The sequence below is a fragment of the Monodelphis domestica genome, chromosome 7, assembly GCF_027887165.1.
Source record: "Monodelphis domestica isolate mMonDom1 chromosome 7, mMonDom1.pri, whole genome shotgun sequence".
Classification (NCBI taxonomy): Eukaryota; Metazoa; Chordata; class Mammalia; order Didelphimorphia; family Didelphidae; genus Monodelphis; species Monodelphis domestica.
Window position 1 is genome coordinate 252999488 of NC_077233.1, and position 144179 is coordinate 253143666.

Consider the following 144179-nt stretch of genomic DNA (forward strand, 5'->3'; position numbering starts at 1 on the left):
GGGCCAGCCTGGAAGTGACCTTACCTTTGAGGATATGGAGAGGAGAAGCTTAGACAAGTGATCATTCACTGCAGTAAAACAGATTTGCTTGGTTCTAATCCACAAATCCTGGTCTTTCAGGGTGATATTGGCAATTTTTAGAGAAATCCCACTTTATGCTTTTGGTACTTTAGGATATCCCTTTGAACCTATTGCATTTCCTTCTAAGGAAGATCGTAAAAAATGTCTAGATTCTTCAGCAGATGGTTCCTTCTCTCCTCTTCTCTATACCCCTACTTGTTTTATAGGTACTTATTGGTCCCCTGGTTCTCCCAGACAGAACAGATTTCATCTGTCAGGTACCTTGGACCAATCTGTTATTCCCTTGAATCAGAAGCCCAGTCTAGTTCTAGTCTACTGTTCTCCAGGGCCTAGCTCTTTGTGGAGCCTTATACCTGGAACTTAAAAATTATGGACTACCCAACTTTGTTAAGAAAGCCCTTTGTGTTATACATTACTTTAGATGAGTAAGGCGGTGCCCTAAGCCCCCAGGTTAAGTGGCTAATGCTGTCATCCAGAGTAGTCTGAGTTTTAGATAGTCTCTCTCAACATCTCCTGGATCCATGACCCATTAGCCCTAGATAGAAGCCAAGAACAGGTGCCCTAAGTTTCAGATTTGGGAGCACCCTTTGTTGTCTGCCTTGAGTTTGGGACCTATCAGATCATTGCTTTAGGTGCACAGCCTAGTTATCTGGGAACAGGGGAAAGAGGTACTTGTTCTGTCTGGCTCAAGTTTGTTGGAGGTGCTATTCTCATCATTGAACTTATCAATTCTCAACCCTTTTTTTAACTTCTATGTACACACACACACACACACACATATATATATATTTAAAATAAGAAAAAAACAAAACTGAATATTCCACCTCCCCTCCCACTTCTGAGCACAGCTCTCCATAGCCATGCACTCGTTTAAAGTTTTTTCTTCTCCTGGCTTCTCCCTCAACAGATCGAGAATTGCTGCTATGCGCCTATGGTTGTCTCAGCATTAACTCTGTCATGATTGTTAAAAAGAAATCAAAATGCATTGTTGCATAAAGCTTTTTAATTTAAAAAATTAGGAAAGGAAAATAGGCAATGCCAGCACATTATCTGTGGATGAGTCATTCAATTCTGAACTATATATATATATATATATATATATATATATATATTTGATTATTTTATGTGATATATATAAATATATCACATAAAGTAATAAAAAATAAAAAAATCACATAAAATAAAATAATCATCTAATTCTTGTCATTCTACTAAAAAGAAATAAAATCTCTGAGAATCTACCATTCTGAAAGACTGTTGGAAATCTTCATGTCTCAGTGATTGTATTAGATCAGCAATAACTATTCTGTAATCTCAAAACACAAATAAAATGTTCTTAAATTGAAACAAACAAACAAACAAAAAAAAAACAGGAGAGTCAATGACAGTTAATGCCAGTACAAACTCCCACAATCCTTCTCTCCTCAGAATCCTCTCCCAGGGCTTGTATTCAAATTCTCCTCTTTTCCTCTTGAAGCTAATCCATAAATTTACTCTATCCCTTAACTACATTTTTAAAGTTTCACTTATTTCTAAATTATGTATCCATTTTCACTTTATCTTGATGTATCAAGTCAGGTATTGTTCTGTGACTAGTTACTGCCATGCTGTTTTTCAATTTTCCCAGCAGTTTGTCAAACAGTGAGTTCTTCCAAAAGCTTGGACCTTTGAATTTGTCAATACTAGGTTACTATGGTCATTTGCTTCTGTGTTGAGTGCCAAATCTACTCAATGGACTCACTACCCTAATTCTCATTTAGTACCAGATTTTTTAAAAAAGGTTGCAACTTTATAATACAGTTTGAAATCCAGTACACATAAGCCACCTTCCTTCATATTTTTCATTAATTTCCTTCATATTCATCTCTTGTTCTTTCAGATGAATTTTATTATTTATTTTTCTAGCTCTATGAAATAATTGTGTGGTATATTTGAATGACACTAAATAGGCAATCACATCTCTCTATAGGTGCACCAGGATGCTAGATGTTATTATTATTATTTTTATGCATTTCCTAGGGAAATCTCCAAAAAGATTCTGGCTCATTTTTGAGTGTAAAATTGTACACAAAGCTTACTATAGCAAAAGCATTAATGTCATGAAACATTTTTTCTCATTTAACTTTGATTTCAGAATGAGGTAAATCTTTTGGCTTCAGATTTAAGTTTCATTTTGATATGTTTATATGTAGTTTGATGTGTATTTTCTTTAGGTAAGGATATAATTTTCATCCACTGGTCTAAGTTTAACTTCTGGATTATGACTTTAAGTGGTCAGTCTTTATTTTGTTAAGGTATCTGTTGTGAATTTTATTAATATCAAGTCCAAATAATATTTTTATAATTTTGGAGAAAGATTGTGGAGGTGAAGAAGCTGTTTTATGTGTTCATGGCTGAGCAATATAACCTGATATCATTCATGTAAATTAAATGATTGGTAATATCTTTTGATTTGAAACCATCCATCAAAACAAAGGGCTGTAAAAAGCCCAAATTAGTCCTATTTAAGAGAGACAATATTGAACTTAAAGTTAGAAATATAATATATTCAAGTAATCTAGAAGGAAAATATATATGTATATATTCCACATCTCAATATTATTGTGCTGGTGGTGGTCTTAAATAAAGAACAATTTCCACATGGGCACAAAATATTTTAGTGTTTTCTCTTTGAGTGTACCTTTTATGTACATTTTTGATATACAAATAAACATGTGTATAGAATGGAATAAAAATTCTGTAAGATAAAGAAAGATAATAATGCTACAGAGCTTTGGGATATATTATTCAATGGTTAAAAGTCAATAATAAGATTAAAATAAGCAAAGAGGAAACTAAACTATAATTCTGAAGATTATATGATGATATACCTCGAAAATCCTAGAAAAGCAACCAAAAAATAGTTGTAGTTGAAATAACTAATAAATTTAGCAAAGTTGCAGGATACAAAATAAACCCACATAAATCATTAGTTTTTCTATATATTACCAACAAAGTTAAGTAGAAGAGATAGAAAATGAAATTCCATTTAAAACAATGCTAGACAACATAAAATGCCTGGGAATCTATTTGCCAAGACAAAAAAAGGTATTATATCAACACAATGACAAAGCACTTTTTTCACAAATAAAGTAATATGTAAACAATTGGAAAAATATTAATCACTCATGGATAGGCCGAGCTAATACAATAAAAATGACAATTCTATCTAAAATAATTTACTTAGTGTCATACCAATCAAACTACCAAATAATTATTTCATAGAACTAGGAAAACAATAGGTCAAGAATTTTAAGGGAATTAATAAAAAAAATATCGAGGAAGATGACCTAAAAGTACCAGATCTCAAATTTTACTATAAAGTAGTAATTATTAAAACAGTATGGTACTAAGAAACAGAATGTTGGATCAATGGAATAGATTAGATTTACAATATACAGGAGTAATTGACTTTAGCAATCTAATGTTTGATAAAGGTAAAGACCCCAGTTTTTGGGATAATAACTCACTATGGCAGAAACTACGTATAAACCAATATCTCATCATAAAAGTTATGTGATTTGAAAACTGATGCCATAAGTAAATTAGAGAATCATAGAATAGTTTACCTGGCATATCTGTGAGGAAGGAAAGAATACATGACCAAAAAAGAGATACAGAACATTAAAAGTTTAAAATGAATAATTTTGATTAAGTTAAAAACTTTTGTGCAAATAAAACCAATGTAACCAAGTTTATAAGGAAAGGAATGAATTAGGAAAACATTATAAGATTCTGAGAATTACAGATATCCTTTTTCCATGTAGACATATAAACATATTGACCTTAATGAGTCCCTTAAATTTTCATTCTTATTTACCTTTTGGGGCTTCTCTTATGTCTTGTGTTTGTACTTCAAATTTTTTGTTTATATTTGTCTTATTCCTCAGGAATGCTTAGAAATCTTCTATCTTATTGAATACCCATTTTCCCCTCTGAAAGAATATACTCAGTTTTGTTTGATAGGTGACTTTGGGTTGTAAACCCAAATCTTTCACCTTCCTGAATGTCATAGTCTGTGCCTTTCAATCATTTAATGTAGAAGCCATTATGTTTTGTGTGATCCTGATTGTTGCTCCATGGTATTTGAATTTCTTCTTCCTGCTACTTTGAAGCATTTTTTCATTGGCTTATTACATTCATGGAAGTTGTCATTTGAGGATTTTCTGAATGTGATCTGTGAATTCTTTATATTTCAATTTTATTTTCTTGTTCAAGGATCTCTGGACAGTTATCTTTGATAATTTCTTGTAATATGATATACAAGGTGTTTTCTTCATCATGGCTTTCATTTAGTCCAATGATCCTCAAATTGTCTCTCTTAGATCTATTTCCTAGGTCAGTTGTTTTTTTAATATGATATTTTATATTTTCCTCTGTTTTTTCATTTCTTTGATTATGCTTAATTTTTTAATTAATTTCTCATTAAATCATTTGTTTCTAGATGGTCCATTATGATTTTTAAGACCTGATTTTCCTCTGTCAATTTTTGGTTTTCCTTTTTCAATTGGCCCATTTCTTCTTGTATCACTTTCATTTCTCTTTCTCACTTTTCCTCTGCTTCTCTTAATTGGTTTTTGAAGTCTTTTTTGAGTTCTTTCAGAATCTGTGTCCAATTCATATTTTTCTTTTGGACTTTGCATGTGTTTGCTTTGCTTTCACTTTCCCCTTCTATTTCTGTACCTTGCTTTTGTCTCCATAAAAATTCTTTGGAGTTAGGTGATATTTTTGTTTTTTGCTCATTTTTCCTATCTATGTCCTAATCTCAAACCAAGACTGAGATTCCTGGCTTCACTCTGGGCCCACATGGATCAATCCACTTCAACCCAGACTGCTCTGGGCTGTGACTCTGATTTCTCCACAGTTTTAAAATTTTAAACTATTTGCCTAGGCAGGATGTCAGGATCTTAATGTTGGCTTGAACTTAGGTTCTGAACCTAGGACAGCTAATGTGGGGTGGGGGTATATGGTTTGCTCTTGGCTTGCTCTTCACTCTTTGCTACAGTTTCTTGCTGACTCTGCTCCCCTCTTACCCCACTGCCCCAGATTTTCTCTGCCTTTTGACTTCTTTTTTTTAACTCTTAAAAATGTTTTATTGTCATAAAAAACATACTTCCATATTGGTCATTGTAGTAAGAGCACACTCATACATAAACAAAACCTCAAAATAATAGCAAAGATACACCAATATGAAAACGACAATTTTAACAGTTCTTTCTCTGGAGGTGGATAACATTCATCATCATAAATCTTTTAGGATTGTCCCAGATCATTACATTGCTGAGAGCAGCCAAATTTTCACAGATAATAATCGTCCAATATTGCTGTTATTGCAAACAACGTTCTCCAGGTTCTGCTTATTTCACTCTCCATCATTTCCTGGAGATCTTTCCAGCTTTTTCTGAAATAATCCTTCTTATCATTTCTTATTGAACTGTAGTATTCCATTATTTACAATTACCATGATTTTGAAATATTTTTAATGTTATTATACTGTATTTCAATTCAATTGATTTTCTTTGTATCCCATATATTTTGTTTTATGAAATCAAAAACATTCTTCTTAGAAGAGATCCCTAAGTTTCACCTAACTGCCAAAGAGGCCCATGATACACACACAAAAATGTTAAAAACTTCTGACTTTTATAATAGTCACCTAACTAGTGTTCTGAAATTTAAACATACAATACCTATATGTTTTTACACATATCTTTGAACCCCACAATCTCAGACTTGGAAGGGAGATCAGAAGTCATCTTGACCAATCCATATTTGACAAATAGACATCCAGCTTCCATTTAAAGATCTTTAATGAAAAGGATTCTATTAACTTGGAAGGTGGTTCTTTCCACTTTTGAAGAAGACTAATTGTTAGAAACAGGCAGCTAGGTGGCACATAATGCCATGTCTGGAGTCAGGAAGTCTCATTTTCAAATCTGCCCTTGGACACTTATTAGCTGTGTAACCCTGGACAAGTCACAATTACATCCCCAAACATATCCTCCTTTACCCATGTAATCAAGCAGTTGTTTTTCTTCTGTGTTTCTACTCCCACAGTTTTTTTTTCTCTGAATGTGGATAGTGTTCTTTCTCATAAATCCCTCTGAGTTGTTCAGGATCACTATATTGCTACTAATGGAGAAGTCCATTATATTAGATTATACCACAGTGTATCAGTCTCTGTGTACAATGTTCTCCTGGTCCTGCTCCTCTCACTCTGCATCAAGTCCTGGAGGCCATTGAAGTTCACATGGACTTCCTCCAGTTTATTATTCCTTTGAGCACAATAGTATTCCATCACCAACATATACCACAATTTGTTCAGCCATTCCCCAATTGAAGGGCATCTCCTCATTTTCCAATTTTTTTGCCACCACAAAGACTGCAACTATGAATATATTTGTACATATCTTTTTCCTTATTATCTCTTGGGGAACAAACCCAGCAGTGCTATGGCTGAATCAAAGAGCAGACAGTCTTTTATCACCCTTTGGTCATAGTTCCAAATTGCCCTCCAGAATGGTTGGATCAGTTCACAACTCCACTAGCAATGCATTAATGTCCCAACTTTGTCATATCCCTTCCAGCATTCATTACTTTCTCTTGCTGTTATATTAGGCAATCTTCTAGGTGTGAGGTGATACCTTAGAGTTGTATTGATTTGCATCTCTCTGGTTATAAGAGATTTAGAACAATTTTTCTTGTGCGTATTAATAGTTTTGATTTCTTTATCTGAAAATTGCCAATTCATGTCCCTTGCCCATTTATCAATTGGAGAGTGGCTTAATTTTTTGTCCAATTGATTTAGCTCTTTATAAATTTGAATAATTAGACCTTTGTCAGAGGCTTTTGTTATGAAGATTGCTTCCCAATTTGTTGCTTCCCTTCTAATTTTGCTTCCATCGGTTTTGTTTGTACAAAATCTTTTTAATTTGATGTAATCAAAATTATTTATTTTACATTTTGTTATTTTTTCAAACTCTTGCTTGGTCTTCAAATCTTTCCTTTCCCAAAGATCTAACATGTATACTATTCTGTGTTCACCTAATTTACTTATACTTTCCTTCTTTATATTCAGGTCATTCACCATTCTGAGTTGATCTTGGTGTAGGGTGTGAAATGTTGGTCCAAACCTAATCTCTCCCATACTGTCTTTCATTTTTCCCAGCAGTTTTTATCAAATAGTGGATTTTGGTGCCCAAAGTTGGGATCTTTGGGCTGTCATAGACTGTCTTGCTGAGGTCACTTACCCCAAGTCCATTTCACTGATCCTCTTTTCTGTCGCTTAGCCAGTACCATATTATTTTGATGACCACTGCTTTATAGTATAGTTTGAGAAGGGGGACTGCAAGGCCACCTTCCTTCACTTTTTTTTTCATTATTTCCCTCGATACCCTTGATCTTTTCTTCTTCCAGATGAACTTTGTAATGTTTTTTTTTTTTTCTAATTCAGTAAAAAAGGTTTTTGTAGTTCAATGGGTATGGCACTAAATAAGTAAATAAGTTTGGGTAGGACTGTCATTTTTATTATGTTAGCTCATCCTACCTGAGAGCAGTTAATGTTTTTCCAATTGTTTAGATCTAGTTTTAATTGTGTGTAGAGTGTTTTGTAGTTGTGTTCATATAGTTCCTGTGTTTGTCTTGCAGATACATTTCTAAGTATTTTATATTGTCTAGGGTGATTTAAAATGAAATTTCTCTTTCTAATTTTTGCTGCTAAGATGTGTTGGAGATATATATAAATGTTGATGACTAATGTGGGTTTATTTTGTATCCTGCAACTTTCCTAAATTGTTGATTATTGTGACTAGCTTTTTAGTTGATTCTCTAGAATTCTTTAAGTAGACCATCATATAATTTGCAAAGAGTGATAGCTTGGTCTCCCCACTATCAATTTTAATACCTTCAATTTCTTTTCCTTCTCTAATTGCTACTGCTAGTGTTTCTAGTACAATGCCAAATAATAGAACTGATAATGGGCATCCTTGTTTCAGTCCTGATCTTATTGGGAATGCATCTAATTTATCCCCACTGCACATGACATTTGCTGATGGTTTTAGATAAATACTGTTTATTATTTTTAGGGAAGACCCTTCTATTTCTATCCTTTCTAGTGTTTTCAATAGGAATAAGTGTTGTATTTTGTCAAAGGCTTTTTCTGCGTCTATTGAGATAATCATGTGATTTTTGTTGGTTTGCTTGTTGATATGTTCAATTATGTGGATGGTTTTCATAATATTGAACCATCCTTGCATTCCTGTTATAAATGCAACCTGATCATAATAAATAACCTTTGTGATCACTTGCTGGAGTCTTTTTGCTAGTATTCTATTTAAGATTTTTGCATCTATTTTTGCATCTTAAGGAAATTGTTCTATAGTTTCCTTTCTGTTTTTGACCTCTTTGGCTTTGGAATCATTACCATATTTGTGTCGTAAAAGGAATTTGGTCCAACTCCTTCTTTGCTTATTCTATCAAATAGTTTGTAGAATATTGGGGTTAGTTGTTCTTTGAATGTTTGATAGAATTCTCTTGTGAATCCATCAGGCCCTGGGGATTTTTTCTTAGGGAGTTCTTTGATGGCTTGTTCAATTCCTTTTCTGACATAGGATTATTTAAGAATTCTATTTCTTCTTCTGTTAATCTTGGTAATTTATATTTTTGTAAATATTCATCCATGTCACCTATACTGCCATTTTTGTCTCCATTTAATTGGGCAAAATAGTTTTTAATGATTTTCTTAATTTCCTCTTGATTAGAGGCGAGGTCTCCCTTTTTATCTATGATACTGTTGATTTGGTTTTCTTCCTTACTTTTTAAAATTAGATTGACCAATACTTTGTCTATTTTATTCGTTTTTGCAAAGTACCAACTTCTAGTCTTATTTATTAATTCAATAGTTCTTTCACTTTTGATTCTGTTAATTTCTCCCTTAATATTTAGGATCTCTAATTTGGTTTTCATCTGGGGATTTTTAATTTGTTCACTTCCAAGTTTTTTGACTTGCATGTCCAATGCATTAACCCCTGCCCTTCCTAATTTTTTAATATATTAAAACAACGTTAAAAATTTCCCCCTGAGTTCTGCTTTGGCTGTACTTCATAGATTTCAAAAGGCTGTCTCATCATTGTAATTTTCTTCAATGAAATTTTTAATTGTTTTTATGATTTGTTCTTTAACTAATAATTTTGGAGAATCATATTATTTAATTTCCAATTAATTTTTGAATTGACTCTTGTAAAAATGGAGATTTGAACCCCATACTTCAGTCCTCAGAAGTTCTTGGAACTTCCCAGAATGCCCTATAATCTCACCTGAGATACCCATCTGGGCCGAGACCAAAATGGGTATTTAAACTGACTGTGCTGCCTACTTTGTCTCTCTGCTTCTGCTTCCAAGCACATGCATCTCTCAAGATGTACTAAGTGAAATTGAATGGGCTTACCAGCCCTAGGCTTTTCTTATTTTGTATTTCTTCATCATTGATTTCTAATAATCTTTAATAAACCTCTAAAAATATAATACTTTTAGTAGAGAAACTAATTTAACTGTTGCATTCTCCATGTACCCTTACTGATTATTATTTTTATTGTGTAATTATATGAAAAGGTTGCATTTATTATTTTTGCTTTTTTGGATTTGTTTGCCATGTTGTTATGACCCAGTACATGGCCAGTCTTTGTGAATGTACCATGTGCTGCTGAAAAGAAGGTGTATTCCTTTTGTCCCCTATTTATTTTTCTCCACATATCTATTAACTCTAATCTTTCTAAGATTTCATTCATTTCTCTTACCTCTTTCTTATTTATTTTGTTATTTGATTTATCTAGATTTGATAGTGGTAAGTTCAGTTCTCCCACTAATATAGTTTTACTATTTCCTCATTCAATTCCACTAGTTTCTCCTTTAGAAACTTGGATGCTATACCATTTGGCTGATTACTGATATTTCCTTATTGTCTTTACTGCCTTTTATCAGGATTTAGTTACCTTCCCTATCCCTTTTAATCAGATCTGATTTTACTTTGGTTTTGTCAGATATCATGATTGCAACTCTTGCCTTCTTTCTATCAGTTGAGGCCCAATAGGTTTTGCTCTAACCTTTAATTCTAACCTTTTGAGTATCTACCCACCTTATGTGTATTTCTTGTAGATAATATATGGTAGCATTTCAGTTTCTAATTCACTCTTCTATTTGTTTTTATTTTAAGGGTGAGTTCATCCCATTCACATTCAAAGTTATGATTGCCACTGGTGTATTCCCCATCATTTTGATATCCTTTCCTAGTTCTGTCCTTTCTTTTCTTGCTATATCCTTTTAAACTGGTGCTTTGCTTTTAATCATTCCCACTAATCCCCACCCTTAATATGCTTCCCTTTCTTCCTCCTCCCTTTTTGTTCCCTTCTTGTATTTTTTAGAGTCTGTTAAGTTTCCTCCCCCTCTCTTTCCCTCCTTTTTAAAATTCCCTCCCTACCCTCCTTAGTTTTCCCTCCTCACTTTCTCTTTAGGTTAAGATAGAATTCTATACCCCAATGGATCTAGATGTTCTTCCCTCTCAGAACTGATTTAATTGAGAGTAAGGTTTAAGCATTACCTATTAGCACTCTCTTCCTATCCTTTTTATAATAGTGTTCTTCCCCTCTCCTTCCCACATGTCTCTTTGTGTGATGAAGCTTATCCAATTTATCTTATTTCTTCAAATTTCTCTTGTGTCATCTTTGATTCCCCCCTCCGTTTTTCTTTTTTTTCACATCATCTTATACCATTTATTACCCCAGTCTCTTCCTCTGAATGATTCTTCTAATTAGTATCATAGTGAATATAATTTTTGAGAGTAACAAATAACATTTTCCCCATATATTAATATAAACAATTTGATCTTATTGAAGCCCTTAAAGAAGAAAGTTTGAATAAAATAACATTTTCCCCATTTTCCCTCTTTCTTATTTACCTTTTCATGTTTCTCTTGATTTTTGTGTTTGGATATCAAACTTTCCAGTTAGTTCTGGTGGTCTTTTCTTTACAAATACTTGGAAATCTTCTATTTTGTTGAATACACATACTTTCCCCTAGAATTATATACTCAGTTTTGATGGGTAGGTGATACTTGGTTGAAGACCCAATTCTCTTGCTATTCTGAATTTCATATTCCAAGCCCTGCAGTCCTTTAGTGTGGAAGCTACTAGATCTTGTGTAATCCTGATTGGTGCTCCTTGATATCTGAATTGTCTCTTTTTCGCCTCTTGTAAAATTTTCTCCTTAGCTTGGAAGTTCTTGAATTTGGCAATAACATTCCTGGGTGTTGTCTTTTGAGGATTTATTGTAGAGGATGTTCTATGAACTCTTTCAATGTCTATTTTGCCCCCTTGTTCACGAGCATCAGGGAAGTTTTCTTGGATAATTTCTTATAGTATGATATCAAGATTTCTGTTTATTTCTGGATTTTCAAGTAGACCAATTATTCTCAAATTGTCTCTTCATGATCAGTTTTCCTTATCTGTCATCTTGTCAGTGAGATATTTTAATTTTCTTCAGTTTTGTCAGTCTTTTGATTTTGCTTAATTGGTTCTTGCTGTTTTGCAAGATCATTGGCTTCCAGCTGCCTGATTCTGGTCTTTAACAACTGGTTTTCCTTTTTGCTTTGGTCTATCCTGTTTTTTTTTTGTGGGTTCAACCTGTTTCTCTAATGGGTTGTTCTTGTCCTTTAAACTGTTATTTTCTTTTTGAACTATTTCCCACTTTTCTTGCCAGAAGGCTTCCATCATTTTGGTAAGTTCCAATTTAAATTCTTCAAAAGCTTGTGGACAGTTTCCATTTTTTTGGGAAGATTTTGGGCCATTCACTTGTATTTCCTCTTCTGCATCATTTCCTCTGTAATCTGGATTTTCCCTCTGTAAAATTGATCCAGGGTCAACCCCTTCTCCTTGTTTTTCTTGGTGTTGAGAAGTTGTTTTTAATGGCTGTTGTTTGCCAGAACTCTGGTGGTTTTTCCTTCCCTTTCCAGTTAGAATCTGCATGGGGAGGGCCACTCTCTGTGTATGGAGCTAAGGAGCAAGGATTTTGCCTTGAGTCTCTGCATCTTCTGCTGTTTGCTGCCCTTCTCTGTGCTCTCTCTCCATGGCTGCCTACAGTCTTCGATCTTTAGCCTGCTGGGGTTTCAGGTTTAGCTGCTCTCAGGGGTAGGTCTTTGGTGGTATTAGTCAGCTGCCAAGGACCTATAGGTGCTCCTCACTTGCTCTGTTGGTGCCCTTGCTCACTCACTGATTCTAGCAAGTGCTGGCTCTGACTCTGGTTCCATAAGTGGGGTGTGGGAGGTTTTGTTTTGGTGGAAGATTTTTCACTCCCTCATGGTGTGGAAATGCCAAGTCCCACATGACTTCAATGCTGTGCCCTACTGTAGAGTCCCTTTGTTCATATGAATTTTTTTTTGCCTTTTGAGGTAGTCTATATTGGTAGGTGCTGAGGAGAGGAAGAGTCCTGTGTCTAGACTGCCATCATGTTTTCTTCTTTTCTTCTTTTCTTTTTTTAAACCCTTACCTTCCATCTTGGAGTCAATACTGTGTATTGGCTCCAAGGCAGAAGAGTGGTAAGGGCTAAGCAATGGGGGTCAAGTGACTTGCCCAGGGTCACACAGCTGGGAAGTGTCTGAGACCAGATTTGAACCTAGGACCTCCTGTCTCTAGGTCTGGCTCTCAATCCACTGATCCATCCAGCTGCCCCCTTTCTTCTTCTTTTCTTGAAAGTTGTTTCACTCTGTCACCTTGTTGGTTCTTTTAGTCCTTTATTTGTTTTGTGCTGATATTTTAATTTTGCTTGGAGAGGATTCTCATGGTAACTGGCAGCTGCTCTGATTTACTCTGCCATCTTGACTTTTCCCCCGGAACTTATTAAAGTCACCTGACATAAATGGTCCATGTGCATTGGAGGATTTCTGAGTTCTCTGTCTTGTTTTTATGAAATTTTGCCTGGAAACATTAACATATGTCTTGTTTCATACTTAAATGCAAAAAAGTAGCCACCAATTTACTTCATAAACAAACAGGTTCAAAAAAGGAATATCCTGCTAAAGAAAATTACATAATCATGCCAGCTGGTTCCACTCCAAATTTATATGATATCATCTTCATAAATATTTATTAACCATCATTTTTGTGCCATGCCACTATGGCACCAGAACAGAATTGGCTGCTCTGCAGGAGTTCTTGGAAAATAACCAAAAGAAAAGGTTTATCTTACTTAGACTTTCTGTGCTGTTTGTCAAGAAGGGAACTTAAGGTCTGAGTCTCTTCCATAATTATAGGGCCCTAAATACCATTTCTATCTCAGACTGGTATCCTCTACTCTTGATAAATGATCTGATTCACCATATGACAGTATCAGATATTCATCAAATTAGACTCTGTTAAGCACAAAACCTTGTCAATATCTTAAATTGGGTGAGTGGAAGGTGCCTTCTTAGTAACAGTATATTTTATATGAACACCACATAATGACATATGGACAGTTCAAATCTCTAATTCATTTAAAATGTAAATGAAATAAGTCAGATTGAATCAACAAGCAATTTTTGAAGTATTTACTATGTACCAGACAGTGTGCTAAACCTGGTATACAAAGATCAAAATAATCTATGCCCTTAAAGACCTTACAATTTAAGAGGGAGTCAATACACAGAGACCTTTGTACAAATAAGATTATATGTTCACACACTCATGTATATGTGTGGTTTTTATATAATATATATATATTTATATATATATATGTAATATAATGTATTGTGAATGTTAAAAACTGTAAATGTCAAACTCTAAAGGGTTTGGCCAAAACTGTAAAGATAATTTTTAGTGTTTTGACTTAAAATCTAAAATAAGTGGTCGCCATGGGAAATTCCCAAATATGAAAATACCCAAGTCAACTGGGATTTATGGAGATTTTAATTAATATCAATGAAGGAATTAAGGGAAGGAGAGAGAGAGAGAGAGAGAGAGAGAGAGAGAGAGAGAGAGAGAGAGAGAGAGAGAGAGAAAGAGAATAGCTAAGTAGTAGAAAAGGGCCTAGGCCAAAATGGCCTGAGCCTAAGGGAGAGGGAGTCAGTCTTTATTACTCACCACAAGATCATCTCCAAGCTGGGTTCAATTGTGAACTCAATTCAAAATGTCCCTCACTTCAAATTTGAACTCCAACTCCTCCAAACTCCAACTCATTGACTTCCAATCCAAAACTCCATTACCTGAACTGACTTCTCTTTTTAAAGAAATTTTCTCTTATGTCACCTCCCCTAAATTTTCATGTCTACCAATCACAGTAGACACTTTTTCCCAAGACTGCCCATTCTTAGTTCTCATCTTCTTTTGTTCTCACCTTCTCTGGCTAGATTAAATCCTCTGAGTACTTCACACCTCTTTTGTTAAGCTTGCCTTTTGTAAGTTGCTTGATCTTTTAGGTACTAATTTGACCTTAATAGGTACTTAGCACCCTTTTGTATTAGATATAAAAATAGAACACCTAGCTTAAGGTTCTAGTTTTACTATAAGTATGAGTTAGGGACTTTTCATTGTTCAATCAGGAGTTTGCAACTTTATCTTCCCCTAAGGCACTGTCTGAGTAGGGTGGAATAATTTTAAAAGTTCTCAATACATTCCTGATCAAGTACCTCCATTGTTAAAAATGAGGAATAGCTTAATCAAATCTTCAAAAGTAGAGTCTGAGTAGTTTTAATATTTATAATATGTGTGTTTGTGTATAAGTATACATTTGTTGTTTTTGGTCAGTCATTCAGTTATATCTGACTCTGTGACTCAATGGACTATCACTATCAATGGAGGTTTTTTTTTGGGAAAGATATTAGAGTGCCTTACTATTTCTATCTCTAGTGAACCTAGTGGATCTTTTTCTTAGGCCTTAAAAGGTTAAGTGATTTGCCTAGAGTCACATATCTACAAAGTGTCTGAGGCTAGATTTGAATTCTGATCTTCCTGACTCAAATCCCAGTGCTTTTAACCACTGAACCACAGTTTCATCTCTAAAGATAGAAAGGCAAATTAAACATAGTCAACAGAGAGAAAGCATAGTGTAGGGGAGATTGGGAAAGACTTCTTGCATAAGGTTAGCTTTTAGCTGAGATGCCAAATAATCCAACAAAGTTGGGAGAGATGAAGAGGGATGAAGAACAAAGTAGGAAAAACTTTTGGTATACAACAGTAAAGGCAAACCTTTAAGAGACCACTTGCCCAAACTGCAACTCTCATGTTGCATGTGAGCTCCTTGTCTTATCCCAGACATGGGAGGGAGGAAATGCTTCCATTGGTCTGCTGGGCAAAGGAGAAAGGCATGTGAGAAACATCCTCAGGTGTTGGAGGATGGAGAGGATAAAGGGAGCAGCCCCATCCAGCATACATGCCATAGGTTCACCAATACAGGTTCAGGGAAAAGCTGATGGAAATATATAGAGTCAGGAGATTGAATATCTTTGTGGGAGGAATAGCAAGGAAGCCAGTGGAACTGGATTATAGAATATATGGAGTAAAATAAGGTATAAGAAGACTAAAAAAGTTTTAAAATGATTGATATATTTCATGAAAGTTTATCTTTATGATATTGTAATTTATTAGTATTGATAAGCATACTGAATTAATTCAATCAAGCCTCTAGGGCTTATATAAGCATAGAACATTTATCAAATTATATGAATATCCAATTTGAGAAGAGATAGAGGTCCTGATACATATATAAGATATTAAAGGAGTCCATATGCATACATGCAAAGTGTATATTATATCCAAGCTTCCCTGATCTAATAAAAGTGATTTATTACAGTAATTTATTTTTGACTTTTTGTGTTACTGTTGTCACTTCATCTCTAGATTCTCTGCTTTTCTTGTGCTTCTTTTAGATTTGATGAATCATTTCATGGCTCTCCAGTGAGTACCTGAGGTGGAGTGGATGATTAAGTATCTGAGAAAGTGGTTCATTTCCATCTCTGTACTAATCTCTGCCCTCGTTGAGCCAGCTCATTGTGGAAATATGCATCCAGTGTGTGGTTTAAGTCCTAAATATATTCATTTCTTATGAACTACTCTACTCCACCTTAGTCATGTAAAGAGACAATAACCCTTGTTTTTGCCATTACACACAAGTGCAGCAGTTCTACATTAATGAATTCCTAAAACCCCTTATCTGTCTATAACCTACTGGTTCTTACCTCTCCTTCTGCCTTGACTTAAGAAAAATCCTATTCTTTGTTCATATTATGACTTCTAATTGCTTGATTCCATGACTCCCCAGTTCTCATCCAGGTCATCTCTTATACCCATCACTTTCTGTTTTCCCTTTTAATTCTTTTATTAACTCCTTGGTGAGCCAATCCAACTCTATACTGTCCTCTCTTAAGTCTCTAGTTTTTGACCTTATCATTCCACCAAAATTGTTCTCCCCAAAGTCACTAATGGTATCTTAATTGCCAAACCCATAGGCTTTTTATCAATCCTTGTTCTCCTTGACTTCCATATAGCCTTTGACAGTGCAATGTTGATCATTTTTCCTTGATACTTTCTTCTCTCTATGGTTTTTGAGATACTACTCTTTCCTGGCTATCCTCTTACCTATAGGGTTTTTCTCACTCTTTCTCAATTCTTCTTAATTATTATTTACTTCCTATTTATCTTTTATATAGCTTTTTTTGTACATATTTTCTACTTGTTGTTTCTTCCATTAGATTGTGAGTTCCTTCTATGATAAGCCTAAAGATCCCAGCTTTTGAAACAAAAATCCACTATAAAAACTGCTGGGAAAATTGGAAGACAGTATGGGAGAGATTAGGTTTCGATCAACATCTCACACCCTACCCCAAGATCAACTCAGAATGAGTGATACTTTCGAATTCATTCGACTTGAATATAAAGAAGGAAACTATAAGTAAATTAGGTGAACACCGAATAGTATACCTATCAGATCTTTGGGAAAGGAAAGATTTTTAAAAGTGCAAACATCAACAACATGGAAATAGGTTCTGATCAAGGACACATGTAATACTCAGTGGAATTCCACATTGGCTCCATGAAGGGTGGGGGGAGGGGAGGGAGGTAAAGAATATGATACTTGTAACCAAGGAATAATGTTCTAAATTGACTAAATAAAATAAAAAATATATTATTCAGAAAAAAGATTGTGAGTTCCTTGAGGTCAGGGACTATCTTTTACCTTTTTATGTAGTCCGAGCACTTAGCCATGTCTAGCAATACTATATGCTTAATCAATATTTATTAACAATTGATAGTCATTCATCAGACTGTGTTCTGATAGGACCAAATCCTTCATATCCTGACTCCAAGTACAAATTTTTCCCAAGTTAAAGCAGTCCTAATTGTGTGTTGGCACAGAATCTTGTTAGGTTGAGCATGTCTATTTCCTAGAATAGGACAATGTATGGAGATGTATTTTTTTTTCCTTTAATGGTCCTCCATTTGTTTAAGCTACACAATGCAACATGATTGTTGTTACTTTCTTTCCCAGGCTACTACACCCAGAATACCATCTATTTTCACAATACTTCTTCCAACAATCACATCTCTTCCAACTTCTCAGTCTCCTCATCTTTCCCCATCACCTTTTTCATTTGAACAGTGGGAGGGGGTGGAAAGTAGATTTGAAAATTATTTACCCTATCATAGAAGTATAGGATGAACGGTATACATTGTTCCAGAATAACAATACCTATCCAAAGTAGTAGAAGAGGGTAAAAGATAATCAGAAAGACTGATGAGGGAGTATTGGATAGAATCTCTGTAGGTGGGCAATCCCCAAATCAGTGTGACTCTTGGGGGCAGGCTAATTTCTGCAACATCCTCCTCCCCTTCTGAATTTTTCCCAGGTTGTTGTTGTTTTTTGTTTCATTCCTCCCACAAAAACAATGTTAAAACACCTATACTAAAATTATATGAAGGAATACTCCAAATCATTCATAATAAAAAAATTCAAATCAAAGCAACTATGAAATTATATCCCACAGTATGTAAAGTGACAAAATATGAGAATAGTTGTTAGAGGGATTGTGGGAGGACATGGGGCACACTAGTGAAATTTTTTAAAAGTGTGAATCTCTGGCCAAAGTGTATGATCATTTTAGTTGTTTTATTTGAATAATTCCAAATTTCTTTCCAAAATTCTTATACTTAAGCAATATGCTTATGTTAAATGTTTATACTAATGTTTAATGATTACATGTAGGCATTTTGGAAAACAATTTGAAATTTTCAAGAAAGAGATTAAATGACCACATTTTTGATATAGAGACTCTAGAAAGGCCTCATGGACACCAAGAATATAATAAATACATAGAGCTATCCCACATAACAGATAATATTTTAAGAGGAAAAAAAGAAAAGAAAAACAAATAGGAAATAAGTTCAGTGAACCTGATCAATACATTAAAAAATTTGAAAATTTTTCAGTGTAAATCACTTGTGGATCTACAAATGAGTGGGATGAGCATGTTATTTCACACATCTTTCAAGTAATGCTTATTTTTTTAATTTTGCAAATTCAAATAAAAACTAAATTTTTTGGTGAATAAAATTTATATTTATATTGTTTGAGAAATTAACTACATCATCTTCTTGGCTTTGCTTACTTCACTGTTCATTAGTTTATGGAGATCTTTCCACATATCTTTGCATTTATCATATTTCTTATAGCATAGTAATAACCTTTTATGTTAATGTACCACAATTTACTTAGCTTTGCCGCAGTTGATGGACATCTATTTTGTTTTCAATTTTTTTCTATCACAAAATTTCTGCTCTAAAATTTTTGTTGTACATGGGAACTTTCTTCTGATAAAAAGCTTTCTTAGGGAATAAATATAATTGAGCACCCTCTTTGTGCCAGGCATATGATCTATCTATAAAAACTCACTTCATAAACATAGTAGAGGGGCACAGAAGAAATTATATTTTGGATTTATGTGTAGGGGAAGAGTTTAATAACTGTATAATAAAGAGAATCACAAGATTAAATGTACAATTCTGATGATATAATTAAAAATATTTGCACAGACCTAATATGGTTAAAGTTGTAAGGGAAAATGGCAAATGGGTAGAAAATTTGCATGATTTCTTTCCAAAAGATTTCATATGCAAGGAATTCAAGAAATCATTCCAAATTTGTAAAATAAAGAACCATTCTGTAATAGATAAATGATCAAAGGACAAGAACAGACAGCTTTCAGAGGAAGAAATCCACACTATTTACAATAGTGTGAAAAAAGAACACTCTAAATCATTCATAATGAAAGAATTAAAATTGTGGCAACTTTGAGGTTCTTCCTCAGACCTGTCAGAGAGGAAATAGTAAGAAAAAAAGAAAATGATTAAGTGACTATAGGCAAGAAGATATACAAATACACTGTTCGTGGAGTTGTGAGTTGGTTTGTCCATTCTGGAAAGCATTTGGGAATATGGTTCCAAAATTCTTAAAGTATACAGACTCTTAAGCCAGTTATATCAGTGCTAGATATGTACCCCACAAAAAAAAGAAAAAAAGAAAAGTGCCAATAAGTTCATAAATATTTATACCAGCTCTTTTTGTGGTAGCCATCTAGGATAACCTAAATGATGATAACATCAATATAAATAAGAATAACTTGGAAAGATTTGACAACTTTGGTCAATATGATAATAACTCACCTTTCTATACTCACATATATTATGTAGGATATGATGGTGAACCTTTTAGAGATAGAATGCTGGGCCACACCCTCACCACACACCCCCTAGACAAAATGCCACACCCCCTCCCCAGAGACAAGACCCCCCTGTCCCCCACCTCTCCCTTACCTCAGACAGAGGAAGCAGTAAGCACTCCCATTGGGCTGTTGGGCAAAAGGATGATTGAAGTGAGGAATGTTCTCAGGAACATGGAGAGGGGAAGTGGAACAGCTCTACCCCAAGTCAATCTGGCTTTCTAGTTACATACACTGGCAGGCAACTATAAGCATGCCAATAGAGAAGGCTCTGTGTGCCCTTTATGGCATACATGCCATAGGTTCACCATCACAGATTATAGGATATGTATATATAACTATGGATACCAATATAGAAAATAAAGGTATATAAATATGTTATGTTTATATATGTATAAAGACATATTCATACATACCAACATATATACAAATATAATACTATTAGACACTGCCCTTAAAATATATTTACTTAGTCATAGTTTCAAGTCTGTAACTTTTTTCTTACTTATCTTTTTGCATCATTTGTCATGTTATGAAAATGGAATTTTAAATTCCTACACTTATTTGTTGCCCTTTAACATAGTAGTGTGTTTTTCCTTTAAATTTAACAACTATATTTTATTTTATGTATACAAATGAAAACTTATGTGCCATCATTTCAAAAAATAATTTTAATCATAATAATATTTTCTTGCTTGTCTCTTTTAGTGTACATGATTTGGACATAAAGGGTGATATCATAAGCAAATCTATGGATGAGGAGAATTTGTGAACAAAAAAGAGATAGAAATTATTACAGAAAACAAAGTTAATTTTAATTACACGAATTAAAAAAACTTTTGCACAAATGAAACAATTGCAGTCAAGAATAGAAGGAAAGCAGAAAATTAGGAAAAATTTTAATTAAATTTTTCTGATAAAAATCTAATTTCTCAAATACATAGAAAACTCAATCAAAGTTACAGGAATCCTAGTCATTCTCTAAATTATAAATGGTCAAAAGGTATGAACAAGAAGTGTTCAGATGGAGAAGTCAAAGTTATCTATAGTTATATGAAAAATATGTTCCAAATCATCTTTTAATGAAGAAATGCAAATTTAAATTTGTGGTAGCATTTTAGACCCAATAGACAGGCTAATGTGACAGAAAAGTAAAGTGGTGAATATTGGAATGGATGTGGGAAAATGGGACACAAATACACTGCTAATAGAGAACTGATCTGACCATTCTGGAGAGCAATTTGAAACTATGCCCCAAAAGCTATAAAACTATGTATATCCTTTGATCTAGGATTACCATTATTAGGCCTGTCTCCCAAAGATTTTTTTTTTAAAGGTAAAGGACTTATATGTATAAATTTATTTATAGTAGCTCTTTATGTGGTAAGAAAGAATGGTAAACTAAAGTCATCGAATTTATCAAATGGGGAATGGCTAAACATTTTGTGGTATATAATTGTTTTGGATTATTTTTGTACTATATGAAATGATGAGAAGAATGGTTTTAGGAAAACTTCAGAAGGCTTATATGAATTGATACAAAGAAAAAGACCAGAACCAGGAGAACATTGTACATAGTAAAAGAAACCTTGTATGAAGATAAACTTTGAATTATTTTACTTTTCCCAGCAATACAATTGTCTAAGACAATTCTGAAATTCTAACGAAAAATGATATCCATTTCCAGAGAAAGAATTGATAGAGTCTAAATGCAGATTGAGTCATATTTTTTAAACTTTCTTTTTTTATTTTTTTAAGTTTTCTTTTACAACATGAATATAGAAACATGTTTTGCATGATTACACATGTATAATATATATCAAATTATTTATCTTCTGAATGATTCTTCCTCAATGAGGAAGAGAAGGAAAAGAGGGAAAAATTAGAGATCAAAATTCAAAAATAGAATGTTAAAATTTTTTTACATGTTATTAGAATAAATAAAATATTTGAAAAAATGTAATTGCCTTTTCAAAATATCTCATTTATTGTATATATAGATATCCATCCATCCATACATATATATATATATATATATGCACATATACTTATCACCTTTGGATTTTCTACTAAAGAATAGTTAGGCAAAATCTATCAACCCAATGATCATATCTGGCAGTGTAGTCAACATTTTGGATCCATCAACTCCCTAATTCTTTATGAAGAGAAAATTAATGTGCTTTTAAAAGTTCAAATCTGTTTTAAAACATTATTTTGGTAGTATATGTTATTCACATTATTACCCTTAATTACTCTCCATTATTTCAGAGATGTATTTCTATAATTTGCTGAATTCCTTAAGTGATCCCTTGTTACAAGGTAAAAGTATTCAATTACATTTATATATTACAATTTTTATGCTATTCTCCCATTAGTGAGCATCCACTTTAATTAAAAAAAAATAGCTACCAAAGTACTGCCCTGATGATTTTTTTGCATAAATGGGGTCTTTCTGACTTTGACTTTCTAGAGACTTATTCTTACATTAATATTATTAACTCAAAAACTTTAGAGTTTACAGAGTTTTCTTATAACATTCCAAATTGAAATGCATACTCTGTTTTTAAAATGTTTATTACAAAACCAATTTAATGGAACAACACTAAACATGTTTCTTTTATTTATGTTTTAAACTATAAATATTTCAAACTCTGTTATCTCTTGATTTTCCAATATGATTTACTTGTTTTCATCAAAGCAAAAATTTCCACCTTGAGATCATTGTGTTTTCATTCCTTTTAGACCTCTTTTAAGTAATTTTCCTTTATTTTATTAGTCAAGGAATCTCAGTATGAATGCATCATATGCATGAAATACTGTGTTGGAGAACCTTAAATAAAGTTTAATTTTGTTATACCCAGTCAATTTTCTTTTTAATCAACATCACATATTTCTTTTGTGTACACTTGAACTAGTCCAGCTGCTCCTCACATCTTCATCTTCTTTGATGTCATTTCCATTTTCTCAAATAGCATATTAAAGGCTGAAATGTTAGAGTCCAAATGTGGTGATTCCTCTCTCATTGTTGATGAAAGCAATTTATTAAAAAAACGCTGACAGAATTCTGAAAGATCTGCCTGATTTTTCATGTTTGTTGTCCTCCTTACAGTTTTATTTCTAAATGCCCTTGGGATGATGTGACTGAAATTGTCTCTGGCCAAGATTTCTATAGACTATATAATAAATAGAAACTCAGTAAAACAAATCTGTGAAGAAGAAATCAAGAGAATAAGTATTAAAATGCTTTAACAAATTAAATATTCATATGAAGTTATTATTGATGATGGTTTTATTCTAATTAGGAAGAAAAATAAAAAAAAACACTAGATAACCTACTATATATTATAAGAACTAGTTTAGATCCTTAAAATACTGACAGAGTTTCTTGTTCTAACTACCAAAATTTCTCAAAAAAACCCCAACAACAACTATATAATAGGGACATACTACATAATCATTAGTATTTTCTTCTTTAAAAAGAGGCTCCAAAATTCAAATCTTCTCAGCTTATCTAAACCTGATGTCATTATCTTCCATCTCCATAAACCCCTACTTATTCATAACTTTATTATTCATGTCACTCATGCTCAAGTTAACTCCTCACTCTTGTCATTTCTACCTTCCCAGGATCTCTTGTATCCCAAGTATTTCTTATAGATGCCTTCTTTTCTCTATTGACACTACTGCCACTATGGGACAGCCCCATATTCCCTCATCCTTGGATTACTCAATAGCTGGCTGGTTGGTTTCCCTGATAAGTTTCTAACTACCCCAACCCATCCACCACTCAGTTATTAAAGTGATCTTAGAGCACAGGTCTGACAATGTCATACCTATATTCACTAAACTCAAGTGACTAAGAACAAATAAAAAATCTTTAGGGTTTTGAAACCATTCATAAATCTACTCTTTCTAATCTTTTCAGTTTTTTATACTTTACTTCATCCCATAAATGCTGTGGTTCATTCCCTGACTTTATGCATTCTCAATGGCTGTCTCTGATTTTGAAATACTCTCTCCTTCATCATTTCTGCTATCTGATGCCTTTGAGTTTCTTCTCTATTCAGCTAAAATTCTATCTTCAGTAAGTTTTTTCTCAGTAGCCCTTAATGCTAGTGCTTTCCCTGAGACTATCTAAAATGTATTCTGTCTATATCTTCTTTGCACATTGTTGTTGGCATGCCTCTCCATTAAACTGTGAGCTCTTTGAGAGCAGATCCTTCCCCCCCTTTATTTATTTCTCCAGTGCTTACCACATAGTTGTGCTTAATTGCTTGTTAACTTTGTTTAATTCAGTGAAAAACATTATATTTGAGATCTTTTGCAATTGTCAGAAAGACACAAAAGTTGAAAGCAATACAAGACCTTGCCTTCAAAGAGCTGACATTTCACAAGGCAGGATGGATGAAACTGGCCCTCAAATAATAATGCAAGGCAGAATGTAGATGGGATATAGACAAAAGTGCTGTACAAAAATCTGAGGAGGAAGAAAATTGCTTTCATTTTGGGACCATTGGGAAGGCTTCATGGGAGAGGTGGCAACTGAATGGAAACTTAGAAGAAAAGGAGAATTTTTGCAGAAGAAATAGTAGAAGTTGTATATATATTATATATATATATATATATATATATATATATATATATGAGAAATTATAGCATCCAGTTGATTTTCCTGGAAGATTACTATGTAAAGAGTAGAGCTAAGGTTGTCAAGGTAAACTGAAATATTTTGGAGTGCTTAAATGCTCTCTTTAGCCACTTAGCTTCTTTGGACATATTATTTAATTCCTCTCTGTGGTTTCTGATGGATACAGAATATTCTTGTGTTATTTGAATTCCTTTTATCTTCATATTTGAATTTTTTCCTCATCTGGTCACTTGAAGAATTTATTACTTTTTTATTAGAATTTGATTTGTGACATAGTTTCCCCTCCCCTCTGGAAATGATCTATGATTTTTCTTGCTTGACACTGTTTTCTCTTGCCAGAAGTTCTGGGTAGTTTTCTTATGTTATTTCTTGCATTATTGTTTAGTTAGTTTATTTTTTTTGACATGTTCTGTGACATCTCTAATCCTTGGAGTGTCTTAATTGTTTGTCATTATCCTTAACCATTCTAAATTGTTTTGCTTATAGAGACCTTTTCTTTTAATATTGTTCTTAACTTTCCTTTTCTATTTTCCTTCACTTCTTTGTATATGAATCATTACTCAGTTATCCATTTTTAAAAAAGATTTGTTAGCATGTATTCAAGTTATTCTATTCTGCCAATTATTTCTTCTGTGTAGGCTATATTTTAATAGATTAATAGATATTTAAAGAGAAACTAATTGAGCTTACAGAGGAAATGGTAAAACTATACTAATGGGAGACCTAAACCTTCCCCTATCAAATCCAGATAAATAAAAATAAAAAACAAATAAGGAAGAAGTAAGAGAAGTGAATGAAATTTTAGAAAAAAATAGAGTTAGTAGATATCTGGAGAAAAGTGAATAGGGATAAAAAGGAATATACCTTCTTTTCAGCAGCATGTGGTGCATATACAAAATTTGACCATGTACTAGGGCATAAAAATATCACAAACAAATGCAGAGAAGAAGAAATAATAAATGCAGCTTTTTCAGATCATGATGCAATAACAATTATAATTAGTAAGGGTACATGGAGAGAAAAAATGAAAATTAAATTATATTAAAATTATATAGATAGGTTAAATAATCTAATTCTCCAAAAATGGTGGGTTAAAGAACAAATCATAGAAACAATTACTGATTTCATTGAATAGAATGATGACAGGGAGACAAATTATCAAAATTAATGGAATACAGTCAATGCAGTACTCAGGGGAAAACATATCCCTGAGTGCTTATATAACAAAGAAAGAGAAAATTGAGATCAATGAATTGGGCATTCAACTATAAATACTAGAAGAAAAACAAATTAAAAACCCTCAGATAAAGACCAAATTGAAAAATCCTAAAAATCAAAGGAGAAATTAATAAAACTGAAAGTAAAGGAAATATTGAACTAATGAATAAGCCTAGGAGCTGGTATCTTGAAAAAAAAACAAATAAAATAAAATATTGATTAATCTATTTTTAAAAAAAGAGAGAACCAAAATAAAAATATCATAAATGACAAATCACCTCTAATGAAGATGAAATTAACACAATCATTAAAAACTATTATGCCCAATTATATAGCAATAAATATGGCAATCTAGCTGATATGGATTAATATTTACAAAAATGTAAATTGCCTAGATTAACAGAAGATGATATAGAATGTATAAATAATCCCATATCAGAGAAAGAATTTGAACAAGTCATTAAGAAACTCCCTAAGAAAAAATTCAACAGAGCCAGATGGATTCAAAAGTGAATTCTATCAAACATTTAAAGAACAACAAATCCCAATACTCTACAAACTATTTGACAAAATAAGCAAAGAAGTCTTACCAAATAGTTTTATGACAGAAATATGATACTGATTCCAGACCAAGACCAAAAGCAAAGAAAATATTAGACCAATCTTCTTAATGAACATAGATGCAAAAATCTTAAATAAAATACAAACTAAAAGATTATAGCAGTGGACTTCCAGACTAAAATGGCTGCAGAGTAGAAGCAAGGGTCTTTTTCTCCTCACAGCTGACCTATATAAAGTACCTCAAAAAAGACAAATCAAAATCAGGTGAACAAATGGTTTTTACTGTAGGTCACAGCCTTGAAGGTAGACAGGGTTTGGGCATTTACATTGTGTAACTGGAAATCTGTTATCCTAAAAATTGCATTTCCTGGGAGCCCACTGACTTCCTATTGCTACATACTTCCTGTAGGTAGTGATGTGGAGGGTCCTGGCTTTTACTTCCTCTCTCTAGCATGGTGGTGGTAATTGCATGGTTTTGAAGGCTAATTAGCCATGGGCAAATGGTTTTTATTTATTTTGTACATCTTTTATTACTTTACTTATAATAATCCTTAATAAATATCCTAAAATATAAAATTTTTATTGAGATTTAATTTTAATTTTTACATTGATGGTGACCAGAAGTTGGAGAAGAAATTCTCAATTTTTTAAAGATAGCCTAAATAATTTTTTAAGTCACATTTCTCTTGCCATCCCCCTAACCCTGTGCAAATTCTGAGAGAACTCTGAACTCTCTACCAGAGCTACTGTCCTGCTCCTGCTGGTTTGTTCAATTTTTTCTTTGTTTTTCCCCCCTACTTTTTGCAAGGTTGCCCTCCCTAAAGGCCTGGCTCTTGGCAAAGAAGAGATGAGCTGTTTCTCTTGCTCATCTGCTTGAGCCAGCATTCCTTGATGCTGCCTCTGGCAATGTTGATCCTGATCCCACTATCTCCTGCTGCTATATCCCAGCAGCCTGCTTCTGTTCCTGATACTACTTGCTGTTGCTACAGCCCCTGAACAATGGCCCCTGGCCCCCAACTCTGGAAGCTTCCCCTGTTGCTGATCCTAAGAAAACGTAATTCAGATACCATGGAACCACAGTGAGGATAACACAGGATCTGGCTGTATCCACATTGAAAGACCGAAAGGCATGGAATATGATATTCCGGAAAGCAAGGGAACTAGGTCTACAACCATGAATAAATTACCCAGCAAAACTGACTATATTCTTACAGGGGAAAGTATGGTCATTTAACAAAATATCAAAATTCCAAGCATTTGTAAAGAAAAGATGAAATCTGAACAGAAAATTTGACATCCAAGCACAGAACTCAAGAGAATCACCAAAAGGTAATTGAGAAAGGGGGATAAAAGAAAAACAAACAAAAGAAACTACAACTTTTTTTAAGGATCCAAATAAATTAAAATGATATGTATCCTATAAGAAAAAGGTCATTAGTAACTGTTAAAAACTGTTATTATCACCTGATCAGCTAGAAGAATTACACTTAGAGATAACTGTGACAAACTATATAGGAAGAAATGTCCAGATTTAAATATTTATATAGATATATTTACATAAATACATATATATGTATATATATATATGTGTGCAACTAGAGCTTAAAAAAGAGGTTAATACTAAAAGAAATGGGAAAAGAAAAAAAGGGGGTAAATTTATATTTCACAAAGAAGCTCATGGTGGGAAGGGGGAGAACATCAATACACTGGAAGGGTAAAGAGCTTGGAGATAGGGAATACTCAACTCCTATGTGCATTGAAATTGGCTTAAAGAGGGAAGAAAAAGTAAATACATTGGGACAGAGACTGGTGGGGAAGGGAGTACTACAAGGGAGGGAGAAGGTGGGGGTTGTATAAAAAGACTATAAAGAAAATGAGAGGGGAATCAGAAGGGAGGTGGAGTAGAAAGGGAAGTAAAAGAAGGGTGGAAATTAGGGGGACTTATTAAAAAGAAAACATTGGTGTAGAAGGAATTAGTGAAAGAAGAAAAGGCAGAATTATGAGTGGAAATTAAAATGCTGGGAAATACTCAGCTGGTAATCATAACTCTGAGTGTGAATTTAATGAAGTCACCCATGAAATGCAAGAGAATAGCAGAGTTGATTAGAATCAAAAACACTACCATATGCTGTTTACAAGAAGTAAACATGAGGAAGGTAGACATGCATAGGGTAAAAGTAAGAGGATAGAGCAAATCTATTGGGCATCAACTGATACAAAGTAGGCAGGAGTCGCAATCATGATATCTGACAAAGCCAAAGTAAAAATAGATCTAGTTAAAAGAGATAGGAAAGGTAATTACATCCTGATAAAAGGCAGTATTGACAGTGATGAAATATCAGTACTCAACATGTATGTACCAAATGGCAGAGCATCCAAATTTCTAAAGGAGAAGCTAATGGAGTTCAAGGATGCAATAGATAGAAAAATTATATTAGTGGGGGACCTGAACCTTCCTTTCTCAGAATTATATAAATCAAACCAAAAAAAAAGATGTAAGTAAAGTGAATGAAATCTTAGAAAAATTATACTAGATAAGTGGAGAAAAATAAATAGGGATAAAAAGGAATACACCTTTTCAGCAGCACATGGTACATTCACAAAGATTGACCATGTAATAGGGCATAAAAACATTGCAAACAAGTGCAAAAAAGCAAAAATATAAATTCAACCTTCTCAGATCACAATGCAATGAAAATAATAATTAGTAAGGGTACATGGAGGGGCAAATCAAAAATTAATTGGAAACTAAACAATACAATTCTCCAAAATCAGTTAGTTAAAGAACAAATAATAGAAACAATAATTTCATTGAAGAATATGATAATGATGAGACATCCTTTAAAAATCTATGGGATGCAGTCAAAGCAGTACTCAGGGGGGAATTTATATCTTTGAGTTCATATTTTAACAAATTAAGAAGGGCAAAGGTCAATGAATTGGGCAATCAAATTAAAAAACTAGAAAGTGAACAAATTAAACTCCTCAGATGAAAACTAAATTAGAGGTCCTAAAAATCAAAGGAGAAATCAATAAAATTCAGTGTTAAAGAACTATTGATTTAATAAATATGTCTAGAAGCTGGTATTTTGAAAAAAAAAAACAAATAAAATGGGCAAAATTCTGGTCAATCTAATTTAAAAAAGGAAGAAAGAAAACCAAATTCACAGTATCCAAGATGAAAAGGGAGACCTCACTTCTTTTTTCTTTTTCCATTGGAATAAGTTTATTTAGTCAATTTAGAACTTTATTACTTGGTTACAATAATCACATTATTTCCCTCCCTCCCCTCTACCCACTCTTCCCACACCCAACACTCAATTTCATTGGGTATTACTTGTGTCCTTGATCAGAACCAATTTCCATGTTGTTGTTTACACTGGGGTATTCATTTAGAGTCTACATCCCCAACCAAATCAATTTGACCCATGTATTCAAGCAGTTGTTTTTCTTCAGTGTTTTTACTCTCACTGTGTTTCCTCTGGATGTGGATAGTGGTTTTTCTCATAATTCCTCTAAGTTGTTCAGGGTCATTGCACTGTCATTAAGGGAGAAGTCCATTACATTAGATTGTACCACAATGTATCAGTCTCTGTGTACAATGGTTTCCTGGTTCTGCTCTTCTCACATGGCATCAATTCCTGGAGGTTGTTCCAGTCTCCATGGCATTCCTCCACTTTATTATTCCTTTGAGCACAATAGTATTCCATCACCAACATATACCACAATTTGTTCAGCCATTCCCCAATTGAAGGGCATCCCCTCATTTTCCAATTTTTGGCCACCACAAAGAGCGCAGCTATGAATATTTTTGCACGTCTTTTTCCTTATTATCTCTTCTTGGGGTACAAACCCAGCAATGCTATGGCTGGATCAAAGGGCAGACAATCTTTTTATCCCCCTATGGACATAGTTCCATATTGCCCTCCAGAATGGTTGGATCAATTCACAACTCCACCAGCAATGAATTAATGTCCCAACTTTGCCACATCCCCTTCAATATTCATTACTTTCCTTTGTTATTATGTTAGCCAATCTGCTAGGTTTGAGGTGATATCTCAGAGTTGTTTTGATTTGCATTTCTCTAATTATGAGAGATTTAGAACACTTTTCATGTGCTTATTAATAGTTTTGATTTCTTTAACTGAAAATTTCCTATTCATATCCCTTGCCCATTTATCAATTGGAGAATGGCTTGATTTTTTGTACAACTGGTTTATCTCTATAAATTTAAATAATTAGTCCTTTGTCTGAGGTTTTTGTAATGAAAATTGGTTCCCAATTTGTTGCTTCCCTTCTAATATTGGAAGAATTAGTTTTGTTTGTACAAAAACTTTTAAATTTTATGTAATCAAAATTATTCATTTTTCATTTTGTGATTTTTTTTCTAAGTCTTGCTTGGTTTTAAAGTCTTTACTTTCCCAAAGATCTTACATGTATACCATTCTGTGTTTTCCTAATTTGCTTATAGTTTCCTTCTTTATATTCAGGTCATTCACCCATTTTGAGTTTCTCTTGGTGTAGGGTGTGAGATGTTGGTCCAAACCTAATCTCTCCCATACTGTCTTCCAATTTTCCCAGCAGTTTTTAACAAATAGTGGGTTTTAGTTCCAAAAACTGGGATATTTGTGTTTATCATTGACTGTCTTACAGAGGTCATTTACCCCAAGTCTATTCCACTGATTCTCCTTTCTGTCTCTTAGCCAGTAACAAATTGTTTTGATAACCACTGCTTTATAGTGTATTTTGAGATCTGGGACTGCAAGTCCTCCTTCCTTTGCATTTTTTTTCATGATTTCTCTGGATATCCTTGATTGTTATTTTTTCCAAATAAACTTTGTTATAGTTTTTTCTAATTCAGTAAAAAAAGTTTTTTTTTACATAAGTAAATTTACATAAGTAAATTAATTTGGGTAGAATTGTCATTTTTATTAAGTTCACTTGTCCTGCCCATGAGCAATCAATGTTTCTCCAATTATTTACGTCTAGTTTAATTGTGTGGAGAGTGTTTTGTAGTTGTGTTCATATATTTCCTTTGTTTTTCTCAGCAGATAGATTCCTACATATTCTATGTTGTCTAGAATGATTTTAAATGGAATTTCTCTTTCTAATTCTTGCTGCTGAGATGAGTTGGAGATATATAGAAATGCTTATGACTTATGCGGGTTTATTTTGTACCCTGAAACTTTGCTAAAGTTGCTGATTATTTCAACTAGCTCTTTGGTAGATTCTCTAGGAATCTTTAAGTAGACTATCACATTATAAACAAAGAGTGATAGCTTGGTTTCCTCATTGCCAATTTTAATACCTTCAATTTCTTTTTCTTCTCTAATTTGTACTGCTAGTGTTTCTAGTACAATGTTAAATAATAGAGCTGATAATGGGCATCCTTGTTTCACTTCTTATCTTATTGGGAAGGCTTCTAGTTTGTCCCCATTGCAGATGGTTTTAGATATATACTGTTCATTATTTTTAGGAAAGAATCTTCTACTCCTGTATTTTCTAGTGTTTTCAGTAGGAATTGGTGCTGTATTTTATCGAAGGCTTTTTCTGTGTCTATTGAGATGATCATGTGGTTTTTGTCGGTTTGCTTGTTAATATGGTCAATTATATGGATGGTTTTCCTAATATTGAACCATCCTTGCATTCCTGGTATGAATCCTACATGGTCATAGTGAATAATCCCCATGATAACTTGCTGAAGTTATTTTGCTAGTATCCTATTTTAGATTTTTTGCATCTATATTAATTATGGAGATTGATCTATAGTTTTCTTTCTCTATTTGTGACCTGCCTGGCTTAGGGATCAGTAACATATTTGTGCTGTAAAATGAATTTGGTAGAACTCCTTCTATGCTTATTCTGTCAAATAGTTTGCATAATATTAGGATTAGTTGTTCTTTGAATGTTTGATAGAATTTATTTGTGAATCCCTGTTGACCTGGAGATTTTTTTCTTATGGAGTTCTTTGATGGCTTGTTCAATTTCTTTTTCTGATATGGAGTTGTTTAGGTAATTTATTTCTTCCTCTGTTAGTCTAGGCAATTTATATTTTTGTAAGTATTCATCCATATCACCTAGAATGCCATATTCATTGCCATATAATTGGGCATAGTAGTTTTTAATGATTGCCTTAATTTCGTCTTCATTAGAGGTGAGGTCTCCCTATTCAGTGATTTGGAGAGTCTGGACCTCTATTCTCCCTTTCTAGAGCATGGTGGTGATAAGTTCAGAGTTTTGAACAGGCTTATTAGTAATGAGCATGTGGTTTTCATTTTGTATCCCTTTTATTCCTTTACTTCTAATGATAATTAATAAATCAAAAATATAATATTTTTATTATTGAGATTTAATTTTAATTTTTACTCCACTCTATAAGGGGGAAAATTACACCAATCAAAGTGCAAGCTTATCACCCCTTCCCCACTCCATCTATGGTGCCAGAGTGAGAGTGAGGGAGCACAGGGCAACCTCTAGGTTCTTGTGGGGGCTGATTCAGGACACCACACATTTACCCCTGAGGGCAGTGAGAGTTGGGAACACAGGAGGCTGAAGAACTCAGAGGTTGGATGTAGAAATAGGGCAGAGACAGGCAGCGTATAAAAGAAACTTTAAAAATAGCCTCAGGGCAAAACTACTCTATAATTCAATATAGAGAGAGCTACCTACCCTCCTCACTCAGACTTCTGTATGAGAAGGGAAGAAAAAAACTAACAGAGAAATGGCCAACAACATTCAACAACTACGATCTATAATTACAAAAAAAAAAGACAAAGCCTCTGACCCTGGATAACTTCTATGGAGAAAAAGAGCAGACTACAGGAGAGTCAGCAGACAGTGATAAATAAGCAAACACATCCAAACTTAAAAAGAAAATGGAAATTTGTCACAAGATATGCAGGAATTCAAATTGGAGTTCAAAAACCAAGTAAGATAGAAAAAGAAAAGTGGGAAATAGTTGAAAAAAAATAACAGTTTTAAAGACAGAATCTCCCACTTGAAAAAAGAAGCCCAGGAATAATATGAAATGATAAACAAATTGGAGACCAGAACTGACCTGCTGGGGGCCAGGAAAAGCAGTCTAGACCAAACCGAGGAGGAAAATCAAAATATCATAGCTGAAAACCTGTCTTTAAAGATTAGAATTGAGAAGATAGAACCTAATGATCTCACAAGACAGCAAGAATGAGTAATGCAAAATCAAAAGGATGACAAAATAGAAGAAAACATGTAATATCCCATTGAGAAGAAGCCAGACCTGAAAAACAGGTCCAGGAGAAATAATTCAAGTATCGAATGAAAACCTGAAAACCTAGGGGAAAAAAAAAAAACAGAAGTCTTGACATCACATTACAAGAAACTATCCAAGAAAACTTCCCTGATATTTTTTTTTAACAAGAAGGCAAAATAGACATTGAAAGAGTCCATAAATCACCCTCTACACTAAATCCTGAAAAGATAAGCCCCAGGAATGTAATTGTCAAATTAAAGAGCTTTCAAGACAAAGAGAAAATATTGCAAGAAGGCAGAAAAAGACAATTTGGATATCAGGGAGCCCCAGTCAGGATTACACAGAATCTGGTAGCCTCCACACTAAAGAACCACAAAGTTTGGAATATGACATTCAGAAAGGCAAGAGAATTGGATCTACAACCAATGATCATCTACCCATTAAAACTGACTTGATACTTCCAGGGGAAATAATAGACATTTAATAAAATAGAAGATTTCCAGGTATTTGTAAAGAAAAGACCAGAACTAACCTGAAAATTTCATGTACAAATACTACATTTGAGAGAAACATGAAAAGGTAAGCAAGAAAGAGGAAAAAATTTAAGGGTTTCAGTAAGTTCAAATTTATATTCCTATATGGAATATGGAATAAAATGATATTTGTAACTCTCAGAAAATAAATTCACTATCATAGTAGTTAGAAGAATTATTCATAGATAGAGTTTGGTGTACTAACTAGTTTAAGATGATATGTAACAAAAGAAAGGAAGGGGAAATAGAAGATGTCATCAAGGGAAACTTGAAGGTAAAGGAAAAATAGGATGAATTATATTACATAAAGAGGCACATGGGAGAGGGAGGGGAAGAATACTATTATAAGAAGGAGAGGAGGTTAGTGCTAATAGTCAATATTTAAATCTTACTCTCAGTGGAATCAATTCTGAGAGGGAAGAGCATCTGGATCCATTGGAGTATCAAATTCTATCTTACTCTTCAGGGAAGTTGAGAAGGAAAAACCAAGGGGGGGAGGGGAGAGTGAGGTGGGAGGTACTCAAAGGGAGCGAAATGGGGGAGGGATTTAATAGATCCTAAAGAAAATAAAAAGTGAATAAGAAGGGTTGGAGTGGGAACATAAGTAAAATATGGGTGGGGGTGAGGGGAACTGATTAAAAGCAAAATACTGGTAGAAAAATTCCCCAGACCCTACTTTATAAGATTGGATTAAGACCATTCCCCATTTGGGCAGTGAACTCTACTTAAAGCAGGAATGTGAGAATTCTACTTTACCTACTTGGGTCTGCCCTAGGGGAAGATAAAGTTGTAAACTCTTTTCTGAACAATGAAAAGTACTTAAACCCATACTTTTCTTAAGCTAAGTACCTATAAAGGTCAAGCAATGTGTGAATTTACAAGGAACAAAGAACTGGAAAACTTACTCAGAGCTTTCCTGGTGTGAATTACTCAAAAATCCACACCTTCTTAGGTGTGGACTAAGAATGGGTGGTCCTTTAGAAACATCTACAGTGATTGGTAGATGTAAGGACTTAGGGGAGGTGACAGAGGAGATTTTGCCCTTAAAAATAAGAGCTCAGAGAAGAGCAAAGAGGAGATCTGGTTTCTGATTCTCATTCTGAAGGAGAGCTCCTTGAGGAGCTCCTCTGAGGGGCTCTGTCCCTCTGGGGTAGGAGCTCTGGAGGCTCTTGAGAGAGGCCCTTTGAAACAATCTCTGGTTGGAAGACTCTTTGAGGAAGGACGCTGGCCTGGTGTCATTAGAATTCCTTACTTAGACAGATCTTATGGTGAGTTATAAAAAACTGACTGATTTCTCTTTTAAGACTCAGGTCTAGGCCATATTGGCTTGAGGCCCTTCATACGTATTCCTTTATTACTCTCTCTCTCTCTTTCTTTGATTACTCATTGTATTGTTAATTAAAATCTCTATAAAACCCAATTGATTTGGGTATTTGAATAATTGGGAATATTTCCCTGGCGACCACCTTATATTTGATTTTAAAACCTAAGACACTGTAGTGAAACCTATTTCTGCAGTCAAATTTACTCACCCTCTCTTATATCTATCACAATTTATATCTTCCACTCTATTTTTATCACTACAGTTTAAGACCTCAACCATTTTAAATCTCACAAAAGGATCATGAAAGAAGAATGGAAAGGACTAGGAGAGGAAATCAAAATACTGGGAATACATGGCTGGTAATCATAATTCTGAATGTGAATAAAATGGAAGCAAATAGCAGAGTGGATTAGAAACCGAAATTTCCACCATATCTTGTCTACAATAAACACACATGGGGTAGGTAGACACACACAGGGTGAAGGTAAAAGGCTGGATCAAAATTTATTGGGCCTTAACAGAGAAAAAGAAGGCAGGAGTAGCAATCATGTCTGACAAAACCAAAGTAAAAATAGATCTAGTTAGAAGATATACAGAAGGTAATTACATGCTGATAAAAGACAGTATAGACAATAAGGAAATATTAGTACTCAACATGTATACACCAAATGTTATAGCATTCAAATTTTTAAAGGAGAAACTATTGGAGCTTAAGGAGGTAATTGATAATAAAACTATACTAGTGGGGATCCTGAACCTTCAACATAAATCAAATCATAATATAAATAAAAAAGAAGAGATGTGAATGAAATCTTAGAAAAATTAGAGTTAATAGATATATGGAGAAAATTAAATAGGAACAAAAAGGAATACACCTTTTTAGCAGTACATGGTACATTCACAAAGATTGACATTGTACTGTAAGGGTTAAATTTTAATATATGCTCAAAGTAAAAAATGTTTTTAATATATTTTATTTACAAAAGAGGTGAAAAGAGTGAAAATAGAGAAATACAAAAGCAGAGAAGGTATTTATTCTATCTAACTAAATATTGCTTTGGTGCTTGACTCAGCCAGGAATTGTTTACCTTCAATTGGTATTCAACTCTCCCCAGAGGTTAGTAAAGGACAGCCAACTATTCACTTACCCAAGTTCCCTCTATGAGGCAGGTCAAGACAATGGCTAGAGCTGAAGGTGATTCATGAGGCTAACTTTCTTCCTTGAGCTGACAATCTTCCTTAAGCTGGCTTCCTTCTTTAAGTCCAACTCCTTTTGAATCTGATTTCTTTTTTTGCCTCAGAAATTTAGGGCCTTTTATAATGGTTTCTTGTCTCCTCCCCTCTTCACAGGGGCCAATCACAACTTCCAAATTGTTTAGCATTGGCCAGGGGTAAGTGTCTGTGGAATTCACACCTCTCATCCTCTGAAGGTGTCAACTCTTATCAAAGGCCTCTGAAGGTCAATTGTTTTTCAAAAGGTTAATAGGTAAGGGTGTGAACCCTCCAAATCTCACCCCCATAGAGGTGAATACCCATTAAATGAGTCCATAGACTCCCAGATGACTGAGGTGTGTACTCTCCAAGTGGTTTGTGAGCTTCTCTACCCAGCCCAAGAAGGGGTACTTTAAGTTATTGCCAACCAGTTTTAACTCTAACTAGTCAAAGAGAATAAAAGATTCCCTTTTAACAAATGTAAATTCAGAATAGGCAAAGAGGACCAAGAATTTCCTTTCACAGTACTAGGGCATAAAAACATTGCAACAAATACAAAGAATCAGAAATAATAAAGGGAAACTTTTCATATCATAATGCAATAAAAATAAAAATTAGTAAGGGTATATGAAGAGGGAATTAAAATTTAATTGGCAAATAAATAATATGATTCTCAAAAATTGGTTGGTTAAAGAAGAAATCATGAAAAAAACAATTAATTTCATTGAAGAGAATGAGAATGAGGAGATATCATATCAAAATCTATAGAATACAGACAGAGCAGTACTCAAGGGAAAATTTATATCACTGAATGCATATATCAACAAATCAGAGGGAATAAGTCAATGAATTGGACATGCAAATTAAAAAAAAACTAGAAAAAGAACAAATTAAAAATCCCCAGATACAAATTAAATTGGAAATCCTAAAAATTAAAGGAGAAATAAATAAAATTGAAAATGATAGAAACATAGAATTAACAATTGAGACTAAGACCTGGTACATTAAAATAATAAATAAAATTAAGTACTGATTAATCTATTTAAAAAAAGAAAGAAGAAAACCAAATGAATAGTATTAAAGATAAAAAGGGCAACCTCACTTCTAATGAAGAGCCTATTAAGGTAGTTATTGTAAACTATTTTGCCCAATTATATGGCAAAATATGGCAATCTAGGTAACATGGATGAATATTTACAAAAAATGAACTGCCTAGATCAACAGATGAGGAAAGCAAAAACTTAAATAATCACACATGAGAAATAGAAATCAAACAAGCCATCAAAGAACTCCCTAAGAAAAAATCCCCAAGACCAATGAATTCTGTCAAACATTTAAAGAACAACTAATGTGCATATTGTATAAACTATTTGACAAAATAAGCAAAGAAGGAGTTCTACCAAATTCCTTTGATGACACAATTTTGGTACTGATTCCAAAGTCAGGCAGACTAAAAACAGAGAAAGAAAATTACAGACCAACCGCCTTAATGAAAATAGATGCAAAAATCTTGATTAGAATACTGGCAAAAAGATTCTAGCAAGTGATCAGGTGGGTTTTATACCAGAAATGCAAGGATGGTTTAGTATTAGGAAAACCTTCCACAAATTGACCATATCAACAATGAAAGCAACAGAAATCACATAATTATCTCAATAGATGCAAAGAAAACCTTTGACAAAATACAATACTCATTCCTATTGAAAACACTAGAAAACATAGGAAGAAAGTCATTTCCTAAAAATAATAAACAGTATATATTTTAAACCACCAGCAAGTATCATTTGAAATGGGAATAAATTAGAAGCCTTCCCAATAAGATCAGGATGTCTGCTATCACCTCTATTATTTCACATTGTACTAAAAATACTAGCAGGAGCAATCAGAGAAGAAAAAGAACTTGAAGGTATTAAAATAGGCAACAAGGAGACTAAACTATCACTCTTTGCAGAAGATATGATGGCCTACATAAAGAATCCTAAAGAATCAACTAAAAAGCTAGCAGAAAGATTCAGCAACTTTAGCAAAGTTGCAGGATACAAAATAAACCCATATAAATCATTAGTATTTCTATATATTCCTAACACATCTCAGCAGCAAGAGTTAGAAAGAGAAATTCTATTTAAAATCACCCTCGATATTATAAAATACTTTGGAATATATTTGCCAAGACAAAGACAGGAATTATATGAAGACAACTTCAAAAATACTTTTCACACAATTAAAAATAGATCTAAACAGTTGGTAAAACATTAATTGCTCATGGGTAGGATGATCTAACATAAAAGCTACAATCCTAACCAAACTAATTTACTTATTTAGTGCCAAACCTATCAAACTACCAAGAAACTTTTTTACTGAATTAGGAAAAAAACAGTAACAAAGTTCATTTTGAAGAACTTAAGATCATGAATATCAAGGGAAATAATGAAAAAAAAAATAATGTGAAGGAGGGAAGTCTAGCAATACCAGATCTTAAATTGTACTATAAAGCAGTGGTTATCAAAATAATATGGTAGTAGCTAAGAGAAAGAAGGGTAGATATATGGAATAGACTTGCAGTAAATGACTTCAGCAGAATCTTGTACAATAAACCCAAAGATCCCAGCTTTCTGGACAAGAACCCACTTTTTGACAAAAACTTTGGGAAAATTGAAAAACAATATGGGAGAGATTAGGTTTAGGTCAACATCAAGATAAATTCAAAATGGGTGAATGACTTAAATATAAAAAAACGAAACTATAAGTAAATTAGGTGAACATAAAATAGTATACCTGTCATGGAAAGGAAAGATTTTAAGACCAAGAATATTACAAAATGTAAAATGAATAATTTTGATTACATTAAATTAAAAAAGTTTTTGTACAAACAAAACCAATGCAATTAGAATTAGAAGGGAAGCAACACATTGGGAAAAATCCTTTATAACATAAACCAATGAGAAAAGTCTAATTACTCAAATTTGTAAGGAGCTAAATCAATTGTACAAAAAATCAAGATATTCACCAATTAATAAATGGGCAAAAAAACATGAATAGGCAATTTTAAGATGAAGAAATCAAAACTATCAATAAGGACATGAAAAAGTGTTCTAAGTCTCTTATAATCAGAGAAATGCAAATTAAAACAACTCTGTGGTACCATCTCACAACTAGCAAATTGGCTAATGTGACAGCAAAGGAAAGTAATAAATGTTGGAGGGGATGTGGAAAAAATTGGGACATTAATACATAGCTGGTGGAAATTATAAATTGATTGAAGCATTCTGTATGGCTATTTGGAACTATGCCCTAAAGGTGCTAAAATACTGGCTTCCCTTTGATCCAGTCATAGCACTGATGGGTTTGTACCCCAAAGAGAAAATAGGGAAAATAACTTGTATAAAAATCATTCTTACCTGAGCTCTTTGTGGTGGCAAAAATTTGGAAAATTAGTTGTTGCCCTCTGATTGAGGAATGGCTGAACAAATTGTGCTATATGTTGGTGATGAAATACTATTGTCCTCAAAGGAATAATGGACTAGAGGAATTTCATGCAAATTGGCATGACCTCCAGGAATTGATGCAGAGTGAAAGGAACAGAACCAGGAGAACATTATACACAGAGACTGATACACTGTGGTACAATCGAATGTAATGGACTTCTCTGCTAGCAGCAATGCAATAATTCAGGACAATTCTGAGGGACTTATGAGAAAGAACACTAGCCACATTCAGAGACGAACTGTGGGAATAGAAACATAGAAGAAAACAACTGCTTGATCACATGGGTTGATGGGGATATGGATTCTAAATGTTCACTCTAGTGCAATTATCAATAATAGGGAAGTAGGTAAAACCTAGTGGAATTTTGCATCAGCTACAGGCGTGAGTGCGGGCAGGGGAGGGAAAGAACATGAATCTTTAACCTTGGAGAAACATTCTAAATTAATTAATTAAATAAAATCCCCCAAATAAATAAATACATACACATATAAACAAATAAAATTAAATAAATGAATGAATTAATAGAAGTATAAGTCAAAAAAATAAGAAAAGAAAAACCACTGACTAAGGTCTAATTACTCAAATTTATAAGGAGCTAAATAAATTTTACCAAAAATCAAGTCATTCCCCAATTGATAAATGGAAAAAGTACATATATAGGCAATTTTGAATTAAAGAAATCAAAACTATCAATAAGCAAATGAAAAAGTGTTCTAAATCTCTCATAATTAGAGAAATGCAAATCAAAACAACTCTGAGGTACCACCTCACACATAGCAGATTGGCTAACATAACAGCAAAGGAAAGTAATAAATGTTGGAGGCGATGTGGCAAAATTGGGATATTAATGCATTGCAGATGGAATTGTGAATTGATCCAACCATTCTGGAAGGCAATTTGGAACTATGTCCTAATGGCTTTAGAAGACTGCCTTACCCTTTGATCCAGATTTTTGATACCACTTCTGGGTTTATACCTCAAAGAGATAATAAGGATAAAGACTTGTGCAAAAATATTCATATACACACTCTTTGTGGTGGTAAAACATTGGAAAATGTGGGTTCCCTTTGATTGGGGAATAGCTGAACAAATTAGGTTATATGTTGGTGATGGAATACTATTATAATCAAAGGAATAATGAACTGGAGGAATTCTATATGAACTAGAATGACCTTCAGGAATTGATGCAGAGTGAATGGAGCAGAAAATTATACACAGAAATGTATATACTGTGGCAAATCAATTGTGTTGGAATTCTCTACTAGCTGCAATGCAATGATCCAGAACAGTTCAGAGGCACTTATGAGAAAGAACACTGTCTACATTCAGAGGAAGAACTGTGGGAGTAGAAACACAGAAGAAAAACAACTTTGTGATCACAAGGGTCAATGGGGATATGATTGGGGATATAAACTCTAAATGATCACCCTAATGCAAATATGATATGTATGAGAAATCAAGTCATTCCCCAAATGAAAAATGGTCAAGGGACATTAATAGGCAGTTTTCAGATAAAGAAATCAAAACTATCAATAAACACGCTGAAAAGTCCTCTAAATCCCTCCTGATTAGAGAAATGCAAATCAAAATAACTCTGAGGTACCACCTCACACCTAGCAGATTGACCATTATGACAGTATAGGAATATCATAAATGTTGGAGGGGATGTGGCAAAATCCAGACACTAATGCATTGCTGTTGGAGTTGTGAATTGATCCAACCATTCTAGAAGGCAATTTGGAATTATGCCCAAAGGACTTTAAAAGAATGCATACCCTTTGGTCCAGCAATACCACTACTGGGCTTGTATCCCAAAGAGATAATGGATGTCCCTCTACTGGAAAATGGTTGAACAATTTTTGGGTTATGATGGTAATGGAATACTATGAGCTGTAAGGAATGATGAACTAGAGAATTTCTATATGAACTAGAAGAACTTCCATGAACTGATACAGAGTGAAATGAGCAGAACCAAGAGAACATTGTACACAGAAAGTGAAACACTGTGTAATAATCCAATGTAGTGAACTTTACTACTAGTAGTAATACAGTGATCTAGAACAATCCTGAGGAACTTATGAGAAAGAATGCTATCCACATCGAGAGAAAGAATTGTTGTAGTAGAAACACAGAAGAAAAACATATGACTTATCACTTGTTTATATGGGTATATGATTTGGTGTTTTGGTTTTGAAATATTGCTCTATTGCAAAAATGAATAATATGGAAATAGGTATGTGATACCATTTGTATAATCCAGTGGATGGGGGAGGGAAAAGGAAAGGGAAGGAAAATGAATCATGTAAACATGGAAAAATATTAAAAAAAATTAAATTAAAAATAATATTGACTTGTTAGCATGTATTCAAGTTCTTCTGCTCTACCAATTATTTCTTCTGTGTAGGCTATACATTCTGCTTTCATCATTCATATTTTTCTCTTGAATTTCAGAAACCCTATTTCATTCAATGTTCACTTTGAAATTCATAGAATTTTCTGACTAATCAGGTTTTGATTAATTTTTTTTGTTGCAATAATTTTTGTTGCAATTTGTTGCAATAATTATTCATAGATGTCTAGACTCATTTAGGTGATTTGGTGGCCAGGTTCCTTTCTGTCATTAATTTTTTTTCCTGCTGGTTTATCTTTTCATGTTCAGGGTCATTAATTGAGATTTCTTCCTCCAGAGATGTTTGACCATATCATATCATATACTTATATGTGCATGTATATATGTACATATATACATATATGTAACTAGGCAGGACAGTAGGATAGAATGCTGGCCCTGAAATCAGGAAGACATGAATATGAATTCATCCTTGGACTAACCTTGTGTTACTTTATGTTAAGTAAGGAAGTTACTATACTTCTTTCTGAATCAATTTCTTTAAAGGTAAAACTCAAGATAAAAATAATAACTACTTCCCAGGATTATAATTGTGAAGGTCAAATGAGTGATATTTGTAAAATATTTAGTACAGAGTCTGCTACATAGTAGACTATAAATACTTGTTTCCTTCCTTCATCCCTTATATTCCCCCTCTCAGTCACTTTCTGACTCCTTTCTCTTTGATGATAGATCCCCTGAGGGCTAGACTTCAAAGCTATCTCACTCTTCTATAATGCTGGGAAATAACTTTTCATTAGTTTCAGTTCCTACATCAGTGACTTCTGGGGGCATAGAATGGCCACAACTGGATCCTAGTCCCCCTTCTTTCAGTTTTAGTATATTTCCCTTTTACTTCCTGGGCTGGAACCCTCTCCATGTGTGCACTGTTCTATCTCTTCCCAGTATCTGCTACAGACTGCCAAGCTTCCATACAAGGTGGAACACATTTCTGTTTCCTATACTTCCACCTACTCTATGCCTCTCATTGATCTGATTACATAATGGTATTGATGAGTCAAAGGGTATGCACAATTTATTAACCTTAGGGTATATTTCAAAATTACTTTCCACAATGGTTAGACCAATTAAAAGTTCCACACAAAGTGTGGTAGTGTGTCTGTATTCTTACCTTTCTGACATTAGATCGAATACCAGCTATTTAGGGAATACTTCTACTAAATGAATAGTTCATATTTTCCTTCCAAAAAAGTAATTTTAATATAACTTTTTGTTTCAAAATTTCTTCTTATTTTTTTAAATGTGGTCAGTAAACATTATTAATTTTAAGCTGAATGTATTCCTTAATGGCTGATGATTTGTAGCTAACCTCAAGGTGATACTTTTTCCCTTCAATAACTACTCTTTAATCCCTGGAGCTGACTGCTTCTGTTATTGCTCCTCTGCTTTGAGCCTAATCCTTTCAACTATAATTTCTTTGAAAATGTCTGCCTTTCTGCCCCAAATTTTGGTTTGAAGTCACTAGATCTTTCTCCTATATTTAATCTTCATCATAAACTGATGCAATATGGCCTTCATCTGTTAGATCTCTCTAAGTTCCAAATCTATAATATGTGAGTCTTGGTAGGCTCTGAACAAAGTAAGACCAAGTTCAGCTTTCAAATTGTTCTTGTATTGACATTTATTTTAAAGTTGATTTTCTTAAATTTTTGTTGCATTAAATTGCTCTTTCTAGGGTTTTTGAGATGCTTTTTTAATACTTCCTTTTCCCGATAGTTTTTCCTTTTATGTTTGGCTTTAAAACCTTTTTTAAAACCTCATATGTTTTGCCTTTTTAAAAATCTCAACTTCTCTCTTCTCTAACTGAAAGGATTGTGTTAATTCTCACTGTGTGTTTAGTTAGGTACATTTACCTGATCTTTATTTTGAGTTGATTAATCATTGTTAAGTAAACATAACAAAATGAAGTATGTTATGGATAATGTAGCTAGCTCTCATGGCACACACTCTACTGATGCTGACTGCCTGCAAATTATTTCCACTTTCTTCCTCTGATAATCACAGTTAGAGAAAGTAACAAAATGGATTTTATTTCACTTGCTATCGTCTGATATTTCTGTACTTTTATTTCCTCTTCTTGATATACAGAATTGCTTGACTTTTTTGTCCTTTCCACCACCCATATTTACTCTCCAACCATTTCCCTTCCTATATGTAAGACATGTAAAATAACATAATTCATCCAAAAGTTGGAAGTCATTGAATGTAAAATCCCATAACTTCCCTCTGTCTTTCCCCAGACTTCCTACAAAGTCACATAGTTTCAGGGATGGAAGGGACCTCAAAGGTCCTCTAGTCCAAACAATATATGAACAAAAATTACTTTGACATCATATCCTACATGTGGGCATTCAGACTTTATTTAAAAATCTTGAGAGTGAAAACAATAAAAATTTTTCTTTTAAAAAGTTAGCACATACTTATTAAGTACATAAGTCTGTATAATTATATTTAATAAGCATTTAATTAATTTATTGTTACTTTAAAAATTCAACAATTAAAATAATTTTAAGTTTCAAATGCTTCCACTCTTATCCCACACCCATTGAGAAGGCAAAAATGAAAATATTCTGTATACATAGGAAATCATGCAAAACCTATTTCTACATTAGTCATATTTTGAAAAGGAAAAGAAAGAAGGAGAAAAAAGATATTTCATGCTCCACTCTGTGTCTATTCAGTTCACAATCTGGAATCAGAAATCATTTTTGATTCTTATTCCTATGAAATTACCTTGGATCATTGAAGTGATCAGTTACTGTTTTTCGCAGGTGATAAACTTTATAATATTGCTATTACTATAGAAAGTGTCCTCATGTTTCTGCTGACCTCTCTCTTTAAAAGTTCATAAGGCCTTCCCACATTTTCCTGAATTATAATTTCTTAGAGCCCAGTAGTATTTCATTACATTCTTATGCCATAACATATCTAATCACTCTCCCACTGATGGATATCCTTTCACTTTCTAATTCTTTGTACTGTAAAAAGAGTTGTAATAAATAGTTTCATACACATTGGTTCTTTTCTTTTTAAAAAAAAATCTCTTTGGAGTATAGACTTAGTATGGTGTTACTGGGGCAGAAGGTATGTACAGTTTTGCATCTTTGGGAGCATTTTCCTGAATTATTGGACTACTTCACACTTCCAACAGTGTATTAGTGTTCATATTTTCCCAAATTCCTTTCAGCATTTGCCATTTTCCTTTTATGTCATCGTGGCTAATTCAATGGTTAAGAGATGGTAACACAGAATATTTTTAATTGGCAATATGTCCACTGTTAGTGTTCATATCCCTTCATCATTTGTCATTAAAGAGTGGCTTTTATTCAAGTAAATTTATCTAAGTTCCTTATACATTTGAAATCTGATGCCTTTATCAGAGAATCCTGATATCAAATTTTCCCTCAGTGTCCTGCTTTTCTTCTAATTTTAGCTGCATTGATTTTGTTTGTGTAAAATTTTTAAAATTTTATATAATAAAAATTTCCATTTTAATTCATGGGAACCTATTTCTTGCTTGACCATCAACTCTGACACTATCCATTGATCTGGGAGGTCATTTCTTCCATGTTTCTGTAATTTCTTATAATATCACCATTTATATCTAAATTACATGCCCATTTTGAGCTTATCTTGGTATACAATGTGGGATATTGGTCTTTACCTAATTTTTACTGTACTATATCCCAATTTTTCTAGAGTTTTTGTCAAATAGTGAGTTCTTGCTTCAAGAGTTGGAATCTTTGGTTTTTCAAATCCTATATTACTTTGCTCATTTGTCTTTGTTTATTATATGCTTAATTCTGTGTACATTGATCAACCACTCCCCTATTTATCCAATATCAAATCATATTTTATTTTGTGATTACAGCTTTGTAGTATAATTTGAGATCTGATATGTTTACACACTCTTCTTTCATATTCATGCCCCTATTTATTCTTTTGATATTTTTGATCTTTTGTTTCTGTAAGCAAAAGCTCTATAAAGTAATTTTTGATAGCTTGGTATAGCATTGAACAAGGAAATGAATTTCATTTTCATTATATTGATTTGACCTATCCATAAGCAATTAATATTTCTCTAGCTATTTAAATGTTTTTATTTCTGTGAATAATAATGTTTTATAATTGTATTAATAGATTTTTTGTGTTTTGGCAGATAAATTTTCATCTATTTTATATTGTCTGCAGCTATTTTAAATTGAATTTCTCTTTCTCTTCCATCTGAGGTTTGCTATCAATATACAATAATACTGATGATTGGTGTGAATTTATTTTAAATCATGCAAAAGTTTCTGAAATTCTTAATTATTTCAATAAGATTTTTATGTACTCTACTGTTCTCTATGTATACTATCATACCATTTGCAAAAAGTGATAGCTTTCTTTCCCCTAAGTTATGTTTATTTTATTCAAATTTTTCTTCTCTTATTTCTATAGCTAGCATTTCAGCTAAAATATTCGATAACAATGGTAATAACAGACATCCTTATTTTACCCCTGACTTTATTTGAAATGCTTCTAGTTTATCCCTACTACAAATGATGTGTGATATTGGTTTTAAACATTGCCTATCATTTTAAGGAATGCTTTATTGATTCCCATGTTTTCTAGTGTTTTTTTTTAATAATAGCAATGGATGTTGTATTTTTTCAAAAGCTTTTTCTGTATATTTTGAAATAATGATATGATTTTGTTGTTTTGTTATTGATATGATTAATTAAATTTATAATTTTAATAAAATTAAATTAGTTCCATAGTCCTAATATAATCCTAGCCTGATCATATCTTTATGATATATGTTTAAAACATTTACCTTCTGTTTTAGAATTATTATAAGTACCAGTTACACAGCAGAAGAACCAAAAGGGCTAAGCAATTGGGATTAAATGACTTGCCTATGGTCACATAGTTAGTAAGTCTATGAAGCTAGATTTGAACCCAGGTCCTCCCAATTCCAGACTTGGCACTCCATCCACTATACTTACTAGCTGCCCCTCTTTTATGATACTTTGCTCTAAACTACTTGCTTGTATTTTACTTAAATCTTTTATATCAGTATTCATTAGGGAAATTGGCCTACACATTTCTTTTTCTGTTTTTACTCTCCCTTTTTTGTCTTGATCCTATGTTTGTGTCATAGAAGAAATTTAGTGGGACTCCTTTGTCCTATCTTTTAAAAAAAAGTTTATATAATTATCTGAATTAATTGAGCTTTAAATGTTTGGTAGAATTCAGATTGTAAATCCAACTGGAGTGTTTTTTTTTACTTCAGGAGCTCATTCATGGCTTGTTCAATTTCTTTTGCTAAGAAAGAGTAACTTTTAGGTATTCTATTTCTTTTTCTGCTTCTCTGGGGAACACACACACACACACACACACACACACACACACACACACACATATACACCCTTACCTTTCATCTTAGAATCAATACTGTGTATTGGTTCTAAGACAGAAGAGTGGTAAGGGCTAGGTGGTAAGGGCTAGGCAATAAGGTTAAGTGACTTGCTTAGGGTCACACAGCTAAAAAGTGTCTGAGGCTAGATTTGAAGCCAGGACCTCCCATCTCTGGACCTGACTCACAATCTACTGAGCTCCCCCCTGAGAATTTATATTTTTGTAAATGTTCATCCATTTCATTTAGGCAATAAGTTTTATTGGCATATGGTTTGACAAAATAGTTCCTAATAATTACTTCAATTTCATTAGTTGTTTATTCTGACTTTTCATTTTTAATATAAGTAATTTAGTTTTCTTCTTTCTATAAAAATCAAATTATTCAATTATTTATCTGTCATACTTTTCATAAAATCAATTTCTAGCTATATTCATTAATTCAATTTTTAAGCTTTCAGTTGTATTAATTTCTCCTTTTCAAATTTAATTCAATTAAAGTTTTAATTTGTTTTTTTTTTTAAGGATATTTTAAGAAGCTTACCCTATTCATTGATTTGGTCCTTTTTGCTTTTGTGGATAGAAATATTTAGAGATATAGAATTTCCCTAAGTACTCTTTTGGCCATATCTACCCAATTTTAGTATGTTGTCTTATTATCTTTGTTATCTTCAATAAAAATTATGATTTTTTCTTTGATTCACCCATCCTTTAAGACCAAATTATTTAGTTTCTAATTTTTAATCTGCTTTTCAAAGCTCTTAGTTATTTTTGAATCTTATTAAAAACACTACCTTCCATCTTAGAATAAATACTAAGTGTTAGTTCCAAGGCATAAGTGTGGTAAAGGTTGGGCAATTGGGGTTAAATGACTTTCTTTGGGTCACACAGGCAAGAAGAATTTGAGACCAGATTTGAACCTAGATCCAAATCTGGCTCTTTATTCATCTAGACTCCTAGGTTCCCCCAAAGGCTCTTCATGTAATTTTATTGCATTATATATATATATATATATATATATATATATTATAGTATTATTGCAGAATAAATATATACTTAATATTTCTGATTTTCTACATTTGTTTGTTAGATTTTTATGCCCTAAGTCTTAGGGCATAGTTGATTTTTGAGAAAATGCCATACAGAGCTGAGAAATAGGTAAACTTTTCCTAGTACAATTCTGTATTTTGCAGAGGTCTATCATATCTAATTTTTCTAAAATTATAATCATTTTCTTAACTTCTTTTTTTTTTGTTTATGGTTCAAATATATGTATCTAGGTGTGAGAGAGATAAATTAAGCATGTATAATATATGTATATACAATATACTTGCTGGTTAAACAAGTGATAAATCATATGCTTCCATCTGCATTCTTACTCCAATAGTTCTTTCTCCAGAGATAGATAACATTATTTTTCATAAGTTCTTCAGAATTGTTCTGGATCATTGTATTGCTATTAATAGCAAGCCTATATCACATTTGATTTTTTCCACACTATTGCTGTTAATATATACAATATTTTTCTGGTTCTGCTTATTTCACTCTGCATCAGTTCAATAGGTCTTTCTAGCTCTTTCTGAAATTATCCTGTTCATCATTCCTTAGAGAACAAGATTATTCCATTACCATCATATACCACAATTTGTTCAGCCATTACTCAATTGAGGAACATTACTTTCATTTCCAATGCTTTGCCACAACAAAGAGAGCACCTATAAATATGTTTGTACAAACTAGCCCATTCTCTTTTTAAAAAATCTCTTTGGGATATAGACCTAGTTTTGGTATTACTGAATCAAAGGTTATGTATGCTTGTATAGCCCTTTGGGCATAATTCCAAATTGCCCTCCAGAATGGTTGGATCAGTTCAAAACTTCACCATCAATGCATGTGTCCCAATTTTGCCACATCTCCTCCAATATTTATTATTTTCCTTTACTGTTATATTGGCCAATCTGCTATATGTGAGGCGGCACCTCAGTTGTTTTAATTTGCATTTCTTTAATCAAGAATGATTTAGAACATTTTTTCATATGATTACTGATAACTTTGATTTCTTCATCTGAAAATTACCTATTCATATCCTTTGACATTTATCTATTGGAGAATTACTTGAATTCTTATAAGTTTGACTTAGTTGTTTATATATTTGAGAAATGAGACCTTTATCAGAGAAATTTGTTATAAAATTTCCCTTCTAATCCTGTTTGAAATGGTTTTGTTTGTACAAAAACTTTTAAATTTAATATAATTAAAATTATTTGTATTACATCCTGTAATGTTCTATATCTCATTTGGTCATAAATTCTCCCCTTCTCCATAGATCTGAAAAGTAAGCTATTCTACATCCCCCTAATTTACTTATAATCTAACTTTTTATGTGTAAATCATATGCACATTTTGACCTTATCCTAGTATATGGCATGAGACATTGATCTAAACCTAATTTTTGACCTATTGTTTTCCATTTTTTTTCCAGTAGTTTTGTCAAATAACTCACCCACAAATCGATCTTTGGGTTTTATCAAACACTAGATTTCTGATGTCATTGGGTATCAATTGGGGTACTTAATCTATTCCATTGATCTGCCCTTCTATTTCTTAGCCAATATCAGATTGTTTTGATGATTACTGTTTCATAGTATAGTTTAAGAACTAGTACCACTAAGCCATCATCCTTCCATTTTTTTATTAGTTCCCTTGATATTCTTGATCTTTCAATTTTCCAGATGAATTTTGCTATTTTTTTCTAGTTCTATAAAATATTTTTGGTAGTTTGATTGGTATGGCATTGAATAAGTAAATTAATTTATGCAAGATTGTAATTTTTATTATACTAGTTCAGTCTATCCATGAGCAATTAATGTTTTTCCAATTGTCTAGGTCTAGTTTTATTTGTGTGAAAAGTGTTTTGTAATTGTGTTCATATAATTCCTGTGTTTGTCTTCGCAAATGGATCCTCAAGTATTTTATATTGTCTAGATTAATTTTAAATGGAGTTTCTCTTTCTAATCTATGCTGCTGAGGTTCTTTAACAACATTTAAAGTTATACATGAATAGGATCCAACATAACCTAACTTTCTAGCTTTGTTGGACTTTATCCTCCTACCTATAGTCTGTAATCCAGCCAAACTGGATTGCTCTCAAAAAAAAAAGAAAAAAGAAACAACACAATAGTAAGTGTCTTTGCACTTGCCATTTCATATACCTGGATTACATTCTCTCTTTACATATGATCCATAGATACTTCTTTCTTTAAGACACAGCTTAAACAAAATGTTCTATGTGAAATCTTTTCTGATTTCCCCCACTGCTAGAGACCTCCCTCCAAAATCATCTGGTAATTAAGTACTTTATAAATTGGGTTTTATTGACTTGATGTTTCTACTATATGTCTTTATATATGCCCTTGTTCTTTCTACCATTAGAAAATAAGCTTCTGGTGGATAGGGCATTTTGTTTTTCATATTTGTATTTACAGCACTCCCAACAGGTCCTAGAACATAGTAAGTGCTCATCTTGTTGATAATTTATTGCTTTCATTTGGAATTATCTATTTATATTGATAAACATTTAGTAAGTGCCCACAATGTGCCAGGTACTCTTCAATATGACAGAGATTCAACCCCTCTCCCAAAAAAACCTAAACCCCAATGATACTAATGGATTGATCATAAAGAGTTGTATACTATAGCTGCACTTATTAATGTTTTATTTCCTCAGTTAGGTTGTGATTCCTTGAGAGTCGGATTATTGTCTTATTAACACTTTGTATTTGCTCCAGGCTTTTTCACAATGGTTTTCACCTAGTAGTTGCTCAATATATTTATGTGGTTGTTATTAGTGGCACTGAATCCTGAATCCTCTGAACAGCTAAATATTTTGTAGACTGGCTACTGAGAATCAGATTCACTTGTGGGACCTTAATTGCAAAGAGGACATTCATATTCAAGTGGTTACTTTTCTCATATTCATTTATCATGGGACCAAGACATTTGAAGAAAAGTTGAGTGTTTCCCCCCCTTTTTTTAAACCCTTATATTGCATCTTAGAATATATACTGAATATTGTTTATAAGGCAGAAGAGTGGTAATGGCTAGGCAATGGGTGTTAATTGACTTGCTCGGATTATATGGCTAGGAAGTATCTGAGGCCAAATTTGAACCTATGATTCCCTGTCTTTAGTCCTTTTTTCTCCCTATTTTAAAAACTATATCTGCCATGAGAGATATTACTTCTAGGTAACCACTCAGATCAAGAAGAAGCAAGTGAAAAAAAAAGCATGAAGAACATTGACCTTCCTATCAACATTCTTCCAGTTGTTCAACTTGTTTAAAGTTGATAATTCTTAGTGATAAATGCTGGAGTGGTAAAGGTTTCTCCTATATTCAGTCCTAATCATTGCAAACATTTTTGTTTGTATTATGGGTCCTAAAGGGAATTTGATATCAGCCACCGCTTTCTTTACCTTGCATATTCTTCAATTAAATCCTTTATAGCTCCTCCAAAGTATTCACAACAGGGTCAGATTGGATCAGACCATATCCAGAAGCTGTTCCAGCAAAGCTTGTTGCTGTTCTCTTATGGTCCATCTCCATCACAAAATACAGATTTTTCTCATTCCTCCTTGACTTTGCTGATCATCCTTTTAATTAAGTCTCTTTTGATATTGTTTGGCAACTCACCATCTGCAGAAAAAAGAGGGCAGGTCTGAAAGTTGGCTTTCCTACAATTCCACACAATCCCTGATTAAACTCTGTAAAATTCTTAGGACCTTAATCAAAGTAATTACCTGAGTAAAGGTGTCTGGGCTTATACTTATTCCTCTTGTGGTTTCTTCACACATCTGGATAATATTTTGTATGCTGCACCACAGGTGGCCCATGGAGCCACTGAAGAAATCATGGAATTCTCAGTAGCTGTTTTCTACAGTTCAGAAATCATGGTTATCTTGTGTAAAATAGATGTCTTAGGTTTTTTTTGTTGTTGTTGTTGTTTTGCCAACAGCCTAGATCAGCTAATTTACCATGTTATCTAATATTTCCCTTTTATCTCTACATTTTTGTCATTCAGTTGAAAATTTGAATGCTATAGTTTCACCAAAAATATTACTTTGCAAGTATGCTTGCCAATCTAAAAAAATCCACATCTACAGCAATATCTACCAAGATAAGCTGAGGCAAAGGCTGAGATGGGATAAGGGAGTAGTCAATTCACATAACAGTCATTTTTTAAACTTTCCAGATGGTCATGTTTTCAAATTCTCCATACTTAGTTAGCTAATGAACATTGCTATAAAAAAGTGCCTTGTTAATGGTAGAAAATTAGACTATCTGGAAAACATAAAAGACTACAAGCCAAATTGTTTTTGAAAATTATTACTTTTATATCTTTACTGATTTTAACATTCTCTTTTTGTTTTAGCTTATGTTTTATCCTGGGAAGCACTTCTGTTGGTTAGAGGACTTGAGATCTTAAAAGAAAAATCTAAACTTTTACTCTCCTTTGATTTATACCCCATAATTGACTTGATACACTCTAACTACTGTGTATATGATTAGATTAGTTTTTATCTCTCAAAGACTTTACTCGGTGGAGAGGAGTATAGAGGAAAACTTAAAATTATAGAATGTTAGGGTTGAAAGATAATTTAGAGATCATCTGGGTCAACCCTTAATTTTACAGATGAAGAAACTGAGCCACAAAGAGAGCAACTAATTACATCATGGTAACATAACTATATATATATATTCTCCCAAGCTCTTCTCTCTCCCTCACTTCCATATTACTATTGAAGGCACCAACACTTTTAGTCTCTCAGTCTAAAATCTAGGTGTTATTCTTGACTTCTCACTTTCTCTAACACCAACACTCCCCAATATTTTTTTTCAAATTTCATCAATTTTACCTATGTAAAATTTCTTAGATGAGCTCCCTTCCTTCCTTTGACACTACTGCCACCCTTGTATCTTGTATCTTGATGCCACCTCATCATCTCATATATAAACTATTCCAACAGTCTACTGGTTAATCTCTATGTTTCAAATCTTTCTTCAGACTAGTCCATCTTACACTTAGCTGTCTGATTAATCTTTCTAAAGCATGAATCTAATCATATCATCTATGGGTCAATAAACTCCAATGTCTTCCTGTCTTCTCCAGGAACAAATACAAAATGCCTCTTTTGTTATTTGAAGCCCTTCACCACCTTCACTCCTCTTACCTTTACTGTCTTCTTGAACCTTACTTCCAATGTTCCCCTGCCCCAAGATCTTTTGACCCTATACTTCTTGCTCTTTCTCTCATGAGACTCCATCTCCAAATTTTGGACATTTTCACTGACTGCTCCCCTCCCATACCTAGAATTATTTTCCTCCTTACATATGTCTCCCAGTTTTCCTGGCTTCCTTCAAACTCCAGCTAAAATGTCAACTTGTATGAGAAATTGTCCCTGATCCATATTAATGCTTCCTTCTGATGATTATCTATAGTTTATCACACACACACACACATATGTATATGTATATCTTGTTTGTACTTAGTTGTTTTCATTTAGTCACCTCCATTAGCTGATCAACTCCTTGAGAGCTGGGGGACTGTCTTTTACCTTTCTTTTTTTTAACATGATTTTTTATTTGGTCAAATTCAAACATTATTCCTTGCTTACAAAAATAATTTTCTATTCCTCCCTCCCCTCCTCTACCCCTCCCATAGCCGATGCACAATTCCACTGGGTATTACATATGTCCTTGATCAGAACCTATTTCCATGTTCTTGGTGTTTGCACTAAGATGTTCATTTAGAGTCTATATCCCTAATCATATCCCCTCAACCCATGTAGTCAAGCAGTTGTTTTTCTTTGGTATTTCTACTCGTGCAGTTTTTCATCTGGATGTGGATAATGTTCTTTCTCATAGATCCCTCTATGTTGTTCAGAATCGCTGCATTACCATTAATGGAGAAATCCATTGTATTCGATTATACCACAGTGTATCCATCTCGTTGTACATTGTTCTCCTGGTTCTATTCCTTTCACTCTGCATCAATTCCTGGACATTGTTCCAGTTCCCATGGAATTCCCCCACATTATTATTCCTTTGAGCACAATAGTATTCCATCACCAACATAAACCACAATTTGTTCAGCCATTTCCCAATTGAAGGGCATCCCCTCATTTTACAATTTTTTGCCACCACAAAGAGTGCAGCTATGAATATACTTGTATTTTTCCTTATTATCTCTTTGGGGTACAAACCTAGCAGTACTTTGACTGGGTCAATAGGCAGACAGTCTTTTAGTGCCCTTTGGGCATAGTTCCAAATTGCCCTCCAGAATGATGGGATCAATTCATAACTCTACTGGCAATGAAATAATGTTTCCACTTTGCCACATCCCTTCTAGCACTCAATATTTTCCATTGCTGGCATGTTAACTAATTTGCTTGGTGTTGGGTGGTACCTCAGAGTTTTGTTTTTTGTTTTTGATTTGTATCTCTATAATTATAAGATATTTAGAACACTTTTTCATGTGCTTATTAATGGTTTTGATTTCTTTGACTGAAAATTGTCTACTCATGTCCCTTTCCCATTTATCAACTGGTAAATGGCTTGTTTTATTTTTTTGTACAATTGATTTAGGTCTTTGTAAATTTGAGTAATTAGACCATCGTCAGAAGTTTTTGTTATGAAGATTGTTTACAAGTTTATCATTTCCTTTCTAATTTTGGTTACATTGGTTTTGTTTGCACAAAAACTTTTCAATTTGATGTAATCAAAATTATTGATTTTATATTTTGTGATTCTTTCTAAGTCTTGCTTGGTTTTGAAATCTTTCCCTTCCCAAAGGTCTGACATATATACTATTCTGTGTTCACATAGTTTACTTATCGTTTCCTTCTTTATGTTCAAGCCATTCACCTATTCTGAGTCTATCTTGGTGGGGGTGTGAGGTGTTGATCCAAGCCTAATCTCTTCCACGCTGTCTTCAAATTTTCCCAGCAGTTTTTATCAAATAGTGGATTTTTTTCCCCAAAGTTGGGATCTTTGGGCTTGTCATAGACTGTCTTTCTGAGTTCACTTACCCCAAGTCTATACCATTGATCCTCCTTTCTGTCTCTTAGCCAGTACACAATTGTTTTGATGACCACTGCGTTATAGTATAGTTTGAGAGCTGGGATTGCAAGACCACCTTCCTTTGATTTTTTTTTCATTATTTCCCTGGATATCCTTGATCTTTTGTTCTTCCAAATGAATTTTGTTATAATTTTTTTCTAATTCAGTAAAGAAAGTTTTTTGGAATTGTGATGGGAATGGCACTAAATAAATACATAAGTTTGGGTAGGATGGTCATTTTTATTATGTTAGCTTGTCCTACCCATGAGCAGTTAATGTTTCTCCAATTGCTCAGATCTAGTTTTAGTTGTGTGGAGAGTGTTTTGTAGTTGTGTTCATATAGTTCCTGTGTTTGTCTCAGCAGATAGATTCCTAAATATTTTATCTTGTCTAGGATGATTTTGAATGTAATTTCTCTTCCTAACTCCTGCTGCTGATTTATGTTGGAGATATATAGAAATGCTGATGACGTATGTGGGTTTATTTTGTATCCTGCTACTTTGCTAAAGTTGTTGATTATTTCCATTAGCTTTTTAGTTGATTCTCTAGGATTCTTTAAGTAGACCATCATATCATCTGCAAAGAGTGATAACTTGGTCTCTTCATTGCCAATTTTAATACCTCCAATTTCTTTTTATTCTCTAATTTCTACTGCTAGTGTTTCTAGTACAATGTTAAATAAGGTGATAATGGGCATCCTTGTTTCACTCCTGATCTTATTGGGAATACATGTAGTTTATCCCCATTGCACATGATGTTGGTTGATGGTTTTATATAGATGCTGTTTATTATTTTTAAGAAAGGCCCTTCTATTCCTATACTTTCTAGTGTTTTCAATAGGAATGTGTGTTGTATTTTGTCAAAGGCTTTTTTTTTTTGCTTCTATTGAGATAATTATGTGATTTTTGTTGGTTTGCTTGTTGATATGTTCAATTATGTGGATGGTTTTCCTGATATTGAACCATTCTTGCATTCCTGGTATAATCCTACCTCATCACAGTGAATAACCCTCCTGATCACTTGCTGGAGTCTTTTTGCTAGGATCCTATTTAAAATTTTTGCATCTATGTTCATTAAGGAGATTGGTCTGTAGTTTTCTTTCTCTGATTTTGACCTGCCTGGTTTTGGAATCGTTACCATATTTGTGTCATAAAAGGAATTTGGTAGAACTTCCTCTTTGCTTACTATGTCAAATAGTTTGTATAGTATCAGGATTAACTGTTCTTTGAATGTTTGATAGAATTCACTTGTGAATCCATCTTGCCCTGGGGATTTTTACTTAGGGAATTCTTTGATGTCCTGTTCAATTTCTTTTTCTGGTATTGGATTATTTAAGATTTCTATTTCTTCTTCTGTTAATCTAGACAATTTATATTTCTTAAATATTCATTCATATAACCTAGATTAGGATATTTATTGCCATATAATTGGGCAAAATATTTTTTAATGATTGCCTTAATTTCCTTTTCATTGGAGGTGAGTTCTCTCTTTTCATCTATGATACTGTTAATTTGGTTTTCTTCTTTCCTTTTATTTTTTAAATTAGATTGACCAGTACTTTGTCTATTTTGTTTGTTTTTTTCAAAATATCAGCTTTTAGTCTTATTTATTAGCTCAATAGTTCTATCATTTTTGATTTTATTAATTTCTCCCTTCATTTTTGGTATCTCTAATTTAGTTTTCTTCTGGGAGTTTTTAATTTGTTCACTTTTAAATTTTTTGATTTGCATTTCCAATTCATTGACCTCTGTCTTCCCTAATTTATTACTATATGAGCTCAAGGATATAAAATTTCCCCTGAGTACTGCTTTGGCTGCAGCCCAAAAGGTTTGAAAGGATGTCTCTTCATTGTCATTTTCTTTGATGAAGTCATTAATTGTTTCTATGATTTGTTCTCTAACTAACCAATTTTGGAGAATCATATTATTTAATTTCCAATTAATTTTTGATTTGGCTCTCCATGTACTCTTACTGATCATTATTTTTATTGCCTTATGATCTGCAAAGGTTGCATTTATTATTTCTCCTTTTCTACATTTGTTTGCCATATTTTTATGACCAAGTATATGATCAATCATTTTGAATGTAGCATGTGCTGCTGAAATGTAGGGGTATTCTTTTTGTCCCTATTTATTTTTCTCCATAGATCTATTATCTCTAATTTTTCCAAGATCTCATCCACATCTTTTACCTCTTTCTTATTTATTTTTGGATTTGATTTATCTAAATTTGATAATGATAGGTTCAGGTCTCCCACTAGAAGAGTTCTACTATCTATTTCCTCCTTCAATTCTACTAGTTTCTCCATTAGAAATTTGGATGCTATACGATTTGGTGCATACTTGTTGATTAGTGATATTTCCTCATTGTCTATACTCCTTTTATCAGGATGTATTTACCTTCCATATCACTTTTAATCAGGTCTATTTTTACTTTGGCTTTGTCAGATATCATGATTGCAATTCCTGCCTTCTTTATATCAGTTGAGGCCCAATAGGTCTTGCTCCAACCTTTAATTCTGACCTTTTGAGTATTTACCCCCCTCAGGTGTGTTTCTTGTGGACAACATATGGTAGGATTTTGGATTCTAATCCACTCTCTTATTAATTTACATGTTATGGGTGAGTTCATCCCATTCACTTTCAAAGTTATGATGGTCACTTGTGAATTCCCTAGCATTTTGATATCCTCTCCTAGTTCTGTCCTTTCCTCTTTTGCTATATCCTTTTAAACCAGTGGTTTACTTTTAATCAGTCTCCCTAATTCCCTCCCTTAATATGCTTCCCTTTCTGGTCCCTCCCTTTTTGTTCCTTTCTTATTTTTTTAGAGTCTAAGTTCCCTCCCTCCTCTCTATCCCTCCCTTTTTGTACTCCCTCTGCCCTACCCCCGTTAGTTTCCCCTTCTCACTTACCCTGTAGGACAAGATAGAATTCAAGCTCCCAATGGATCAAGATGTTCTTCCCATTCAGAATTGATTTCAATGAAAGTTAGGTTTAAGTATTACCTACTAGCACTCTCTTCCTCTCCTTCTTATAAGAGTATTCTTCCCCTCCCCTTCCCATGTGTATCTTTGTGTGATAAAGATTATCTTATTTATTTTATTTCTTCAAGTATCTCTTGGAACCATCTTAGATTCCCCAACCCTTTTTCTTTTATTGCATATAATCTGATACCCCTTAATGCCTCAATCTTTTCCTATGAGTGATTCTTCTAATTACTATAATAATGAATACAATTTTTGAGAGTTAGAAATAATATTTCCCCATATACTAATATATATGTATATGTATATGTATATGTATATGTATATGTATATATATATAATTTGCTTTAATTGTAGCCCTTAAAGAAGAGATTTTGGACTTCCTTCCGGGTTAACATAGCTGCAATCTAGAAGTGAATTGCTTCCTATCCCTAGGACCGAATAAAATAGACTACCTCAAAAGACCATAAAAAATCACCTTTGGAAGAACAGAGGGACTCTCCAGCACCCCACAGAAACAAAGGTACATGGGGCTTGAACATTTCCACACTATAAGGAGGAAGAAAAGCCTGCACAAAAATGTGAATTGAGCCTCCCCCCCACCCCCCACCAAACCAGAGTAAGGTATCAGAGTGCACACTGGGACAGCGAGTGAGTGAGGAGCATCTCTGTCTGGGGGGGGCGCACATCAGGGTCCTTGGGATCTAAAGACTGCAAGGAAATGACCTCTCAGGGTGGTTTCATGGGAAAATCCTGAGCTGAGCAAAGGGGAGGCCACACTGAGAGGCTGCGCTGAGCAAAGGGGAGGCTGCGCTGAGCACAGGGGCCTGCACTCTAAGAAACCTCAGAGGCTGGGAAGAATTATTCTGAGGCAACCTAAATTCACATAAAACCCGCCCATATCACCTAGACCCCAGACCAAAAAGGAAAGGGTAATAAAACCACCAAAGGGATGGCTCACATGGCCCAAAATCAAGCCTCCAGGAAGAAAGGGAAAAAAGATGACTATTGAACACTTTTATGGGGGGAGTACCCAAGGAAAAGAAGAGAAAGAGGATAAAACCCAAACAAAATCAAAACATGCCTCACAAAATGGAAATTATCCACAAGCACTGGAAGAACTCAAATTGGAGCTTACCCAAAAGATGGAAACCTTCTGGAAATAAAAATGGGAGAAAGAGATCAGCAGTCTGATAGACAAGATTTCACAATTGGAGAAAGAGCTGGAAGCATCTAATAGAGGGGCAGACAAAGCCGAAAAGCAAAACCAGTCCCTAGCGACCAGAATTAAGCAACTGGAAGACAGTGAGCATGCAAAACAGCAAGAATTAATAAAGCAAAGCCAAAAAATTAATGAATTAGAAGAAAACACAAAATATCTCACTGAAAAGGTTACAGACCTAGAAAACAGAGGAAGAAGAGACAACGTGAGAATTATTGGTCTGTCCAAAAAACCAGAGATAAACAAAAACCTCGATGCAATACTAAAGGAGATTATAGAAGAAAATTTCCCACATGTTCTGGAGCAAGTGGTCAAAAATAGAAATAGAAAGGGTTCATAGAACACCCTTATACTAAATCCCCAAAAGACAACCCCCAGGAATGTAATTGCCAAATTCAAGAGCTTCCAAGAAAAGGAGAAAATCCTACAAGAAGCCAAGAAGAGGAGCTTCAGATATAGGAGGGCTCCCATAAGGATCACACATGAATTCATGGCTAACACACTAAGAGACTGCAAAGCATGGAACATGATATTTAGAAAGGCAAGAGAGCTGGGTCTCCAACCAAGAACCAACTACCCAGCAAAACTGACTATATACTTCCAGGGGAAAGTATGGGCATTCAACAAAATAGAAGATTTCCAAGCATTTGCTAAGAAAAGACCAGAACTTAGTGGAAGATTTGATATCTAATCACAGAAAGCAAGAGAAACATGAAGAGGTAAATATGAAAGAAAAGGAAAAGGAGATGAATCTTATCTTTTTCTTTAAGTCAAACTCTCTTCTATAAGGACTACATTTACATCAAATTATATATATTAATATGTGGGGAAAATGTATTATGTAACTCTCAAAAATTGTAAGCACCATAAGAGTAGTTAGAAGAATCATGTATAGGGAAAGATTGGGGCATCAAGAAGATTTGGTGAAAGGGGGGGCAAAGAAAGGAAAAGGGAGAGGGAAGCATCAACAATACTAAGACTTACTTCAAGAAATGGGGGGGGGGGCTAAATAGAATAGGTTTTCCCATACAAAGATTCACACGGGAAGGGGAGGGGAAGAAAACTCCTATAAGAAGGAGAGGAAGAGAGTTTTTACTTAAACCTTACTCTCAGGGAAATCAACTCTGAGAGGGAAGAACATACAGATCCATTGGGATCTTGAATTCTATCTTACCCAACAAGGGAAGGGAGAAGGGAAAACCAAAAGGGGTCGGGGGGGGAGGGAACACAAAAAAGGGAGGGAAGAAGAGGGGGGTGGGGGAAGGAACAAAAAGGGAGGGACTAGAAAGGGAAACATATCAAGGGAGGGGACAAGGGGGACTGATTTAAAGTAAATCACTGGACTAAAAGGTAGAGTTGAAGAAGAAAGGTTAGAATTAGGGAAGGATATCAAAATGCAAGGGAGTCCACAAGTGACAGTCATAACATTGAACGTGAATGGGATGAAATCACCCATAAAATGTAGATGAATAGCAGATTGGATTAGAACCCAAAACCCTACCATATGTTGTCTTCAAGAAACAGACATGAGGAGGGTAGACACCTACAAGGTCAGAATTAAAGGATGGAGTAAGAACTTCTGGGCCTCAACTGACAGAAAGAAGGCAGGAGTAGCAATCATAATATCTGATAAAGCCAAAGCAAAAATAGACCTGACCAAAAGGGATAGGGAAGGTAATTATATTTTGTTAAAAGTGACTTTAGATAATGAGGAAATATCACTAATCAACATGTATGCACCAAATAATATAGCACCCAAATTTCTAATGGAGAAACTAGGAGAATTGAAGGAAGAAATAGACAGTAAAACCATATTAGTGGGAGACTTGAAACAACCATTATCAAATTTAGATAAATCAAATCAAAAAATAAATAAGAAAGAGGTAAAAGAAGTGAATGAAATCTTAGAAAAATTTGAATTAATAGACATATGGAGAAAAATAAATAGGGATAAAAAGGAATACACCTTCTTCTCAGCACCACATGGCACATTCACAAAGATTGACCATACATTAGGTCACAGAAACATGGCACACAAATGCAGAAAAGCAGAAATAATGAATGCATCCTTTTCAGATCACAAGGCAATTAATATAATGATCAGTAATGGTACATGGAAAACCAAATCAAAAACTAGTTGGAAATTAAACAATATGATACTCCAAAATAATTTAGTTAAAGAAGAAATTATAGAAACAATTAATAATTTCATCAAGGAAAATGACAATGTCGAGACATCCCTTCAAACCTTTTGGGATGCAGCCAAAGCAGTACTTAGAGGAAAATTCACATCCCTGAGTGCATATATTAACAAACAAGGGAGAGTAGAGATCAATCAATTGGAAATGCAAATTAAAAAAAAAAACTCAAAAGCGATCAAATTAACCCCCCCAGCAGAAAATCAAACTAGAAATCCTAAAAATTAAGGGAGAAATTAATAAAATACAAAGGGCTAGAACTATTGATTTAATAAATAAGACAAGAAGCTGGTACTTTGAAAAAACAAACATAATAGACAAAGTACTGGTCAGTTTAATTAAAAAAGGAAAGACGAAAAACAAATTAACAGCATCAAAGATGAAAAGGGGGACATCACCTCTGAGGAAGAGGAAATTAAGGCAATCATTAAAAATTACTTTGCCCAATTACATGGCAATAAATATACCATCCTAGGTGATATGGATGAATATTTACAAAAATGTAAATTGCCTAAACTAACAGAAGAAGAAATAGATTTCGTAAATAATCCCATATCAGAAAAAGAAATCCAACAGGCCATCAAAGAACTTCCTAAGAAAAAATCCCCAAGGCCTGATGGATTCACAAGGAATTCTATCAAACACTCAAAGAACAGCTAACCCCAATACTCTACAAACTATTTGACATAATAAGCAAAGAGGGAGTTCTACCAAACTCCTTCTATGACACAAACATGGTACTGATTCCAAAACCAGGCAGGCCAAAAACAGAGAAAGAAAACTATAGACCAATCTCCCTAATGAATATAGATGCAAAAATCTTAAATAGGATACTAGCAAAAAGACTCCAGCAAGTGATCAGAAGATTCATTCACCATGAGCAAGTAGGATTTATCCCGGCGATGCAGGGCTGGTTCAATATTAGGAAAACCATCCACATAATTGACCACATCAACAAGCAAACCAACAAGAACCACATGATTATCTCAATAGATGCAGAAAAAGCATTTGATAAAATACAACACTCATTCCTATTAAAAACACTAGAAAGCATAGTAATAGAAGGGTTATTCCTAAAAATAATAAACAGTATATATCCAAAACCATCAGGTAATATCATCTGCAATGGGGATAAACTAGATGCATTCCCAATAAGATCAGGAGTGAAACAAGGATGCCCATTATCACCTCTATTATTTAAAATTGTACTAGAAGCACTAGCAGTAGCAGTTAGAGATGAAAAAGAAATTGAAGGCATTAAAATAGGCAAGAAGGAGACCAAGTTATCACTCTTTGTAGATGACATGATGGTCTACTTAAAAAATCCTAGAGATTCAACCAAAAAGCTAATTGAAATAATCAACAACTTTAGCAAAGTTGCAGGATACAAAATAAACCCACATACATCATCAGCATTTCTATATATTTCCAACACAGCTCAGCAGCAAGAACTAGAAAGAGAAATCCCATTCAAAATCACTTTAGACAAAATAAAATACTTATGAATCTAGCTCCCAAGACAAACACAGGAACTATATGAACACAACTACAAAACACTCTCCACACAACTAAAACTAGACTTGAGCAATTGGAAAAACATTAACTGCTCATGGGTAGGGCAAGCCAATATAATAAAAATGACCATCCTACCCAAAGTCATTTATCTATTTAGTGCCATACCCATTGAACTTCCAAACATATTTTTTACTGATTTAGAAAAAAAACTATAACAAAGTTCATTTGGAATAAAAAAAGATCAAGGATATCCAGGGAAATAATGAAAAAAAATGAGGGGGCCCTTGCAGTCCCAGATCTCAGACTATATTATAAAGCAGTGGTTATCAAAACAATTGGGTACTGGCTAAGAGACAGAAAGCAGGATCAGTGGAATAGACTGAGGGCAAGCGACCTCAGCAAGAGAGTATACGATAAACCCAAAGATCCCAGCTTTTGGGACAAAAATCCCCTATTTGATAAAAACTGCTAGGAAAATTAGAAGACAGGGTGTGAGAGATTAGGAATTGATCAACACCTCACACCCTACACCAAGATAAATTCAAAATGGGTGAACAACTTAAACATAAAGAAGGAAACCATAAGTAAATTGGGTAAACACAGAATAGTATACATGTGAGACCTTTGGGTGGGGAAAGACTTTAAAACCAAGCAAGACATAGAAAAAATCACAAAATGTAAAATAAATATTTTTTACTACATCAAATTAAAAAGCTTTTGTACAAACAAAACCAATGTAACTAAAATCAGAAGTGAAACAACAAACTGGGAAAAAATCTTCATAGAAACCTCTGACAAAGGTTTAATTACTCAAATTTATAAAGAGCTAAATCAATTGTACAAAAAATCAAGCCATTCTCCAATTGATAAATGGGCAAGGGATATGAACAGGCAGTTCCCAGTCAAAGAAATCAAAACTATTTATAAGCACATGAAAAAGTGCTCTACATCTCTTATAGTCAGAGAGATGCAAATCAAAGCAACTTTGATGTATCACCTCACACCTAGCACATTGGCTAACATGACAGCTATGGAAAGTAATGAATGCTGGACGGGATGCGGCAAAGTAGGGACACTAATTCATTGCTGGTGGAGTTGTGAATTGATCCAACCATTCTGGAGGACAATTTGGAAATATGCCCAAAGGGCAATAAAAGATTGTTTGCCCTTTGATCCAGCCATAGCACTGCTGTGTTTGTACTCCAAAGAGACAATAAGGAAAACATAAAACTTGTACAAGTATATCATAGCTGCATTCTTTGTGGTGGCCAAAAATTGGAAAACGAGGGGATGTCTTTCAAATGGGTAATGGCTGAACAAATTGTGGTATATGTTGGTGGTGGAATACTATTGTGCTCAAAGGAATAATAAAGTGGAGGAATTCCATGGGGTCTGGAACAATCTCTAGGAAGTGATGCAGAGCAAAGGAGCAGAACCAGGAAATCATTATACACAGAGACTGATATACTGTGGTACAATTGAAGGTAATGGACTTCTCCATTAGGGACAATGCAATGTCCCTGAACAATCTGCAGGGATCTAAAAAACACTACCCATAAGCAGAGGATAAACTGTGAGAGTAAAAACACTGAAGAAAAGCAACTGCTAGGGGTGGAGAGGTTATGACTGAGGAGAGACTCTAAATGAACAGTCTAGAGCAAATATCAACAACACGGAAATGTGTTCAAGTCAAGAACACATGTGATACCCAGTGGAATCATGTGCCGGCTATGGGAGAGGTGGTAGGGGAGGGTGGAGGAAAAGAAAATGATTTTTGTTTCCAATGAATAATTTTTGGAAATGACCAAATAAAATAATGTTTAAAAAATAAATAAAAGATTTTGAAAAAAAAATTTTTTTCTCCTTTCCCCTCTCTTTCTTATTTATCTTTTCATGTTTCTCTTGATCTTTGTGTTTGGATATCAAACTTTTCACTTAGTTCTGGTCTTTTCACTGCCCATACTTTTCCCTGGAAGTTTATAGTCAGTGTTGATGGATAGGTGATCCTTGTTTGAAGACGCAGTTCTCTTACCTTTCTTAAAATCATGTTCCAGGCCTTGAGGTCCTTTAGTGTGGATGCTGCCAAGTCTTGTGTCATCCTGATTGGTGCTCCTTGTTATCTGAATTATCTCTTTTTGGCTTCTTGTAGAATTTTCTACTTAGGTTTAAAGCTTTGGAATTTGTCAATTACATTCCTGGGAGTTGTCTTTTGGGGATTTAGTGTAGAGGGTGTTCTATAAACTCTTTCAATGTTTTTTTTTGACCCCCTTTTCAAGAACATCAGGGCAGTTTTCTTGAATGATTTCTTGTAGTATGATATTAAAATTTCTGTTTATTTCTGGACTTTCATGTAGTCCAATGATTCTTAAACTCTCTCTTCATGATGTTTTCTTGATCTGTAACCTTGTCTTTTAGAGTCTGTTAAGTTCCCTCCCTCCTCTCCTTCCCTCTTTTTTTGTACTCCCCCTGCAAAAATATCAATGAGATATTTTAGTTTTCTTCTATTTTGTCAGTCTTTTGACTTTACTCTATTCATTCTTGCTGTTTTACAAGATCATTGGTTTCCAGTTGCCCAAATCTGGTCCTTAAGGCCTGGTTTTCTGTCATCATCTTTGCATTTTTTTCTTTAATCTTTTGAATGTCCTTTTCGGTTTGGCCTATCCTGCTGTTCGTGGCTTCCGGCTGTTTCTCCAGTCAGGAGTTCTTGTCCCTTAAACTGTTATTTTCTCTTTGAACTATCTCCCACTTTTCTTGCCAAAAGGCTTCCATCTTTTGGATGAGCTCCAATTTAAATTCTTCATGAGCTTGTGGACAATTTCCATTTTTTTAAAGGTTTTAGCTTTGTTTGAATTTCCTCCTGTATTTCCTCTGTAGCCTGGGCTTTTCCTTAGTAAAAAAATTTCCAGGGTCATTGCCTTTTTTTTTTGTATTGGAATGGAGTTTGAGGCTCCTGGGCACAATTTGCCATCACTATGGAGGTTTTTCCTTCCCTCTTTAGTCAAGAATCTGAGTGAGATCTGCAGGCTCTTTGTATATGGAGACAAGGAGCAAGGATTTTGCCTGAGGCAAACTCTCAAATCTCAGAAGCTTCTGCTGTTCGCTGCTCTTCTCTGCATCTCCTTGCCAAGAGCACCCACAGTCTATGCTCCCCAGCCTGCCATAGTTTCAGTTGTAGCTGCTCTCAGGGGTAGGTCCTTGGAATTTTTAGTCAGCTCCCAAGGACCTAGAGGTGCCCTTTGATCACCCTAGAGGTGTTCCTCACTCACTTGCTGACTCTGGCACTTGCTGGCTCTGACTCTGGATCTGTAGGTGGGGTGGGGGAGGGTAGATAAGATTTGGGTGGGAGCTTTTTCACCCTCTTATACTTTGGATATGCCCAATTCCCACGAACCTTTAATGTTGTGTGCTACTGTAGAGTCCATTCATTCTTATGAAAATGGTTTTTTGGGTCTTTTGAGGTAGTCTATATTAGTGGGTCTGAGGAGGGGAAGCATCCTACATCTAGACTGTTGCCATGCTTACCCAGAAGTCCCTTTTACCTTTCTTTTTAACTGTACCACCTAGTTCATTTCTTGGTCCACTGAAAGCACTTAGTTAATGCTTATTAACTGATTTGTCTCATGTATTCTTGAACATCAAATAAAAATATATGCTTTTTAAACCTCAAAGTTCATATAAATGATAGATAATGACATTGTAGATCTGAAGTTAGAAAGGGGTCTCATAGATTCTCTAGTTTAAACCCCTCATTTTATAGATGATAAAACTCAAGCACAGGAAGATCCTAAGTACTATCTTAGGTTACATAGTATCAGTGGCACTATTTGAATTCACTTCTTTTTTAATCTTGATTGGGAAAATTTTATTCAATTAGTTAATTTAGAATATTTTTCCATGATTAGAAAATTTATGCTCTTTCCCTCTCCTCCCTGCAACACCCTCCATAGATGACACATAATTCTACTGAGTTTTACTTGTGTTTTTGATTGAATTCACTTCTTCTGAGTTGCCAGCATGCATTCCATTACACTAAAATGCTTCCATGAAATGTAAGCAAAGCTTAAGATGTTACATAAATGTAAGCAATAACATGTGCCATATCTCTCTGCATATACATAATGACTTACATAAATGTAGCTCCAACTTACATGGGACACAAACTTGCAAAATACTTTCTTCACAACAGCTTTACAAGTATTGATATCCTCTTCACAGATGAGGAAATTGAGTTACAGAATGAAAAAGAGGTGATCCATTTTTTACACAGACTCTAAGTTTTAGTGCTGGCCACAATTCCACTATTCTCTCAATACTATGCTGCCTCTAACATCTGCTAAAGGACATTTTTAGGAATGGCGACCCTGCTGGAAACAAAAGAAAGTTCTTGAATTTTATTTCCAGGTGAACCACACATAGAAGTAACCAGACACCCACATGATGAGTGGAACAATGCTGAGTAGTGACTATGTGAAATCCACTGGGAGCAACATCTAGCAAAGACTCTATATTACATCTATATGTAATGCATGCTCAGAATCTTACATGGAAATGCTCTATATGGGTAGGTGTAACTTCTTTTGGTTAGCCACATTCAGGACACATCTCTAAAACTGGACAGATTGAGATAGTCTCTTTCTTTCTACCTCAAAATCTTTTCACTTTATTTCTTCCTCCTTACTGACCACAGAGTGTGAAGATTACCATTTTCCCATATAGATGCCTTGAATTGAACCAGTAAGAGAGGAATTACTTCCTTTTCTCTGTTCTCTTTCTTTTCTCTTTGTTTTATGAAATGTGCCTAAGGGTGTTTGTTACTACTCTGAATTGTTGTCTCACTCAGCTTCAGATACTGGGCAATGATACCCACCTAACACCTTAGACCTGGGAGTTCAAGCTATATATTTATCTATATCTATCTCAATCATGTGTCTTCTATGTGTATTCCCTTCCACATACATTTTCTATGTGTTTGCCCTTTTATGCATATGTCTTGGGATACCCATCTTCTCAATCTGTATGTCCCTTAAAATGTGTCTACTCTTGCCAATGATTATATATTTATTTCAAAGCAATGAATTTGATGTTAGGAAGATCTCAGTTTGGATCTTACCTAAAATGCTTATTATCTAATATATTTTGAGCCAGAGCTTAAGGGTCCTCATCTATAAAATAAGGGAATTGGACTATTGGATTCAATATATCTTAGGTCCCTTGTAGTTCTAAATTTAATATCCTATCATATGTATAGGGAGATGTTTCTCTCTCTCTCTCTCTCTCTCTCTCTCTCTCTCTCTCTCTCTCTCTCTCTCTCTCTCTCTCTCTCTCTCTCTCTGTTTTTCTCCATAAACACACACATTTACTATACTTTTTCATACTATACTATAGTATTTTCTTTCAATTAATACTTTTTCTTTGAACTAATTGTATGTTGCTGAAGCAGCAAGGTACTGGAGAGACACAAGGCAGCATGTGTCAGGTCAAAATTACTACTAACACCTTGATCACAGTTTCCCCCAGTCCCAGATGAAAATAGCCCAGGACCCTGAACAATAAGACTTAGATACCCCAGTACCCTCAAACCACCAGACTTGTTCCAGCTCAGTCCCCACAGTCATGATTGAAGGGAAAGATCAATGTGAAAGAAGGCCCTATCTTTCTCACCAGGGCCAGCAACAACTGCTGACCCACTGCCATAAATAGGCAGATAAGCATAAAAGCTTTAGGAGTGTCAAGGAAAATAAGCCAGCCTAACTGAAGCAGCAAGGCACCCTGAAGGAGAAAGATGAAGCAGCATGCAGCAAGCAAGTCAAACCACCAGTACCACCTTGACCACTATTTCCCCTCAGACTTTACTGGGGATAGCTCAGGACCCAGAAGTCAAAAGCCTTTAGAATAGCAAGGCCTCCAACCCAAAGACTGCAACCATCATGATGGCAAGCAAATCCCATGGGGATAGAAGTCTGCTTGGCAACAGCTTTTGTAAGCATTATATACATAGGTACTGAGGCCCCAGGGGAAAAAAAAAGTTTATGCCTTCCAAGTCCTTGGCAAATGTCAAATGTTTCAACATTAGAAACTGATATGATTTCATCAGTGGAAATTATATTAAAGAAGTATTAACACGTGCTTTGCTGCTACATCCTAGGGACTTCGGGACCTTTCCATCTGACTTTGAATTGAAATTTTCCATATATGCTGTCTTCCTCATTAGAATTAGATATATTATAATATATCTAAGCTTCATGAAACAGGCTCTATCTTCCATCTCATGAGCTAGCACACTGCTTACTTAGTACATAGTACTAAGAAGTTTAAATACTTTTTTGAGCATCTGAAATTTGTTTTGTTTAATTTTTTCCAGATTATATGTTAAAATAATTTGCAATAATTGTTTTCTGACATTTTACTATTCATTCAAAGAATGCTTTTAAAATTAATCTACTAATAAATTAACTAATTAATTCATTCTATATTACCAGTATAACAGAGATTAGGGGTAGATCACACTCACTTATATACCAAATGGAGCATTGACCTTTCATTTATTACTTGACTCATTGACATATTCCTTCCTTTATTTCCAAGAATAAGGACCTAAAGGGAATATGTTTCAATATATCTGTATTAAATACTAAAATTGAACATCTCTTTCTATAGTCAAATAACTCAAAGACCCCCATTTAGCTTACTAAATGCTGTTTAAGGAATTAGAAAAATCTCTTTCTCTATAGACAGTTGATCATTTCTTTCTATATCAAAACCTTTAATGTCTTATCTTAAATAAATCATATAGCAGGTAAGTGGCTTAATGGATAGAAAATAAGACCTGGAGTTTAGAGAACCTAGATTCAAATCTGACCTCAGACATTGCCTACCTGTGTGATCCTAGACAAGTCACTTAACTCCATTGCCTAGCCTACTGATGGTGAATCTATGGCATGTGTGCCAAAGATGGCATGCAGAGTACTCTCTGTGGGTGTCTGCACAGCCTCCTCCACCAACGTTCATTATTAGAAAGGCAGAGGGACTGGAGTACAGCTGCTCCCCTTCCCCTCTCTACTATGACTGATGACATTTTTCACATCCTTGCCCCTCTGCCCAGCAGCCTAGTAGGAGAGCTTTCTTCTTTCCCCATGTGCAATATGAGGGGCAGGGCACTCCTGGTACTCAGAAGGAGTCAGGGCATGGCACATGGTCTCTAAAAGGTTCACCATCACTGGCCAAGCCCTTATTGCTCTTCTACCTTAGAACTGATATTTCATATCTATCTATTCTAAGACAGGAGATAAGGGCTTAAAAATATATTGCCTTGAAAAAAATTTTAAGTTAATGGCTATATAATTAATTATCTGATAACTGATAACAGAAAGACAACTTACTATGTACAATGTTTATGCTGGTAGAAAAATCATAGCCAAAGCCATCTTAGACTAGCATTACTGCTCTTGACTTTTCCTTACAACAAAATTTACAGAGGAGTTAAAGATCTGCATTGACTGAAAAAACTTCTACTTGTGATATCATCATCTTGATGAAATTGAAGGCTCTTCCTTACCCTGTTCCCACCCCTTTTCTACAGCATTTGCCAAAAAAAAAATTGGGTAGAAGCGAGTAGAACTCACTAATGCTTTTTTTCTAGGCTCCTGTTTTTTTTTTAATCATTACATTACCAGTGTAAAGTGACCAGATCTGATGTATTATAATATTCCTCGGATATAAGTACACCTGCTATTTTTACTCTGGAATCTTCCTTTCTATTTCACTTGTGGCTTTCTCTCTTTCCCTCTTTTGCTGTTCTATGGGAACACTTTTTGGAGTTACATCTGCAGTTTGGGTATTTTCTACTTTAACTGGATCATTGATCTCTTAATTATTTTCCTATAATCTACTTCTGTTAGGAAGGGGCTTGGTGTCATACTTCATTACTTGGGAAATCTCTTCTTTTTTTGATCCAGCAAACTGATTTAGAAGCAGCTTTTTAGTTGTAGCTGTAAATTCCCTAGAAGAAGCTTTTGAGGTTAGTGAGTTCTACTGTTTTTTTTTTTCTTCAGACAATTCTAGAATGACTAAAGTACATAATGAGGTAGCCCTTCTCCAATACCACATATATATATATCCTCTAATGACTCTTTTCCTTTAGTGACTGGGAGAACTCAACTTAATAGCCAGACCTTGGGTAACAAATGCCAAGCCACTGACACATTCACTTAGAGGTAACCACAAACAAGCAACCAAACCAAAAAACAAAAAACAAACCATTACCTTTGAAAGACTTGATGGTTTCTAGAAATATGCAATAGGGTTCATTTATGTAAGCTATTATCACTCAGAATATTTCTGGGATGTCTTTGAGGATGCAGAAATAATTAAATAAGCAAATGAAGATCTATTTGTAACTGTACTTTGACACAGTAGATGAAAAAAGAAGCCCAAAAAGGAAGCTTTAAGATGTACAATGTATGCTTTCTTTCTGCTCCCCCATGATATTTTTTTCTTATTAGATTCAAGGATCTTGTATTGTTGTTGAACTCAAGTATGTACTTACGTGACATTTTTGCATACTTTTCTATCTATTCTTACTATGATCCAACACCAGAAGAAAATGTGATTGGTGGGTAACTATTCAGACTTATGATTTAATCAGTGTGGAGTAAATTCCAAATGTTGAAACTTATCCTACCACTGTAAATGATGATCTACCTATAAATCAGATCTTTAATTAATTTCCTGAGGGGACTAAAAGATTTGGTGATTTATTATTTTTTAAAATTTTTGTTTATTTATTTAAGATATTTTTCCATGTTTACATGATTCATTTTTCTTTTCCTCTGCAAGGAGTTAAATTAAGGGTTTGACTAAAATATATCAGAATTTTAAGATAATACTGTGGTCACCAATTTAAAATATCATAGCTCAAGTAAAAATGACTTTTAATACCTTTTATTTACAAAAGGGTGAAAAGAGCAAAAATAGAGAAATAAAAAAAATGGTAGAGAAGATGTCTACCCTATAACACTAAGATTTGCTCTAGCACTCAGCTCAGCCTGGAAGAGTTTATTAACCCTCTACCAGAGGACACAGAATGTGTATCAGTCTCTATGTATAATGTTCACCTGGTTATGCTCCTTTTACTCTGCATTAATTCCTGGAGATCATTTCAGTTGATATGGAATTCCTCCAGTTCATTATTCCTTTGAGCACAATAGTATTCCATCACCAACATATACCACAATTTGTTCAGCCATTCCCCAATTAAAGAACATCCCTTAATTTTCCAATTTTTTTTGCCACTAAAAAGTACATGACTATGAATATTTTTGTACAAGTCTTTTTCCTTATTATCTCTTTGGGGCATAAACACAGCAGTTATATGGCTGGATCAAAGGGCAGGCAGTATTTTAAAGCCCTTTGGGCATAGTTCCAATTTGCCTTCCACAATGGTTGGATCAATTCACAACTTCACTACCAATGGATTAAAGTCCAAATTTTGTCACATCCCCTCCAACATTTATTACTTCTATTTGCTGTCATATTAGCCAATCATCTGGGTGTGAGATGGTACCTCAGAGTTGTTTTGATTTGCATTTCTCTAATCAGGAGGGCTTTAGAACACCTTTTTCATGTACTTATTGATAGTTTTGATTTCTTTATCTGAAAATTGCCTATTCATGTCCCTTGCCCATTTATCAATTGGGGAATGGCTGGATTTTTTGTACAATTAATTTTGCTTCTTATAAATTTGAGAAATTAGACCTTTGTCAGGGGCTTTTGTTATAAAGATCTTCCCCCCAATTTGTTGCTTCCCATCTAGTTTTGGTTGCATTGGTTTGGTTTGTACAAAAACTTTTTAAATTTAATGTAATCCAAATTATTCATTTTACATTTTGTAATATTCTCTATCTCTTGCTTGGTCTTGTGGAAAGGAGAGAAATTATAAGGTATGCAAAAGGACAAGAAGCAATGGCTGTAGGTTGATCAGCTGTCAATCAAAGGAATATTCCATTTGGAATGTTACTGGGAGACAGTTGAAGGCAAGAGCCAACTGCTGACTGATTTCTGGGCTTCTTGGCTGATGGTGGTGACTTTGAAGGAAGAAGCTGGGCTTATCTCTGGGACTTGGGATAATCAAGTTGGAGATGATCTGGTTGATTTGAAGGCAGAAGAAGAAGGACAATAGTCCATATATCACTCTGACTTGCTCTGTTTCATGGTAGTGACTGAATTGTCATTTCTCTCAATATCATCTAAACTAAGACTCACTGTAGATAATAGGGAAACCTCCAACCCTCTTACCTCCATCCTCCATCTTTCCTATTTTCCCCAATAAACCCTTACTTGAGATAAAGAAGAGAAAAAAGTATTTCCTCTGAAACATCATAGCTCACCCTGAGTGACTTAGAAGGAGGCTGAAGAAGAAGGGGAAAGGGGAAGTAGAGAGAGTCTGAAGAAAAGGCTCAAAGAGGGAGGTATAGAGAGAGGAGGGTAAATAAATGAAGATAACTACTTGATGTATTCATTATTATTTACCCATCAAATATACCCCCTCTAATATTATCTATTACAGTCTTAAAGTCTTTCCTTTCCCAAAAATCTAACATGTATACTATTATGTTTTCACCTAATTTACTTATAGTTTCCTTCTTTATATTTAAGTCATTCACCCATTTTGAATTTATCTTGGTGTAGGTTGTGAGATGTTGATCTAAACCTAATATTCCCCATATTGTTTTACAATTTTCCCAGCATTTTTTGTCAAATAGTGGGGTTTTGTCCCCAAAGTTGGGTACTTTGGGTTTATCACACACTATCTTGTTGAGGTTGTTTACCCGAAGTCTATTCTACTGATCCTCCCTTCTGTCTCTTAACTAGTACCATGTTATTTTGATGACTATTTGTTTATAGTACACTTTAAAATCTAGTACTGCTAGACCCTCCCCCTTTCACATTATTTTTTTCATTAGTTCCCTTGCTATTCTTTATCTTTTGTTCTTCCAAATAAACTTTGTTATATTTTTTTCTAACTCAGTAAAAAATGTTTCTTAGTAGTTTGATAGGTACGGCACTGAATAAGAATATTAATTTGTGTAGGATTGTCATTTTAATTATATTAGCTCACCCTACTCATAAGCAATTAATATTTTTCCAATTGTTTAGAACTAGTTTTAATTGTGTGAAAGTGTTTTGTAGTTGTCCTAAATATTTTATATTATTTGAGATGATTTTAAATGAAATTTCTCTTTCTAACTCTTGCTGCTGAGATGTGCTAGAAATACATAGAAATGTTGATGATTTCTGTGAGCTTATTTTATATCTTGCAACATTGCCTAAGTTGTTGATTGTTTCTACTAGCTTTATAGTTGATTCTATAGGATTCCTAATTTTTTTTTTTATTAAAACCCTTACCTTCCATCTTGGAGTCAATACTGTGTATTGGCTCCAAGGCAGAAGAGTGATAAGGGCTAGGCAATGGGGGTCAAGTGACTTGCCCAGGGTCACACAGCTGAGAAGTGTCTGAGGCCAGATTTGAACCTAGGACCTCCCATCTCTAGGCCTGGCTCTCAATCCACTGAGCTACCCAGCTGCCCCCTCTATAGGATTCTTTAAGTAATCAACCATATCTTCTGCAGACTGATAGTTTAGTCTCCTCATTGCCTATTTTAATATCTTTAATTTATTTTTCTTCTCTGATTGCTACTGTTAGTGTTTTAGTACAATGTGAAATAGTAGAGGTGATAATTGGCATCTTTGTTTCAATCATGACCTTATTGGGAAGGCTTCTAATTTATCCCCATTGCACATGGTGCTTGCTGATGGTTTTAAGTATATACTGTTTATTATTTTTAGAAAAGGCCATTCTATTCCTATACTTTCTAGTGTTTTCAATAGGAATGAGTGTTGAATTTTTTAAAAGGATTTTTCTGCATCTATTGAGATAATTATGTGATTTCTGTCAACATGGTCAATATATGTATTGTTTTTTTAATATTAAACCATCCTTGCATTTCTGGTATTAATCTCACTTAATTATAGTGAATAATCCTTGTGATCAATTGCTGGAGTCTTTTTGTTTGTATTCTATTTAAGATTTTTGCATCAATGTTCATTAAAGAGGTTGGTCTGTAGTTTACTTTCTCTGGTTTTGATCTGCCTGGCTTTGGAATCAGTACCATAATTGTGTCATAAAAAAGAATCTGATAGAACCCCCCCCCCTTTTCTATTTTTGTCAAATAGTTTGTATTGTAGTGGGATGAGTTGTTCTTTAAATGTTTGATAGAATTCACTTGTGAATCCATCTGGTCCTGGGGATTTTTTCTTAGGGAGTTCTTTGATGGATTGTTTGATTTCTGTTTCTGATATGGGGTTATTTAAGTATTTGTTTTTCTCTTCTGTTAATCTAGGCAGTTTATATTTTTTGTAAATATTCATTCATATTACTTATATTGCCATGTTTTTGCCATATAGTTGGGCAAAATACTTAGTAATAATTACCTTAATTTCTTCTTTATTAGACATCAGGTCACCCTTTTCATCTTTGATGCTGTTAATTTGCTTTTCTTCTTTCCTTTTGTTCATTAGATTAACCAGTACTTTATTTTATTTGTTTTTTCAAAATACTTCTCTTCCTTTCAATTTTATTAATTTCTCCTTTAATTTTTGGGATTTCTAATTTAGTTTTTATCTGGGGGGTTTTAATTTGTTCTCTTTCTAGGTTTTTTATTTACATGCCCTATTCATCAATCTCTTCCCTCCCTGATTTGTTAATATATTTACTCAGGGATATAAATTTTCCCCAACACTGCTTTGGCTACATCCCATAGATTTTAATGTGATGTCTCATCGCTGTCATTCTCATCAATGAAATTATTGATTTTTTCTATGATTTGTTTTAAACTGCTAATTTTGAAGAATCATATTATTGAATTTCTGATTAATTTTTGATTTGTCTCCCCATGTACCATTACTAATTATTATTTTTATGGCATTGTGATCTGAAAAGGTTGCTGTTATTATTTCTGCTTTTTTGAATTTTTTTGTCATGTTTTTATGCCCTAGTAAATGGTCAATCTTTTTTAATGTACCATGTGCTGCAGAAAAGAAGGTGTATTTCTTTTTGTCCCTATTTATTTTTCTCCATATATCTATTAACTATAATTTTACTAAGATTTCATTCATAAATTATCTATATCTTATTCATTTTTGGTATGATATATCTAGATCTGACAGAGAAAGGTACAGGTCTCCCACTACTCTACTTTTACTATCTATTTCCTCCTTAAGCTCTAATAGTTTCTCCTTTAAAGATTCCTATACCATTTGATGCATACATTTCTAGTAATGGTATTGTGTGATTGTTTATACTTTCTTTTATCAGAAGGTAATTGCCTTCCCTATCTCTTATAAATAGATTTATTTTTAATTTGGCTTTGTCAGACATCATGATTGAAACTACTGCCTTCTTTTTCTCTATTGATGCCCAATAGATTTTGTTCCAGACTTTTACCTTTATCCTGTGTGTGTCTACCTGCCTCATGTGTGTTTCTTGTAGATAAGATGTGGTGGGTTTGGGGGTTCTAATCCACATTGTTATTTGTTTCCATTTTATGGTTAAGTTCATATCATTCACATTCAGAGTTATGATTACCACCTGTGTATTCCCCATTATTTTGACACTTATTTTACTTTTCTTCCCATACCCTCCCTTCTTATTCCCCTTTTATTTCTCTTTAAGGTCTACTAATCACCCCTTTCAACATTTACATCTCTTTTAATAGGCTCCTCCCTTTGTCATTCCTACTAAATTCCCTGTAGGGAAAGATAGAATTCTATAATCCAATAGATCTAGCTGTTCTTCCCTCTCAGAACTGATTCCACTGAGAGTAAGATTTATGTATTACCTATTAGCACTCTCTTCCTCTAATTCTTATAATAGTATTCATCCCCCTTCCTCTAACATGTACCTCTTCATGTGATAGAATTCATCCTATTTTTCTTTTTCCTTCATGTTTCTCTTAGTGACATTCTAATTTTTGGTCACCCCCCCCCCCCATTTTGTTTTACATATAATCTTGAACAATTTAATACCACAACCTCTGCTTATCAATAATTCATCTATCTAATATGATATTGAAAAATTTTTTAAGAGTTACAGATATTTCCCATATAAACAATTTGACCTCATGGAAGCTTTTTAAAAAGTTCCCCCTCTTTCTTATTTACCTTTTTATAGTTCTCACGAATTTTTTATTTGGACATCAAATTTTCTATTTAGCTCTGGTCTTTTCTTTTAGAATGCATGAAAATCTTCTATTTTGTTAAACTTCTTTACTTTCCCCTGAAAGTATACAGTCAGTTTTGATGGGTAGGTGTGTCTTGATTGTAGACCCAATTCTCTTGCCTTCCTGAATATAATATTCTAAGCCTTGTGGTCCATTAGAATGAAGGCTTCCAGATCCTGTATGATCCTTAATGGAGTTCCTTGATATTTGATTTTCCTCTTTATGGCATTTTGCTATAATTTCTCCTTTGCCTGGTAGCTCTTGAATTTGGCTATAACATTCCTGAGTGTTGACTTTTGGGGATTAAATGAACAGCGTGTTGTATGGAGTTTTTCAATGTCTATTGTGTCCTATTGTTCAAATATAGCAGGGCAGTTTTCTTGGATTATTTCTAGTAATATGATGTCAAGACTTTTATTTTGTTCCAGGTTTTCTAGTAGACCAATAATTCTCAAATTGTCTCTCCTGGATCTGTTTTTCATGGCAGTTGTCTTTTCAATGAGATATTTCATGTTTCCTTCTATTTTTTCATTCTTTTGATTTTGCCTTATTAATTATTGCTGTCTTATGAGATCATTAGCTTCTACTTGTCTAATTCTAGTCTTTAATGACTGATTTTCAGAGATCTTTAGATTTCCCTTTTTGATTTGGTCTATCCTGTTTTTCATGACTTCTAGCAGGTCAATTCTGGTCTCCAACTTGCAAATTACTTCATTTGTTTTCTGTCTTTCTTTATGCAAATGAGAAATTTTGTCTCTTTAACTGTCATTTTTTGTATTTTTTCATTTTTTTCTCACTTTTCTTCACACTTTTCTCCTATCTTTCTTACTTGATTCTTGAACTCCTTTTTTGAGTTCATCAAGAACTTGTGACCAATTTCCATTTTTTTTTTGGAAAGTTTGGATGTGTTTTCTTGTTTGTAACTCTCTGCTGTTGCTTTTGTGTTTTGCTCTTTTACACCATAGAAATTATCCAGGGTCAAGAGCATTTTTTGCTGCTGATTATTCATTTTGCCACTAGTGGATTGATGTTCCTGCATGTTGATTGCTTTCTTAACTTCTGTCTTGCAGGGATTTGTCTTAGTAGTGTTATGGTTAGAATGGGTGATCACCAAAATTGCAATTAATCCTTAAGTCACAAGACTGTTAATAGCTAGATTTATTAGTAAGAAAAAGATAAGAGAAAAATTTAGAAAAGAAGTGAATTTTCTAGGCTAATCATCTAGAGCCTAACAACTCAGTATCTGTCTCTGAATCTCAGCTTCAGAAATCAACCTCCCCCCAGATTCCTGCTGGGTTTTATCTTATAAATCCTTACTATAACCACTAGCTCACTTACATGATTACCCAGGCATCAATTCCAGTTCTGCAATTAGCCTGGCTCCAGGGGGACAGTGTCTGTGGGATCAATTTTGTGGTTCATGATTGATCCAAATTCAAAACAAAGGGAAGGGAATTTCAAATCTCTGATTGATCAAATCAAAATAAAATTTCCCTTTTCACAATCCCCCCTATGATTCTATTGGGAGACAAGCATGTTAAAATCTCCCCAATTGAGGGTCTTGGGAGATTAACATGTCTAGTATCCTTAATAAATCATTTCAAATAACCAACCTATACCTCTAAGGATTCTCCCACCAAAGGTGTATAAAACATTGAGCTCGTTTTTTTTTTAAAGGAAATTACAGCAACCTGAGAACAAGAGGGGAATAGAATAGAAAGAAAAAAAAATTAATAGCCAATTGGTGGCATTCCCCCGTGGCAAAAGAATTTACATTAAAAATGTGTTGAACCCCCTTCAGTTTAGTTCATTCTGGATCTCTTGATGCAGCATGTGGTGTCCACAGGCATCTCCACGGCACTCTCTTCAAAACATTTGTCTTCCTGATTCAAGGTGTTGGTGAGCTTCTTCTCCTAAAATTCCTCCAAAATATTTCAAATTCTGGATTTTTAGAGTATTTATACAGTAGTATCTTCCCTTCCCATTCAGAAAGCCTGAGTGAGGGCAAGTAATGTGATATTCTTTGTGTAGCTCACTTTAAAGAGTTTTCCCATGAGACTATCTTTCTAGTCCCTGCTGCCTCTGCCATGTCCAGCCTTATTTCTATCCAAGCTCCACACCCTGTTGCCCATACTCTGCACCCTTCAGCCTTAGGTCTCAGCTATTGCTGCCAAAGCTTTGCATTGGCCTTAGGGGAAGTCTGCGGTGCTTTCAGCCAGCCCCAGAGAATTTAGAGATTGCTTGACCCTCATTCTAACTCTGGTATGGTAGGTGGTAGGGGGAATGGGTGATAAGCTGAAGCTTTGATAAGTGCAGTTTCACCCCCTTATATCATGGGAATACCCAAATACTGCCTACTGCCTACCTTTAAGGCTATGTCTAGTGGGAGAGCCCCTACACTTGTCTGATTTTTATTTCTGTCCCTTTGAGATGCTTTGTAATGGTTGGTTGGAAAGAGATTCAGAAGGTTCCAGTTACTACACCACCATCTTAGCTCTACCTTGAGATTTGATGATTTAAAAGGAGATTTTCCCACAACTGCCAGCCCTAACTGTCAGCAACTGACTCTCCTAACTATCAGCAACTGACAGCCTGCAACTGATGCTCCCTCAACAGGGAGTTCCCCAGTTCCTACTTCCTGTCACTGTGGACTAGTTAATCCCTATATATCTCTATGGTAAGAGGACCTCCAGATCCCATGTTAAATTAAATAAGAATTCCTAACATTCCTGTAACTAGAGCAAAAAATCATAAAAGTTTATTAGTGAAAAAATTATCAATTTAGAAAATAGTTTCTTTTTCTTGTGAAGAAATTAAGTGCATACTTTCTTGGGCAGTAGCATCAGTACCTTCTGTCATGAGAAGAATTTAAGGACAGATTATATAGAATGAATCCTTTATATCATCTTTGTACTTGTATACTTTTCTCCAAAACCAGCCTTGCAAATTTATCAATCATTCAATGTTCATTAAGTTCTGTTATGTGCCAGTCACTGTACTAAGTGTTGCACATACATTATCAGGCAAAAGAGAATCCTTGTCCTCAAATGGTTTATAATCTACTAGAGAAGATTTTGCTATGTTCTTGAATCTCCTTCCCCACACCAAATGAAAATCATTGACAAATATATGTAGAGATTGGCCAGGATTTGACAAAGCAAAGGCACTTATTACCAAAGAAAAATGTTACACAATCAACAAGGATTAATTTCTTATAAGTACTAGGTTATATAGTAAACCATGAGCATACAAAGTAAGTTAACAACAATCAGGAATCTCATGGTTTAATAAGAGAGACAAATGTGAAAATAACTAGGTATATGCAAGCTATACAGAGTGTAGATAGAAGTTAAGTGCTGGGTTATGGCAAAGCCATTTCATAGTAAAACAGAAAAAATATTCTTTTCTCTCAGTTGAAAAAAACATTAAGAAAGGGCAAAATGAAAACAAGCATTAATATAGGCTATGTTGCTGTTTAATCATGTCTGACTCTTCATTACCCCATTTGAGGTTTTCTTGACAGATACTGGAGTGGTTTGCCATTTCCTTTTCTGGTTCATTTTATAGAAGATAAAAGTGAGGAAAATAGGGTTAAATGACTAGCTCACTAAGTGTCTGAGACCAGAATTGAACTCAAGAAGATATCTTTCTGACTGTAGCCACTGTGCCATGTAGTTGCTGTAAGTCTTATTAAAGTTGAAGCAAATAGGAAGCCCTAAACATTTGCCAAATTTGAAAAAAATCAAGCCTTGCCCTCAGAAAGCTTTTTATGAAGTGTGTTCCTATTTGGTGAAATAATGGGACACTCATTCTGGCTTCATTCCTTTCTTCCTTGTCACTTTTTTCATGGTTCCTATTGTCATTGGCCTATTAATTCTCATTTTATACTTTTCTTTCTTTGAAAATGAATCTTAGTATCCCTTCATCCTTAGGGAAACAAAAGCCTGGGACAAATAATGTTAGGATAGAAGCACATTTTTTTTTCATGTGAAAACTTAAAATGAACTTCACGCATACCTTTGAAGAACGTATTATGTCACCAAATGGCAGAATGTTAACTTGATAGCTAAGTGGTGCAGTGGATAGAACTCCAGATCTAGAGTTAAGAATACTTGAGTTCAAATCTAACCTCACATTCCTACTGGCTCTAAGAGCCTGGGTAAGTCACTTTAACCTCTATTTGTCTCAGTTTGTTGTCACAGCTATAAAATAGGATGATAATATCATTTATCACTCTAAAACAAACAAAAAAATAAAAGTATTTAGCATAGTGCCTAGCTCGTAGTAAAAGCTTTATAAATGTTATCTATTATTAATAATTGGGGTTTAGGATAAGTACATACTTTGGGAGATTAAGGGGATGACTCTATACATATGAGATATTTTTTTAAAGAACTAGCAAGGAGGACATTTATTTCTCCATTTCTGGTTGTCTTCTTTAACTACCAGCATCTCTACAATAAAATAAATCAATATAATGACATAACTGAGACTGTGGTGAAGGGAATAGTACTTTGCTCAAGGGCAGGGATTCCTTATTTTTAAAAATATATTTTATTTTCCCAATTACATGTAATTAACAATTTTCCACATATGTTTTCTGAAATTATAAGATCCAAATTTTTCCCACCCTTTCCTCCATCCTCCCTGAGATGGTAAGCAATTTGATTTTCATTGTTGTAAGAGAATACTCCTATAAAATCAAAAGTCTAAAATAAAAAATGCAAATAAACTAAAGTGAAAAATCATCTATTTTTATCTAATTTTATCTTTTTTATTTTATCTATTCTATTTTATCTTTATCTAACTCTAACAGTTATTTCTTTGTAGGTAGATCACTATATTGCTGAGAGTATCTAAGTCTTTCACAGTCAGTCATTGTACAATATTGCTGTTACTGTGTACAGTGTTCAGCTTATTTCACTGCATCAGATCATGTAGGTCTTTCCAGCTCTTTCTGAAATCATCCCCTTCATCATTTCTTATAGCACAATAGCATTCCATGACTGTCTTGTGCCAAAATTTGTTCAGCAATTCCCCAATTGAAAAATATCTCTTTAGTTTCTAATTCTTTGCCACCACAAAAAGAGGTACTATAAATATTTTTGTACCAGTATGTCCTTTTTCATTTTTAAAAAAATCTCTTTAGGAGATAATAAGGAAAAAAGACTTGTACAAAAATATTTATAACTGTGCTCTTTGTGGTGGTAAAAAAACTGGAAAACAAGGGGGTGTCCATCAAATGGGGAATAGCTGAATAAATTGTGGTATCTGTTGGTGATGGAATATTATTGAGAATAAAGAAATGGAGGAATTCCAGGTGAACTGGAACAACTTCCAGGATTTGATGCAGAGTGAAAGAAACAGAACCTGAAGAACATTGTACACAGAGACTGATACATTGTGGCACAATCAATTGTAATAGACTTTTCTACCAGTAGCAATGCAATGACCCAGGGCAATCCAGAGGAACTTAGGAGAATGAACATTATCCACATCCAGAGAAAGAACTATGGAAACAAATGCATTAGAAAAATATATGATCAATCATGTAGTTTGGTAAGGGATATGATTGGAGTTTTGATGTTAAAAAGATCACTCTACTGCAAATATGAATAACATGGAAATAGATTTTGAACAATAATACATGTATAAACCAGTGGAACTGCTTCTTGGCTTTAGGAGGGGGGAGAAGAGAGCAGAGGGGGGATCATGAAACATGTAACCATGGAAAAATATTCTAAATTAAGAAAAATCTCTTTGGGATGTAGACCTACTATTGGTATTGTTGGAGCAAAGGGTAAGCACAGTTTGATTACACAGCTGTTTAGGCACAGTTTGAATGGTTAGTCAGGGATTCTTAACCTGGGGTGATGAAATTGTTCTTTTTTATGTTTTTAGTTTTTACAACTATATTTCATTTTAACTGGTTTCATTTGGGATCCTGTATTTTTAATTTTATGCTTCTGAGGTCTTGTCCTAGGGCTTCAGATTAAAAAAAATATTCTGTCACCACTTGTCTTCAATATAGAAAATATTATAGATGGTGTAGGATATTGATATGAAGTCCTTCTCTACTAAACTTAATTCTGATCATTCTAACTATTGGAACACCTCTCTAGCAGTAGGCTCATGCTGGAGTCTTGGAATCTCTCCCTACTTTCTATTTTATTAGGTTTCTGAGCCTGTCCTATCCTTCCCTACTACTTTCCCTAGAAACAATTTCTGGTACTTGGACAAGCTTGCAAAATTCCTTGTTTCAGCTTTGATAACAACCTCACAAAATAAAAGAAGTGGGTAATCATTCAGCTTTCTTTTTATCTGAAGGTGCTTTCACTCTTTAAGTCTGGTCTCTTGGCATATATACTTGCCTTCCAAAGACAGAACCAATATAGCAATAGAGAGAAAGGACAAGGAATGGAGAAATCTTAGAATGATTGAGTCATCCTAGTGGTTTCTGAGGGTAGACTACATTTGTGTCCTTTTCTCTGTTTCAGATGTGTTGGGAGGAGTAGCAATGGGTGTAATTGAATTAAAAGTTTTCCTACTTTGCTTCTAGACATTTGGTTCATGACATTGGGTCTCAAGTAGGAAGATTGGCAGCATTTGAGGCTTTCCTGACTTATAGCATAAAAGATCAAGATAGTGTTTATTGATTCAAAGAAAAAAATGAAACATTCATTAGACCCCAATCACATAAAAGTAAAGATTCCTGGAAAAATCCCAAGAATTGATATGAGAGATTGAATTCAAGACTATGTGTAGGCCATAATAAACATGCATACATACATATATATGTATATATATATATACACACACACAAATAATATAGTCTGCTTTTTTGGAGGGTGGATTATGTTCATCTCAAATATATGAATTCTTTCAAAGGGTCACAATTATTGACATTTCTTTCTATGTTATTTGTATATAGGATGACCAAGACAGACTAAATTGTTAATTTGCTTCTTTAAAAAAATTTTTTTTTTGCTCTGGAGTCTAAAACCAGTTGGCAAGTAGCATAATTGGCAACCTGGGTGATTTTACTTCTTAAGGCCACTCCAAAAAAAGGAGGAAATGCAAAGACATGCAAAGAGCATTTTCCAGCTGAGACAAGCTTATTAGTGTTCCCACTGGCTCTATCAGGAGGCCCACCTGCTATAGCCCCTGCTGGTGAACCCTGTGGGGGCCCAGATGGCTTCAGCTGCATAACATTTAGGCTGAATGCACAGTAAACCAGGTCAGATGGGGGAGGGAAGGTGGATGCCTTGTTTATAGCTAAGGGAATCTGCCTGACATATCCTTCCTGAACTTCAGAGCTTCTTAAAGAATCAAGGTAAATTCATGGTAGGGATGAGCTATTCAAACTGGGCCAGCTGTTCTGCATTTAATTATTATTCCAGCATCTAATTATTATTTCCTTTATTCTGAAAGCATGTTAGCTAATTGTATCAAATAAAATGTGATTCCTTAAATTTTAGGGCCCCCAACTAGCCCCCCTTCATATATTGTTATTCTTTTGTTTCATACTTTAATTTTCACATTGTCTCTCATAACCAGGAAATTTCACTTATAATCAATAAGAATTTTCACTAATCCTATCATCAAAATGTTTCTTTAATATGCCATAATTACCTTCATCCTAAATGAACTCTACTGTACAAGGGGTAATGAACTAACTGTCTGGACACAATGAATAAGAGACCTCTTCCCTTCAGGTGTTTAAAATTCATTTGGGTAAAAAGAATTTGTCTGCAAAGAAGCATATGATAATGACAGTTATGAAACACTATGACTAAAAGTAATTCAAAGAATTTGGAGAAAAAAAGTTATTACACAGGGCTGAGGAATTAAGGGAAGACTTCATAGAGTCAGAGACTTTAAGCTCAGATTTGAAGGAAAAACAGGGCTTAGATGAATAGAAAGGAGAAGGGTAGATGTGGATCCTGTTCAGGATTCTGACGATCTCATTGTTTCTCTATGAAATTAATAGCTTTACAATTTGTGTATGTCTTCTCCCCTTGGATTATAAGCTTTTTGTAGGCAGAAACTGCCACTTTTCATCTTTTATCTGACAGTCTAGCATAGTACCCATTTCACTTATTTCTATGCTTCTTTGGATTCTTCCTTCAATAGTGAAGCTCACAACTCATTTATACATTTTTAGCCCATGTGACTATCACTTATGACCTTTAAATCTTCCCTGGGGGCTCTTCTCAATGGGTAAGGAAGATTCTTCTAGACTTTTGACATTAAGGTAATAACAATAAAGCACATGGATTGTCCATTAGTTCATCTCTCACTCTCACTATATGATCTGCTCACTTCCTTTTCTGGTTATACCTCTCTCTGATGAGACAATCTTTTATCCATTCATCGTGTGCCTTTGTTTATTGGTAACATTTTGGAGACTATTTGTACCTACAACTGTGCAACAAGTATGATGAACTTTTATATTTTTATATTTTTATATTTTAAGAAATCATAATATTTTGAGGTCCATAGCCATGCAGCATCCCCTTTATGACACATATTAAAACAAACAAACCTTTGTTTTCTGGAGAAATATGAGGTTATTAAAATATTGAATAACTTCCCAGGGGCTATCCAATCTGATTTCTTCTTCTTATTCAGGTGTAGGTTGAGTTCTCTGTCCAGTAACAGCATCTGTCCAAGGTATACCTATTGATGAGTCAGCATTTTGATTATCTATTTAACTGCATTATTTTATCTTGAATAGGCATAGCTCAGTCACTTTGTTTTTTGTTTGTAGTTAGTGAGATTGAATTATTATAGATTTTAGGATACTTCATTTCTTCAGTTTTTTTTTAAATTTTTATTTAATTAGATGATTTAGAATATTTTCCCATGATTACAAGACTCATGTTCTTTCCCTCCCCTCACCCTCCCCTCTTCCTGTATCTGATGCAAAATTCCACTGGGTTTAACATGTGTCATTGATCAAGACACATTTCTGTACTATTAATATTTGCACTAGGGAGATCTTTTAGAGTCTACTTTCCCCATTTCTTGAGTTCTTGATGGAATCAGCACAGTACTGGGCCTCCTCTGTTTTAGTGGCAAGCATATGTCTTCCTATTTGTTGCCTCATTCCATAGTAATAATCAGATATTTGCAAAACAAAGTTACCTCTATTGCAAAATCTTTCAGGAATACTTGTACAAGCATCACACATAAAAATAATTTACTAAATATTTATTTAATCAAATTGCACCAAGGTGGGCATTATTTAATACAGGATTAAAAGACAAAATCCTTGACCATCAGGTTCTTATGACTTAAAATATATGATGATTTTAAAAATATTGATTCCATGAAACTATAAATGTAAATGGGTATAAACATGCTTCTTTACATGTTTCAAAGACATGTATAAAAACCATAATGCACATTTTTCTATGTAGTTGACAATACAGAATACAAGATTTTAGTTGCATTTTTAAAAAGGGGGAAATGGTACCATCTGGTTCTCATTAGTAAAGATAAACTTCATGGAGTAAGAACTTGTCTTTTAGGGAACTGGACCAACCCTTTTTTTCACTTGTGGTCCAATTTAGTCATTGTTGAGTAGGCTCAATGTATTATTGTAGACTTTCTTTGGAACATATTGTCTAAAAACACAACCGTATATTATTTGTTCTTTAAATATTTGAGGGAAACCTGAGAGAGATGATCTGGCTAAAGGTTTGAGGGTAAGTACCTCGAATTTGCCTCACCTCTCTATTCCAAAGGCCCCAAGACTCCATGGACCATTAGGTGGAACCAGGAACTGATCTGCTCTCCTGTCACCATGCAAGGTATGTACCATTCCCTCAGACCCAAATACATTCATACCTACCTGCACACATATTATATATATTATAAGAATTTAAATTTAGATTTTATGCAAAATATGAGAATTCTAGAGTAATATTGTGGTTGACAATTTAAAAATATTATAGCTTAAGTCAAAATGAGTTTTATCAGCTTTATATACAAAGAGGTCGAAAGAGTGAAAGTGGAAAAATAGAGATAAAGAGACAGAAAGTACTGCCTAGCTACCAAAACCCTGAGTCTAATCCTAATATCTTCAGACTGCAAAGGTGATCCAAAAGTGAATCTCATCAGAATCCAGAGTCCTAATTAGGAATCTGAATGAAGATCCAGGAGACTCTGAAGTATTCGCTGAGAACCTTCAGTGCACCTGAGGCTAAGACCACCAAGAATATCACCAGAACTCACACTGAAGGGTGTGTTCCACCAAAGCACCAATGAGCAGAAAGGGTCTCCTCATCAAAGAACCAAGGAAGGAATCATTCCACTCACTACCAATGGATCCAAAAAAAGAGTCTCCTCCTCTAGTTTGGCTCACCAGTCAGTCTTTCAATTTTCCTAGCACTGCCCTAGGAGGGAGGGCATTAGCCTCTTTAGTTGTCACACACTCTAGCAAGTGACTTGTGAACTCTGATACTTAGTATCTGGTAAGGTTCTAGGTAGGGGTTCTTAAATTTTGATTGATTAACTTATAAGTTGCTGATTGATAGACAAAGAGAGTTTGATTCACTCTTAATATTATATATAAAATACATATAGGTTATATTATATGACATTATAATGATATAATATATTATATAATTTATCATAAAATATACATTACATATAAAACACCTTCTACTTAGGGGAAGATAATCAAAATAATGATTTCATTGCTTTTGTGAAGGGCATGACAATCTAAAGCTCTACTTAGAATCTCTCTTATTTTGAGTTGTGAGTTGTTTAGACCAAGGGTCACTTCCTTGTCTACCAGTCCCTTCTGCATCATTTCTATAAGTTATCCCTATCCAACTGATGTCTTTATTTCATATTTCCCTACTCCTTTCACTATGCCCTTTAAAATGGCTATTCTATTGTTAACAAAGTGCACTTCTTATTAAAATTGTACTCTTCCCTAGAAATAACTTTACTTATGTCTTAATTAAATTTAGGCATAGTCTGTCCCCTAGCAAGTCAAATGTAATTTCCTTGAACGCAGGGGCTGCATTGCTTTTGTCTTTGAAACCTCAGTACTTAACAATATGGCTGGCCCATCATAGTAATTTTAAATATGCTTATGGAATTGAATTGAATTTTCCCAAAATTAAATGGTTATAAGGAAAGTTATAGTTTAGTACTTAATAAGAGGCTTCATATTTTACTGGGAAATTTTTTTCTTAATAACATAAATATGCCTTAACATCAGATCTTTCTTGGATATTTTTAAAGATTAAAATATAGATATCTCTTTAGGATGATTTTAAAGGGATAATATAATAAAGTCATTCTTTAACAGATATTCTCATAGTCAGCATGAAAATACTTTTGATTTTCAACATGTCAACATTTCATCTGAATAGAATATAGTCATCAGGTGATCATAATTTATACATTGTAGATTGCATAATGTTTTATTTTAAAAAGAGCTTTATTTAAAGAACAAAACTTCAAACTCAGCATCATAGACATTTTGTTTAGCTTGTTTTGAGGTCAGTTGTCCATTCATTCACTTTAGTACAGTTGCCTTTCTGTTGCTAAAGATAAAAAGACAAATATGAAATAATTCATGCCCTCAAGGAACTTCTATTCTACTAGATGGCAAAACTGCAAAAGTCATCCTTTTCTCTCCTTGAGTCCAAATGTCCACTTTTTTCTTTAGTCTTTACCATTTTGTTTCAACTCTGTTCTCTAGGATGAGATTCCCTCTGAGCAAACACCATCCATTCTCTCAGGTTTCTTATTAGGTTACAGAAAAGAGAAAACACATTGCAGCTCCCTGTAAAAAAAAAAGTATATGTTAAGCACTTTCTTTGTGTGAAATATCATGCTAGGCATTTGGGAAGATGCAAAGTTTTTGATATGGTAAGAGTCTCTGATCTTATGGGACTTAAAACTTCATAAATCAGCAACAGACAATTAAATGCCACCTCCACCAGGATTTAACCAACTCTTTTTGAAAATGTCCCTTCTCATCTTTAAAATGAAGTAGCCATATGAGATGGCCTTTAAGTTTCTCTTCCAATTTATAAGTTTATGATTTTGTCACTCTTTAGGATCTCTTCTCCTATGTCAATGATTTTTTTCAAGAATGCTATCTTTCCAAAGCAAGTATTAATTCCCAGTTTAAAATTTAGTATCATCAATTTCATGTTGAATTTCCTGGAAGAAAAACATTTATGTATAAATTATTTATAGAAAAAAGTGTGTCCATTTCAAATACACCATTATAGATGGCAGGAAAGCCTTTCTAAATGTGTAACAGTATCTAGAGAAATAATTGCTACTTCTTTCTTATTTACCTGTATCACTTCTGACAGTCTAAGTAGACCAGGATACATAAGAGCACTGAGTTGAGAATATCATCTTATCATGTCTCTTACAAATGCAGGGCTTAATCCAGGGAGACACTAATGGGTGTTTTGTTAGATCAGTGATAGCCCATTAAGTGCAAATGTGGCACCTGAATTTCTAAGACACAGAGATACATTTTTATGTATTGAAAGACAAAAACCAGTGTATTCTAGAAACAGGGATTTTAAAAAGTCTTTTGAAATGATCTGCTTTTAAGATGACATAGAAGAAAGTATTTTTAAAGGTATTTGAAGTATGCTTAGCACTTATAATATTCTCATAATGTGTCAAGTATTGTACATCATACAAGAATTCAATACTCAATTCTAGCAATTTTTTACTGTAAGACTGAATAATAGACAAATACAATCAAATGGTCATTTAAAAAAAAACTGGAAAATCATGAAATCATGTCATTTATTCCCAAGCATTTAAACAAATAGTAAATAATATAGATAACTAGACTTGCATTTTTGTTACATATGAAATGTGAGGTTTTTATTTGGAGAATCCAAAATCATTCCATATGTCTCCAAATAATGTCATCCCTCCTAAAGATCAGGTGGATAATCAGTAAATTAATATTTAGGTGCCTACTATTCTCTAGGCACTGTGCTAACTGGTGGGGACCAAAGGAGGACAAAAAATAAAAAACAGTCCCCATTCTCAAAAACCTCACAGTCTAATAGACAATAAGCAAATAACTAGGTACAAACTGTTTATATAAAATGTATATCCACCCATGCATGCATATCTATATGTGTAGATACATACACAATACACATAAATATATACACATTCACATACATGTATATGTACCAAATTGGAGATAATCAAAAGAGTGAAGACTAGCATAGGATTGTCCTCCTAAATATGATGTGGAATATCATTATGTAGGTTGAAGGGAGCCAAAATAGTTATCTCTAGCTTCTTCTTCTCCAACCCTTTTCCAATGAGAATCTTTTACATCCTACCAGGAGGGGAAATGAGATATGGAGACCAGAAACTTGGACACTTTGCTTTCCTTAGAGAGAGGTGGCACTAGGATAGAGTTATATCTATATACTCCTTCAAATATTATTGTTATTGGGACACCTAAGTGACTCAGTGGATAGAGAGCCAGACCTAGAGAGAGGAGGTTCTGGATTCAAATCTGGTCTCAGACAGTTTCCAGCTCTGTGACACTGAATAAGTCACCTACCAGTATCAATTATACAACAGAAGGTAAGGGTTTAAAACAAACAAACAAAAACTATTATTGTTATGGAACATGTGGTTTTCAGGTTGAAGCTAAACTTCTGATCATTCTTTGTTAATGGGAAAAGTAGAGCCCTAAATTCTATATCCAACCCTTGACTCCTTTCCCATCAAATACTAGTTCCATAATGAACACAAATATGTCAGATAGAAAAGAAACCCATTTATCCAAGTTTATAACACAAACAGAAATAAGAAAAAAAAATATATATATATAAGACTATGTACCAGGAAATACAGAGTGAAGGAGCTTTTCCAATGAGAATGAAATAACTCAGTTCAATTGAGACTTCCAGATCTCACCCAAAGGGAAATTTTCTGAAGTCTCTAGTTTAGCAAACTGGGGACAGGGACATTACGAAGACTTCTAACTCCCCTCATGCTTGCTTCTTCCCACAATCTTATTCTCCCTTCAGCAATCTAAAATGTGGTTGCTGTCAACCTTCTCTTCCACAACATCTATAAACATAGTCATAAAGACTAGAGCTCATGGATGAGAATACTTTTTCTTTCAATGCACATTGGCAACTTTTCTGAAACTTATACTCTGAGAATTGCTTAAAACAGTGAGCAATTAAGTGTTTTGCCCAGCATAATATAGAGTGTGTTAGAAATGGGACTTGAACCAGGACTAGCTGCTCTGGAGTTGGTTCTCTATACATTCTGTCATTAGATTCATGAAAAATAAACTTTTTAGCTATTTCTCAATTAACAGGCACCAACTTTTTCCTCAGTTCTTTGCTATAACAACAAAAGAAGGATGTAATCTTTTTTGTGTATTTGGGACATTTCTTCTGTTTTTTTTTTTTTACCTCCTTGGATAATATATCTCATAATGGGATCACTAGATCAAAATGTAGGTGCTTAATAAGGACTTTCAAAATATAATTGCAAACTATTTTATAGAATAGTTGAACCAGTTCACAGATCCAATAATACATTAATGTATTTGTCTTCCCATAATTCTGCCAACATTTATGATTTTTGCCTTCTGTGATCTCAACAATCTAGGGGACATGAAGTGAAACATCAATGTAGTTTTAATTTGAATTTGAATTTAGTTATTTAGAGCCATTTGTCATATAGTTGTTTATAGCTTCCATTTATTGTTTTGAAAAATGTCTGTTTCTATCTTTTGTGAAATGACTCTAATTCTTATGTAACTGTATTGATTGTTCACTTATCTTTAATATCAGAGGTAATAGTTGCTAGATATTAGGTATATTAATTAGATATTTACTGGATATATTTTCTCTACTAATTAGTCGCTCATGTTAATATTTTGATGATCTTTTCCTGTTGTGTCCCTATTTTTAAGTAAGTTTTAAGAGTAGATATCACATGTGTTTTAATTTTTCAATGTTTTTATTTTGCTCTATTTTTTTTGCTTTACCATTGTATTATTTAGTTTTTTCTGTAATTTTTCCAGATTTCTACTACTTACAAAATGCTTTTTACCTCTAAAACTCCTTATTTTTCTCCCATGAGCTCTCATTTCTTTCTTTCTCTTATGTTTCAAATCTCCCTTTAATTCATTAAATCACTGAGGATTCTTACCTTGTATCCATTCCCCCTATAGAAAAGGGACTATATTTTTAATTCACTTGTGATTATTTTCTCCTGAAATTTTGTTTTGGGTTTCTCTTAACTCATTGCAGTTTCAAAAACATGTACCCGGAGGTTTTTTTTTGTTTTTTGTTTTTTTTAATGTTGGTTCATTTCTCTAGCATATTCACTAGGGGTGGTAAGATTTTCATCCTTACTATACTGGTCCCTTCACATAGAGAATAGTTATAGTCTAAGAATTGCTTAAAACTCTGAGCAATTAAATGATTTACATTATACAGAGTGTGAAGAAAGAGGGAGGGTATAGGAAGAGGGACTTGAACCTATGTTAATCTGCTCTGGGGTTGATTTTGCATCCATTCTGTCATTATTTTCATGAAAAAAAAAATCAGCCATCCCCCAATTGACAGGAATACGTTTTTCTTCTAGTTCTTTGCTATAACAAAAAAGAATGCAATTCTTTTTTTTATTATGAGGTCTTTTCCTCTATCTTTGATATCCTTAAATTATATGTCTCATAATGGTATCACTAGATTAAAAGGTAGATAAACCTAATAAATTATAGTTTCTTGGCAGACTCATATCTAATCATCTTGGTATTGGGATAAAAAAGGAGTTGTCATAGTTCTGACTGGGGAGGTCTACACCTCTGATTAAAGGGTCTATACCCTATTCTCACACACACATTCCTAGTTATAATCTCTAAGCTGGGATATCATATCATTCATACCTTCTCTAAATTGAATCCTATCTATGTTATGTCATTAAATCCCCTGCAAGAAACTACCCAAAGCTTGGAAGACTTTTTCTAGGTCTTTTGGTATTATATTTATGATATCTATATGTCAACCTTCACATTTGTTATGTAACCAATTTACTTTCTTTTCCTATTCTACATTTCCTGGTTATCTTTAATTCTATTTTTTCATGAAAGTCATTTCTAATATGCTAAGACTTCCTTACATTCTGTATATTTTCATTGCCCTTTGAATTTTGTGACTATTCTTCTAACTTCTTCTAACGGGAACTCTTTTCACCCTTGGCTTCTATAAAAAATGCCCCCTCTTGATTTACTTTCTATTTGTTTGACTGCTACTAAATCAGGACATTCTTCTGTTTTATTGTCTTCTTTTAGCATACTCTATGTAATTGTTTTTCTAGTTCTCCAAAGATCACTTCTTTCTCTTACTTAATCTGTTCTGCTGAAGTCAGTTTTGGTTTCCATGAAAGTGCCTTTTTTTTATCTCTAGCCATTTCATCAGGAATGCTTGAAATTCATTTATTTAGTTAGTTAAATGTAAATTTCTTCCAATGACATGTTATTCTCAATTTTGCTGAGTAAGTAATTTTTTATTATAGACCCTTTACCTTGATAAATATTATATTTCATGCCTTCAGATTCTTTAAGGAGAAGCTGCTATTTTACCTTGCTGTTCCTCTCTTCCCCATAAAAGACAGGAAGATCTAAGTCCAGATCTGCTTCCAAATACTTACCAGTTGTTTCATCCTGGACAAGTCACTTAACCTCTGTTTATTTCAGTTTCTTAGTTATAAAATGAGAATTATAACACATTCCTCTTTCATTTGTAGCAAGGATAAAATAAACTTACCTATATTAACCTATGTAAAATGCTTTGCAAACTTTAAAGTATTGTATAAATTATATCTATTCTTATTATTTTTCTTCTTTTTTATTTTTACCTTTCTTTGAATTCTTGAGACTTAGCACAGTGTCTATCACACAAGAAATGCTTAATAAATATTTATTGTATTGGCATGGCTGATATCCTTGTACATGAAGAAGACTTAAATGATATTACTGGTGATGTTTTTCAACTTCCTTATAAACTGTATGGAAGCAAGGATTTGTTGGCCTCAATCTCTCTTCCAGAAATAATGAAGTCCAGTGGCATGACAAAAGTCAGGATGACTGGCAACTGTCCAGGATATAGTCAATGACCTTGGCTTCTTTGATATCTAACTAAACTCCAAGCATTCTGTAGCACCTGCTTCTATCACCTTCATGGCCTTTAGGAACAAATTCTTCTCATTTGCTCTTTCCACTTTAAGGGGACAGAATGTATGGGGTTAATATAAATGGTTAGACTAGGTTTTTTAGGAGTAAGGTCACCAGGAATTTAGTCAAATTCCAAAGAGATTTATTTTAATAATTTATTTATAAAATATAGAAAGAATGAAAGTAAGAAAATTAGAGAGAGGATAGGGTAAGATATCTAGCATATGCACTAAGTATTTTAAGTATTTTACTCCAGGCCCTTGCTCAACCCAGGCAGGACTAATTAGCGGCTAGCCAGAGCCACCTCAGCTTTGAGCCCAGCAGCTGAGGATGCAGAAAGCCTCTCTTAATAAGGTAGGTTTCTCCTGAGGCTAGTCCCTTCAGAAAATTCAGAAAAAGAGTCAGTCTTCTTCACTCACCCCATGTGGTAGTTTTAAGGAAAGTAGAAGTAGTCTGAGATCCTCAGTCAGAGCTCCTCCAAATTCAAGTCGAAAACAAAAGATTGAAAAGACCTCTTCACAGAAAGTTCTTGGCATTTTTAAAGACCATTTCTTTTCATCACGTCCCGAGACTTTCTTCCATTTTACATGTACCAATTACAGCTAAAGCTTTGCTCAGAACTGCCCAGGTGGAAGTCAGTCAATTCTGATTCATCACCCACTATCACACATGTGGGTCACAGACATACCCCACTCAAGTATAAGTGGGGTGTATATGCTTCTGGTGATTAAATCTAAAAATGGGCATGGGAGAGTTAATTTAATCTTCACAATTCCCACTGTGATTATTTGGGAGACTAGTCTCTCCAATTGATCATTTGGAGTATTCATCTTGTACCCCTAAAATTTTTCTAAATAAAGGTGCATACAATATTGCACCTTCTAAGAGGAAACAACAATAGTTAGAGATAAGAGGTAAATAGAAGAGAGAGAATTTAAAACCAATGTATGTCTAGGTGCACTGACAAAAAACCATTTAGGGGGCAGTCCCCTTTGGCATAAAAATAAACATTCAAAATAAATGATCAACCTCCTTTAGTTCATTCAATTGCACCCAAAAGTTCATTCTGGATCTTCTTGATGTAGTGTAGGTTTCCATTGGCATCTTTCTCCAAACAATGTATTCTCTAGATTCAAGGAATTAGCAAACTTATTTTCTTGAAATTTTTCTCAAACAAAATTTTTAAACTTTGGATTTTTATGAAAATACAATACAATCCCCCTGAAAAGGGTGTTCACCAACACCCAGATCAACCCATGATACATGGTTGAGTTATGGAGGTGTATGAGTCAATTATCAAAAGAAAAACCAAAAACATAAAAAAGAAAAATAAAAGAAAAAAATTAAACTTTGGGACAAATAAAAAATTCAAGATCAGAATCAAAATATCAAAAACTATGTATATAAAATTTCTGAATCAAACAAGAATAAATTCATAACAGGTCCTTGTATTAGGGTCCAATTAAAGTAAATTTATGTCCCACAAATCTGCCAAAAAATGCAATAAAATTGAATTTACCCATCATAAGCCAGGTCTACAGGAAGTTGCCATACTATAAGAGAGAAAAAAGGAATATATTTTTGTGTAAATGGGAATTATCAATCCCTGGTCTGATCTTTCATCACTTCTCAAGGTAGTGGGGCTAGAACAGTCATTTTTTAGGTACTTGATAAAAAGTATTTTGCAAGGAGTGTGGCTCAAGGAGTCCTGTGTCTTAACATATGTATTGGCATAGAAGTTCATCAATCCCACCTGGAATGGTTTCTTTTTTGACCTGTGTATTCTTTTTTGGCATTATTCAGGTTAAGTCTGTGCTTCTATGGCACTGTGTAGATGAAGTCTGTGGTCCTTTTTGATCCCATTTCTGAGAATCAGACACAAACATTAACTACAGTCCCATAACTTTTATCAATAAAAGGCAGGTTTTCATAGTATAAAACTTTTGGGTTTGCATTTATGTTAGGCAAATGGAAATCTTAGCTTATTCTTCTGCAAAAATAAAAAAAAATACTTAAAATAAAATCTTCTCAATACTGGTGACATGTGCTTCAAATGCAAAAATAAAGAGAGAATAAAATCAAATACTGTATGGCACATGTAGGGAGTATTGAGAAGATTTTCTAGGGAATTTTTCAAATGCTTGTGCTAGACACCTTTCTAACTCAACAAAAATGTTAAGCCTTTTTGGTTACCCTGGTTTAGTGCACCTGCAGAGAAGATTTTTAACAAAGTGTGGATGCTATGCATGCTATAACTTTTTGGAGCCACATATGAGAGCTAGATGACAGATGAATACCATCAAGGAAAGTAGTCCTAAAAGGGCTCAGTGAACTCTTGCCTGATAGAATAGTTATTCCTGAATACCGTATGTACTCCATAAAAAAGTAGAAAGAGTACTGTTTCTGGAATCAGAGTTATTGGATTTGGATCTTTGCTGGTACATTTTCTATCTCTTATCTTGGATATGTCATTTAACTTTCCTGACTGCAACTTACTTAATTATACTATGTGAAAACTAGACTCCTGGGTGACTTACAGACTGATCTAGGTCTAATTTTATAATACCATAATATCTTTCTCTGGAAAAAGTTTGTCTATATATGTAAAACCACTTGATAATTTTTCCATAATTCAGACCAAAACACAATCAATATGGCAAAATAGAATAAATTTAGGACATCTAGATTGTATAGGAGATAAAGTGCTTGGCCTGTAATCAGGAAGACCTGGTTTCAAATCCAGTCTTATACATTTATTACTTCTATGAATTTGAACAAGTCATTAAACCTTCATTTTCCTTAACTTTAAAATGGAGATAAATAATAGCACTGACTTCCCAAAATTGTTGTCGGGACAAATGAAATAGTATCTGTAAAGCACTTAGTGGAGTACCTAGTATGTGATAAGTGCTATTGTTTCAATGTTTAGTCCCCAGGTAAAATAGTTGAACCAGTTGATGCTATAAATGCTGACTATTTTGAGGAAGAAGATGAAATTATCTGTGTAACTATAGCAAATGCCTATGTCCTTTAATGGTTTATGAAATGGAGAAAGATACTTGCCCATATATTTGCATTAGTTCCTTATATAGTTTGACTATCAGAAACTTTTAAAAATATAAAGAGCAAAGAATTTCTTTTCAAGTGATGGCTTTCCTTCTTATTCTAACTCCACTGATTGTGCCAGTACAAAATCTTCAAATTTATAAACAAGTCAATCTATTTTATCTTTTGTGACCTTCCCAATGCACTGTTATTTTAGGAATTCATTTTTATTCCCCTCCCTCTTTTGCCATCCCACCATCATGTCACTGTAAGAAGTATAGTTATTCCTTCATTTATTCCATTAAAAAAGATTTGGGTGGAAAATCCATTTGGAATCTCTTGTGTTATGTGGCTTAAGGTGTTGGTTTATACCTTTTTAAAAATAATTTTAAAAATTTTATTCCAGTGACAAATTTGCACATAAGTTTTGTAAGGTTACATGATTCATGATGTCTCCCTCCCCTCTTCCCTCCATACTCCTGGAGTTGAAAAGCAACTCTACTGAGTTATACATATATATTCACTTAGGGCCTGTTTACATATTATTCATTTTGATAATAGAGTAATCTTATAAGACCAAACCCCCAAATCATATACCCAAATAAACAGGTGATAAATCATATGTTTTCTTCTGGATTTCTACTCCCACATTTCTTTTTTGAGATGTGGATAGCATTTTTTTTATCATAAGTCCCTCAGAATTACCATTGATCATTGCATTTCTTTTAGTAGCAATGTGCATTACATTTGATCATCCCACAATGTTTCAGTTACTGTGTACAATGTTCTCCTTGTTCAGTTCATTTCACTCACATCAGTTATGGAAGTCTTTTCAGTTCATATAAAAATCAAGTAGATCATCATTCTTCACAGCGTAATAATATTCCATCATCATCATATACCACAATTTGATCAGTCATTCCCCAATTGAGGGACACCCCCTCATTTTCTAAATTTTTTTTTGCCACCAAAAAAAAAGTGCAGCTATAAATATTTTTTCTGCAAACAGATCCATTTTCATTTAAAAAAATCTCTCAGGGATACAGATCTAGTAGTGATATTGGTAGATCAAAAGGTATTCATTCTTTTAAAGCCCTTTCAGCATAATTACAAATTCCTTTCCAGAATGGTTGGATCAGTTCACAACACCTCCAACAATTCATTAGTGTCCCAATTTTGCCACATCCCCTCCAACGTTTATTACTTTCCTTTACTATCATATTGGCCAATCTGTTAGTTGTAAGGTAGTACCTCAGAGTTGTTTTGATTTCCATTTCTCTAATCAGGAGTGATTTTGAACATTTTTAATATAACTTTTTTTTCTTTTAAAATTTATTTATTTAGAATATTTCCCATGATTACATGATTCATGATTTTCCCCACCCCTCTTCCCTCCTATGTTTTTATTAAAAAAAACTATTTTAGGTATTTTATCATTCACCAAATATTTACAAATATAAATATGCCTATTATTATACAGATACATATTATTATATTTATAAATATCATATTTACCATGCAGGTATTCCAAAGTTTGAATATGTTCAACCCTTTTCCAACTTCCATTTGAAAGATTCAGGGCCTGTTCCATTTCTGTCAAAAATTAAAAAAAAAAAAGGAGAAAAATACTGGCCGCAAATGGGTTTCCAGGCCTTTCTGTCTTAGTCATGGAATTTCTTTCCTCTATTGATACTTTCACATTGCCAGTGTCTTCTTTTCATTTCCCAAATCCCTCTGCTTTCATTTTAGTAGCTGAACACCTAATGAAATGTAGACTTTGCAAGATTAATAACTCTCAATTTTGTTTTGCTTTGTTATTAGATTGTATCCTGAGTAGCTAATGTAGTAATACATTGCAAAAATAGTTGCTTAATTAAAATTTTGTTGAATTTGCTACTTATACCTGTGACTTAATTTACCATAAGTGCCAGGAATGCCACTAAAAGGCTGGAGCCTGTAAAACTTCCAACTACCTCCTGAATTAGATTGAAATATAACTGAGAAATGTTAAATAATCAACTAAAAAGATAATATAACAGCAATAATTTAATATGTGATTTTATGAGTCAATATGTGCCCTCAAGGATCTGTTTTTAATTTGACACTAGACATATTTGCTATATAAAGTTTTTCTGCCTCTGATTTATTGAGGGTATCAAAGTTTGAAGAAAAACAAACAAAAACCCATCATCTTGACAGTCATGTCCACCTGTTAATGCATTTTAATTTAATGTTGGTTTAAAAGGTATTGAATTTTATAGGCCTGTAGTATATTTGAATAAGCAAACTCCTTCACTTCCTTAGCTTTCTCAGAATATCACAAAACTTACTTAATCTTTTCATAGCCCTTGATTGTCTTAATAAAAGACTGCCTACTCAGGCATGGGTTATTCATAGCTTTTATTACTAGCATCACATCTGATGTGGTACATTAAGCCAGTTTAGAAATACATGTTGATATGGCTGACTCCTATGTTTTTATAAAAAAAAACATTTTAGGTATCTTATCATTCACCAAATTACTGGTTGTACTGAGTTTTATATGCAGAACAATTTTACCATGTCAGTTATATAGGAGATATGAATATTTCATTAAATATTTGCTTTCATGTATAGTTTGAGCTGTCTTTCTAATCTCACTTTTCACTGCTTAAACGATTTCTTGAACAGTCATCATTGAATAGTGATTCCCTTCCTTGATGTTTTGTAATGTTGAATATACCAACCATGTAACTGTATGGCTTTGGTTCATAATCTTGATAATTTATTCTTGAAATTTTTTGAATTATTATTGAATTTTTCTTCTATTTTAAATCTAGTATCAGAAAGAGTTTCCATTTGTTGTATTAGAGGATAATTTTAATCTGATAGCTCAACTCTATCATCCTTCTTTTTTCCCTTTTTCTAAATAACCTTACTAATGTTTGTTTGTTTACTAATTTTTTGTTCTTGTATATAATTTTAATTCTAACTCTTGTATATAATTTAATAAAGGAACCTGGATACTCTAAAAGACTGAGTCCTTCTCTGCCTTATTGTTTTCTCTGAAGCTTCCTTTGTTCAGGGTATGCATTGGACCCCCATGTACTTGCTTGAAGCTAGCAGTTGATCTAAGCCTGAGCATTCACAAAGTCCAAACATGGTTTCTGGTGGGGCAACAGTGGTTTGGAGAATATAAATATTCTGAAAAAGTACACATTAACACTCATACTATGGAGGTGATTTTGTATTCTTGTGGGTCTATCATTGATAAAAAAAATGCTCCACTGGGTATGACCAACCTAGAAAAAATTTGGTTTTTGAAAGAGTATGGTCCTGGCAATAAATTGTGTCTGCTGCTTGAAGGTCAATCTGGCTAAATATGGTCCTGGTAACATATGTTATCTGAGAACCAAACTGGTTAAATTAGAAAAAAATGATCATTTGTTGATGAATTGTTTGATCTCAACAACTCCCAAGGATGCCACACTAAAGTGCTGAAGGTTTAGAATCTGGAGGGAATATACTCTTTGATCAAAGCACAGGTTCGTGAAGTTGAAGTAAACAAAATATTAAATTAAATATTGATAGGGACATGGAGAAACAAGTCTAGTATTACATTGCTAGAATAGTTATGAATTGATTTTTTAGAAAACAATGTGGGAATATACTTTCAGAATTGTAAAACTATTCGTGCTTTTTAACCTAGAATTACCATTAATAGAATTAGGTCCTAAAGGCATTATTGAGAGGATAATATAAAAATATTTTTGGAAGCTTTATATCTAATGACAAATAATTGGAAATAACATAAGTGCAATTATTGGGGAATAGTTGAATATATTGTGATATATTAATGTTTTGGATTATATTATGTTGATAGAAATTACAAATATTAGAAATGTAAGAAATAAGGAAAATATATAAAGAAATGAAAAGAGAAGAGAATAAGAATAATATATAATATGACTAAATTAATATAATAACAGCCACAAAATCAAGAGAAAAAAAGTATCAATGTAAAACAATCCAAGGGAAATTCAAAAGCAGATAATGTATATATTAGCACACAATAAGTATAAATAATTCATACATTTTAAAACCAATTATAAATAATGTCAAGTTGGTGATTTCGCACATCATTTTTTGCATTTCTATATTTAAAATTTTTATTGTAGTTTATGGTTACTAAGTATATGATAAAATTTATTAATGCTTTAAAAACTATATACAATGCTTATTTTATCCTTCCTGGTTGAAAGTTTGAAAGCCATGAAGGTTAATTTAAAAACTATTTAAAATAAATTTGGGAGAGTGAGGTTGAGTAATAGTGGTTTCCAGCTAAGAGGAGATGTTAATATCTTTTTCTGCATTTTATCAACCACATAAGGGCCATTGTGGGTATGATTATTGAATTTCCTTGAACTCTTTGAAAACATTAAGAAGACACTATAAATAATGAGAAATAATTAGGAACCTAATTGTCAGGTTAATCTACTGCTTTTTTTGGAGGAAATTTCTCATTCCAATGTTAATTAATTTTCTGGTTTTGTGATGTAGGGAATATAGGGGAAATGTATCAGTGGACCCTGGTATCATGAAGTATTATTTGCTTCCCAATATTATATAAAACTTTCCCATACATATATAAAAAACTTATTTTTTAAAGTCTGAAATTTATTAAACCAGTTTATTTTTAATAACTTTTATTTATGTGATTAGAGCATAGTCTCATAATACCTAAAAACCAGTGAACAATAATAACATTTTAGTAATTTTAAAGATTTTATTTATAAATCAGTATAGCTATAATTGGAATTTTTCAGTGGGAAAGGGAAAAGTAAAAATTTATACAACATAGAACTAATAACAGAAGGAAATGATGCACATAGGTAGAATAATAAACTGTTCAGCAAATGATAGAGTACTTATTTATTTATTTATTTGTTTATTTTTCCCCTTTAAACATTATTTTATTTGGTCATTTTCAAACATTATTCATTGGAAACAAAGATCATTTTCTTTTCCTCCCCTCCTCCCCCCACCCCTCCCATAGCTGACGCATGATTCCACAGGGTATCACATGTGTCCTTGATTCGAATCCATTTTCATGTTGTTGGTATTTGCATTAGGGTGTTCATTTAGAGTCTCTCCTCAGTCATATTCCCTCAACCCCTGTAGTCAAGCAGTTGCTTTTCCTTGGTGTTTTTACTCCCACACTTTGTCCTCAGCTTGTGGATAGTGTTTTTTCTCCTAGATCCCTGCAGATTGTTCAGGGACATTGCATTGACACTAATGGAGAATTTCATTACATTCTCTTGTACCACAGTGTATCAATCTCTGTGTACAATGTTTTCCTGGTTCTGCTCCTTTCACTCTGCATCACTTCCTGGAGGTTGTTCCAGTCTCCATGGAATTCCTCCACTTTATTATTCCTTTTTTTTTTTTAAATGGTAAATCTTTATACTTCTTGACAACTTTAATGTTTAGAATTTTTTTCTTACAAAAAACTGAAATCTACCTCTCTGAAACTTCTTTTTTTTTCTTTTCTTTTTTTTTAATTTTAATATTATTTTATTTGGTCGTTTTCATACATTATTCACTGGAAACAAAGATCGTTTTCTTTTCCTCCCCTCCCCTCCCCCCCCCCCCCGCCTTTCCCTCTCCCATAGCCGACGCATGATTCCACTGGTTATCACATGTGTTCTTGACTCGAACCCATTTCCCTGTTGTTGGAGTTTGCATTATAGTGTTCATTTAGAGTCTCTCCTCAGTCTTATCTCCTCCAACCCTGTAGTCAAGCAGTTGCTTTTCAGCGGTGTTTTTACTCCCACAGTTTATCCTCTGCTTGTGGGTAGTATTTTTTTTAGATCCCTGCAGATTGTTCAGGGATTGCATTGATACTAATGGAGAAGTCCATCACCTTCGATTGTACCACAATGTATCAGTCTCTGTGTACAATGTTTTCCTGGTTCTGCTCCTCTCGCTCTGCATTACTTCCTGGAGGTTGTTCCAGTCTCCATGGAACTTCTCCACTTTATTATTCCTTTTAGCACAATAGTATTCCATCAACAACATATATCACAATTGGTTCAGCCATTCCCCAATTGAAGGGCATCCCCTCATTTTCCAATTTTTGGCCACCACAAAGAGTGCAGCTATGAGTATTCTTGGTCAAGTCTTTTTCCTTATTATCTCTTTGGGGTACATACCCAGCAGTGCTATGGCTGGATCAAAGGGCAGCCAGTCTTTTATCGCCCTTTGGGCATAGTTCAAAATTGTCCTCCAGAATGGTTGGTTCAATTCATAACTCTATCAGCAATGAATTAATGTCTCAACTTTGCCACATCCCCTCCAGCATTCATTACTTTCCTTTGCTGTCATGATTCTTAAATTGTCTCTCCTTGAACAATTTTCTAAATTGTCTGTTTTGTGAATAAGATACTTCATATTTTCCTCAATTTTTTCATTCGTTTGATTTTGTTTTATAGTGACCTGCTGCCTTGTGAGGTCACTTAATTCTAGTTGTTGTATTCTGGTTCTTATAGACTGGATTTCATCCCTGGCTTTTTGGTCATCCTTTTCCTTCAGGTCTGATTTTCTTTGCAAGTCATCTTTCATCCTCTTTATCTCACATTTCATCTCCTTTTTCTCATCTTTCATCTTCTTCAACACATCTTTCATCTCCTTTGTGTCATTTTCAAGCTGGTTGATTTTGGCTTTCAAGACACTATTTTCTGTTTCCAGATGCTTTATCTTAGTTTTTAAGTTCTTTTCCCAATTGTTTTCAGCTTCTCTTAATTGTGTTTTGAATTGTATTTTGAGTTCTTCCAAAGCCTGTATCCAATTCACTGGGATTTCTGATCTTTCCTTTGCTTATCCCTCCCCCTCTGTTTTGTTCGCTCTTTGCTAGTTACCTGTACAGAAGCTGTCTATTTTAATTTCTTTCTTCTTTTTCTGCTGTTTGCTCATGTTTACCCCTTCTTTGCTCCCCATATTTGTTTGTGCTCTTGCTCCTCTCTCTCTTTTTTTTTTGTTTTTGTTTTGGGGCTGTCAGTCTCCCCTCTTGGAGCTTTGTCAGATCTCCTGGTACAGTCTCTGGGGGAGGAATGTTGACTTCCCTGTCCTCTGGAGGCTTTTGATTGAATTAAGTTCAACTGTGTTGGGCTGTATGTGCTCTGAAGCTGAAAACTCCTCGAAGGCTGGAGATGCCCAGGTTCTCTCCAACTGCTTCTCCACTGCCTGCGTTCCATGCTCTGAGCCTGGCACAGCATTGTCCACAAGATACACCAGTGCCTTTGCCTGCCCAGAGGTTTCTGTCCTTGTGGGAGGCCCTATACTCTAGGGGGGGAGAGGTCCTGGCCCCCCTGAGCTCTGAGGACTCCAGATGGGATTAGGTTCAACTGGGTTGGTCTGGATGTTCCCCAAGGCAAAAATCTCCAGTGAGATTGGAGCCAGGTGGAAGGACCCAGCCATGGGGCTGCAGGATCTTCAGTCTCTCTCTGGCTGCTTCCCTGATGCCTGTGTTGGATGCTCTGAGCCTGGCCCAGGTTGCTCTCAAAGTACACCCTCCACACCAGCACCTTTGCCCTCCCAGAGGTTCCTGCTTCCGCTGGGGGCTCAGCACTCTGGATTGGGGGGGAGGGGTCCTGGGACCTTCCTTCTGCCTTCCCCTTAGACCCGAGTGTTCTTGGATTCCAGCTTTTGGGGGGCATACCTTTTGAATTCAGTCCAGAAGGTGGGTTCCCCACCTCTGTCCTGTTGTTAAGTTTGAATTTCAATCCCCTAGGAGCATTCAGTTTGTGATCAGTAAGGAAGAGATTTCATAAGTCTGAACTTTTGCTGCTTCTAAGCCACCATCTTGACTCCCCCTGTCCAAATGCTAGAGTATTTAGCTGATATCACCAACTGGAATTTTGCAGGCAGATTAGGAGCTAATCAAACAGCATCAGAGCTAAAGTTAGGTACCTCAGTTAAATTCTTCTAGTTAACATTGTGACTTGTTGTTTTAGGCAAATTGCAGTAATATTCAAATTATCTTTCCAGATTCCCATGTATGGTCACAGATACACAAAACATATGTACATTTGAGACCATATTAATGTACATAATATTGTATATCACTTTCTGTGCCTCAATAAAAGTTTCCCTATAAGCATTTTTACAGGAATATGCAATATTGGGAAGCATTAAATACAAAGCAAAGCAAAAACAATGCAACAACAATTATTAACATTATATAATGGACTTTTCTTTCATTTAAATTTTTTTTATTTTATTTTCTCCCAATTACATATAAAAACAATTTTTAACATTCTTTTAACATTTTGAACCCAATTCCTCTTCCTTCCCACATGCCCTCCTCCTCTCACGAAGAAGGTGAAAAATTTGATATAGATTTTACTTAATTATCATATAAAATATTTTTGCATATTAGTCCTTTTGTGGAAGGAATCTCTAAAAACTAAAGAAAGTGAATACAGTGTTTTCTAGATTGGGTTCAGAATCATTCAGTTCTTTCTCTGGTGGCAGATAACATTTTTCATCATGAGTTTTTTTTTAATCAAATTGAATCATTATATTACTGAGAATTGCTAAGTCATTCACAGTTGTTCATCATACAATATAGCTTTTACTATGTATAATGTTCTCTTGTATCTGCTCACTTCACTCTATATCAGTTCATTTAAGTCTTTCCAATTTTTTTTTTTGGAAATCATCCTGCTCATCATTTCTTATAGCACAATAATATTCCATTACAATCAATTATCACAACTTATTTAGCCATTCCACAACTGATGGACACCCTCTCAAGTTCCAGTTTTTTACTACTGCAAAAAGAACTTCTTTAAATACTTTTGTACATATAGATCTTTTTCCTTTTTTATTTGTACTGGGAAACAGACCCAGTAATGGTATTGGGTCATGTAATGGTAGAAATTTTAGGCTTCTGGGAGAGGTTATAATATTGTAATGGCTAAAAATGTGGCTACAGGATTTATGTAATATTGAACAATGGCCGCCAAGGAATTTACTTATGAAATTCCTAAAATGAAACACTCAAGTCAGAATGGAGTTTATGGAGGTTTAATCACACTGGGAGTAGAGAAGGGAGAGGGAGAGAAGGAGAGAAGAGAAAAGGGAAAGGGGCTACTCAACCTCTGACCAAGGCAGAGGGAGTTTTAGGCCCAAAGGCCCAGGTGGAAAGAATCAGTCCTTAACTCACGTGACCGCTCTGAAGGAAAGCTGTCTGCGGGCGTCCTCCCTCTCCAAGCTCCTAACACCAACTCCCGTCTCACTCTCTCCACAGGAAGTGAGCGAATTCCAGAGGCTGTTCCCTACCTCACTTCCTGTGTCTCACAAATCCAATGGTTGGCTCTAGCTTGGCTTAGGACAGCCCAGGTGGGCAGTTAGTTATTTCTGATTTGTCATTGACTAGCACATGCCTGTGTAGTGTGGGTGTGCACAATTTTTGGGTGCTAGACCAAGATGGAGACTTTTAAAATTCACAGTCAAAGAGCATGGGCATTTTTACAACCCTTTGGGCATAGCTCCAAATTGCTCTCTAAATTGTGTAAAGATTAAAATTTAGGAATATTGGGAGACTGAGGCAGGTAGACTCTCTGCAAGGAGTATTATATTTTTTAGAGGTTTATTAAGGATTAAGGATTAAATAATATACAAGTAAGAAACATGTGCCTGGGCCAGAGGCCTAGACAAAATAACCTCACATCATGGAAGAGATGCCTCTGCTCCAAAACAGAAGTCCAAAAGAGCGCTAAAAGCTTTTGCAATCAAGTTAAATACCTTCTCAATCTCGGCCCAGGTGAGATTACAAAGCATTCTGGGGATGTGGAGCAAGGAATTGTGGGGATTGAAGTCCAGAGTTTAAGTCCAATTTACATTTCCCCTGTTTGATCCTCTGGGAAGAAGTCCTTACCCAAAGGATCATAAAAACATAATCAATTTAAAGATTACAATAATTTGAGGATAAAAGAAACAAAACAAAACAAAACCAATAATTGCTGGATGCATTGACAGTTAGGGGGCAGTCCCCTTTGGCATGAAAGTATACATACAAATAAATGATCAATCAACCACACCCAAAGTTCATTTTGGTGCACTAGAGGTCTGGAGGCTTCTTCATGGTGGCTTCTCCAACAGTTCAGTTCTGGATTCAGAGAGGTAGCATCTTATTTAACTAAACTTCTTCTCAAAAGGAATTTAAACTTTGCAATTTAAATAATAATATTTTTTTACATTCCCCCTGTTAAGAGGGTGATAAAAAAAAAGGATCACTTAGGAATGCATGGCTGAGGTATATGAATCAATTGGCAAGAGATATTAAAAGGATATCAGAAAATACAAGGCTTTCTCACAAAAAATGAGATCCATTTCCTCTTAATATCTGACCATGCTCCACTGTGAGTATAAATGAATTGAACAAGGTTAACAATTTTTCATTTTTTAAAATACAGTAGTACAAATATGTAGTTATCAAAATCCCCAAAATTCTCAATAGCCCAATTAATTGCAATAGCAAACAAACACACTTTCATATTTCACATAAGTTGCTGTATGACATTTTTAAAACCTATGAATTGATGGACATTTGTCACAATTTTTACAAACATAGCAATCTTTCAACCTTGATATTTAAACATATTTTTTAAACAAAGTAAAACTCATCTTGGGTTAAGAACATAATCAAGAAATCTATATATCATTCTGGTGTAAGTAAAATAGTGAGCTAAAGAGTATAAATAAAGGGGTGCTCCTTTTGGAGGCTTTTAGGGATACAAATGCCCTGAGATTAACTGCCCAACTTCCATTCACATATTTAGAAATGTGGGAAGGTTGGGGGTTATAAAATGTATTTCACTTCAGCTACTATTGGCTAGGGGCAGGCAAAAATAACCAGATTGTTAAAAAAATTCCAAAAATCATATTTAAAAAACGCTTAAAATAAAATCATTTGAGGTATTTAGCACATTAAAATTTCCAAGGTTGTTAATACAATTATAACCAGTTCTGAAGTCCATCTATCCTCAGCAAAATAGAAAAAAGCTGTTTCTTCATATATGGGCTTATTCACAGTAATATTTGTTCAATAGTTATAGGGGGAAAACAACAGAATTTTTAAAACTAAGTACATTCAAAATAAATTCAATCAACCTTTAGTTCAAGCAGAATAATATTGAATCCAGTAATATATGAACTTAAAATCACAAAGTTAAACCATAACAAAAAATGCAATAGAATACAGAGATTTTTATAAACCATTGGAGTCTGAAATACCTTAGAATATAGCTTTTAGTCTCTTCAAAGTTCCTTGGGTTCTTATCCATTTAAATGTCTATTGTCAGAAGGCAGAGTAGTAAGAGCTAGGCAATGGGTTTCAAGGGACCCATCCAGGGCCCCACAGCTGGGAAGTATCTGAGGCCAGATTTGAACCCAGGACCATGCTCTCAGTGCCCTGAGCCACCCATTTGCAAATTCAAAGTTGAATCTTTGGGCTGAATCTTTCTTCTGGCACGCAGGTGAAATCAATGAAATTACCAGAACAGTTAAAAGGTATCCTTTTAAACAGCACATTGCTTAAAGTCTATTTGAAAAATCTGTTTCTTCTCCTCTCCCTTTTCTCTCTCCCCTGCTCTAATACCTCCTCCTGCCCCAGTCCACGTGGAGCCCAGGCTGCCCACGTGGAGTCAATACACCTGTTCACTTGGAGGCTTAGCCTAAGGGAAAATTACCCATTCTCCTTTCCCTCTCCTCTCTTCCCTCCTCCCACTTGGCCAATACTGTTACCAGCTGGTCGCAATGAGTCCTGAGAGATATGCTCCAAGGATCTGGGTGATGAGCCAGCTGGGGTCACACTCGTGGGGCTGGGGCTGGGGTGATGAGCCTTCTGGATCAGAGGCCAGATGGGTGAGCAACAGACCTCCAGGGTGGGTCGGGCCGGGAGCCAGAGCGCAGCTCAGGCATCAGGTGAGAGGCCAGGAGCAGAAGCAGGAGCCTGAGAGGGCTGCAGGCAGGAGCTGATCAAGATGGTTTTCTAAAGAGCATCTTGGAGAATCGTGGCTTTAAAAAAAATTCTCTAGACTAAAAAATTTGAGAAGTTCTCATCCAATCTAGTGGTCGCCAAAACTGTAAAGATTAAAATTTAGTAATATTGGGAGACTGAGGCAGGTAGAAATTAGTTTCTCTCTGCAAGGAGTATTATATTTTTTAGAGGTTTATTAAGGATTAAAGAATATACAAGTAAGAAACATGTGCCTGGGCCAGAGGCCTAGACAAAATAACCTCACATCATGGAAGAGATGCCTCTGCTCCAAAACAGAAGTCCAAAAGAGCGCTAAAAGCTTTTGCAATCAAGTTAAATACCTTCTCAATCTCGGCCCAGGTGAGATTACAAAGCATTCTGGGGATGTGGAGCAAGGAATTGTGGGGATTGAAGTCCAGAGTTCAAGTCCAATTTTACAATTGGTTGAATCAGTTCACAATACCCCAAAATGTACATTAGAATCTCTTTTTTACAACATCACCTTCAATTTCATTATTTTTCTTTTCTATCAGAATAAACAATTTGATAGGTGTTAAGTAGTTTTTTTGAGTTGTTTTAGTTTGAAGTTATCCAGTTAATAGTGATTTTGAGCATTTTCTTCACATAACTATAAAAATGTTTGATTATTTTATCTGAAAATTACTTGTATGCATCCTTTGATCATTTATCAGTTGGAAAATGACTTGTATTCTTATACATTTGACACATTTCTCTAAATTTTAAGAAATGAGGTCCTTGTGAGAGAAACTTGTGAAGTTTGTTTAAATTATGATTGCTGTGTATCATCTTCCATCCTATTTCCCCTCTCACTCTCTCTCTCCACTTTCACCATATCATCTTCAGAAGTGTTTTGCTTTTCTCCCAATTTGTTCTCCATTCTATTTCCTCCTTCTCTTAAACCCTTCCCCTCCTACTTAAATGTTGGATGAAATAGATTTTTATATTCAATTGTGTATGTATTTTTCCATCTTTGAGCCAATTATGATGAGAGTAAAAGTTCAAAGACTCCTCTCTCTGCTTCCCCAATCTTCCCTTTCATCATAAAAGTTATTTTGTGACTTATGTGAGAAAACTTACCAATTATATCTTTCTCTTAATCATTCTCACTATGCCTTCTTCTTTTTCATGCCTTAATTTTATTTTTTAGATCTCATTCCCTCACACTCAACTCAAATCCTTACACTCTATCTATCTATCTATCTATCTATCTATCTATCTATCTATCTATCTATCTTACTTATATATATATAAATATATATAATTACTTACATATATAATATATAATATTAATAGATAATAAATATAATAGGTAATATATTAATGTATATATTACTAATGATGATAACATTCTTTGGAGTTACAAGTATCATTTTTCCTATGTAGGGATGAAAACAGTTTAATCTTATTGAATCCCTTATACTTTTATAATTACCTTTTTATGTTTCTCTTATAATTTTGTATTTAAGAGTCAAATTTCCCATTCAATTCTGATATTTTCATCAATAATGCTTGAAAGTCTTCAATTTTGTTGGATACCCATATTTTCCCCTGAAAGATTTTACTCAGTTTTGCTGAATATGTAATTCTTGGTTGTAATTCTAGCTTCTTTGCCCTCAGGAATAATTTATTACAGGAACCTCTGATCTTTTACTGTAGAAACTATTAAATCTTGTGTTATACTGACTGTGGCTGCATGATATTTGAATTGTTTCTTTTTAGCTACTTGTAATATTTTCTCCTTGACCCAAGAGTTCTGGAATTTGTCTATAATATTCTTGTGAGTTTTCCTTTTGGAATCTCTTTCAGGAAGTTATTAGTGAATTCTTTCCATTTCTATTTCATCTTCTGGTTTTAAAATATCAGGAAAGTTTTCCTTGATAATTGATGAAAGATAATTTCTAGGTTCCTTTTTAAATCATAGTCTTCAGGTGGCCTAACCTTCAGGTAGGTTATCTCTCATGGTCCTATTTTCCAGGTTAGCTATTTTTGCAATCAGATATTTCCTGTTTTCTCCTACTTTTTTTATTCTTCTGATTTTGTCTCTTAATTCCTCAGGGAGTCATTAGCTTCCACTTGCTCAATTTTAATGTTTAAGAAAATGTTTTCTTCAGTGAGCTTTTATAGCTCCCTTTCCATTTGATTAATTATGATTTTTTTCTAAACTTTTACCTTCCATTTTGGAATAAATACTGTGTATTGGTTCCAAGGCAGAAGGGTGGTAAGGGCTAGGCAATGGGGGTTAAGTGACTTGTGCAGGGTCACTAAGCTGGGAAGTGTCTGATGCCATATTTGAACCTAGGACCTCCCATCTCTAGGCCTAGCTTTCAAGCCACTGAGCTACCTAGCTGCCCCCTAATTCTGATTTTTAAGAAGTTATTCTCTTCAGTGAGTTTTTGTGTACTTTTACTAATTGGTCTAGTCTATCTTTTAAGGTATTATTTTTTTGTGTCCCTCATTTAATGAAGCTCTTTTATTCATGATTTTCATCCATCCCTCTCATTTCTTTTCCCAGTTTTTCTTCTTTCTTATTTGATTTTTAAAATCTTTTTTGAGCTCCTCTAGCAATTCTTTTTGAACTTGAGACAAATTCACATTTTACTTTGAGACTTTGGATGAAGCAACAATTACTTTGTTGTCTTCTTCTGAGTTTATATTTTGGTCTTTCCTCTCATGAAAATAACTTTCTATGATGTATCCTTTTTTGTTATTTGCTCATTTTCTAATATTTTTCTTGACATTTAATTTTTTAATTAAATTTAAGCTTTATTCCTGTGGTAAAATGGACATTGTTCCAAATTTCAGATTGTTTTGTATAGCTGTCTTTGGAGCTAGCTTTGGGGAGCTACATGTTTAAAGTTCTTCCAAGGCTGTATTGTTTAAGTTTAATGTGTTTAATACTCTCCTGGCCTATGTTTTGATCTGTTAGGGATGACAAGCAATTTTTTCTACCCTGGAATTGTGACCAAAGTTTCCTGTTCCCTTTTACCCAAAAGCACTGGTGTGGGTTAGTGCTCTTCCTTACCCTGTAACTATGACACAGGACTGTGTCCTTGTGAGCGATTCAATAGAATTCTGGACCCAGAGGTAACAAAGGGACCCATACACTCTCATGATGGATTGTTCAAACCCTTTACCTTCTACAGACTGAGAGATTCAGAAGCTATTGATGCTGATTCAACCACTGTCAAGGCCTATGGTGGCTTACAGAGGGAAAGTCTGTCTTGGCATTCTGGTCTGTACTTTATTCCCACCTGGATGCAGTGGGTCTTTTATGCTGACCTCCTAAGTTGTTTGGAACTGAAAAAATTATTTTATTCCATATTTTTGTTGATTCTGCAGCTTCAGAATTTATTTTGAGACCTTATAGTTCACTTTCATCAAAATTATCTGGATGATAATTAAGACACAACTCAGAAGAGTCCATGCCTCTTTTCTTCTATCTCCGCTCTGCCCCACAAACCATTTATAATGATTCCTCAGAAATGTTTAGAGGTCATTATTAGTCCTCCTATTTTACAGATAAGATTGGTGCTATCCTTTCACTTGTGAATGTTTTCTCTAAGCTCAAATACCTTCTGTTCCACTCATTATACACATAGTATATCATACCTTTCACCATCAATTATATTGAAAACTTTTACATTTAAATTAATTTTTTCATATTAATGCAATTTTAAATAATTGTTTTCAGATATTTTGTGACTCATTTTCTTTCCTTTCCCACTTTTCCTCCACAAGATGGCAAGTAATATGATATAGGTTATACATGTACATCATGCAACACATATTTCCTTCTTCATTGTGAAAAGAAGACACATATTGCTTACAAGAAAAAAAAAAACTTACAAAGGAAAATAAAGTGAAAATGGTATGCTTTATTATGTATTCAGACCCCCCCCATCTGTTCCTTCTACAGTGGTGGATAGCATTTTTTTATCGTAAGTTTCTTGGATTTGTCTTGGATCCTTGCATTGTTGATAATAGTTGTTATTCATAGTTGATCATTGTGCATTATTGCTATTACTGTATATTATGTTCTCCTGAAACATTTTTAAAATGCTTACCTTCTGTCTTAGAACCAATACTGTGTATTGGTTCCAAGGCAGAAGAGTAGTAAGAGCTAGGTAATGGGGGTTATGTGATTTTCCTGAGGTCACACAGTGAGGAAATGTCTAAGACCAGATTTGAACTCAGGACCTCCCATCTCTAGGCCTGGATCTCAATCCATTGAGTCACCTGGCTGCCCACTATATGTCTTAACATGTTTGTTTGGTTTTTTTTTGTAATTTTTCTGTTTGTCCTTCATTATGATAGTATTCCATTGAAATCATAAACTACAACTATTTCAGCCATTCTCCAATTAATGGACATGTCTTCAGTTTCCAATTCTTAGCCACCACAAAACAACCTGCTATAAATATCATTGTAACAGTAGGTCCATTCCCTCTTTCTTTGATATTTTTGTGACATAGACATAATAGTGGTGTTGTGGGGCCAAAGGTAATGCATAGTTTTATGGCCCTTTGGGGATGGATCCACATTGCTCTCAAGAATGGTTATGTAAATTCACAGCCCCAACAACAGTGTACTAGTGTCATAATTTTTGACATCCACTCCTATATTTATCATTTTTTTGTTTTTGTCATATTAGCCAATATGATGAATACAAGGTAATATTTCAAAGTCATTTTATCCTGCATTTCTCTAATAGCGATCAAGAACATTTTTGTTTCACATGACTAAAGATATTTTAATTTCTTTCTCTGAGAACTGCCTCTTCATATCTTTTGGCCATTTATCAGGGGAATGACTCTTATTAGAAAGCAAATTCGTGAGATCTTCAAAGATGTCAGCATAGAGACAGCGAAAGTTTAGACTGCTGAAAACTCTTACTTACCAATTACAAATTAAATACTCCTAGGGGACTGGAAATCAAACCTAAAAACAAGACAGAGTTGGCTCTGAGTTTGAACCCTCCTGCCAGACTCAATTTAAAAGGTACACCCCCCCCCAAAAGCTGGAATTCAAGAACAATCAGTTTTAAGGGGAAGGGAGAAGGAAGGTCCCAGGCCCCCCCCCCCTAGAAAACTAAGCCTCCTGAGGCAGCAAGAACTTCTGGGTGGCCAAAGGCACTGGCCTGGAGGGAGTACCTTGTGGGAAGGGCTGTGCCAGGCTCAGAGTATCAAACACAGGTGATAGGGAAGGAGCTGGAGAGGGAGTACAGAGTGGGCAGTCTAGTTACAGCAGTAGAGACCCTCCATATTACTCCAGCCTTCCAGTAGGTTTGGTACTGTAAAAAATAGACTCGAATACAGGACTACAATCCCCATGAGCCTTTGCTCCATTTCCCCAAAATGCCTTGTAATCTCACCTGGGCCAAGATCGAGAAGGTATTTAAGCTGATTCAAAGACTTTTGAGGGGCTCTCTTGGCTCTTAGACTTCCATTTTGGGGCAGGCGTGGCTTTTTTTCATAATGTAGGTGAGGTTGTGTCTAGGCCACTCTATGGCCTGGACACGTGTTTCTTATCCTGTATTTTCTTTAATCCTTAATCTTCAATAAACCTCTAAAAATATAATACTCCTTGCAGAGAGAAACTAATTTCTACCTGCCTCAGTCTCCCGTCTCCCCTAAATTTTAATCTTTAGAGTACTTAGGGCATATCCAGCCCAACCCAGCTGCACTTAATCCCATCAAAAGACTTCAGAGGTAAGGGAAGCTCAAGCTCAAAAACCCCTCCCCCACAGACTGCACTGAGAGATCTCCTGACAAAGCTCCAAGAGGGGAGACTGACAGAAAACCCCCAAAACAAAAACAAAATGAGAGGAGGAAGAGCATAGGCAACTACAGGAAGTAAAGAAGGGGTAAATATGAGCAAACAACAGAAAAAGTAAAAGGAAATTACAATCGACAGCTTCTATACAGGCAATTAAAAAGAGCAAATGGACCAGAGAAGGATGGAACACCGAGCAATAAATAAATAAAGCAATAAAACAGAAAACCCAGCGAATTGGATATAGGCTTTGGAAGAAATCAAAACACAATTGAAAACACAATTAATAAAGGCTGAAGACAATTGGGAAAAGAACTTAAAAACTGAGATAAAACATCTGGAAACAGAAAATAGTGTCTTGAAAGCCAAAATCAACCAGCTTAAAAATGAGGCAAAGGAGATGAAAGAGGAGGCAAAGGAGATGAAAGATGAGGTAAAGAGGATGAAAGATGAAGCACAGGAGATGAGAGATGAGGTAAAGGGAATGAAAGATGACATCCAAAGAAAATCAGACCAGAAGGAGAAGGATGACCAAAAAGCCAGGAATGTAATCCAGTCTTTAAGAACCAGAATACAACAACTAGAATTAAGTGACTTCACAAGGCAGCAGGACACTATAAAACAAAACCAAAAGAATGAAAAAATTGAGGAAAATATGAAGAATTTCATTCACAAAACAGAAGATTTAGAAAATCATTCCAGGAGAGAAAACTTAAGAATCCTTGGTTTACTGGAAGACCATGACAAAAGAAAAAGCCTGGACATCATACTACAGTAAATTATCCAAGAAAACTGCCCCAATACTCTAGAACAAAAGGGAAAATTGGAGATTGAAAAAATCTACAGATCATTCCTGTACTTAATCCTCAACTGAAAACAACCAGGCATGTTATAGCCAAATTCAAGAATTATCAGATCACAGAAAAAAATATTGCAAGCTGCCAACAAGAAATCATTCAGATACCATGGAATCACAGTGACCATAACATAGGATCTTGTTGCATCTACACTGAAAGACCAAAAGGCATGGAGTATGATATTCTGGAAAGCAAGGGAACTAGGTCTACAACCAAGAATCAACTACCCTGAAAAACTGACTATATCTTATTGGGTAAAGTATGGTCATTCAATACAATAGAAGAATTCCAAACATTTATAAAGAAAAGACCAGTCCTGAACAGAAAATCTGGTGCCCAAACACAGAAATCAAAAGAATCATCAAAAGGTAATTAAAAAAGAGGGAAAAGAGAAAAACAAAGCAAACCTCCCCCCCCACTATTTTTAAGAGACCCAGTAAGTTAAAATGATACATATCCCTATAATGAAAGAGGTCATTTGTAACTTTTAAAATGGTTATTATTACCTGGACAGCTAGAAGAATTACACTTATAGGGAACAGTGACAAACAATATAGGATGAAATGCCAAGACATAAATAGGTATATAGATATATGCATGCATAAATGCATATACATGTATATATATATATATAACTAGAGCTAAAAAAGAGGTTAATATTAAAACAAATGGGAAAGTAAACAAAAGCTAGTGAATTTATATGTCAAAAAGAAGTTCATGGCAGGAGAGAGAACAACATCAATCTACTTGAAGGGTAAAGAGGTGGGTGATATGAAATACTTAACTCTTACATGCATTGAAATTGACCTATTGGGGGAGAGAATAGATTTGAACCTTATAGGGAAGTAGAAGAGTAACAAACAAACTGGTGGGGAGGGAAGCAGTACAAAGGAGGGAGAAAGTAGGGGTAGTTTTAGAAAAACTGCAATGAAAGTAGGAGGGAAATAAGAAGGGAGGAGGTAGAAAGGGAAGTCAAATAATGGTGGGAACTAGGGAGATTGGTGAAAAACAAACATTGGTGTAGAAGGAAATAGTAAAAGAAGAAAAGGCAAGAAGAGGAGTAGAAATCAAAATGTTGGGAAATACACAGCTAGTAATCATAACACTGAATGTTAATGGAATGAACTCACCCATAAAACTCAAGCAAATAGCAGAGTGGATTAGAATCCAAAACCCTACCATATGCTGTCTAGAAGAAACATATATGAGGAAGGAAGATACACATAGGGTGAAAGTAAGAGGATGGAGCCAAATCTATTGGGCATCAACTAATAAACAGAAGGCAGGAGTCACAATCATGATATCTGACAAAGACAAAGGAAAAATAAATCTAGTTAAAAGAAATAGGGAAGGCAATTACATCCTGATAAACGGCAGTATAGAAAACGAGGAAATATCAGTACTCAACATGTATCCACCAAATGGCATAGCATCCAAATTTCTAAAGGAGAAACTAGTTGAACTCAAGGATGAAATAGATAGAAAAACTATACTAGTGGGAGACCTGAGCCATCCTCTATCTAAACTAGATAAATCAAACCAAAAAAATAAATGAGAAAGAGGTAAGAGAAGTGAATGAAATCTTAGAAAAAATTAGAGTTAGTAGTTATGTGGAGAAAATTAAATAGGCATAAAAGAATATACCTTCTTTTCAGCAGCACATGGTACATTCACAAAAATTGACCATGTATTAGGGCATAAAAACATTGCAAACTAGTGCAAAAGAGGAGAAATAATAAATGCAACCTTCTCAGATCACAGTGCAATGAAAACAATCAGTAAGGGTACATGGAGAGGTAAATAAAAAATTAATTGAAAATTAAACAATATGATTCTCCAAAACCGGTTAAAGAACAAATCATAGAAATAATTAATAATTTCATAGAAGAAAATTACAATGATGAGACACCCTTTCGAAACCTACTGGATGTAGCCAAAGCAGTACTCAGGGGGAAATTTATAACCTTAAGTTCATATATTAAAAAACTAGAGAGAGCAGAGGTCAATAAATTGGGCATGCAAATTAAAAAAATTGAAAGTGGAATAATTAAAAATTCTCAGATGAAGACTAAATTAGCGATCCTGAAAATCAAAGGAGAAATTAATAAAATTAAATGTCAAAGAACTATTGATTTAATAAATAAGACTAGAAGCTGGTACTTTGAAAAAACAAATAAAATAGACAAATTACTGGTCCATCTAATTTTAAAAAGGAAAGAAGAAGACCAAATTGACAGTATCCAAGAAGAAAAGGGAAACCTCACCTCTACTGAAGAGTAAATTAAGGCAATCATTCAAAATTATTTATGCTCAACTATATGGCAACAAATATGGCAATCTAGGTGATATGGATGAATATTTACAAAAATATAAATTGCCTTGACTAACTGAGGAAGGAATAGATTACCTAAACAGCCCAATATCAGAAAAAGAAATTGAACAAGCCATCAAAGAACTCCATAAGAACAAATCCCCAGGTCCACATGGATTCACAAATGAATTCTATCAAACATTCAAAGAAAAACTAATCCCAATATTATGCAAATTATTTGACAGAATAAGTCAAGCAGTAGTTCTGCCAAATTCATTTTATGACACAAATATGGTTCTGATTCCAAAGCCAGGCAGGTCAAAAACAGAGTAAGGAAACTATAGACCAATCTCCTTAATGAGTATAGATGCAAAAATCTTAAATAGGATACTAGCAAAAAGATTCCCGCAAGTTATCATGAGGATTATTCACTATGAGCAGGTAAGATTTATACCAGGAATGCAATGATGGTTCAATATTAAGAAAACCATCCACATAATTGACCACATTAACAAGCAAATTGAGAAAAATCACATTATTATCTCAATAGATGCAGAAAAAGCCCTTGATAAAATACAACACCCATTCCTATTGAAAACCCTAGATAGCATAGGAATAAAAAAGCCTTTCCTAAAAATAATAAACAGTATATACATCTAAAACCATCAGCAAACATCATCTGCAATGGGGATAAACTAGAAACAGTCCCAATAAGATCAGGAGTGAAACAAGGATGCCCATTATCACCTCTATTATTTAACATTGTACTAGAAACACTAGCAGTAGCAATTGGAGAAGAAAAAGAAATTGAAGGTATTAAAATTGGCAATGAGGAGACCAAGCTATTACTCTTTGCAGATGATATGGTGGTCTACTTAAAGAGTCCTAGAGATTCAACCAAAAAGCTAGCCAAAACAATTAACAACTTTAGCAAAGTTGCAGGATACAAGATAAACCCACATAAGTCATCAGCATTTCTATATATCTCCAACACAGCTCAGTAGCAAGAATTTCCATTTAAAATCATCCTAGACAATATAAAATAGTAGTCATCAAAACAATTTGGTACTGGCTAAGAGACAGAAAGGAGGATCAGTGTAATAGGCTTGGGACCAAAATCCACTATTTGATAAAAACTGCTGGGAAAATTGGAAGACATTATGGGAGAAATTAGATTTGGATCAACATCTCACACCCTACACCACGATAAACTCAAAATGGTTGAATGACCTGAATATAAAGAAGGAAACTATAAGCAAATTAGGTGAACCCAAAATAGTATACATGTCAGATATTTGGGAAAGGAAAGTTTTTAAAACCAAGCAAGAGTTAGAAAAAAATCATAAAATGTGAAATAAATAATTTTTACTACATTAAATTAAAAAGATTTTGTAGAAAAAAAATCAATACATCCAAAATTAGAAGGGAAGCAACAAACTGGGAAACAATCTCCATAAGAAAAACCTCTGACAAAAGTCTAATTACCCAAATTTATAAAGAGCTAAACCAATTGAAAAAAAAATCAAGCCATTCTCCAATTGATAAATGGGCAAGCGACATGAATAGGCAATTTTCAATTAAAGAAATCAAAACTATTAATAAGCACATGGAAAAGTGTTCTAAATCTCTTATAATAAGAGAAATTCAAATCAAAACAACTCTGAGGTATCACCTCACACCTAGCAGCTGGCTAGCATGACAGTAAAGGAAAGTAATGAATGCTGGAGGGGATGTGGCAAAGTTGGGATATTAATAAATTGCTGGTGGAGTTTTGAATTGATCCAACCATTCTGGAGGACAATTTGGAACTATTGCTCAGGTAAATATCTGAGTATATCTAAGTGTCTGAGGCCACATTTGAATTCAGGAAGACAAGTGTTCCTGACTCCAAGTTCAGCAATCCATCCACTCTGCCACCTAGCTACCTGCTTTGCCTATATTAGATTCTCAATAAATGTTGGCTGAAATGTACTAAATTACTATAGTGTGAGCAACTGGGGAGTCAGGAATTCACTATAACTTTCCCTGTCCTTATTTGACTCACTGAATTTCTTATCTGGCTCTCTAGACCCAAATTTGGGATTTAACAAGGCATTTCATGGGCATTGTTATTGTTTTTCATCAAGGTATATTTTCCTTACAATGTGAAGTCTGACTAATATCTTTAAAATGACTATAAAGCTTCATGCTGATGATATGTTTTCAATATGCAATTCTTTATTACTTTTCCTCCCAATGAACATATCTTCTTTGAAAGTCTGGGTTTATCTTAGGCATGCACTATCTGCTATATTTAATATGATTTTTTTCTTCTGCTTCTCCCTCTCTTCATTAATAGTGTGACACACTTTTCTTTAAAAATCTACTTCTGAGTTTCCTCATGTTAAGGTTTGACAAAATAGAAATCATTCTACAAGGTAATAGGAAATTTAGGAATGATGGAATCATAGAATCTTGGAATAGGAAGAAGCCCCAGAAAACCAACTAGTCCAATACCAACCTGATCTAGAATTTCCTTTACAACTTAATATACTGGTAGTCATACAACTTCTAAATGTCCCTATAGAATGGGAATCTCTCATCATCCCAGACATTCCCTTAGATGGCTACAATTTTTATGAAGATGGTGCTTTATAGCAAGACTAAAGCTGCCTAAAATTTTCCCCATTGGTCCTACTTCTGCCTTCTGAGGCCAAAGATAAGAGATTTTATCTAATTTCCACATGACAACCCTTCAAAATCCTGAAGTAGCTCTCAATTCACAAATCTACCCTAGAACCAAACTGGTTGAGTAGGATCTTTCCAATCAACCCTTTCTTTAACTTTACAAAGTTCTTTGTAAACTGCTTGAAAAGAGTCATTATTGCACAGTTATGCTATTTTTGATTCATGTCTGTGCTTGTATAGGCTCATTGCCATGGTAAATATCTGCCTACAGCTTGCTTCATGCTTATGAGTTTGTCCCCCTCATTGAGGCTGAGGCAAACACTTGTCTGTTGGCCAGTCCTGATAACACCCCATGTCAGAATCTGAATAATTACTGTGGGTGTCAGATGTTATACTAGCTTTGTGTGACTGTCATCTTTTCCTTTCTTGCAAAAGAAACTATTTTAATGGGCAAAGGATGCTGTTTGCATAGTGGAAAATTTGAGCTTTGCAATTGTTTTTCTGCAATGGCACAATTGCAAGGTTCCTTCTTATTTAAGATTGGAAAATTTATCAAGCAGTTGTTCTAAAAGGAATTCAGAGTCACCATAATTTTTCATACCTAAGAATGTTGTGGTAGCTGGCCATGTATTTGGGGCTGTAGAGCATTAAAAAATAGGAAAGAAATTTGCTCAAATGATCATGAGTGTACTTGAACTTATACTTGAATTATTATTTTTTTTTACTTCACTGTTCTGAACAAGCACCCTAAGTAATGCCTAAGTAATGCCTAAATGTGGCCATTTGCCATGCATAAAGTACCTGGGACCAAAGAAGAAAATGCTTATCTCATTATGCTCTTTTACGTTAGAAAGGATAGAGAATTAGGGGAAATCAAGTCAATGAATTCTTCCCCCCTTATTTAACCTGACTTGACTCAATTTGTTTTTTTTAATTTATTTATTGTTGTGAAAAACACACTTCTATACTGCTTATTATTATAAAAGTAAAGCTATTCATAACCAAAACCCCCAAATAAAAGCAAAAATGCTGTAACTGAATTCTTAAAAAAGCTATCTACTCCTACAAAGGAATCCTATAAAACTCAAGAAGGTTCAGAAAAGGAAAGTGCTTACTAGATCAGCTATTGTTTATCAAATTTAGTCGTACTATCATACTGTAATCTAATATTTCATTTGAATTTTTATCTGTGAATTGTAATGAGGTAATGGTTTATTGAGTCACTCTGGAGAAGATCCATACCAATGGCAATTCAGATATTTGGGCCTATTCAGTGAAAACCTAGTTTTGCCACTTGTTAGTCCTGCAACTTTAGTCAAATCACTTAGACTCTTTGGTCTTCATTTTCTTATTTGTAAAATGAGTTTTGGATTAGATGACTTGTGATATATTTTCTAGCTCTAATCTATGAAGAATGCTTTAAGAATTCAAATGTTTAATTCAGATATTTTCAATTCAATGTTCTTCAAATGTTTTAAGGATCTGTATTGTGATTGGCATGGGCATTATCTCCACACCTTATCAGATGGCCTTTCTGATACTAGGATCAAAAGGATTTCTATCCTTGTGGCCAACCTCTTGGTGACAAGCCTCTTTGAAGTTAACTATGCTAGTCTTCAAATAAATAGTCACACCTTCATCCATTATTAGGGCACCAAACAAAACTATTTCATAAACAATGGAACTAGCTAGAGATGAATAAAATGCAAGATTAAATTTGAGAACCCAAGACTGTCTCCATGTTTCAACAAGGCATTGAAATATTCACTTTGGGAAAGGGATGTGAAAAACATAAGTGTGAGATAATGTATGTAAAAGTAATTTTAACAGAAAAATGAGAAGACAGAAATTCTCAACCACTTTTTGTGTTGTGAGCTTTTTGGTAATAGGGTAAAGTCTATAGTCCATTTTTCAATATGATACTTCAAAGTGCATAAAATAAAATATAGAGGATTTATACAGAAAAGCAAATATATTAAAATAGAGTTAAATATTTAAAAAATAAGTTCATGGACTCAGGTTAAGTACTCCTGCTTAAAAGAATATGCAACATAGAGAGCAAACACCTCATATATGTTTAATATACAACTAACTTTTGAAGTTAAATATTTTTGTCAGAAACATTGAAAGTAAACAATTTAAAAGTAATGATCACATTTTAGTGAGGCAGTTTCAATCCACAAAATCCATCATAATACTTTTTAAAATTGAATTAGAGAATTAGAGAATCCTTCTCTCTAAATAATTAAGATATTTAATATATATGTATAATATAATATAATATAATAATAATAAATAAATCATTCATTTACTCTCATTGAGTTTTGTAGTTCTGCTTGCCTTTGCTTTGGATTATTTCTTAAAGATCTTTTCAAATTTCATTGTATTTCTCATAATTGTCCATTTTAATTGTACAATAGTTTTCCTTAATGTTAACACATCAGAATTTTTTCAACATTCCTCCATTATTGGACATTTAAATTGCTTTTCAGTTTGTTGTATGTTACTACTTTGAAAATCTTTGAATAAATGATGCAATTTGGGGGGTTTTATTTTTGCTTTGATAACACTTTAGGACATAGTTCTAACAGTAGGATTTCTGGATCAGAGTATATAATTAGTTTTTACTTTTCACTAGGCAATAAATTTTACTGTTCCTTTCTTAGAAGTGCCTCTAAATCTATCTCCTAAAGTCCACCACCCCCAAATTTAATTCTCTTTAAAAAAAACTCAATGAATCATAAAGGTATCAGTGAATACATCTTTTTTTAAAAAACCGTTACCTTCCATCCTAAAATCAATTCTGTATATTAGTTCTAAGGGAGAAGAGTGGTAAGGGCCAGATAATGAGGATTAAGTGACTTGTCCAGGGTCACACAGGCAGGAAGTTTCTGAGGCCATATTTGAACCTAGGATCTCACGTCTTTAGGCCTGGTTCTCAATCCACTGAGCCACCTAGCTGCCCCCTTGATTATGTTTTTTTGAGGAACATGAGCTTTATGGGTTTATTTGGAACCTGGAGATCATTTTCCTTCAAAAGAAAGCTTTTCTCAATAAGAAGCATTGATTCAGATTAACTTGTATGAGAAGTGTTGAAACTTAAACTTTTTAATTTGTGGTTAAGGAAAAGAATTTTGTCAACACACAGAGTCTGTTTTGAGAACTTTAGATTTACTCCACCCTGCTTAGTCTAACAAAACAGGAATGTCTACACCTCTATTTAAGGATTAAGTATTGAGAAGGATGGCCTATGACAGACATGTGCTAGCAGATGACAAATCAGAAACAACTGACAGATCCCTGGGCTGTCTAAGTCAAGCTTAAGCTACCATTGGTATATGTGAGACTCAGGAAAGTGATGTAAAAATGGGTCTATATATTTTGCGTCACTTCCTCTCTTGGCCTCTTTTTCAAGGAGAGGTGGCAGAGTGCTGAGCATCTTGGCATCTTGGCGTGGTGGCTGTTATTGTCTGGGTTTGGTGGTGAGAGTCTTTGATACACTACTGGGGAAACTTAATACCTAGTTCAGGTGAGGAGTCTTCTCTGAGCTCTCTCAGAGTTTAGGTTGATTCTTTTTATCTTTACCTTCCAAAACACTATCCTCTTAGGAAAGCCTCTAATCTTCTGAAAAGACCTTATAGCAGAGGTCTTTGAACTCTCCCTGGCACAGACCAGGTGGGAGAAATCCTTTACCCTTTCCCTCTCTCTTCTCCTCAATTCCCTCCCTCTATATTAATTAAACCACCATAAATTTCCAAACTGACTTGGGTATTTTATTTGGGATATTCCCTGGAGACCAATTTAGATTATGTCACAACCCTAAAATTTCCCCTTACAGTCTGGCTAATCCATGAAGGGTGTGACCAGGACCCTCAAATTTCTGTGAAACCTCTTTCCCTTTTCTCTTTATTACTTCCTCACGTCAGCCTTCTAAGCATATCACTCAGCACACGGATGTGAGATCAGGTGAGTATAAAACATTTTTTTCTTCCTCTTTTCTCCTTAATTTCAATTGAACACAGCCTTTTTTTTTAACCTAAAAGTGGCAGGACTGGGGAAGCTGTTTACTTATGAATCCCCTTTTCCTTAGGGAACAGACTACCTAATTAGCCCACCCTCCCTGGCAGTACTGCCTAGATTATTCTTAACTAGCAGTGAGAGAAACCTGGAAGAAGTTTTGGCCTTGTCCTGTTCCCCATGTGTCTCTAGTTTTAAAATTAAGTGAGTAGTCCAAACAAACAAATCTGTGAGGCCTGCTAGCTAGTAGCAACATCTACTGACTAAAACCAAGATTTTAAATAACTACAATATATATATATATATATATATATATATATATATATAAATGAATACTACATTCTATAACATTTGTATGGCTGTTGAAGAACGAGAGACATTAAAGATTCCAGAATACCTCCAATTTCTTATATTATTAGATAATTTCATTTTTATACTCCTAAATACTGTGATGAGAAATGCTAACTTGAAAAAATTTTGAAGCTAAAATGCAGGAAAACATTTAAAACCAATTGGATAATTTAAAATGCTTCTTACAGGATCAATTGGCAAATATTGACCCCACCAAAAACATGTCTGAACTTGACAAACCTATTTCTGAACCTCTAAATGAGGAAATCCCTCTCCTGAAATGGAGATGGAAAACACCTCTCCTATGGCTCAATTAACAGACTAGTTTTCTCATGGTCTGCAAATCTTGGCTGAACTTAATCCCCAAGACCCTACTCCTGAAACCCAAACTTCTGAAATCCAAGTTTCTCCTGTTCCTTCTCCTACCCCAAAATCAATCCCACCCCAAGGAAATGTCCTCCTACCCCAAAACCAATCCTAGCCCCAAAGAAATCTCATCCTTCTAAAGAAACTTATTCTAGTCAAACTGACTCACAGGTACCAAATTCAACAAGTGGTCTTTTTCCTCTAAGAGAAGAATCTGAAAATAGGATGCAGTGGGGATGTGGTGACTCTAAGGCACAATATACCATTTGCTCCCCAAGAAATAAATGAATTCACATGAAATGTTCCCACATATGAACAAGATCCCTTTATGGTAATAAAAAAGATGACTGACATATTTTTTTCAGTATAATCCATCTTACAAAGACATTGAAAACTTGCTACAGGCTTTAACTGAACATGAGAAAAAATAAAATAATTTCTCATGTCAACAAAACCTGGGGGTGCAATGCAGCACACTGGCCATCTCAGGATCCCAAATGGGACTAGGATAACTCTGAGGATTATTTACAACTATACTGTTGTAGGGAGTCCATATTAACAGCCATGAGAGAGCGTGTAGACAGTACAGATTAGTGGACAGAATTTGAAAGAATTAAACAAAATGAGGAAGAGACACTCTCCAGATTCATGGACAGAATAATTGAGTTTGGGGGTAGATACCTGGATTTTGACCTTTCTAAAGAAAATTGCATAAGAAAAATTAGAAGGCACTTTGTCAATAACTCTTGCAAAGTGATTAGGGATTATTTTAGAACACATTGCCTAAGATGGCCACAGATGGACCTTGAAGAATTGCAAAAAATGGCTCTATATATTTGAAAGGGAAACAAAGAAAAGGAGAGGATACTAATGATTTCATGGAGAAAATTGAAAAACAATTGACATATTTAACAGATAAGATGGCTAAACTGGAAAGAGGCCATGATACTCAACCAATGGCACTTGCCCCTCTCCAAAAATTGAATTATCGATCTATTAACTGCCAATTCTGTGAGAAGGCCACAGAATGATAGAGTGTAGAACTTTATTCAAGGCTATCAGAAGGAATATGCAGTTTAATAACAGCTATAGAAATGATTATAGAAATAACTATAATAATGATAATGGAAACAACAACTTTAGGAATGATAACTATAGGAATAGATTTTGGGAAAATGATAACTCAAGCCAAATGACTCCACAACAATATAACTTAAGTGATGCTCGTCCAAAAATGCTCAGGGTGCTAATGCCCCTCAGGGGGTGTGCCCAAGGAACTTCCCAAATATTATGATGATGTCCATGGGGGGGGCTGGGGCACAGGAATCAGAGTATACAACCTTTGATTTTCTAGACCCTGATGTCCTACTACCTGTTGTACCCATCCACTGCTCCCCCTATACTGATGAGCCCCATGTTACCTCAAAGGTGGGTAATACCTATTATGATTGTCTTTTTGACACTGCTGCTTCCAGGTCTGTATTAAAGAATACACCTCATTTACATTGCTATTCCATTGGCTCAGAGAATGTAATGGGAGTGTCAGGGATACCACAAAAAGTTAAAAACTTTCCCCTAGAATGGTGTCTGTAGGACTCCTAGAAGTACAACATTCTTTCCTTTTGATGCCTGACTCCCCTTTAATTTTGTTGGGGAGAGACCTTCTATGCAAACTCAGAGCCACAATAACTTGCTCCCCAGATACTTCCTTATCATTGGAAGTACCTGAGGAATCTTTAAAATTACTCCATATGCTTCTCTCAGAGAGGCAGGAGGGGAAAGAGCACCCCACCTTTGTAATACCTAAAGATATACTGGAGTCTCTTTGGGCCAAATCTTCTTCCAATGTAGGATTACTTAAGTCAGCTATTCCTGTGCAGCTAAAAACTAAATCTAGACAACATCCTTCTATTCCTCAGTATCCCCTTTCAAAAGAGGCAATTGAGGGTATTAACCCAGTAATAAACTCATTAATTGACCAGGGAATAATATTTCCTTATAAATCTGAATACAATTTGCCCATCCTGCCCATTAAAAAAACTAAAAATAGGGCCCAATGTTAAGTACCTCTATAGATTCATACAAGATTTGAGGGCTTTGAACAATCATGTTATACAATCATTTCTTCTATTCCAAGCAGACTACATACTTGACAGTAATGGACTATTGCTCAGCTTTTTTTCCATACCCATACATGAGATCTCAAGGCATATCTTTGCTTTCACCTGGAAGAGCTCCCAGTATACAGGGAGTCATCTGCCACAAAGGATCGTGGAAAGCCTGAGTTTATTTGCACACATTTTGAGTCAAGACACAGATAATATAACATTTAAAAGCAGTAAATTAATCAAATATGTAGATGATCTACTCTTGGCTTCAACAAACACAGAAGCATGTAAGGGAGATAGTAAACACCTTCTTTTGGAACTACACAAAAAAGGACATAAAATCTCAAAGAATAAAGTTCAGTGGTGTCTCCCTAAAGTAGAATATTTGGGGTTCATTCTGACTATGGGTGCCCACTCTATTTCTCCCAAACAAATTGAAAATATTCAAAATTTAAGAGCTCCTATCTCTAAGAAAGAGTTGAGAGCAATTTTTGGAGCAACAGGGTTTTGTAGATAATGGATCCCTTGCTATGGGGAAATTACTAAACCCCTTATAGCACTAACAAGGTGAATAGGTCCCTGAACCACTTAAATTAGAGCCAGAACACCTGTCAGCTCAATCAGTCTAAAACAGGCTATCCTGTCTGCCCCTGCTCTGGGCATCCCAGATTACAACAAGCCATTTACTTTGTATGTATGTGAACGAAGAAGATTAGCTTCAGGTGTTTTAACTCAGACTTTGGGTCCTTCTCAGTACCCAATTGCTTCTTATTCTGCCCAATTATATCCAGTAGCATCAGGAGCACCACCATGTCTTAGAGGAATAGCTACTACAGTCTTACTAGTGACAAAAACTGTTGATCTAGTATTGGAGCTCTGTCAGGAGATTTCTCAGTGCAGTCTCTTGGAGAGGGGTGTTGGGGCTTGAACTTCCCTGTCCTCTGGAGGCTTTGATTGGATTAAAGTCCAGCAGTCTGTGGGGGATGGGTGAGCTTCCCTGATCCCTGAGGACTTTTTATGGGATTAAATTCAGCTGGGTCTGGCTGGATATGCCCTGAGGCCAAAACCTCCTCAAAGGCTGGAGCAATATGGATGGTCTCTGCAGCTGTGACCAGGCTTCCCTGCTCTGGGCTTCCTCTCCAGCTCCTTCCCCACTGCCTGTGTTTGATGCTGTGAACCTGGCACAGCCCTGTCCTCAAGGTACTCCCTACAGACCAGTGCCTTTGCCTGCCCAGAGGTTCCCACTGCCACTGTATGCTTAGCCCTCTAGGTGGGGGAGGGGTTCTGGGACCTTCCTTCTTCCTTCACCTTTAACCTGAGTGTTCTCAAATTCTGGCTTTTTTGGGGGGGCGTACCTTTTGAATTGAGTCCAGCAGGTGGTTTTCTTGGCTCTGTCTTGTTGTTAGGTTTGATTTTCAGTCCCCCAGGAGCATTTGGTTTGTAATTTTTAAAGATGGGTTTTCAGAGGTCTGAACTTTTGCTGCCTCTACACTGCCATCTTGACTTCTCCTCCTAAGCTGCTTTTAAAAGAGATTATTCCTCCCTTTGGCCTGCCAGCACTTATTGTTTCAGATAGAGGAACTCATTTTACTGATTCTGTCCTAAATCAGATATAATTTTGCTTGTGGATAACTCCCAAATTTCATGTACCATATCATCCCCAGAGCTCAGGCCAAGTTGAAAGAAGGAACAGAGAACTTAAAACTATGATTGGCAAATTATGCACTGTGACACATTTAAAAAGACCTGAAATTCTCCCTCTGGCCCTATTTCATCTTAGAAGGAGGCCTAGAGGAGACCTACACATCTCACCATTTGAGATGCATTTTGCATATTCACCTAACCTGTAGGTTAAGCCTCCCTGCATATACATAAATATTAGGGGGAAATACTACTATTGCTTCCTATATACAGGAATTACAGCACAAACTGCATGAACTCCATGAATCTGGAGCTACTGGACCACTAGACTTTTCAATTCATGACTTGAACTCAGAAGACAAGGTGTATATTAAGAATTTCCAGTGTACTGGAGCAACTCAGCCTTCATGGGAAGGGCCATCCTAAATATTGTTAACTACTCCAACATCTATAAAGATTGGAGAGAAGTACTCTTGGATTCATTGCTCACATATGAAGAGAGCATCTTCCATTGAGACTGATTGAGTGTATCCTATCACATGCATTGGAGATAATAATCCATTGACAAGTGGATGCTGTTTTTCAAGAACACATTGAATTCCTGTTTTTATTCCTTATTTTTATTATTGCTTTTCTTTTATTTTTATTAGAATATTTGATTTTTTCCCTTTTTTCTAATTTCTTGTACTGAAGGTACATACAATTATTTTTTCTCTGTAGTAATATAAGTTTAAATTATATATATATATATATATATATATATATATATACTTGCTATAATATTACTGCATACCCCAAAGCTTTAAACTGTTGGAACATGCCATTTGTTGATAAATTATTATGGGACTGTGATTAATGTTTGTGTCTGATTCTTGGAAATGGGATAAAAAAAAAAACAAGGAGTACAGACTGATGCACTTCTATGCCAATACAAAAGGACTTGAACCTATTGTGAGACTCGAGGTTGCAATGCTTGGCATTTGTTAAGTCATAGGACTTCCTTGTATCTACATCTTTGTGAAATACTCAGACAAGGATCGAAGTTTGGCTATCATCCTGACTCCCCATATCCCTGAGACTGACAAAAAAATGAGACCATGGAATGACACTTCCCTATAAAAATAAAATTCCAGTTCTTTTCATTCTTATAGTATGGCAACTTCCTGTAGTCTTGACTGCAAATGGGTAAATGAAATATTAGTGCATTCTGTCCTACAGACTTGTGGGATTAGAAATTACTTTAATTGGACCCTAGTACAAAGGCCTGTTAAAATTTTATTAAACCCTAATACAAAGGCCTATTATGAATTTATTCTTGGTTACTCAATATTTTATACACAGATTTTGATATTTTGATTCTGATTTTGAATTTTTTTCTTTCTACCAAAAGTTTAACTTTCTTCCATTTTTTTCTCTTTATATTCTTGGGGTTTTTTCTCTTCTTTTGATAATTGACTCGCTCAACCATGCATTCTGAGCTGAACTGGATGTTTCTTAACATCCACTTCAGGGGGAATTGTATTTTAATAAAAATCCAAGATTTAAATTTTTTGTTCAAGAAAGATCTTCAAGGAAAGAAGCTTGCTAACTCCTAAATGCAGAGAATGAACTGTTGAAGAAAGATGCCAGAAAACCAACACTACATCAAGAATATCCTGAATGAACTTTGGGTGTGGTTTATTGAACTGAAGTTTAATTGAACATTTATTTGAATGTATACTCTTATGCCCAAAAAGGACTTCCCCCTAATTGGTTTTTGTCAATGAGTCCAGCAAACATTGGGTTTACTGTCTTTCTTCTATTTCCCTCTTCTATCTTAACTATTGTATTTTCCTCTTTGAAGGTGAAATTATGTATGCACCTCCAGTTAGAAAATTTGGAGATGCAGGATAATTATTTTAATGATCAATTGGGGAGACTAGTCTCCCAATCATCATTGAGGGGATTGTGAACTTTAGATTCACTCCACCCTGCTTAGTCTAACAAAACAGGAATATCAACACCCCTACTTAAGGATTAAATATTGAGAAGAATGGCCTATGACAGACATGTGCTAGCAAATGACAAATCAGAAAGAACTGACAGGCCTCTGGGCTGTCTAAGTCAAGCTTAAGCTACCATTGGTACATGTGAGATACAGGAAAGTGATGTAAAAATGGGTCTATATGTTTTGTGTCTCTTTCTCTCTCGGCCTCTTTTTCAAGGTGTGAATTTCAAAACTATTCCACCCTAATCAGACCATTCTTTAGAAGATTTGATTTAGCTATTTCCTGATTAATAATAATAGAGATACTTGGAATAACATAATCAGGTCTTGGAAACTACATTTCTCCTCCCTTCTTAGTTTAACAAGATTAGGAAGGTCTGCATTAAACTCAAGATTTAATTATCTGAGAAGATGGCCTTTAACAAACATGTGCAAAAAAATGAAAGACCCCTGGGTAGTCCTAACTCCAGCTTGAGCCACAATTGGCAAATGTGAGATGCAGGAAGTGAGGTATAGAGCAGCCTCTGGAGTTCTTGTGACTTCCTATGGAGAGGACAAGAGTTCAGTTGGATCCTGGAGCTTGATCTTGGAGGAGCCCTGCAGACAGCTTTCCTTTCGACTTGTCACATGAGTGACAAGGACTGACCCCTTTCTTTGCCTTGGCTTTCCAAGGTCTTAATGCCCACTTTAGCTCAGCCTGAGCCAGAGTGGTTCTGAGTTAAACTCCTTTCCATTTCTCCCTCTTTCCTTCTCTCCCTCTTTCTCTCTCCCTCTAATATTTTCTTCCTCCTGTTGTAATTAAATCACCATAAAAATTTGGCAGCTGACATGGGTATTTTATTACTTGGGATTTCCCTTGGCAACCATTTAAATTTAGATTTTTTCAGTCTCACCCATAATATTCACCCTTTACAGAGGAGAGGTGGTTCTGGTGGCAGAGTGCTGAGTGTCTTGGCATCTTGGCCTGGTGGAAGCTATTGTCTGGGTTTGGTGGTGAGGATCCTTGATATACTACTGGGGAAGATTAGTAACCTAGTTCAGGTGAGGCATCTCCTCCAAGCTCCCTTGGAGTTTAGGCTGATTCTTTTCTCATTTACCTTCCAAAACACTATCCTTTTAGGAAAGCCTCTAATCTTTTGAAAAGACCTCATGGTGGAGTTCTTTTGGTAGTTCAATGGGTATGACACTAAATAAGTAAATTAATTTGGGTAGTATCATCATTTTTATTATGTTAGCTCATCCCACCCATGAACAATCAATGTTTTTCCAATTTTTTAGATATAGTTTTAATTGCGTGGAGAGTGTTTTGTAGTTGTGTTCATATAGATAATATGTTTGTCTTGGCAGATAGATTCCTAAGTATTTTGTATTGCCTAGGGTAATTTTAAATGGAATTTCTCTAATTCTTGCTGCTGAGGTGGCTTGGAGATATATAGAAATACTGATGAATTATATGGGTTTATTTTGTATCCTGCACCTTTTCTAAAGTTGTTGATTATTTAGACTAGCTTTTTGGTTGATTATCTAGGATTCTTTAAGGAGACCATCATATTATCCACAAAGAGTGATAGCTTGGTCTCCTCAATGCCAATTTTAATACATTCAATTTCTTTTCCTTCTCTAATTGCTACTGCCAGTGTTTCTATTACAATGTTAAATAATAGAGGTGATAATGGGTATCCTTGTTATTGATTGTTATTGTTTCTACAATTTGTTTTTTAACTAACTGGTTTTGGAGAATCTTATTGTTTAATTTCCAATTAATTTTTGATTGGCCACTCCATGTACCCTTACTAATTATTATTTTTATTGTATTATGATCTGAGAAAGTTGCATTTTTATTTCTGCCCTTTTGAACCTGTTTGCAAAGTTTTTATGCCCTAATACATGGTCAATTTTTGTGAATGTACCATGTGCTGCTGAAAAGAAGGTATGTTCCTTTTTGTCCCTGTTTATTTTTCTCCACGTGTCTGCTAACTCTAATTTTTCTAAGATTTCATTCACTTCTCTTACCTCTTTCTTATTTATTTTTTGGTTTGATTTATCTAGTTCATAGAGGAAGGTTCAGCTCTCCCACTAGTATAGTTTTTCTATCTATTTCATCCTGAGGTCCTCTAGTTTCTCCTTTAGAAATTTGGATGCTATGCCATTTGGTGCATACATGTTGAGTACAAATATTTCCTCAGTGTCTATACTTCCTTTTATCAGGATGTAATTAACTTTCATATCTCTTTTAACTAGATTTATTTTTACTTTGGCTTTGTCAGATATCATGATTATGACTCCTGCCTTCTTTTTGTCAGTTAAAGCTCAGTAGATTTGGCCCCATCCTCTTACTTTCACCATATGCATATCTATCTTCCTCATGTGTGTTTCTTGTAAACAGCATATGGTAGGGTTTTGGATTCTAATCCTCTCTGTTCTACTCTTGAGTTTTATGGGTGAGCTCATTCCATTCACATTCAGTGTTATTACTAGCCATGTATTTCCCAGAATTTTGATTTCTACTCCTGGTCCTGCCTTTTCTTCTTTCACTATTTTCTCCTACACCAATGTTTGTTTATAATCAGTCCCCCTAATTCCCATCCTTATTTCATTCCCTTTCTACCCCTCACTTCTTATCCCCCCCTTATTTTCCCTGTAGTCTTTCTAAAATTGCCCCCCTACCCTCTCCCTCCATTGTACTGCTTCCCTCCCCATCAGTCCATTTGCTACTCTTTTATTCCCATATAGGGCATAAATCTATTCTCTGCCCCAATGGATTGGATTGTTCTTCCCTCTTTGGGTCAGTTTCAAAGCACATAAGAGTTGAGAATTTCCTATCTCCAACCTCTTTACCCTTTCAGTGTATTGATGTTGTCCTCCCTCCCGCCATGGGCTACTTTATGATATATAAATTTACCCACATTTTTTTTCTTTTCCCATTTCTTTTAGTATGAACCTCTTTTTTAAGCTCTAGTTATCTATATCTATATCTCTATCTATATAGAGATATAGATATATATAGTATATACATATACAAAAACATGTATATGTATTTATGCACACATATAATATATCTATATACCTATGTATGTCTTGTCCTTTCATCATATACAGTTTGTCACTGTTCCCTTTACGTGTAATTCTACTAGCTGCCCAGGTGATTGCAACAGTTTTTAAGAGTTACCAATGACCTCTTTTCTTATAGGGATACATATCATTTTAACTTATTGAGTCTCTTAAAAATCTTTTTTTCATTGTTTTCTTTTGTTTTTCTTTTCCTCCTTTTTAAAAATTACTTTTTTGATGATTCTCTTGAGTTCTGTGCTTGGACCTCAAATTTTCGGTTCAGGTCTGGTCTTTTCTTTACAAATGCTTGGAATTCTTCTATTGTGTTGAATGACCATACTTTCCCCTGAAGAATATAGTCAGTTTTGATGGGTAGTTGATTCTTTGTTGTAGACCTAGTTCCCTTGCTTTCCAAAATATCATATTCCCTGCCTTTTGGTTTTTCAGTGTGGATGCAGCCAGATCCTGCGTTATCCTCACTGTGGTTCCATGGTATATGAATGACTTCTTCTTGGCAGGTTGTAATATCTTTTCTTTGGTCTGATAGTCTTTGAATTTGACTATAAAATTCCTGGTTGTTTTCAGTTGGGGATTAAATTCAATAGGTGATCTATGGATTCTTTCAATCTCCACTTTCCCCTCTTGTTCTAGGATATTGGGGCAGTTTTCTTGAATAATGTCCAGGCTTTTTCTTTTGTCATAGTCTTCTGGTAGACCAATGATTCTTAAATTGTCTCTTCTCAAACAATTTTCTAAATCGTCTGTTTTGTTAATGAGATGCTTCATATTTTCCTTAATTTTTTCATTCTATTCATTTTGTTTTATAGTGTCCTGCTGCCTTGTGAGGTCACTTAATTCCAGTGGTTGTATTCTGGTTCTTAAAGACTGGATTTCATCCCTGGATTTTTGTTCATCCTTTTCCTTCAGGTCTGATTTTCTTTGTACGTCATCTTTCATCTCCTTTGCCTTGTCTTTCATCTCCTTTGCCTCATTTTCCAGCTGGTTGATTTTGGCTTTCAAGACACTATTTTCTCTTTTTAGTTCAAGTGCCTCTCTTTCCAGATGAATTATCTTAATTTTTAAGTTCTTTTCCCATTTGTCTTCAGCCTCTCTTAATTGTGTTCTGAGTTCTTCCACAGCCTGTATTCAATTCACTGGGATTTCTGATTTATCGTTTGCTGATCTCCCCCCCCCCCTTTGTTCCATTTGCTGAATAGAAGCTGTCTATTATTGTTTCTTTCTTCTTTTCCTGTTGTTTGCTCATATTCACCCCTTCTTTACTCCCTGTATTTGTCTGTGCTCTTTCTCTTCTCACTTTTTTTTTTTTGGTTTGGGAACTTTTGTCTGTCTCCTTTCTTGGAGCTTTAACAGATGATCTCTCAGTGTAATCTCTGGGGGAAGTTTGTTGGGGTTTGAGCTTCCCTGTCCTCTGGAGACTTTTGATTGGATTAAAGTCCAGCAGTCAATGAGGATGGGTGTGGAGCCTGGGCTTCCCTGAGTTCTGGAGACTTTTGATGGGATTAAGTTCAGCTTAGTTGGGCTGGGTGTGCTCTGAGTACAAAACCTCCTGGAAGGCTGGGGTAATTATGGAGGATCTGCACAGCTCTGACCAGGCTGCCAGGTCTATGATCCCTCTCTTTCCTCCTTCCCCTCTGTCTTTGTTGGACACTCTGAACTTGGCACCACCCTGCCCGCAAGGTACACCCTGTAGATCAGCACCTTTGCCTACCCATAAGTTCCCACTGCCTCTGGAGTCTCAGTGCTCTATTTGGGAGGGGGAATATGTCCTGGGATCTTCCTTCTGTCTTCCCTTTAAACCCAAGTGTTCTCAGATTCCAGCTTTTCAGGGGGCGTACCTTTTGAATTAAGTCCAGCAGGAGGGTTCCTTGCCTCTCTCTTGTTGTTAAGTTTGATGTTCAGTCCCCTAGGAGCATTCAGTTTGAGATTGGTAAGGAAGAGTATTCAGAGGTCTGAACTTCTGATCCTTCTAGACCACCATCTTAACTCCACCTTGAATTCCATCTTTTTGGTAAGCTCCAATTTAAATTCTTAAAGAGCTTGTGGTCAATTTCCATTTGGGGGTGGAAGGTTTTGGTGAATTTATTTGTATTTCCTCTGTAGCCTGTGTTTTTACTCCATAAAAACCATCCAGGGTCAACCCCTTCTTCTTGTTTTTATTGGTTTTCGGAAGTTGCTCCTGGGATTTGTTTGTCATCACTATGGTGGTTTTTCCTTCCTTTTTCAGTCAGAAATCTGAATGAGGATGGCAGGCTCTCTGTGTATGAGTTAAGGAGCAAGGATTTTGCCTGAGTCCAGCTTTTGAGTTTCTGCAGCTTCTGCTCTTTGCTTCCCTTCTCTGTGCTATCTCCCTGTGGGCACCCATGGTCTTCGCTCTTCTTTTTATATTATTTTGGACTCAGTAGAAGAACTTCTATTTCCTTATTTAATCATTGGTCTTTTTGGAAAATAGAAAATATATTCATTGGGATTTCTGTGCGAAAATTGGACTTCTCTACAACTTTTCCTATTGCAAATTTAACTGGAATCTGGTACAGTATTTTAAATGCTCCTAATATATGCTCTAGCATAAATAAAATAAAGAAAAAGAAAAAGAAGCCACCACAATTTTTGAGATGAGAATTCTCAAAAATAAGTCAGAGTGGTTAATTGATACTGTCAAGTACTGCATAGGATATCAACAGATCAGTAGCAGTTCAGTTAGTGACAGAGCTCCATGTAACCTCTGTAGCTTATACAATCTCACAGGGTAGCATGTATCATGATAGCCCTGATGAGCAGAGTGACACATAATCTAGGTAAAGGTACATAACCATTAGGGACCTGGCTTAACATTGTGCTTTTCAACAAAGGGCATGAGGCATCAGGTATCAAATTGAAGGTGGTATAATAGAGTCAGGGAGCATGGAATAGTAGCAAGAGTGTGTTTTCAATAAATTACCCAAGGAGGCCTCCATAGGATGAGGAAGATGTACATCATCAGTAAGCATCTAGGAGAATTCTAGCTTCCTTGGGTAAGGGAAAGGCATGCAGCAAGACAAGAAGCAGTGGCTGAGTGGTGACCTGTCAATGGAATAAAGGTCCCATTTGAAATGTTAACAGGAAACAGTTGAAGGTAAAAGTCAACTGTGCCTGAACTCTGAACCTGTCTTCTTCTGGTTGTCATATATCAGGGAAGGAGTTGCTGATTCATCTCTTGGACTTGGATAATCTCTCTGACTTGCTCTGTTGGTGATAGTGAATGAAAGCCAGACTTATAAATCATTTTCTCTCAATTTCTTCCAATCTAACGCCAACCTGTAATTTAGGGAGATCCCTAACCCTCTTACCTCCATTCTCCATCTTTTCCTGTCTTCCCCAAATAAAACCTTACTTAAGATGTCTTCATTTGAGACACCACAAACTCACCCTGAGTGATTTAGTAGGAGGAATGAGACAAGGGGGGAAGGAAGCTGTAGAAGCTTAGGAGGGAGGCTGAGAGAGAGGGAGGAAATGGGAGGAAGGGAGAGGGAGGAGAGTAGGCAGAAGAAATAAGATAACTGACCTGTTAGTGATCTATTAACTGCCAAATACACCTTCTCATTATTATCTATTACAATTTGGCACCCCAGACTGACTGAACTTTAGAATCTCTAAAACAACAACAAGATGTTCAAACAAGTGCTCTGTGGAGTAGTTGTGCTCGCAGTCATCATGGGCTATTGGATCTATAACATCCTATACAGTAAAATGACTACCATGATTATAGATTTGGTGGAATTCCTTGACAACACTACTATTTTTATACTACAGTTACCATTTCAAAAAGAAACTATCCTCTAGCAGATCATGACTCAGGTTTATATCATTTCCATGGATGCTATACAGACACAAACCTATCTGAAGACCATCTACAGATTTGTGATTCCCAAACAGACAACATAGATAATGGTTGTGGATACTAACTTGGAAACTTTAGTAAAGAATATATTTGAAGACTTTATCAAGCAAAAGGACTAGACCAGATTAAGGATAAGGGAACTGGTCAGGCAGTTAGTCTACCCAAAGAGAAAGACAGAAAGGTAAAGAAAGGAAAGGCTAATGCACAGGGAAATGACAGTGACAAGGACACTAAGAAACTAGTGAACCTGAGAAAATATTTCCACTAAAAGTTGTTACCAAGTTATCAAGTACAGCAGGTTTGTTACATTCAAAGGTTCAAAGACAGTTTACAACCCAGGAGTTAGATTCCCTGAAGAAATGGGTTCCAAAATTTATCAACCAGCCCTATAAGACTCAGAAAGAACTCAAATGAGCTTTCTGAATTTTTGACCCAGATTTCCAAGATATAGAATTTCTTTTGTCAGAATTGTTTAGCCCCCATGAGCAGTGCCAATTCATTGAAAAGACTAGGTCAGAAAACAACCTCACTAGTTGGACCACAGAGGAGCAAAGGGAAGACCTTGATTTTGCTAATCCCACTAGCATGACCTACTTGAAGAAATGTAGGGAAGACTTGCTCCAAGCTATTAAGCTGTGTTGTTCAAAGCCTAATGCATGGGCAAGATTTGACAAAGTAATGCAAAATAAAGGGGAGCATCCAGCTTCATTTATAGATTGTCTCTCTGAAATGGCTGAATCAATAATGGGCTTAGAGGCAAATACAGAGGAACCTACATCAAATGTAAGGAGACAGTTTTTGAAAGGTTGTACTCCACACTTAATGAACTTTTTCAGACATTAATTTCTAAAATATGACACATTGAGTTTAATCAAATTATGAGAAACTGTGACTTATATTCATGAAAATATTTCAGAGCAAAATAAACAGATGCAGAATTTAAAGGAAAAATTAGAGGAAACAGAAAATTTTAAGGGATAAGGAGATCAAGGAAATAAAAAAGCTGAACACTGTTAGGACATATACAAAACCTGCTTACAAGCCAAGAACAAAGGAGAGCGAAAATAGGCAATGATTTTTACTGCCATAAGACAGGACACCTGATCAAAGACTGTTTTCTGAAAAAGAAAAATGAAGTAAATAACAAGAGCACACAAGCTAAATATAAAAAGCAAAATCCCACTTGTTGTCAGCATTGTAAACTGAAATCCACACAACAGGTAACAAATCTACAAGAAATGAAAAAGGCTATTAAATCAGGAGCTAAACCTAAATATTCTGACATGGTTAGAAGAGAATTATGAAGCCAGGCTTATAATGTATGTAGTTTGGTACATGGAGATAGAAGAAATAGTGAAAAAGAGACTGATATTAAAATTAGGAGAAAACAGATGAGAAACAGTGAAAAATTTGTGCATGAAAGTAAATCTGTGAGTGATGGAAAATGCAAGAGATCAGATGATAAGCAGAGACAAGTAAAACAGCTTGATGCAGAAGTTAAAGACATAATTTCTCAAAGAGCAACAGAGATAAGAAACTTAGAGGAAGACTGTATAGAGACCACACAAGAAAAAAGTACAAATCAAATCAAAATATTCTTGGAGAATTTTTTTCAGTGCAGATTGGGCACAGGTATTGAATTTTGTACAAGAAAGAGTCAGAAAAAGTTAGTGAAAGATACAGAGAAACAAGATTTTAATTCCCTACAGCAAAATGATTGTAACAGAAAATCAATTGATGGAGAAGAAGTCACAGATTTGCACAAAATCCCCCAAAAAACTCAGTTAATTCTTCAGATAGCTATATGGCATAGATATCCTTAGAGAAAACATATAATCTGAATACTGAAGCCAACACTTTCCATCCTGCAATGACTGATTTAGATGATACAAAATTTACTGAAAATGAAGCTTACATTACATTTGATAATAATAATCCTATTCAAAGTAATGGAGGTGAAATAACAGTTAAATCTGAAAATAGGAATGGAATGGAAGACTTAGTAACTGAAGCAACAACCAAGGATTAAAAAGGCAGACTTGAAGCCAACATTCTAAGTGGTATAGGGGAGTCTGACCAAATAAACTTATATGAGAAAAAAACAATAGCTATAATTTAAATTCATTGTCCAATGTAGTAGAGGATATAGTGCAATCAACCTCAAATAAAGACTTGATAGGAAATGATTTAAATCAAGAAGAGTTAACTGATTCAAACATACAGCTGGAAAAGGGTAGCAAAGAAATGAACAGTAACTCTGTAGCAATAAACACTTTAGCTACACAGCCAGACACAAATGTATGGAGTAATATGGGAAAGAATGAAGGCATACATCCTACTGATGCAGGGGAAAATGCAGATATACTAAACTCATTTCCAGAACAAAACAACATAGAGGGACAGATTTCTATCTCTATAGGGAAGATGAACAGAACCTTTAGATTGATGATAGAGTAGAATCTATAAATGTTAGCAACAGCATTGCTTATCTGCAAGAAGAAACTAACCCCATACCATCAAGTTTACCATCTAAAAACATTATTCTAAAGCTTAACAATGAGAAACAACCAGAAACTGATTTGGGAAACATAAAATCTGGTGACATAGGATTAGATCAAAACACAAAGCCAGAGTTAATAACATCTGACACAAGTTTACATAGCACTGAACAAAATCCAATGAATAACATAAGGATTACATAATTCAGTGATTCAGAATCAGAAACTGAGTCAGAAGGAATTCCAGATGGTGTGATAATAATGGACCAAGATGATTTAGAACAGATGCCTTAGCAATTTTATAAGCTTTATGAGGAGGTGGATGAAGAAGGGGATGTGTGGGACACAAGTGAGAAAACTGAATACCTGAAAACTGTACAATCAAAATCTTATCAGTATGATGATGATGAGATGATCTTTGGGCACAGAACAAGTTGTATACCATTAAAAGAACTTTATGTAAGATGGGGTTGATAATGAAGATGATTTTATAGAGAAATTGAACTACATGGCTTATTCAGATGAGGATTTTGAATGGGAAGGTGGATATCAAGGGACATATTAAAGAACTGGAGTAGGAGAAATAGACACAGAATTTCACATCTTTTTTCTAACTTCAAAAACATGACAAATACTATTCATGCTGTAAGAGTGAAATCACGATTAGTTGGAGTTCCATAAGGCAACATACAACACAAAACCTTATGAAAAAGATGACTAGTCTTAGGTAGAAAAAGAAAATACTCCATCAAAAGAACAACTAAGTAGTTCAATAACAACAAGAAAAACTCCTAAGCTTTCAGCAGAAAACTCCAACTTCATAACTATGACAAATACAAACACCTAGAACGCTATTGAAGCATAGATTTACATTGGTTGAATTTGTTATTGAAGACTTTAACATCAAGTCAGAGATGAGAACTGAAACAGGTTATCCATATCTCTCAACCTTTATCCTAAAACAATCTCTGCTAGGGGAAGGGAGAGAGGGAGGATATACCATGAAGATATTACATCATAGTTTCAGATATCTCACAAGAAACAACAATGTGATCATGTCATCAATGAAGATACATGAAAATAACATCTGGAGAAAAAGAAGAAACTCTAGTCATAAGCAGTAAAACGAGTAGCCCTAAAAAATCAATAATAGTCCTTGTGAATGGAAAACAAAGAAAAGCACCCAAGACTACAGTAACAACAGGTAGTACACACAAGAGAGCATTGCACATGTTAAAATGATAAAAGGAAAGCACTGCAAAAGTAAATAGAACAGCTCCAGGAAAAAAATATAGCCAGTAAAACAGATATGCATTTTTCAAAGATTAGCAACAATGAAAAAGTCTCTACATATTATATTCAAATTTTCTGCCTACAATAGTAACAGCAAAGAAAGTAACAAAATTATTTCAAATGAATACATAAATCCAAAACAAACAAATTACATTATATCCAAATAATTCCATCTCCAAGACATAAAGACTGCATACAATAAATTTCCTTGTGAAAAATTCAAACAAAAAAAGATAATAAAATTTCAAATTCATATTCTTAACAAAATTTTAAGAACTTATACACTATATATGATCCTTACACCCACCCATGAAGATGAAGTTATGTAAAGCTTACTTCCACTCATGAAGATGATCACATGTAATGCTTACTTACACACATGGAGAATAACTAATGAATTCTGACAAGCACTCATGAAGAATTCATAGCTTACTTCCATGCACAATGAAATTTTCAATCTTACATACATGCACATGTAAAAACCTTACATGCATGTTTCTGATTGTTCCAGTGTGTTCCTGATTGTTCCAGTATGTTCCTGAATGGAAAAACACAGGACTACAATCAAGACAGACAGCAGATAAGTGGCATGCTGACCAAATGAAGAGAGATTTAGGTACAGTTTCTACAATCAATATCAAAGGACATGGAAGGACTTTGAAAGTTTGGATTTGTGATCATGAGGTTATGTAAAAATGTGACATACATGTTAAAATCACATAACTCCATACACATGCTACACAGAAATACAATGTAGGAAGAAATCTCATGTAATGGGTATAAAACATAGGCATATTTGCAAAGCACAAAATTCACACTGATATATAAATTTCTGTGGAAAATTCAAACAAAGAAATTTCTTCATG